At 42.1% G+C, this 144,179-nt stretch overlaps 1 protein-coding gene and 1 long non-coding RNA gene across 10 annotated transcripts in view; both read right to left on the minus strand.

The window, feature by feature from the left end:
• The window catches only part of PAX1 (paired box 1), a 9,159-nt gene extending 5,791 nt beyond the window's left edge, over positions 1-3,368 (minus strand). The window contains exons 1-3 of the mRNA XM_037521007.1: positions 3,101-3,368; positions 2,028-2,657; positions 193-335 (exon numbers count right to left, since the gene is read on the minus strand). Of these exons, the coding sequence (XP_037376904.1) occupies positions 193-335; positions 2,028-2,657; positions 3,101-3,368 (1,041 nt within the window). The remainder of the gene's footprint in view (positions 1-192; positions 336-2,027; positions 2,658-3,100) is intronic.
• A 36,096-nt stretch (positions 3,369-39,464) lies between these two features.
• Positions 39,465-100,603, minus strand: LOC119231994 (uncharacterized). Of its 9 annotated transcripts, none has more exons than XR_008552091.1 (9): positions 100,439-100,603; positions 90,401-90,566; positions 80,280-80,420; positions 80,054-80,194; positions 70,036-70,104; positions 67,904-68,033; positions 67,536-67,629; positions 65,502-65,580; positions 39,465-40,386 (listed from the first exon to the last, which is right to left on the minus strand). It is a non-coding gene; the product is annotated as an uncharacterized LOC119231994 (long non-coding RNA). The 9 variants fall into 9 exon arrangements; XR_008552092.1 differs by having other exon boundaries at positions 67,530-67,629; XR_008552093.1 differs by lacking the exons at positions 67,536-67,629; positions 80,054-80,194 and adding an exon at positions 76,490-76,690.
• Between the last annotated feature and the right edge of the window lie 43,576 nt (positions 100,604-144,179).

Below are 144,179 nucleotides of genomic sequence, written 5' to 3' on the forward strand. Positions count from 1 at the left end.
GAGAAATACATCCCACCACACAGGCACATACTGATGGGGCCACCAAACACAAGGACACTCCTGCCCAAATCGCTTTGGCTTAGGGGTGTTTCTTTCTTTTTTCTCTCTTCTTTACCCATTATTGCGCGGCCCCCCCAGCCCCCCACCAGCGCTAACCGAGGTAAGGACACCTCCTGCCCTGTGGCTCCTTACCTGAGTGTACTTAATGTCAGCCTCCAAGGCCGGCTTCTCCAGTCCATTCACTGCGGGGGTGGCTGGGAAGGCCGTGCGGTTCACGCTGGCCCAGTCTTCCATCTTCCCGGAGTAGGTGGCACCTTCGCTCCCCGCCAGGGCCCCTAAGATGGGTGCAGAGGGGAGGGTGAAAAGGGGGGGTACAGGAGAGATTATGAGGTTGATCCACATCTGCACTGGGCACCAGCCTAGCCCTCCAGCCCGGACATTTGCACGCATCCTACTAGCACTCCTCTCACGCCGGGGGCCAGGCTGAGGAAGCTCAGGACACCTGAGGTAGTCTAGGGCTAATACAAGGACTGGAGGCGCTAATAGAAGGACGGGAGGCGAGAGTGGCCGGGCACCGGGTTCTACTTCACTCTTTGTGAGGTTGAGAGAAAGGAGGCAGTAGGGCCTGCTCCAAGCCACCCTCGACCCGCTTCGGGCAAAACACAAGGTTTCAGACCGAGAGCCGCCAGGAGCTGGAGCTAAGCCCATTCAGTCAAGGCAAACTTCCACCGTCTAGGGGTGGAACCCTGAAAGGTCCAAGTTCAAATCTACAGGAGACTCGCAAGAAATATATGGTTTCTTAAAAATCTTAATAAGCTTCTGGAGAATTGGAGATGGTTCTTCCAGAACTGCCTTCCTAGACATCCCGGGTCTCCCAAAAGAGTCTTCAATCAAGTGACCAGAGTGCGAGTCTGGGTTCACATCTGTGCCTGTGAACTTATAAGTATCTGAGACGCAGAGAGCGTCTCCTCTGACCACACAAGTTTGATGAGGCCACCTCCTGGCCATGTGCCCCCTGGTCGTTCGGTTACCCCCTGAATCTCAGGTTGTGTTAGAGCCTCCGGGAGAAACAAATACCATTTGTGCGCTCTGAGATGCGCTCTGAGGCACACCCCACGCAGCCGCTGTCGCTGCTATCCCCAAGCATTCAGTTTCTTTCCCACCGTCCTTCCTCTCTTGGGTAAAGTGAATTTTGTTTCTTACTCTCCTCCTAACTCTGCTCACCTAATAGCACATCATAGCATGGTTGGCTGTTGAGGTTTGGGTGGGCAGGGACGTGCCAAAGAGACCTGCAGACTGCCCTGGCCCACAATCGTTCTTCCAGGGACCCTCACAAGACCGCTCCAAACTTCCATCACTCCCTCCCTTCCCTACAGAGAGAAATAACCAACAATTTGCAGAGTTTTTAATTACCAGGGAAGGCAATTCCTGTGAGGTTTCACCTCACTCTAAGGATGACTTAAGTAGTCTGGCCGAGTCCTCGGAATTTCAGCTGCTGCAGACCAATTCTGGGACATGAAAGGTCTCCTGGCCTGCTGGAAGCCTATGCCACTAGACAAAACAAGCAGGACCACGTCTTTGTGCCTTTTACTCAAAAGAAACTTAGGGTCTGGTAAGGAGTGAACACTTTGGGGAAAGGTGAGGGGTCCCAAAAGACCTGGATCTTAAGACACAGCCGCAGAACTGGCTGCGGTTTGTTTAGCTTAGATCCGGTGATAGGGGTTTGCCTACTGTTTAAGAATTGAAAAAGTGCAATTCCGGGCCTCCGAATTTGTGGTCAGAGATAGCTCATCCGTTTGGGAAATATTTTCCATATTTGTTATAAAAACTTCAAGATGTCCGAGGACTTCGAAAGAAGGCCCAGAACCTCAGCCTCCCTGGCCAGCCCCTGACCCTCCACTGAGTCCAAACCGGTCTGAAAAGACAGCGGACGGCCCATCACTTGCATGTCGCATGCGCTTCCCCCACCCCCAACATCAATCCTGCCACCTGCAGAAAGGCTACAGAAGGCCGCAGCAGCAACTGACCTGTTTGCTCCATAAATGTCCGGATGCCCAGGATGTTGCTGACGGAGTGCGCCGAGGGCCAAGAACGGGGGATGCTGACATGGCCTGCTGTGGCCGGTACCCCGTGGTGGCTGCCCATCTTGGCGCCTGTAGGTGACACGGGGCTGGGGTAGGGATACTGGTAGATGTGGTTGTAGGGCAGCGCGGGCTGCGGCGGCGGCTGCTTGCTGGCCTCATAGGGCCCGGGCTGCGCCAGGCTGCCAATCTTATTGCGGAGGATACGGCTGATGGAGCTGACGGAGGGCACGTTGTACTTGTCGCAGACGCCGTCGGCCAGCAGCCGGTCGCGAATCTCCCAGGCAAAGATGCCAGGGTCCCCCTGCTTGTAGTCCCGGATGTGCTTGACCACGTTGGGGGTAGTGACGCGGGGTTTGCTGCCCCCGATGGCCCCGGGCAGAATGGAGCCCGTTTCGTTGTAGCGCGCCAGGATCTTGCTCACGCAGCCGTGGGATACGCGAAGCTGTCGGCTGATGTCACAGGGTCGGATGCCCAGTTGCGCCAGCTCCACGATGCGCAGGCGGATAGCGTTCGGCAGTGGGCGGCCGTTGACAAACACGCCGCCCAGCTGGTTCACCTCGCCGTACGTCTGCTCTGCGGACGCGCCGGACGGGAGTGAGCAGGAGGAGGAAAAACACCGGCGGGTTAGCTAAGAGTGACCCGGAGGGATTAGGGGCCCGCGCAAGGAAGCGCCTCCGAAGATTACCCGCGGGTACCCAGAATCAGAGGGCGAACGGCCTGGGTCTGGCTCCAAGAATAAGCGCCTGCGTAGGTACTGCGCAGGGGTCGCCGTGCGCTCCAGTCCTCCTGGCTCTTTTACGGCTCTTGGTGCGTCTACTTGGGATCTCCCCTCCCTGGACTCGCCGAACTGTCTCCCTTCCTCCCCGCCTCTCGCGGCTGTGAACGCCCGGAGAACGAGACACGTCCGAGATCCAGAACTGGGTCTCCCAGGAAAAGCAGGCGAGAAGGAAGGGAGGCGCCGGGACACAACCCACCTCGTCAGCCCGCCCGCGCCCTGCTCGCCTCCCGCCCCTTACCCATGGCGCGCGGGCCAGCCGGCTGCCTGGCGCCGGGGCGGCCGGGGCTGGGCCCGGCGCAGTCCGGGAGAGCTCGGTCGCCGCCGCCGCGGGAGAGGCATAGAGGGAGGGCGCGCGAGAGCCGAGAGCCGCGGAGCGCGGGCCGCGGGCTGGAAAAGCGCTGTGCGCCGCGGCCGAGCGCGCTACCGCCCGCTCGGGGGCCAATCACTGCCGCCCGCTCCCAAGACGCTCTCCACGCCCGCGACCCCAGGCCCAGAGGGAACTTCATCCGATTAGGAGAAATTCGTCTGACCGGGAGGCTGCAGCGTGCGGGGATCAATTTGACGTGTCCACCACGTCAATCTCGGCAGTCACGCCGGAGACGCGCGAGTTGGCAGCTCATTGGTTCTCGTCACTGCACCCCGGCGCCCCCCTCCCCGCCCTGAAACTCTACCCCCTCCTACTATCCTCCGGCTAGGCTTTCCTCCGGAACCCATCCCCCTACACACACACACACACACACACACACACACACACACACCCTCACGCACGCGCGCACGCAGGCACATTCACCCTATTCCCACCTGGCCTGAGACCTTCCACTAGCGCTGCTTCCCTCAAAGACCCTTCCCCCTCCGGTTTCGAGAATGGTAGAGAGGGCGTTTAGTATTAGTATGTATTAGTTCCAATAGTAGTTTTGGTTTTAGTTTTATTACCACCTCCACCACCAGTACTAGCAGATATCAGAGAATAAAAGTAAGCCATGCCGTGGTGGCTAGTATGCCTCCACTGCCCCCCTACTACAAGGCTATTGGAGCCAGTGACACAACTCACTGCCTGTGTCCTGGTGAGCGCTGGGCATCATGCGGTGTGTCCAGCGGGGAGGACCCCGCGTAATTTGTGGTGCAGCCCATTGGAGGAGTTCAAGACACATCTCTCCTGCTTTCAAAAACTCTTACAAAGAGTAATAGCCTCCCAGTTCCTTGGGATAGTGGCACAGGGATTCTGTGTCCTGCAAACATGCTCACCCATCTGAGTTCATTCTGCTGGGAGAGGTGATGCAGAACACAAGTTGGAAAGGGATTACACACACTCTAGACCCCAGTAGAGGTCTGCAGGAGGTCATATGCAGTTGCTCAGGTGCTTGGACTGAAGGACAGACAGTTAATTCCTTTTCTCAAGTCAGGGAACCCAGAATCCTTCCTCGCCTTTCACCTAGCTCTGGCAATTTTCAGGGGGGCTTTGTTAAAACACTCAAAGATCCTTTCACTTTCATTTAAAAGGAGGTTTGCACAGCCCTGAATTCTTTGGCTTTAGCAATAACAACTCTTTTCTCTATTTCTGCCTTGCATCAACACCCAGTTCTTGGCTTTCCAACATGTGTCACTGCCAAACTGTGTCAGTCCCAGAGGACCCCGTGATGTGGGGTTCAGGGCAGATCAGGTAGAGAAAGAAAGCTTCTTGGTTTGCATTGCATTTGCAAGATAAAGCCAGGGCTGATGAGTTCCAAAAGGCAGGCCAGTGAATGCCAAACACCAAGGGTTGTAGTGCAGGAACAGGAAGCAAGGCCTAGAAAGGAGCCTAGAAAGAGCCACAGTTTGCTGGACTTTCTTCTGATCCCAGCTCTCCTCAGGAGGCGGGTAGAACCCCCTGGCTCTCCCCCAAGATTCCAGCACTTGGGAGCCTGAGTAGGACTTGCTCGGTGGGTGCAGTGACTTTGCAGGATGTGCAGATGGATGTATCAGTGCAGCCTGGGAAGCAGGGGCAAGCGAGTCCCTCACTGATTTCCCTCTTTCCCACCAGAGCATCTCTGAGTCCTAGCCAATCTGTGCAAATATGTTGAGCAGGAGGACCTGAGCCATAAATCCTGAGCTCTCTGGGGGCCCCAGGGTTGGGGCTCAGGCCACTGACAAGAATGGGGGGGGGTCAGATTGAAAAGAACTGAGGTCTCTCCTCTGCTGCATCGTGGAAAACACTGAGCAGCCTCGGCTCCCAGAGCTGCGCGGGGAGCCGTGTGGACCTGGAAAGAGGAAAGTCTGGCTGGCGACTGTGTGTGTTGGAGGGGAACTGTTTGGAAAATGAGGTCTGTCCACGACGGCTCAGGCTCCAGAGCAAGAAGGAGGAACCGGGTGGTTTGGATCAAGGTGGGCAAACTCAAGCCAGGAGCTGTGCGAAGGTGTGGAGCAAAGCCCTGAGCACGCACCGGATGTGGGCATTCCAAGGTCGCTCAGTTCTCCCTAGATTCTGATCTAGCCTTTCGTTGAACAAGTCGGACTCAGGACCAAGGGTGTGCCCTAGGTCCATGCAGCGTTCGTAACTCAGTGCATCCCTGTGATAAGGTAACGCAGCTAGGGGCATTTATTTCCTCTGTAGGAATCGACACACTCAGAGAAGAGTAAATAAAATCGGTGGTGCAGCGATGAGAGCGATGAGAGCTCGTTAGCCCAAACGGCCGCGTCGCGAGGCATCCTCCTTTGCCAGTTCAGAATTAGGTGTTCACTTCGGAAAAGGCCGTCCGGGTCTGGGTGACGAAGTTGGAAGGCTGCGCCAGGGGGCTCTCTGACACGTCAGAGCCAGCAGACCCTCACTTCACATCCCACATCTCTCCCAGCTGCTGGCTGCCAGGACCACACAGCTCTCCCGCTGCAGCCGGCTCACAGCCCAGCTGTTGAAAACGCTAACTGTTTGTCGCCCCCTGTCGGCTACAGCTGAACTCCGCCGGTTGCCGGGCGGCGGGTAGGGCTGGGGGCGAGGTGGGCCAAAGGTGGGGTTGCTGAAAGCAAACGTCTCTCCCACCTCCGGGAGATGCTGCTTGGTCTCCTCCTTGATCAGGGGGCGGCAACGTGACCGGCGTAGAGCGCACAGAGGTAAAAGGCTCCCGGGTCTCACATGCACGCTTGACTAGGTTTGGCCCAGTTGTTTTGAGCTCCCTGACTCGGCGTTGCACAAAGTAACCAGGGGCTCCCAGGAGCGCGGAAAACGCGCGGCTAAGCGCGCGCTGGGGCCAGGGACTTGACGCGTCTCGCTGGGGCTGGACGCCCGGAGCGGGTTTGTGCAGCCCCGCTGCTTGGCTGCTAGGGTCCTCCAGCAGCCTCGGGAACTGACCCAGGTTTTCCAAGACAGAGAAAGGAGAAGCAAGCTCCTCTGGGCCAAAAGTGTGAGACAATGAGGGGGCAGGAAGAGAGCGCCAGTCCTCCAGAGGACTAGGGATAGGAGGCGGTAGAAAGGGTTGCTGATGAGGACTCCCTGGAGGGGCGCCTCCTGAACCCGAGTCTTTGAGAAAGCCAGGGATCCGGTGACAGCGATCACCTGTCGCCCTCACATCAAATCTCCTGTATCACTTAATGGTAGGACTATTTCAGGGAGTAATTTGGGTACAAACGAAATGTACCAATCTCCTTAGCCCAGGGTGATCCCGGGGCCCATACACCTCAAGGTCTCCCGAGAAAAACTTAAAGGATCAACGAAAGCCCCCTTCAGGTCCCCAAGAGGTTAAGGAGCAACCGCCAGGAGAGCGCTCCAGGACGCGCGTTTCGCTTCTGCCGGGAAGGACTTTACGGCAGAAAAAAGCGGGGCAGCATCCTGGGAGGGCATTGGGCCCAGCCTGGACCGGACCAAGGAAGATCGCCGATGCCCAGCACCCCCCTCCCTTGCCGCGGCCGCGGGACCAGCGCGGGCTCGGAGTCAGCAGGGTCAGTATCCAGGTCCTCCTTGCGAAAGCCGCGCCTCAGGCCTGCCAAACTCGCAGCCCTTCCCACGAGTGTCCCCCGGTTCAGCTCCGTGCCCCGCTTTTGCTGTGATTTTAGGAGCACTGTGCCATGGGTATTGGAAATCAAAGAGAAAAAGGAAAGAAAAAAAAAAAAAACCCGAGTCACTTCGTTTTCTTTTTAAATTTCCTTTTTATAAAAGTAGCGCAGGCTGCAGGTTATAGTCTGTCTCCGTTCCTCCCCCGACGCCCCAGTTTTGCAGATGTGGGCCACACTTCAAAACAGCAGTGAGTATGAAATCACCTGGTCCAAGGAGACTTAGGGGAGCAAGAACTGACACAGATAAGGGTACTGCAAATCCCCGGGGAATGCTCCAATGACAAAACTAGCTCGCAGGAAGCGGGAATGTGAGATCAAGCAAGGAAACCCCAGGCTCGAGATTCTGGCCTTGGGATCCGGGGGCCAGGGAGGAGGGCGGGCTCTCGAGTGAACTGGTCGCTGAGCCGGCAGCCGGCCCAGCGCGGGGCGGAGGCGTCTTCTCAATCGCGTGTCCTCACGGGGAAGTTGGGGGTGAGTTTGGGGAGCAGCACCTGCAGCTCCAGATTGGGACCCGCGGACGCCCAGCCTGCGAATAGACGGTGTTGAAGATCAGCCAAATAGCATTAAAACAGACCCCCGGAGCCAGACGTGCTCGTCGCCTGCTTCGCGCTGACCCATTCCGGCAACTTGATTCCACTCCGCCTGCTTGTGCCCAAGAAGGGAACACAGTTCTTTGTCCCGCTCGCATTTTATCTGCGCGATTGAAAGTGTGTATTATAGCGAATTGGCTAAGCCGACAGTGGGGGAAATGGAGCGCCATTTCTCCTACACTGACTGTTGACGGCGGGATGACTTTTGAAATTCAAGGAAAATTATTTTCATTTTATTAAAATGAAAGGGCTAAACAAAGATTGATAACTGTCTTCTGCGTGAATAACAAAACAGTGGACGGCCAGGATCCTACAATTTTGATCAAAGATGTGGGGAAAAAAACAAATCAGAAAGCAGATATGCTGGAAAATCCCTACAAGAAATAAACGGGGGGAAATTGAGCATAGAAAACTAACATCTATTCTGCAGTCCAGGGATCCTACTACTACATAGTAACATTCCTTTCAGAATAGAAACTTTTTAACTGTGGCATTTGGGCAATAAGACTAAGCGATAGTAAGCGATAGGAATTAATGCCATTGGTTGTGTCTTTGAGGCTTCTGAAGCAGTGTCCTTGTCATTCTTGCCTTTGTATTGTCTTGGGTACAAAATTTGTTTGGGGGGTGTCTTTATTGCTATTATGTCCCTTATTGCTATTATGTCCCCCTCCTTTCTCTGCCAATGGATGTGTCTGATAAGCCTCAATTTCCCCTTATACAAAATTACCAAATTTGGTAATAACAAATTTTCCCTGAGGCGGATATTGTCTAATTAGATGTATTTTATTTCGTTCCATCATCATCAAAGCCTGCAAAGAGTTCTAGGCACTGGTCAGAATTCCACCTTTGCAGTGAGCTCTCCAAAATGTTTATGTTACAATACTAAGAGTCTAAACAGCAATATTTAAACAGCAACATGCAAATAGAAATGTTTGGGAAATTTAAAATGTCCAAGGGACCTATCTCCTGTGTAAAGTCTAGATGCTTGGGAAAGGAGAGCTCTAAGAATAATCTTGGGGTACAAAGGATAGAAGTGGCCTTTTTTAAAGGAACAGAGAGGGTGATTGCTTGCCTGCCTATAACATGACTCAAAAAGGAGGCGGTAGGCAAGGGGTCTCCTGCTGGCTAAAGGATGCCCTTGGGGATCAGGCTTGCTCTGCTGCAAATCTTGACACGTGTGAGACTTCCACACCAGCCAGTCTAATTGGAACCAGCTTGAAGTGTGCTGCCCTTGAATGCTTTAGAAATTTCTGATCCTCCATGGACATGGAACACAGAGAACAGAAGATGAGGAAATTGAAGGACACATAAAGTGCCCTTTATCTTGAATTAAAGACAATGCCTTCGTCCTGGTTTACTGGGATTTGTCTGATTTCTTATTAAAGATCATCTTCAGCGTGAAAAACAAATCTAAAGCAGTGGGAACTGAGAAGTTAGGTGGGCACAGTGATTGCTGTAATAATAGGTTGGGCACAGATGAATCCTGAAAACTGTTGGTGGACATTGTCCAGGTTCCCTTTCAAGAACCTAAGGGGGAAACAGGAGTACTACCCCCCTGTGTCTTTGGTGACATGTTTCTTGCATGTTTAAAATTATCATTCATAATTAGATGGCATGACCTTTTTGTATTCAGCATACTATTTAGAAACATGCTATCTCTGAATACTTTGCTCCAGTATGTGGGTGTTGTGTTTAACATAAGCTCAGAAGTCATAAAGGCCTCTGTAATTGCATGTTCTTGTCAGAGTAGGATCTGACAAGACCCTACTTTGTTTCATTTTTGATATGCATATACAGTTATGTCCCCTGCCATGGTGCTTAAATCATTCTCTTCATCAAAATTCAAGTATCTTTTATAGTGAACTTTCTTTCAGGAACAAACCCTTTTATCTTGTAATTTCTGAGGAACTTTTTACTGCTTGTCAAGTCGGTCACTTTGAACTAATTATTATTTAATCCTTTTTGTCTCAAGCTGCTGCACCATCCAATGCCTGCTACATATACGTATACACACAATATGTCTGCAGTCGGTGATGGTTTTAATTTTCTCTCCCCGTCCCCCTCCGCCCCTTCCCCTGCTGTATGGGCTATGGCGTTTTATTGAAGACCCGTAATGCCTCCGGTTTTGATTTAGTGTTTTAGAGTTTGTGATCTCATTGCCCGGTATGGAAAATATTAGACAGGGTCTGCAGATTGTATGCAGGAAAAGACCCGCATCACCGTGAGCTGAGTGTTTGTCCCTGGCGCTGCAGTAAGCTGAATGCACAGTCACCTAGAATCAATGTTTAGTTTTTATGCCTTTGGACAGAGAGCACTTCAGGCTGTCCTGCTTACTCAAAGAGCTTTGAAAGACACTAATTCTCCAGGTGCCTGCACATTGGAATGGGGCTGGGGGGAGACTTATAACGTCCAGCTGCCTGGTTCCCCTCCCCACCCCAGAAACTCTGGTTACATTTATTGGGGCACAGCCTGGAAACTGATGTATTTAAAAATTGCGCAGGTGAAGCTAATATGCATTAAAGTTCAAGAATCTCTTTTTTTAGTGAAGTGACAACATTAACACAATGTTTCTTGCTTTGCAATTTTTGGAGGGGGGAAGTGCAAGACTGGCTGTCAACCAACTGGTCTCACTCAGCTCTATGGACACCTTAGCATGGCACACCAAAACATGTTGGAAACCATGTTGAAAACACACTCTCACTACCATGCATTTTTGCATTGTTATTTTGACCCCTCTTGAGAACAGCTGGAAAGGGAGACGCCTGCCTTGTGGGACTCAGTCTGCTGCCCTAAGTTTGCTGTATTTTAAAACAAAACAAGAACCCTCTGTCTCGCTGCTCTCACACAGGTGATCACAGCCTCCTGGGTAAGTGTAACCATCTGCTCAGTGGGGTGGGGGATGCAGTGGCAATCACCGAGATGGTGATTGACTTAGCCACTGGGCAGACTTCAGGGGAAGTTGCAATGAGTCATAAAGTATACCCCAAAGGGGCCATCTGAGAAATTGCATTGTCCCAAGAGGTAGGAGGTGAGCTGCACTTTTAACTTGTTAAGTAACACTGCTCTCTTGCCATGGAAGGCAGCAGAGCAGGCATAACACTCAGGCTTCTGGTAGCATCTAAGAAATACCAAATCATTTTAAAGGTTAAATAGATTTTAGCATTTTTATGATTAATGCTGTTGTTGCCATTATTTAATTGCCATGCACCCTGATGGAGGAAACCTTTTCCACTAGCTGAAAGTGTTGATCTCAGAGTTGCTTTCCTCTCCAACAGGGTGATTTGCAATGAAGGAAAAGTCAGTATCACAAGGAGAAGGTAAAAAAGGGAGGGACAAAGGTAGGAGAAGCGAGAAAAGAAAGAAAAATTCTTCACTTACCCTCTTTAAACTTTCAAAATCAATTAAATTTTAATTTTTAATAGCCTCTCCTTGGTAATAAATGTGAAGATTTAGACTGCATTTTTAAATTTGACTTTTATTGCTTTATATGCTTATGAATACTACAAAACACGATCTGCATTTTGTATTTTAACAAGTTCTAAGAAAATTTGAGGGTGTCTTCGTTGTTGCTAGACCCTTATGTTTTTTGATTCATAAAGTACAGGTTTTTAAGATCTCTTTTAGTGACATGTTGTTTCTAAGTCACTGCTAGGACTGAGGAAACAAATACACTAATTCTCATGGAGTTTTTAAGGCTTTTTTTTTTGTTGTTTGTTTGTTTTTAATTCTACATTGACACTTCCTGAGGACATCTTTAAATGCATGCTTTGGAAACTGCATGAGTCCTATAAAAATTCCTTACATTTACTTAACAAGATTATACTGTCTATACTATAAAATAATGTTAAAATAATTTAAAGGTACCATGAAATTAAAAATAATAAAAATTAAAATGCCCCTAAAACAATTCAGCTTTTCTCTGCAACAACCAGAAGTTTAAGGACTATACATGGTGACAAGGCAATAACAGATGTTGAGTATGGCAATAGGGCTGTACAATTTACAAAAGGATGTGCTGAGAAAATGAGCTTTGACAGGGTTTCTAAGCATTTAGACATTGGCAAAATGGATAACTGAATTAATATCTGTCCAACTGGGAAGTACTGTGCATTGGGAATATTGCCTCCTGACAGATCGACAAGGGAGAGGTTTGCTCCCCTAAAACGGGAAAATCAGAGGTGCCATCCACTTCATTTTCTGTAATAACCCCTCTGAACCCAAACTCCACTTGATTTAATCTCTCTTCTGTAATTACGTTCCACAAAATATAACCCAGGTCATTTTGGGAAGGGCTGGTCTTTGCATGTGCGGGACATGTGTTGGTGTTTGCAATGTCAGCCAACTGATTTGAGCAGAACGAATCTGCCACTTTCATCTTGGTTTCTCTTTAAACTGGGGCGTAGGTAACTCTGGAAGAGGGGTGGTGCAATGGGCTGGGGCTTTGGCAGACAGCAGAGCTTTAATTGGGATGGACTGCCTTAGGTGAGGTTGGGGAAGGGGTTAAAGTCACTCTAGGTTTAAGGTCTCTGTATCCTTTTAGATAGAACTCACACTGCCCTTCATTACAGAGAAAATGGGGGTTTAACTGAATGGCATTCGTTCTCATGGTGCCTGTTGAGCTTTTCTTTGTGTGTGTGTAATATTTAAGCTGCTGGGAAGGTTAGAAAAATTTATGATGAGACATGACTACAGCTACTAGCCATGGCAAGAACATGTGTGTTTTTCATTGTGGAGTTAGCACACAGAAGAACGACGTCTTCTTTAAGAGTTGGTATCTACAGATCTAAAAATACAAATACACCTCAAACCCAGGAATTGATCTAATTACAGAAAAACTCCATCTGGATGAGTCTTAGTAGCTCTCAAGTCTTAGCTTGGAGTCCAGGCAGGCTCTATTCTTCCCTGACTGTCACCTCAAATCTTTAAGCCTCTCTGTGCTTTCCTACAAGATAGGGTCACAGTAAGTATTAAATAGCCTAACCAGGACAAATCCTTAACAACAGGAAATAGGTAATCAGTAGCCATTATTCTCATTACATTATTTTTCCATATTTAAAAAAAAGAATAAATTTTAATTTTTTCTCATATAGGGCATCTGTGAGGCAATGGATGATTCGTTAATGGAAATATTTATAAATCAAGCTATATTAAATTGTTTCTTGAGAAGGAAACATCTTTAAAGATTTTCCTGAGTTTCTGTTTGTCACATTCTTTTTCATGGTTCTAAAGCACTGCTTGGGGCTGTGTTCAAGACATCACTAGGGAGACACGGTCAACAGCCAGCTGCTGAGTGACAGGGGTATCGACTGGCAGCTGTACGCCCTTCAGTTTGAGAAAGCTGAGGAAGAAGGAAATGGATGGTTGACTTGGAGTTTCCTGAAAATGTGGTAGAACTGTGGTTCTTGGAGCCAATTCTTCTTGAAATGCTGGGCGCTGCACTACCTGGTTTCATTGTGGGCCTGTTCTGGCTTTATCCTCTGTAATGTCAAACTCTTCCTTTGTCACAGATGAGATCTTTTACTTCTATGTTTACTTTTGCTTTTTGTCCTGACTGGAGGCTTTCCCTTCTTTGTGTGCCTTCTGAATCTGTTCTTTCTCCTTGAGGACACACCTGCCAGGGCCCCCCTCAGGGAGTGGTCCAGTCCTTCTCAACCAAGTCTTGGCCTTGATATTCAGGGATTGTCTCCCCAGCATGTCCTTGGGGTAACCTGGCTGAGTAAAAAAGAGGTTGGATTCCCCTGCCTACACAAATGACCATTTTTGCCAAAATTCATATCTCTCTGGGTTTGCCCACATTTTTAGCTTCTCCTTTTTCCCTGAAGTACCTCAAATGCAAGATTTTGGTAAAGTGGCATCTATTATTGTTAAAAAGGTCACACCCTTGGGGTGTCCAGGCTCTTTGTTAATTGTACCTCCTTCATTTAGGCAAGGCCTCTTTCATGGCCTCTGTTTATTGTGGGGCAGGCACCCGGATCCCCTACCCAAATCCAAGACTTTCATCTCCCTGTGCTGATGAGCACTCTCACACCCAAGAAGATGCCCTTTGCTGGGGACAGCCCTCATGGAATGAATAACTGCTTGTGGGGGCTACAGAAGCCTCAATGGAGGATGAAATGAAGGATCAACCTGACCCTAATGTGGGGGTGTGGTCAGTATCACAGTGCAGTTCCATCCCCCCTGCTCAGTTCTGGCCCCTCATCCCCCCCAGGTGTTGATCCCAGTTAAACCACTTGCCATAAATCCCAGCTCAGTCTGCTTCTTGGGAAACCCAGCTCATAACATCCATTCCCTCATTTGCCAACCATGTGAATATGTTAGAGCAGTTTCCTTGCTCTACAGATGAAGGGTGGAGGCGTGGAGATAAAAATCATTGCCACCAAGTCACACAGGGATGCAAGCCAGGGTGGCTGGCTCCCAGTCTCTCCACCATTCTCCTGCCCAATTAAGGGAGCTGCTCTCAGCAGGTGGGAATTCTCACCAAAGGAAAAAGATTTAGCTTGTGCTGCCCCAGGGCAGGGAGGGGGCCGGGAGAACTTCAGCAGGGCCATCTCAGATTAACATCAGGGCTCTTTGAATCTGAGAAGCAAGAAAAAGGCAACAAATATGAAAGGGGGGCAACTATGCAATGATTTTTAAATGTGGTCTGGATTTGTTTCCAACATATGTAAATTTCTGAAAGGGAAATACAACGGACCCTCCTAGGAACTCCCTCCACAAATTAGAACTAGGAAACATGAACTGTGTTGGTGGGCTTAAACCAGCTTGAAAAAAATAGCTTCACTGAGCAAATTAATCAAGTAGCTTCAATTACAACGGAATCATATCTACTGAGAAATAAATGATTTTCAGACGCTTTAGGAGGGTTGGATCAACATGTAATTCATTTGAGTAAATATAAAGAAATTTCCTTCTACAATCAATGTGTGGGTGGTGATGTAGGGATTGGGAGTGAGGGCAGCTTTTATCCTTCGTGGACCTCATGTTCTTTATCTTCATGGACCTCAGTTTCTTACAATTTGGCAGTACTTGGCAGTGGGAGACAGGGCACTCCCAGTCATGGAAAAGTACTTCCTCCTGAAATCTCAATTTCCCCTAATGAGTCTGGATAACATTATTTTAATAACCAAGTAGATGTTTCATGGTATAGGATAGAAATCTTTTGCCCATTTACAGGACAAAATAGAAGATGTCAAAAAATGCACCTTGGCTCCTCAAATCCCATGGACAGGCAGGTGGTACCCTCTGGGAGTCAGGAGGGCTGCTGAGGTGAAAACGTTTGAATCCAAGTTGTAGAGTGAATCAGTAGTAAAAGCACATTGTTCCCAGGCAGAAGTCAGGAGGAATGACTGGGGGAAGTCAGGGAGCACTACGCTGGACATTTCAGGGAGGAGTTGGCATCTACTTAGGACCTTTGAAGAGTGAGTGGAATTTGACAGGTGGAGGCCCAGAGGGTGAAGAAGGGGCAGGTAGGCCTTTCCAGGAAAGAAAAGAAGTTGAGAAAGGTAAGGTCACATAAGCAAGGAGTGAAGAGTGACTAGTTTGGTTTGGGAGGGAAGGGCTCCCATGCAGAAATTAGTGGCAGAGAAAGCCAAAGCATTAAAGCCATGCAGTAGCCAATCTGAAAAGTCAAGTTAAAGGGCAGTGATGGAATTCAATGGATTCCAGAAAGAGGAGGTTGATGAGTTTGGGCCCCAAGTCCTAGGACATAGGGCACTTCAGAAGGCAGACTACAGACTGAAGGGGACGCCTGGCTCAGCCACGCTCATGCAATGGGCAAGACATGAAACCTCTGAGTAAAATTTGCCCATTTGGAAAATGAGGTCACAAGAGACCCCATTTCTTGAGGAAGTAAGGAGGATTCAATGAAATAGGGAAGATAAGGCACTAGCATAGTACTAGTTACATTATAAGTGCTCAACTAATGATTGCTATGGTAACTATTATTGTATGATTAGAATAATATATTATTAATATGTGATAATATAGAATTGTTATCATGATTCTCAAAACTATTTGGTGAAAGTCAAAAGGAAGCCTGTTGACCGTGACCTGGGAATGCCAAAGAGGAAAGAAGCTGAGGGAAGCATTTTGCTCTGCTGATTGTAAGATGATCTTAGTTATTCACTAAGACGCAATTTCTGCAAGCCACAGCCTGCTGGCCTTCCCTATATTTATCCCTAAAGAACAACAGAACCTCATTTTACAAACTGCTCTGAGTTGAGGTGTGTATTCACAATGTCCTCCACCCCTACCCTCTCTGACTTCCCTCCTCCACACATGCAGATCTGGAAACAGCCCTCAGAAAGCAAAGTTGTGCTTTGAGGATAATCTTGAGGGTTCAGAGACAAGAGAAGGGAGCAAGGGCAGGAGGACTCCTGTCCAAGACCTCCCGGGGATCAATGGATAAACCCCATGGGTAGAATCACTTCTATTTGCTTCCACCTTGACTTTCACAGACACCTCCTACTCCCCCAGAGCCTGTCACCAGTCACTGCCCATTTGTTAGTAACTGTGGTTCCCCAAAGCCAAGATCATGTCCAGCATTCTGGCTGTCTACATGACTATGGGGTCAACACTGCAGTGTGGGGAGACCTGTCTGCAATACCATTGAGCCACTGACCTTCACCTACCTTTTCCCTACTGCTCATTCTGCTCTCACTTCCTGTTTTCCTAAATGAGGACCCTCTTTTCCTCCTCACTCCCTCTCCTTCATCCTTTCTAGGGTCTCTAATTGCCACTGGCTGAACAGGAGTCTGTTGGAGGCTTCTCCTGACCTTGGTTCCTGATCAAGGACAGCCTGGCCTTTGGTCACTCCTTCCTTCCTTGCCCTCTAAGATATGTTATCCTTTAATTCTCCTGAATCTTGCAAATGTGTCCTTCCTTCACTCTTGCCTCTCTTTGACCCCTGTACCCTAAAATGCCATTGTCCTCAAAGCCTTATTTTTCATTTTTTTTCCTTTGATGCCCTCAGCCATAACCACAGCTTTCAAGCCATGCTCAAAATCCCAACTTCCTGACCCCAGCTGCCATTTCTTTGCAGAACCCAGTGTATGCACTACCAGCTGCCTGTTTCACCCTCCCTACCTTCTTGCCACATTCTCCACAGGCCCCAGGACGACAACCTGCTCTCTCATCAGGTTCTGCCCATCTCTTAGTTGTCACGCTAGGACTTCCCTCTCATCCTCACTTCCCTCAATGTATCCTGACCTCGCTGCCAGCATCCCCAATCCTGTGTGTTCTCTTTTCACTGAAATTTTCTTTCCTGCTGGAAGTATCATCATTCCAGCTTATAGCAGCCTTTTCTTTTCTTTCTTTCTTTTTTTTTTTTGCTAGTTAACACATTTTTATTATGATTAACAAAACCAAGAGACCTTACCTTTCCCATCTTTGGGAGGCCACACCTGAGCCCTTTATTATTATTATTATTATTATTATTATTATTATTATTATTTTAATTTTATACATTTTTACATCATTTTTCATTTTTGCACAATGTATGCATTTTCATCTTGGTTATATTTCCCATACAATTCCCACTGCCCCCTCCTTGTTTTGATCCTACTCCCTCCTCCCCACCTGTAGTGTGTCTCTGGTTTATAGTTGCTCGTTGATTTTGATTTTTACTTTATTATAATTAGTCTTTTTCCTAAACCTAGAATTTAAGTTTTCTAAATTCCTGCTATCAGTGAGACCATCCAGTATTTTTCTTTTTCTTTCTGGCTTATTTCGCTGAGCATGATCCCTTCCAACTCCATCCGTGTTGCTACAAATGGCATGAGTTTGTCCTTTTTGATTGCTGAGTAATATTCCATTGTGTACATGTACCACATCTTCTTGATCCAGTCATCTATTTTTGGGCATTTGGGTTGTTTCCATAGCTTAGCTATTGTAAATAGTGCTGCTATAAACATAGGAGTGCAGGTGTCCTTTTGAATTAATGTTTTTGTGTCCTTTGGGTAAATACCTAGGAGCAGAATTGCTGGAGCATATGGAAGCTCTATCTTTAGTAGGTCAAGAAATCTACACACAGTTTTCCATAGTGGTTGGACCAGTTTGCACTCCCACTGGGAGTGCAGGAGAGTTCCTTTTTCTCCACATCCTTGCCAACATTTGTTGTTGCTAGTTTTTTTAATATGTACCATCCTTACTGGTATAAGATGGTATCTCATTATAGTTTTGATTTGCATTTCCCCGATTACAAGTGATGCTGAACATTTTCTCATATGTCTGTTGGCCATTTGCATTTCCTCTTTGGAGAAGTTTCTTTTTAGCTCTTCTGCCCATTTTTTGATGGGGTTATTTACTTTGTTTTGTTGTCTCATCAGCTCTTTGTAGATTTTTGTGGTCAGTCTTTTATCATTAGCATTGTGTGAAAAAATTTTCTCCAAATTGGTGGGGTGTCTTTTTGTTTTGGTTACTGTCTCTTTTGCTCACATCAGTCTTTTCTATCTGCTATTGTTTACCTACTATCTGCACATCCCCTATCCAACATCCCCTCCCCTCCCATTCACCCCAAACATCTACAACATTCAGCTTTGCATTTCTAACTTTCATTTTCACACCTTGACTCCTCTGGAGGCTTTCCTACACCTTTGTGTCCTCCATAGTGAGTGAATTGTATCTGTTTTCTCTTACACCTGGTTCAGACTTCTAGCACTGCCCTCAGCCATCATCCCTAGTTATTTATCTAGAAGTGTCTTTCCCCAGGTTCCTGGGTGGTGGGTACTGAGGTGTAATGCTCATGACAGCTGTCTTGGTGTGCTTGTCTTAGGCACACAGAAAATGCTTCAACAGAGAAATAGAACTGCAGTTCTGATAAGTACAATTGTTAGGGGGAAAAGGATGTCCTAAAGCTAATTCCATACAGGCTTTGTGGACGCCACCCCCACCCCAGGCCAAAGCCAAAGACACTGGGAACTCCAAATCCCATCACCACCAAAGGGAAGGTGGCTGGGACCTGAGGGTGGGGTTAAGCAGCCAGATTGGTATAAAGCCAAACACATGGGCTTTGGAGGGGTCCCCCATTTTGGCTCTCCGCCAGCTCGCAGCGTCCGGCCAGCTCTGAGAGTGACTTTGGGTTTCCAGGTCATCGGATCGGGTAGGACACATTAAAGACTTTATTTCCCTATTTTCTCCCTGAGTTGTACATTTTCCTTATTTCCTTTTCCCTTGTAAATAAACCTTTTATTAACCTTGTGTGTGCCTGTAGTGGAGTATTCATAAGTCCCTTTTAAGCGCGTTGGTGAGGACCCACAGCCAGGCAACCCGTTCAATATTGGGGCTGCCCTATAACACAATGACCCATTCAAAAGTCTCAGATGTCATCGGACAAACTTCAGAATAAGTCTAGACTGTCATGGGGCAATTGAGGTCTTTCACATGCTAACGCCAAATAGCCATCTTTGTCCCCTAGGGCCCTTTTATAAAGATAGCCCCAAACTCGTTCTGGGACCTCATAGAGGGGGGTTTTTCCTCCTGGCTTCTGCTGCCTGTCACTTCCTCTATTACCTGCTGAAGCCGAGCACAGCTCAAATGTGTCCCCTCCCTTCCCACCATTCTAAATGTTCCCCTCAAAGCTCTCCCTTTGAGGGAAACCTAGGGTGTGGTACAACTTGGTAAGCCATTGTCACACTGGCTTCCTATTACACTTACTGGTACCCAAGTCTTCTCTTCCCTGAATAAGTTACACACCTTGAGACAATTGGCCCCTCATTTTTTAATTAGTTTTTGGTCTTTAGATAACACATTCATGTGACTCAAGTGTCCAAGAGATGTTAAAAGGTCCACTTTGAGAAGTCTTGTTCTCAGCCACATCTTGCCCTGTTCTCTTTTTGAAAATATACAGTCACCTTTATCAGTAGCTTTTGTATTCTTTTATGCAAATAAGAACACATAATCTTTTTTACTGCCTTTCTTACACAAAAAAGCAACATGCCAGTCACATTATTCTGCACTTTGCTGGCTTCAATTATTGTGGAGGTCTGTTCATGTCAGCACACAAAGAGCCTCATGTTCTTCAGGTCACCGCCTTCAGGGTTCCACTGCTTAGTGATGAGCAGCTTGATGATGTTTTCATTAGTGACAAAGTGTATGTGTGACAGTGGGCCATATAGATTATGTAGTAAGCTCTACACCACCAAGGTTTGTGCAAGTGCGCTCCATGAAGTTCACACAAGGATGCATCTATATCCCTGTCCTCAAGCGATGCATGGCTATACCAGTGTTCATTCAACTTTTGAGTTGTGTCCAATCTTTTGCTATTTTGTGAGCCCACGGGTATGCATCTACATGATAAATCCCAGAAGCAGGAATTTCTGTACCAAAATATATATCCATTTGTAATTTTTTAATATTTAATATATTTTATTTTATATAATTATTACATTATTTTTCATTTTTGCACAATGTGTGCATTTTCATTTTGGTTATATTCCCCATTCAATTCCACCCTCCTTGTTTTGACCCTAATCCCTCTTCTCCCCCACCCCCCATAGTGTGTCTCTGGTTTATAGTTGCTTGTTGCTTGTTGATTTTGATTTTTTCTTTATTATAATTAGTTTTTTTCCTGGTCCCTTATTTAGGTTTTCTAAATTCCTGCTATGAGTGAGACCATCCAGTATTTTTCTTTTTCTTTCTGGCTTATTTTGCTGAGCATGATCCCTTCCAGCTCCATCCATGTTGCTGCAAATTGCATGAGAATCCTCAACCTACTAAAGATAGAACTTCCATATGATCCAGCAATTCCATTTCTAGGTATTTACCCAAAGGACACAAAAACATTAATTCAAAAGGATACCTGCACCCCTATGTTTATAGCAGCACTATTTACAATAGCTAAGCTATGGAAACAACCCAAATGCCCAAAAATAGATGACTGGATCAAGAAAATGTGGTACATATACACAATGGACTATTACTCAGCAATCAAAAAAGATAAACTCATGCCATCTGCAGCAACATGGATTGAGTTGGAAGGGTTCATGCACAGCGAAATAAGCCAAAAAGAAAAAGAAAAATACCAGATGGTCTTACTCAAAGCAGGAATTTAGAAAACCTAAATAAGGGACCATGAAAAAGACTAATTGCAATAAAGTAAAAATCAAAATCAACAAGCAACTACAGACCAGAGACACACTACAGTGGGTGGCGGGGGGAGGAGAAGAGGGATTAGGGTCAGAAAAAGGGAGTGGGAATTGTATGGGGAATATAACCAAAATGAAAATGCATACATTGTGCAAAAATGAAAAAAAAAATAAAATAAATTAAGAACGAGTGCTTATACTCATAGAGAACAAGAAAAATAAATAAATAAAATGCCTCTTTGATCACACTGTTCTCCAATCTAAAATATTCAGTGCTCCTCCACTCAACTCTGAAGCACCTACAATAAACCCACTTGGACACTTCAACAAATGACTCAGTTCAGTGTCACCAGAGAGATGTTCCCATTTCACAATTCTAACCAGCCAAGTCATTCTGCCCAGAAAGAGCCTCCCTTTTCCTTAATTACTAGGCTGCTTTATGGAAGGAACAACATAAAGCAGCTCAAGCTAACAACAGCAATAATATTATTTATCATGTGTTGTTATTATGTCCTAGACAGTAATCTAAGCATTTTGCATGTATACAAGTAATAGATTTAGGTTACATGCATTCAAAAAATTATTATTTGCATATTGAGCTTCATCTTGCCTCACATTCCTGTATAAGGTCCCAATTTTTTTTAGACCAGTCTATTAGCTTTTAGTTACATTAGATTCAAGACTTCCCTTCAAGCTTCTCATGGCTCTAATTAAAAAATAAAATAAAATCCATTAGTAAAAGTGACAACCTCTGAACCCAATGATCAATTTTAACATCACAAAAGGAGGAGCAATCAGAATATATGTGCTCCCTGTGATGCAGAGGACCCAAAATGTGAAACTGAATCTAATCAAAACTCTATATATGTCATTAGCTTATTGAATATAAAATATAAAGGTGATTACTAAATGACCTCATGAGGATACAATTAGCCAAATCAAAAATTCAGAAAATTCTATAGAACAGTAACTCAATTTAATCAATATAGAGGCAATAGGAGGGAAAAAGAGGGGATAAAATAGATCAAGATAATACAAGAGACCCAAGAGATGTATCAACAAATGGAATAAATGAACTTGGCTGAATCCTGATTTACAGACATCAAACAAAATCCCATTTCTTGATCAGTCGCAGAAATGTGAAGCCTGATAAACTCTTAGAAGATATTAAGAAATTTGTTAGTTGTATAGGTCTATAAAAATGTTATGATTTTATGGTAACAGTGCACAGGTAAGGTGGTAATGGGAGATTTATGAGGATCACACCTGAGAGGAGAAATCAAGTATTGAACAAAAATGAACAATGACATAAAAAAAATTTTAAAAAAGAGTATTATGCTTTTGTGTTCTGAAAAATTCTCAACTCTAAAATAGTTACTGATAAAATGATGTCTGGGATTAGTTTTAACATAATCCAGCAAATATCCATGATATATTCCGATATATTTCTTTTTTTTTAAAGATTTATTTATTTATACAAAAACACTGGGTACAGTCAGAAGCACAGGAGGGTGAGAGAATTCACCAGAGTCAGAGCAGAGAGCAGAACAGGCAGAAGGATCGAAGTACACTGCTGAGGGGAACACTGGGTGGCAGGAGAGGTCTGCGTGCCATGTGGGACCCTCGCTGGAGGCCGGGGATCAAACTCGTGCTTCAGTGTCTGCTGTAGATAGCTTCATAGGCCACATCTTAACCCCTTGCACCACCAAGGAGTTCCCATCAAGTTATTCTTGATAACCATAAGCAAATTCTTCCTACTGCTCCATGGTTAAGGTGAAAACTACAGCATGCCATGGAGTTCAGCTGTAGCAATGCTATCTTGCACCATGACCTTAGGTGTCATCAGTTCGAAGACTCCTTCTTGATCAATAACTTCACCTTGCACATGTCCTCAAAGAGGCAGATGGAGCAGCTGGCTCTTGGCAGTGCCAGGAAGTCTGAGTCCTCCCACTATCACTGGGACAAGCTCGCACCTGAGTGTCTTGAGTAATTACCACTCCCAAGCTAGAACTGCCCTAGACAAGAGCATCCATTGAGAAATGGCCAAGCCAGAGTGTTAGCATGCCTGAGGAATAGAGTATGCTCCGGTATGCCCCTCTAAGCTTGCCTTTCTCCATCAGTTGCTGGAGCATTTGGGGGAGGGGAAGACAGTATTTAATATTTCCAGCTAGAAATAACCTGCATCATATTATACTGACAATTCAAGTCATGAAAGTAGAATTGGAACTCTGAATTTCATAAGAGTTGAAAGGCTTCCTGTGTTAAAAAAAAAAAAAACAATAAATAAAAAATGAAGATGCAGTGCTTCTAAGTTATTAAAACTGCTTAGAAATTCCTTCTATACATAGAAATAGAAGTTGCTTCAGGTGTTGAAGTTTCGAGGTAAATATAGTTTTATAACCAAGGGCCAAATCCCCAAAAGAGAAGGGTACATTGAAATACTGTAAGATTACAGTGTCAGAGACACAAAGCAAATAAACCACTAATGGGGCTAAGAGGGATACAATGCAGCTGCTTCCAAAGAAAACAAGGCTTTTATTGATAAAACATTATTTACCTGACTGGTTTTCTCCAACTAAAGTGGAAGAAAAGTCAACTTGAATGTTTAGCCCCCACAAAGACCACAAACAGAGCTGATGAGCCAACATCAAGGTCAGGACTCGCCTGGTTGCTGAAGTAATCATGGCAGCTGCCCACCAGGCCGAATGCCACGCTCTAGCACCACACTGCCTCAGGCTGGCAAGCTCCTTCTTGGTCTTCACAATAAGGACTGAGGCTTCCCATGTACTTCCTTAGCATCAGGCATTGTTTTAAGCATTTATATGTATAATCTTGCATGATATGTCTCACCACAGCCCTTGGAGGTTAAACTAACCAAATTATGCACATTTTACAGATGAGGAAAGTGACACGCAGAGGGGACAACTTCTCCCTGGCCACACAACCTGGCATCTGGCTTCAGAGCGCACATTTTTCCCTCTACACGCAGAAGATGGAAACATCGGGGCATAGCCACTGTGTTCTCAATTCAGGAGCCTTCAATTCTAAGATTTAATAAAGAGCCCAGTGACAAATTCCCACAAGGGATTTCTGCCCAATGGGTATCCAGGCCCTAAATTTTTCCTACACAACCTCTCCAGTCCCACGTGGGGATGGCTGACTGCCCCCCAGCACCCCCAGCAGGAGTTGGGTGCTGGGAAGAGAAGGGATAAAAGGCAATTGGCAAATTGACTAAACCTGGTTTCAAAATACTTGGTAGAGGAGACTCTTGAAGATGATTTATAAAGTGAAGACCTGAAATAATTTGAAAATTCCAATTATCTACCCATTATTTTTTAACTGGGAACTCCGGGTTCTATGGGCTATGTATGGGTCCACTAATCCGTAAAATTGATTGCAAAACTGTCTCTGTATATTTTCTTAGCAAAGTACCATTTATTTTCATTATATTTTCAAAATGTTTAACTGAAAAAGATCTAAAATCATTAAGTTTTTGTTATTCAAACTCGTGGATAAATAAGTTTATTGTGAAATAGACTACTTGGTGGCAAATAAAAATCATTTAGGGCAGCACAGCAAGTTTTTCTGCTTACTACCAGCAGCCAACTTAGCATTTTATTTATTTATTTAAACATTTATTTATTTATGTATACAAGACCTGGGGTACAGGCCAGAGGTGCGGGAGTGAGAAGATTCACCAGAGACAGAGTGGGGAACAGAACAGGCGGACTGACGGAAATACACTGCTGAGGGGAGCAGCAGGCGAGACAGGAGAGGTCTGCTGCGCCATGTAGGTGTCTCCCTGGCAGGCCCAGATTGAACTTGTGCTACAGAGGCTGTGGATAACTTCATAGTGCTGTGCTTAACCCCTTGTGCCACCAGGGGGGCCCCAACTTAGCATTTTAGAAAAGATATTGAACTTCACATCAGAAGACTGTTTCTCATGCCATCCTGGCCATTGAGGACTGTGAGTCTCAAGGAAAGTTCTGTATTTTTCTGTCTTAACTGGTTTATCTGTAAAAGAAACATAACAAAGTTTCCCCTTTCCTGCTAAATGAAATGGTTCAGTTGTAAGTAAAAATTATAAAATTTTCTGGTGAGGGGTATTATCCTTAGAAAGTGTCCATGGAGCTAATACACAATAAATTCCTAAGTTTTGGGAAGCAATCAAAAGGACCAGCAATCATCCTGACTGGCTGAATCCTCTAAGATCTCCCACTTCCATGAAAGATGGGCATTGGGAATGAAAGGAAAGACATGTACTTGTCCTCTATTGGGTTGGAGTTGAGTAATACTGCTCTTTTCTTGTGTCAAAAGGACCCATGAATGGCTATGAGTGTTGTGATTTATGGCTTCAGAGAGAGGAGAACTTCACGTTAATGGAGAGGTTGGCAGGGAATGTCAAAGGATTCAGAGACTCCTTCCTATGTAGTTTGTTTGCTTGGCCACAACTCCAGCTCATGTTAACTCACACCCGCTTGGAGGAGGAGGGTTGTGTTGCAGTACCTGGATTGGCTCTAACCTTCCTTGTCCAGAAAATTTTAACCAAATATAGCTACTGCTAACAAATTCAAGCTTCCCTGGTGACAGCCACAAGCCCAAGATTAACTGTCTGTGTGCATTAATTTTGATGGCCCCAAACTCCACTGATCACTTAAGTCCCTGTTGAATAGCCCCTCTTGGACCCCATAATGTTCTTCAAGGGTCCCTATTTGAAATAATTTATATTCTTTGGTCTGGCAGCTTTGTATCGTTGAGCCTAATGACTGTTTCCATTTAATTTTCAGATGCTTAATTATAGTGGAACACTTCAACACCATTAAATTAAAACAAGCTACCAGCTCATTCTTGATTGTGGCCTGGCGCACTTCCAAATGACGTTTACAGCAATATCAGATACTTAATTCATACCACACATTTTGCTAACTTCGGAACAAAATGGGAAAATGCCTTCCACAAATCTGCTTGTGAGCTAGGAACACTTCCACTGGGGAGAGAGCTTGGGCAGCATGTCTCATCTGCTAATGAGTTTTCAGTGTTTGGAGGAGACCAGCATCCCTGTTTCTGGGGTATAATGATTTTCCAATTTGGTTTTCATAAGGACTGCTTATATTACATTTTGTGAAAACTAATGAAATTACATATTTCTTATAATCATGGTCTTATTTACATGGCCATGTGATGGAGCCTATTATTTGGGCAGACATGCCATTAATCCCAGGCCTTTTTGGTGTAGAAAGCAAACATTTGAGATGCCACGAGACCCTGCAATACAGGTACTGTGTTAGAAGAGAGTTACAGGCAGCATAGTCCCCTGTAAGATAATATTCTTGGGGAATGGATGTTAAGAGTTAGTTTGTGTCTTTACAACATCAGTCATATGGGTATTGTTTGCATCTGACAGTTTTTCTTTTAAGATTAATGTGCTTATGAAAACCTTGTGCGTTACTCGAGGAGGCAAACTTGAAATCCATCAGCATTACCATCGGAATGACACAATGCTGGGAGAGCAAACCAAATGACAAACAGAATCTGGTTTTCAGAGGCCAGTGTGTGTTGAAGAGAAATGATCTGAAGCCAAATTTGGCCTCCTTCCAGAAATTCCTCCTGCTACACTGTTGGCATAGCCCTCAAAAGGGAGGGGAGTTTGGGGGGTGGGAGTTTGAGGGGAGTTTGGGTGGGGAGGGCAGATGAACAGGGAAGGGGAGACAGTACCGCAGGGAGAGGGGAGTCAGAAAGGAAGCATGATTGATTGGAAAACTTGGTCTTTATAGCAAACAATAGTCATATGTAAAACCAAGTCTTGGAGGAAAACTTGGTGAAAAATGGGACTTTTTCTGGATCATTAGGGAAAGTCGTTTCGAACATCACCATTTGACATGCAGTTGGTGATGTGCAGTTGAAATACATGATGGAAAGTTTAACATCTGTTTGGATTTGAGAAGTAAGAACAGAGGGGAGGCAGTGGCTTACCAGGAGGGGAAGAGTTGCAAAGGACCTCAATTGTGTAAAGAGCCTTATCATTCTGCAAAGGGACATGCGCTGGTGAGAAGAGGAGTGGAGACATGTGGCTTAGTCTCTAGACTGTGAGGAAATCAAATCAATGTCCATCCAGCTTGAGAAATCAGTGATGTCTGTGGAAGATGTGTCCGGCACTTAAAGGACTCAGGATTAACAATCATATCAAGATGGAAATGGATACCAGACGGGCAGGATGGCAGGAGGGGCTACAGGCCCCACCCAGGCATTCCACTTGACAGCCCACTAAGCTGAATATAAAGAAATTTCTCACCTACCCACCCCCATCATGTTGACTACCATCTTTCTTGACTTCAGACAGTTTCAACTTCGCCTCAACTTGGCCAGATCCCACTTTCTCAGCTCAGAAAGTGGGTGGCCAGAAAAAGAAGAGAACAACGCTTCAGAATTTCCTCAATCTGCAGCCTTTCTGAGTCCCAAATCACTTCCAAATGCTGCAGCCAGTGGAGAGCCAAGAGATTGCACTGCCTGCAGCAACTGTGCATCTGAGACATGATGAATCGAGGGGACCCCAAGGCAGTTTTGCCAGCAGAGCAGGCCAAGATGCTGTCACTGCCTGGGGGAGTGAGGGCACTGTGGGGAGAGGCTGGGTTTTCACACCATCTTTGCCCAAGCTGGCTTTCCCGACACTGACAGTTTCAGATGGGGGTTGTCTGACCTCTGACTTGGGAGAAGTTGTGGAAGACCAAGTGACTGAAGCAGACAGTAGATCCAAGGGTGAGGAAGATGAAAGTGGCACAAGGAGTAACCAGAGCGCAAACTCGTCAGCTGCCTGGCACTCATTCCTAGACATCCCCATCTGGAGAGCCCCTCCTCAGCCCCAGGCCCCAGAAAACTGTGAATGCTGTTCAGACGGGGGATTTCTCAACAGGCCACAGGCACATCTCTGCATTTTCAAGGAAAGGAGCGTCTTGACGGCCAAAACTGCACATGTGAGTGTGCAGGGCCATGTGCAGCGACTCTCTCTGCACCTCCCAGTGGGCTCATCTGCAGGTGAGAGGCCTCGCCTGTGCGTTCAGTGGGTGGGCTACTTAGAATGTCCAGGAAATTATTATAAAGCAAAAATGTCTTCACCTTGTCTTCTTGTGGACCCAGAGGGCAGATTCCTCTGACTCCCTCGATGATTTCCTTCTGTAGAGGTGGCTTTCCTCAAAGCTACCGCTGAGGGAGAAGCAATGGTCTGGAACTGGGTGAAACCTCTGTCAGGCTCATTTTATTTTAATCTATACATTCAGGGAAGAGGAGGTGGGGTGTTGTGGGGAGGGGGAAAGTATTCCCTTCTCACTCCTGTCACCTGCTTCCAAGTTTTCCTCAAGCAAATCATTAGGCAACTCCACCTCATCTGAAAAATAGAGTGATCATAAATACAGAGGAGGTGGCAATGTGGAATTTACAGTATTGACTGGGCTTTTAAGTCATCATAAAATATGATTCCTTGTGTTAACATCTCCTTCTTATTGTGCTCATGTCAATGTAAATTTAAAACATAGTGAATTGTGACAATAAGTTTATGAGTTGACAACTCTTCAAATCCCCTTCCCTACCAACTGTTTAACTGGACAATCCAGGATGAGTTTCAGGCAGAATATTGTGGTTATGTAACAGGGGGCTGAAGCCAAAGGCTACTGCAGGTGGCACCCCCTGGAGGAGGGTGCTAGTGAAGATTGATAGCCCCAGGCAAAATATGAACAAAGTACCAGAGCTGGTGGAGAATCTGAAAAGAAATATAAGGGACTGCAGCAGCAGCAGCCCCAAGGATTCAGCTTTTGGTACTTCAGTATTTTCGGCTCTTCAGTGATTCCACGGTCAGCCATTTCTGTCCTCACCATGAGGGCCTTTGAAGGACACGGAGAGGCAAACAGCAGGCAGAGAGTGGCATGTCCACCCTTCATCAGCTTAATTGTGGGTCTCTTATTTATATTCAGATTTGTTCATCCAACCTCAGAGAAGAAAAGGTCGGAGGCTTTGCAAGTAGCCAAGTGTCTGAAATTTCCCAACTTTGTTGCTGTTATGGCCTGGAAGGGAAGGCATAGACCCAGAGTAGGTGACTTGCTGAGCTGCATGACTGGTTGTTCTGCTGCAGTTGCTGTGGTTTTTTGGTTTTTTTTTTTTTTTTTTTTTTTTGGTGGGACCCTCACCGGCAGCCAGGGAATGAACCGGCACTGCAGAGGCTGTAGGCAGCCTCTCAGCCCAGCGCTCAACCACTGCGCCACCACGGGAGGCCCTGCAGTTGCTGCTGTTTTGAGTGTCAATTGTCTGGTGCTGTGCTGGCACATCTCGACAGCTCTGGTGAGCATCACCTGTTGTGTCTTTTGCTATCTTCATGAGTTGCCTTGTGGCCTATAGCCTGGCTGCCATGTGCTCCAGGCCCTCAGCAGTGGGAAGATGCCATCTTGGGAACTTTTGTGTTTAGAACTTTAAAACTGGACGTGACTTCAGGTGAGGTAAACTGCCATCTGTGGCCTCAGTAACTCTTTGTTTTCCCTGATTTGTTAAATAAATCCCATTATTGTTCTCTGAACTGAGTAGTCTTGTGTGTGGGTAAAGAACTCAGACAGTGACTGGTAAACTATTTGGGCACTGTCCTCGGCCAGTTTTAGTGCCCCTTGCTGCCTGGTAGCAGTTGTTGTAGCTTGTGCTTACATAGCTCCTGGGCAGAGTCCTGTACTAGGAGGTGCCTTGGAAGGACTGTCATCCTCTGTGGTATTTGGTTTTGGACTGATCCTTGGGAAATTCAGTGAGGTGGTGATGGAGCTGCTATCCACTGGCCTGAGGCCACCACTCACTCCCTGGAGCCTCTCGTGGCAGAAAGTGGCATGTCCACCCTTCATCAGCTTAATGGTGGGTCTCTTTTTTATATTCAGACTTGTTCAGTCTGGTTGAAATTAACTTTATGTAAAACATGAAAAAACAGCTTGCAAAGGCACTGACTGCATGAATGATAGAAGAGAAATTCTAGCTCATCAACAAGATTTGTGCTGCTATAAAGGACTCTACAGGAATCAAGACCCTCTTAGCCAGTGCCAGACTAGAGAAAGAGTCAGAACATAATAAGATTACAAGGACAACTCGATTTTGTGGGAGAAACTCAGTGCCCTCATCTAAGAACTAAAGGAAGATATTGTTACAGTCAAACCAAGATGGTAGAAATGCTAAAAGTGCTCAAGTCCTTAGATGAACTCACAAGAATCATTTCATCACAAGTAGCTGCTCCAAACCTGCCAGGATGTCAAGAGCAAGTCCTGAAGTTCCCATCCTTGGAAGTGAACCTGTGTCTTAAAGCACTGTTCTCCCCCTTCCACTCAGGCCTCCTGACAGACATACTGCACTCACCTCTACCTCCATCTCTACCTGAGGGACAGCTATGGGTCTCCAGGTGCCCCCTTCTTGGGCTCTAGTTCCTCTACTTCACATGCTGGACATGGTAGGCCGCTCTCCAAATCCTAAGTATATTGGAATTTCAAGAAATGTGGGTCTTCAATTATATTCACAGAATGTGTGGATTATCTCATTGGCAGAAAAAGAAATATGATACTTAAGAGATTATTCTTGGGCCTCCCCTGGTGGGCTGTGAAGCTGTCCGCAGCCTCTGCAGTGCCGGTTCTATCTCCGGCCGCCAGCGAGGGTCCCACATGGCGCACAGACCTTTCCTGCCTTGCCCGCTGCTCCCCTCAGCAGTGTATTTCATCAGTCCTGCCTGTTCTGCTCCCCGCTCTGGCTCTGGTGAATTCTCTCACCCTCCCGTGCTTCTGACTGTACCCAGTGCTTGTATAAATAAATAAATAAATAAATCTTTAAAAGAAAAAAGAGAGATTATTCTTTTCAAAGTAGACTTTGACAACAGAGCTGAGGTTACCATAGGGGAAGATGATGGGGATTGGAAGGAAACGTAGAGGGAGTTCTAATGAATAGCAGTGGGTTTTTAAAAGTTGTTTAATAAACAAAAATTTTTGAAGATGCCAAAAGAATAATTGACCAAAGTCACATCTAGGATATACTGCTTTGATTTTCTTTCTTAGTCTAGCTATCTGTATATATGCAACTTAAATCCTGATTTTAATAGCAAGTCATATTAAACATTAACTTCCTAGAAAAATCTTCAAAAATAAAAAAAATAACTATTATAGACATAGTCTATTGACACAATATGGGCTTTTTAAAGAGTGAAGCTCAAATTCTTGAAAATTAAATAAATGGAATGTTGTTAAATGTCATGACAGGCAGTGATTTTCTCATGATTATGATATGGGTGTATCATTTCCATTTGGGTGACATAAAGCTTGATGGTTCCAGTTTCTTTCATTCTCAATAGATACAGCTTGTTTCCTTTCTTGTACTCATATTAGAATCCAGTTCATTCTTCTATGGTGCCATAAGAAGGTCGAGAACATGTTATACTTCATGTGCCCTGGGACTGTACCTCATCACCTTCAATGGTATATTTTAGAGACATTTGTGATTCACAGTCATGGACCTTCTACCAATGCTTGAAACATCCTAAGTTCTGGAGAATTGTTTAATGGAAGAGCTTGCTACACAGCTAGGATTGAGCCAAGGCACAAAGGCTGTTTGTGATGGAAGTTCAGGGTGTGCTCACACCATGCTGGTATGAGGATAAATTAATAAAACCCTTGGGAAAGCAACAAGACAATGTGTCAGTGGTTTTTGAAAATGAAAACCTCTTTAACCCAGGAAATACTCTTAAAATGACTTTATCCTGACCTGCAAAATAAATATGCGTGACCTCTAGATTAGCCGCAAGGGTACTCACATGAATAGTGAGCAGGGAAACTAAGTCTCTAACTAAGGGAAATTACTTAAACCTTGGAACAACCATACAATATAATTAAATACAGCTAGTAAAAATGATGTCAGAAAACAAATAGGTAATGAAGAATCAAAAGAGTTAACTTCATAGGTTAACCAGGAAAATCCATGAGAGAGATTGAGGTAATGACAGGGATTTGTATCACAGACATAGGTATTTGTCAAAATTCTCTGAATGGCTCACTTAAAATTTGTGTATTTCACTGTATATAATTTTTCTTAAACAAGAGCCATAAACAAATATTGAACTTTCTTTAATTGTATGCATGCTGAAGTGTTTAGAAGTGAAGTGGACTTGTGTCTGCAATATACTTTGAATTTGTAAATCAGAAAAAAAGGATTGATGGGTGGATGAGTGATGGAAAGATGAACAGATATTTAAAATGCAAATGTAAAAGTTCAATTGTAGAATATTGAGATGTTAGATATAAAAGTGTACATGCTTTGCAAATTCAACTTGTCTATATATTTGAAAACTGTATTTAAAAAAAAAAGAAACAAAATGGCAAGTTATTTAATGATACTCATAGTAAGTTGTTAAAGACTTAATTCTACTTTTGTTGAAATGTTGAAGAGGTTATTTCTAATATTGAGAATAATGATTTGCTTATCTTAACACTTTTGACAATGGATATGTCCGTTTGTATTTTGAAGTTGCTTCTTGTAATCCCATGTTCTTACTACTCAGAGTGAAAATCAAGTCTAGTGTTGGCAGCAAGGTGTGTGGACAGATTCTGCACCACGTGGGCAGGGGGACCATCGAGGACCCTCTTTACGAAGATCACACTTGTGACAAACAATTTTTGTCACAAATAGCTCACATCAATGAATTTTGTTACAAATAAATGCATATCTTTCCATAAAGTTTTTAAACCCTCAGAGGCATCTTTCTCAATAGTATTGATATATGCAATTTTCTTAGAGACCAAAACACAGGTGGTTTGAAGGTAATCATCTAAGACTGTATGATAATACTCTTCATACTTGAATTCTAAACAGTGCCATAAAGTTATCACCAAATTACAATTCTATTTCTTCTTAATTTGTTTCCTTATGGGAAGGACAGGGCATATTCAATGTGGAGGCAAGACAGGAATGAGAACTGTTAGATTAAATGAGTTCAGTGAGCCTCAGACACTCAGTAGAAGAAGAATGGAAAATCCTCCGAAGACCTCACAGGATTCAAAAATAATTGCACACATAGTCATATTGTATGAACTACTGAAGAAGACATTCACATTATTTTCTAGTCTTTACACTTCTGAGAGGGACACTGAACATTCCTTTTCTCCTTCTGAATTAAGTTTCTGATTTACCAGTCTTAAACCAGGGTACAGTTGTAGGAGTTTTGACAAATGCATGGCCATGTACCCACGACCCTCATCAGGATGTGCCTTTTCATTCAAGAATCATACATTTAAGTCCCTGGTGTAGCAATTCTTTGGAATTCTTTCAGTTTATACCTGGAGAAAAAGAGGCTAATTGGAAGTTGTAGGACTTTGCTGAAAATCATCTGAATTGCTGTCTTCTGAAAGTTTATCTTAAAAGATTTCACACAAAAAGCAGCCACTTTTCACTGACAAAATAGTTTTATTTGGAAACAACAATAAGCAAGCAATTTGCAAAGTGCAGTCTCAAGGTGAGGCACATACACCCTTCTTAGATAAAAGCCCACACCAACAGTAGCAGATTTTAGAGTGGTTGCCATAACCGAAAAGGTCAATGAACGAAATGGGGAGTTTCTCAGTCACTGGCTCAAGGCATTTTCTCATGGACTGAGCCATTGCTGGGAACAAGGAACCTCGTCTTCCTTCCTCTCGGAGTGATGGAAAGCACCACCACTTCCCCAGAGATAGGCAAGTTGTGTTGAACTATAGGTCATTGAATGCACACACAGGGGACCTCATTTAAATTGTGTTTCTACATGTTCATTTTCACAAAGGAAAAGATGTAAATTGAAGTGTGGGTTGAGGGAAAGTCTGCATAGCACATGAAATGATCTTTTTGCAATATGAGTTCAAAATCAAAGTGTTTATCACAGAAGAAGGGTATAGAGGAACACTGATGACTGACAAGATCATGGATGGTAGAGTCAAATTCCCAAGGCTCAAATCATTTTTTTTTTTAAATTTTATTGAGGTATAATGGATTTACAAAAAATTAAAAACTATATGTGCTTATTGTGTGCAATTCAATGACTTTGGGCTCAAACCTTACTCTGCCACTTCTTAGCTGGGTGATCTTGGGCCAAATGCTTAATCTCTCTGTGCCTCATTTTTCTCATCTGTAAAATGGGTTATAATATAATCCACCTCAGAAGGGCTTTTATAAGGGATAAATAAGAATTTAAACACCTGGTAAGCAGTCAACATTAGCTACTATTGAAATTATCATCATTATTACTTTCAGGAAATATTAAATGATTCCATTTCAAATGCAAATGGCTGGATCTAGAAGCAGAAAGATCTGGAGAGGCAAGTTAGCATCTGACTTCTGATAGCTTTTTTTTAAATTTTATGTATTTTTTACATCATTTTTCATTTTTGCACAATGCATGCATTTTCATCTTGGTTATTGTCCGCATACAATTCCCAGCCTCTTGTTTTGATCCTAGCTTTGTAATGGAAAAGCCTAGCAAGTGAGAAGGATGACAGTAAAAATGCAAAAAGCTTTTGCTCCAGGACAGACAGTAAGCCAATAGGATAGAGATTTCCTTTAAAACAGTTGGCATACCACACATGCTCACTCGCCTGGCATGGAGACAGAGGTGCAAGGTAAGGGCCCAAGAATGTCACAGACACCCGTTCCTACCCAGGGCAGCTCCTTCTCCAGCATTTACATGGGAAGGCTGAGGGGGAGGTCTTTTAGGGAGAGGATCCCCTTGTTACCTAAAAATGCTAGCTTTGAACACTGGTTTTCCAGGAGAGGAGAAAGGCAGGTCTCCTGTGGACAGACACATGACACCTCTACTGAAGACCACTGGCTTGCTTACCAAAATGTCCCAGCTTAGGAGATGAAGAAGTGCTCGTTGCTTATCATATTTCTCTTGACGCCAGAATCTCAAATGTCACTGGTGTTTCAAAAACAGTTCCAAGAAAACTTTTTGGATATATATTCACCATCTGCCCATGGAGTGGTGATTGGGCTAGTTTGGGCCTGTCAAGGCCTCCAGTCTGAGCCCCCTCTGAAGCGCAGTGGCCCTGTTCCCATCTTACCCACCAGCCTTGCTCTCCACAGCTTCCTGTCAGGTCATCACCAAACTAGCATCCTGCTCAACCCACCTTGGCTCTCCTCAGCCAGTAGTGGTCCAAGGCTCCTCACCCTGTCTGGGGATTCACTTTCCCTAGGCAAATAGCTCTCCTCTCCTCCATCCCCAGTACATCTTACACTGTTTTCTTTCTGTGCATTTCTCCACTGACAAACCGGGTGTCCAGATGCCCTCTCCAAGTTGAGGAACTATGTGGGGGAAATGCTTGAACATTTAGATTTCAGTCATGGGCCTGGAACTCAAACCAGAGGACCCCGGTGGTGAGGGGTGTGGGGGAAGAGATGAAGAGTTGCTGGGGAGGGTCCTATCTGGACTCCCCTTTCTCTGAAACTAAAGAGCAAAAAGAGAAGTGGGCATTTCTTTGGGAGAAGAAAAATGCTTCCAAGTAACTTTTTCTTAGAAATGAGTTTGGTTCCATCCTCTGGGCATAGGAATCATTTTTTTCAATCTCATATTTTATTGATTTGGCAACCATTTACATAACTAAATAGTTCTGGGAGTCCATCTTCACAGCTCCATATGTGAGCCTGCCTCACTCACCCTCCACCAAAGCTCCAATGCCATAACCCATCTCATTCCCTCCTCTCCTCTTTCTGCCCCCAGCTCCTCTGATAACCAGTATATTATTCATAGAATTACTGAGTCATTCCTTATGAGTTATTATTTGTGTTGAGGGAGAATAAGATATAAGATGTCATGTAAAACACAGAATAAGACTAACTTTTTTCTCTCTCTTGACTGTACCTACCAAATTAAAAAATTTTCAAAACATAATACATATATAAAAACTCTAAAATCTTTAAGAAACAGACACACCTTAGAGGACAAAAAATACTAGCAGAAATACATCTGAGGGATTGTAGAAAATGTGCAATAAAACATTATAGCTCACAAAAAAAAAACATTGAAATAGCTTTCTTTTCTTATAATATCATAAAAAATTAAAAAATGGATATGATCCAGTGCTGAAGGTGGAAGGCAGGGGGTGGCTTTTGTATTATACAATGGGGTTATGCTGCCTTTCTGGAGAAGAGTTTGGTAATTGTGTCAAGACCGTGGACATGTAGATAAGAAAATTAGACTTGCGAATCTGTCTCAAGGAAAGACTCAACCATGACCTGAAAGATTTAAGTGTGTGTCCACAAGGACACTCACAGCAGCACAGTGTGTGGTGGTAAAAACTCAAAAGCGTGCAACATTAGATATTGGTGTAATAAATCATATACATATAGCATTATATATGTATATAAAATAAAATATAATACAATCACACAAAAAAGGATACAGTATATTTACAAGAATAAAATAACAGTGATCAAAAGTACATGCTCTTGGGCCTCCCTGGTGGCGCAGTGGGTTGAGAGCTGCACTGTGGAGCTGTCTGCAGCTTCTCCAGCACGGGTTCAATTCCTGGGCAGCCAGGGAGAAACCCACATGGCGGGACACATCTCCTGTCTCACCTGCTGTACCCCTCAGCAGTGTACTTTGGTCCATCTGCCTGTTCTGTTCCCTGCTCTGTTTCTGGTGAATCCTCTCACCCTCCCACACCTCTGGCCTCTACCCCAGTTCTTGTATAAAAATAAATAAATCATAAAAAAAGAGTTATTTAAAAAAAAAAAGTGCATTCTCTAGAATCAAATTTCTGGCTTCAAAATGTACCTTTTTCACTCACAAACTGTGTGTCCTTAAAGGCTTGCTTAATTTCTCTACCTCAGTTTCCACATCCATAAGATAAAGACAATCACGACGTCTTCATAGAGTTTTGCTAAATTGTCAATGAGACAATGCTAGAAAATGTTTGGCAGAGGACTTATTTGACATATAGTGTGTACTCAATAAATGTCATTTATCAATGTCACTTATCAATATGTCACTTATCAATATGAAAAGATGCTCACTATAGTTAAGTTACTTCACTTACTTGCTAGATCAATAGACTGGGAGCTTATAACAGAGATATGAAAGAGAAAAAAGAAATGAAAATATATTTGAGTCTCACACTGCTATGAACCTCTGTGGAAAATACTGGAGATTATGTGGAACTTCTTGGCACAAACAAGTCTTCTTTTGCCTGAGTATTCTAAATTAAGATTTTCTCAATTTTTCTGGAAAAAATTATGCACTTTCCTATTCCTGCTTCTGTTGGAGTTTCCTTGTGGTAAGGAGTGGCTGACAGATTCTTAGAGGAAACTGGTAGTGATTCACATGGGATTTTCTGGTAGAGGTAGTATCTTGAACAAACCTTTAGAAACAAACATCTTTGAAAAGCCCAGGACTCCTGGTCCTGACCTGTGAATGGGTGAGAATATGGGCCAGGCCATTAGGTCCAACCTCTGTATGTGTCACCAACAAGACAAAGGCAACAGACTGGTGAGGGAAGAAAGCTTTCATAAAAAGAATAAGAGAAGCTCAAGTTCCTCAAGATTACTGGCCTAGCTCACAGAGCAAACACCAGATCTGAATCAATGAAGGTAAGATGATTGGTAAACAAATCGCAGTGAAGGCTTGGCGTGAACATGTCATTTTAAAATGAATTCCACTCTGTGGAGTACATGTGACACGGTCTTGCATAAAAGACAGTGCTATAAAAATTATATGATTTTATAATATTTTAACTTTGAAAAGCATGTATCATGAGTTCCTTTATTTTTAAAATTTTTTTAGTTTTAAATTTATTTATAGATATTTTACACTATTGTTCATTTAATTGTACTAGTAAATCCTGTACTCTGAACTCTCCCAATTATTTTGTTCAAATCCTCTGTTACTTTTCTAGGAATAAATTTCAATGTTTGCTGTATGAAAGTTTTGTTTTGAACAGTTACAATTCATTAAATCTTAAGAAGCTAAAAAAAAAAAAAGGCAAAGCTAGACCCTAATCCTCTCTTCTCTGGGTCGCCTTTTTTCATCACCCCAAATATTCCAAAGCCTGTTCCTCTTGTAGGTTCACTCTCTCAGAACATGACACCATTGTTCACCCAGTGGCCCAGGCAAGAAGCCTGGGAGTGATTCCTGATTCCTTTCTTTTCCTTAAACACATGTCCAATATGTCAACAGAACAAGTGATTCTACCTTAGGGACATATCCTGAATCAGGCTGCTGCTCACTTCCTCCCTCCCACCCTGTTCTGAGCCAGCATCGTCTCACACTCAGGCCACAGTGACATTCCTAACTGGTGTTTCTATATAGCCTTTCATAATTAGCCTTTTAAACTACAAATCTAGTTCTCTCACTCCACTCTTAAAGCAATATTTCTACACTCCTTTTGGTGGATTTCCAGCTTAAATGGCTTAAAGGTAGCAAGACCTATTTGAGAATTTGATAAGCAATAGTTCTCCCCCCAAGGAAAATACACCTGAATCCTGAGGTAAAAAGTTCCAAGTTACACACTTTCCTAATTTCTTAAAAATCTCCGGTGAAGGACTATGGGTGTGTTGACGGTAGGTGTGCTGTGGAAACATACATCTGAAGACATGGGATCCTATGCCTGTGAATTATATACAATTTTGTTAACCAATGTTACCTCAATTTAAAAAAGAAAATAAAATCAATAAAATAAAATTATAAATAACCTTTAAAAAAAAAACCTACAAATCTAATCATGCCACCATACTCAAAACCTGCTAGTGGCTTCCCGTTACACTGAGAATCACAGTGAAACTCCGTAGTGTGACCCAAGGTCTCTGCGGGCTAGGCCACACCTTGCTCTGACACCCTGGTTCACCACAATCGCTATTACCTTGGCAAACTCACACCTTACATACCTGGGCCTCAATCACTTTGGTGTTCCTTCTTCCCCTCCTGGACAAAGCAACTCAGTTCTTGCTGTTCCATCTGCCAAGTATGCTTTCTCCCCATATTTCCACATGGCTCATTTCTTCACATTGTCCAAATGTCACCTGTTTACAGGACCCTCCTCAAACATTCTGTCCAAAATAATCTTTTGAGTGAAAATCAAAATCAACAAGCAACTATAAACCAGAGTCATTCTGCAGGGGGATGGGGGATGGGGGGAGGGAGTAGGATAAAAACAGGGTTGGGAAGAGCACAAGGGACTATGGTGATGGTGAACGGGTGATGGAACTTCACGGGGACTATAACCGAGATGAAAAAGCATACATTGTACAAAAATGAAGACTGATGTAAAATATAAAATTAAAAAAAAACATTTTGTATTAATTAGCTTATATTCACCTGTAAATAACAGTTTAAGCAATGCAGATAATTTAACAACTCAATTAACAAGACCTGTGATGGGCAGTTCCAAATCTAATTTAGTAGCTCAGCAATGCCCTCAGCAACCAGACTCCTTCCAGCTCTCTGCTCTTACATCCAATGGGTTGGCCTTTTATCCTCCTTACTATTGACATCTGATCACAAGATGATCAGCCTTCACATCCTTTCACGACCATGTAAACAAGGTTGAAAGGCAGGAAACAGGAATTAATCAAGGCAAAGACTCCTCTTCAGATCCTTTAAGTTAAACAATAAGCAGGGAGACTTCCATAGAAGTTAACACATTGGATTTTCCACTCACATTTTATTGACCAGATCTTAGTCAGATAGCTACCACAAATCAGTCACTAAAAAGGCACTAGAAAGGTTCATGCTGCTCTTAAAATAATCAGACTTCCTACTCTGGCAAGGACTTCCCTCCACTGAGCTATGCTGCCACCATAACAAACTGTAGTTTTATAAATTGAGAGAGAAGAGGGAGAATAAATGCTGGCTAGGAACCCATCAGTATCAATGTCTATAGTCCCATTTTTTTTCTCTATCCCCTTCTTCTGCCTTGTTCTTCCTTGTAATATTATCTTGTATATTTATCTGCTTGCTTCTTGCATGTCCCTGCACTAAAATGGGACTCTGACTAACTTGCTCACTGCTTTATTTCCACACTCCAGGCAGTACCTGGGAATCGTTAAGTAGTCACTAAATGAAAGGATGGGTGTTGAGTACATGGGCAAAAACAGATCTTTCTGTTATATCTCATTTTAAAATGTAAATTAATTACCTACCTCTCCAGTGAGAATAAAATGGAATGAAGCAGATAAAACCCCTACCACAGTGCCTTTAACATAGAAAAAGCACTATCCATTTAACCCCTTTGCTATTGTGTAGCAGCAATATCAGGCAGCTACAGGAAAAGCATTGCCATAAATATTAATTTCATATACTTTTACTGATTGGGAAATAATGCACTAAGGAGTCAACCACTTGAGAAATGTATGACTTAGAAAGTAAAAGAAATCCACCCTCAAGCACACATTTTTTTCTAGATAACTTTTTTCCAAGAAAACATTAACATAATTTTTACATAAAAGGGGTAATACTATCATGCTGTTTTACAACTTCATTTTTTTTAACTCAGTATCCATTAGATTGACATTTTCTTACAATTATTAATGCAAATATGTATCTTGTTCTTATTTAATTGTATTTGATATAAGCTCAAGCTTTTTTGTGGGTTTTTGCTTTTTGTTTTATTTTGTAACTGGAGACTTCTTAGGACAGGACCTTATCCTAAGGACCTCGTCCTATCTATCTTATAAGTTATTCATGTCCACATTTTTTGGCGATGTGACCTTCCCTGGTACAGTGGAAAAACTGTCTTTAATGTTGTATCAGCAAATTTTACCCTATGGTGCTGCTGTTGAGAATCTTCATTATTATGCCATCTTCCCTTCATGCAGACCTATAGGAAAAATATGAAGAAAATTTACATCTTCTTTGATCAAGCATTATAAATATTTTTAATAATTTTCTTCCAATTTTTTTTTCCTATGCAAGTACAATTTATTTTAAATCTATTTAGGACCATACTGGGAATACAATTTTATATCCTTGGCTTTCACATAACATTAAATTATAAATGTTCCCAAGTATTATGCAAAGGAGATGATGAACTCTTTGAGCTGTGAGAAACCTTAGAAATTATTTACTTCTGGCTCATCATGCAAATTTTACAAGATAAAGCACCTGAGGCCTGAGTTGTTTGAGTTTCTACAAAATGTTTTAAACCTTCTTGATTTGTAGTCTGACTAAACTGATGCAGAGAAGGAAAGGCTGGACCTGTTGGCTGCTTTGTGTGCACATCAACAAAATGCATGTGTCTCTATAAGCCACAGAAACTGGGCTGCCAGCTCAGTTCTCCTCACCCCTTGGTGACTTTGCTGACAAGTATGTTATCCCTCCACACCTTTCTGTCAACGTCCCTCCCTCATGAGAAGCATCGATTCTGGGCACTACAACAAACCTGTCACACCAGCATGCATGGGGAGAAAATCTCCTGCTCTGTGCCCCTCTAAAGATCTAGGTGTCTGTTGAGCTGGCATACTTGGAGGTGGGAGGGGCAAATCACATCAACACACACCCTGCAAGAGTGTGTATCTGGGATATAAGCCGCAACAAGATGAGTCATGGAATGAGAGATATGTTTCCACAATGGAATGCTATTACTAGTCTTTGTAAACAGCATGGCACGGTGTAATCGGAACATCAGCATGGCTTAAAGGCTAAGTCCACTGCTCTGTAGCTATGTCACTTGAAGCAGGTCAGGCCATTAGCTACTTCCTTTGCAAAGAGGGAATATAAATGCCCACATGGTGGAGTTGTAACCACCACCTCCATGCATGCAGGCACTTGATACACAAGGGGTATTAACAACACACTTCCCTTTTCCTCTCTGTGAACAGTTCAAAGTATATAGTAGGACCTTGGCAAATATTTCTCACATGAAAAGAGAATATAAACAAATATGGTCCCACATTTTGAAACTAAGCAACTGAGTCTATAGCTGTAACAGCAATAACTTTGCCAACACAAGATTCCAGAAAAGCCAGGCACCAGGTTTCTCGATATGGAAATTTTCAGATTCTCTGCTCTCTTGATTTCCATTGTTACCCCAAATGTTTCAGTTTAATCATAAAGAAGATTGCTTTGGCTTTATTCTCTACCAGGAGATGAAGGTAAATAGTGATCTTTCTGATACAACCAGTTGCTGTCCTAAGTCATTTTTTCCTGTTATACAGTACTATTAGTTAAGTACTTCTCTTCTTTACAAAAGTAGCAGCGTTCATTAGAGACAGTTTGGGAAGTAAAGTAGAAAAGAGAAAAAAATAACCAAAATGTCTCCCCTAATAGCTAAGAGCTATGAATATGTTGATGAATATCTATGAACAGTTAATTGTGTCCTGAAGGGGTAACTAATTTTATTTAGCTTTTTCTCTGAACATGATTAACCATAGTTTTCCAAAATACTTCCCCATTGTTCAACCTGAACCCTACTTTTCACATTTTTAAATAGCACTAAAATGAACATAATTGTTAATAAAATATTTTCTGTAATTAGGAGTGGTAAAATTACTCTTTTTAAAAGTATGAACATTTGGGAGAGCAGTCTTAGACTCAAAACTCCTTGGAAAGTTTCAGAAGGTGGTGGAGATTTTGAATTCAAGACCATAAGGCAGAGGTGAGTCCAAGATGGCATTAGAAGAGGCTGTTGCTTTGTTCCCCAGAGAACCATCTAGGTTAACTAGTGGAACACTGCACCCTGAGAGCACATGGTTTGGGGCAAAACTGGAACCTCTTAGACAGCAGAGATGGGACCAGGTAGGCTGCACCAGAAAGGATGCTGAGATTAAAGCTTTGGTGAACAAGAGGTGGGTGGAGAGAGATGCTTTGGGACTAGGGTGGGCGGCTGCCGTAAAAAACACTATGTTCTCACTTGCTGGTAGCCATGGAGAGGGGAGAGCTGAATGGTGTGGAGGCATACACTTTGATTGAGAAGAAATATGTACAGAGAAGTTGGGGTGTTCCCAACAGTCTAAGTCTGCAGTGAAGGGAACATGGACACAGTGCTGGGATGCATTCCCCATCCTTATACCTCAAGACTGATTCTCATCTTGTGAGGCTTGCTAAAAATGCACAGAGACATCAGAGTCTCATGTCTGGAATTCCAGCGAGGTGAGCTATCAGCAGCGCCAGTAAAAAAATCTGCTCTCTTCACCCAGAGCAGTGACACCAGCAGCTTGATCTCTTTAAACTTCTCCCAGACACCCTGACTCAGCACCTGAAAGATGAGGTTTAAACTAAAGAAGCCCACAGAGGCCAAGTATTCAAAAATCATAAAAATGACAGCACCACATCCTTGAAAGGTAGAAGTAGTTCAAACATCTAAGATTTAAGCAAAATGGACAGGATAAAACCACACACACACATGCAATGCATGGCAACTGGAGACCTCAAAAAAAATGACACCATAAGAAGAGACTAACTCTACACAATCCAACCACAAGAAAAAGAAGTATTTATCTTCCTATCAAATAGAGACTTCAAAACTGCCAGGATAAAGAAATTCAAAGAAATGGAAGAAAATACACAAAAGTAAGGCTGAGTGATACAAGAGAACTCTGGTGGTGCAAGGGTTAAGTCTCAGCACAATGAAAACATGGGCAGCCACTGCAGCACGAGTTCAGTCCCCACAAGTTCAATCAGGGAGCTGACCCACATGGCACAGCAGACCACTCCTGTTTCGCCCACTGCTCCCCTCAGCAGTGTATTTCAGTGCATCCTCCTGTCCTGCCCCGACTCTGTCTCTGGTGAATCCTTTCAACCCCCACACCTCTGGCCTACAACCCAGCTCTTGTATGAATAAATAAATAAATAAATAAAAATCTTTTAAAAGAGAGAGACAACAAAATCCACAAAAACAAATTACTGTCATAGAAAACACAAGGAATGAACAGAAAAAAAATTAATTTTGGTTATATTTCTCTAATGACAATGCTGAGTGTATTTTCTTCTGCTTGTTGGCCAATTATGTATCTTTGGGGAAATGTCTGCAAAATCTTTTGCCCATTTTTGAATTGTTTGTGTTTTTATGTTGTTGTTGCTGTTTTTGAAGGTCTATTTTCTAGATACCAACTCTATCAGATACATGATTTGCAAATATTTCCTTTCATATTATGAGTTGTAAAACTGTGTTGATAGTGTTCTTTGATGTACAAAAGTTTTTTAATTTGATGAAGTCCAATTTACCTATTTCTTCTTTTGCTGCACATGCCTTTGCTGTCATATCTGAGAAAAATCACTGTCAGATCCAATGTCTTGAAGTATTTTATTTTATTCTTCTAAGTTTTCTACTTTTAACACATGTTTTTAGAACATTGATAGATTTTTAGTTCATTTTTGTATTTGGTGTTAAGAGTCTACCTTCATTCTTTTACATGTGAAAATATAATTTTTCCAGCACCATTTGTTGAAAACAGCTCTTTTTTTTTCCATCAAGTAGTTTTGGCAACATTGTCAAAAATTTGTATATATGAGAGTTTAATTCTGGGCTTTCTGTCTTTTCTGATGATGTATATATCTATTCTTCTGCCAATATCACACTTTTGATTATCAATGCTTAGTGGTAAATTTTGAAATCAGGGACTGTGAGATCTTGAATTTTGTTCTTTCAGGATAAAATTTTGGCTATTCATGTCTCTTAAGATTCCATATGAATTTTAGGATGAATTTTTTATTTCTGCAAAAGAAAATCAGTTAATAGTGTATTAATTGATTAGTATATCGTGTTAGATTGATCTATTTCACGTGTTAAAACATCCTTGCATTCTAACAATAAATCCTACTTGGTCATGATGTATACTCCTTTGATTATGCTACTGAATTCAATTTGCTAATATTTTGTTGAGAATTTTTGCACTAATATTCATAGGAGATATTGGTCTTAGGGTTCTTTTCTTGTAGTATTTTTGTCTAACCTAGATATTGAGGCCATAGAATGAATTGAGAAGTATTCCCTCCTCTTCAATTTTTGGAAGAGTTTTGAGTATTGGTATTCATTCTCTAAATATTTGGTAGAATTCACCAGTGAAGTCAGAAAGATGAGAAATTTTCTTGGTCAGTATATATTTGACTACTGATTCAACACCCTTACTGCTCTAGTTTTATTCAGATATTCTATTTCTTCATGATTCAGCTTTAGTAGTTTGTGTAATTCTAGGAATTTGTTTTTCCTCTAGGTTATTCCATTTGTTGGAATTGTTCATATTACTCTTAATCCATTTTATTCCTGTAGGATCAGTAGTAGCATCCTACTTTCATTTCTAGTTTTAGTAATTTGAATCTCTTTTCCTTTTTTCTTGACCAATAGGTAAGGTTTGTCAATTTTGATATACTTTTCCAAGAACCAACTTCTGTTTTTGTTGATTTTTTGCTATTTTTCTCGGCACTATTTTATTTATCTCTGTTCTGTAATTTATTTTTTCTTTCTTCCTGCTAGATTTAGACTTAGGGTTTGTTTTGTTTTTTCCTTGTTCTTTAAACAACAATGTTAGGTTATTAATTTGAAATCTCTTTCCTTTTTCAGTATAAATTCTTGCAATTATAAATATCCCTTTAACACTACTTTCACCATATTCCCATAAATTTTGGTATATTGGATTTTCTTTTTCATTTATAGGCATTTTCTAAGCTCTATTTTTTTAAATATTTATTTATTTAAATGCTTTATTTACTTTCTTCTTGGTTTTTTTTTTTTTTAAAGATTTATACAAGAACCAGGGTACAGGCCAGATGCATGGGAGGGTGAGAGGATTCACCAGAGACAGAGCAGGGAACAGAAAAGGCAGACTGACGAAATACACTGCTGAGGGGAGCAGTGGGCGAGACAGGAGAGATCGGCTGCGCCATGTGGGACCCTCGCCGGCAGCCTAGATCCAAATGGCGCTGCAGAGGCTGCCGACAGCTTCACAGGACTGTGCTCAACCGCCTGCCCCACCGGGGAAGCCCCCCTCTAATATTTTTTTGACCTATTCAGTTGTGTAAAGTGTGTGTTACATAATTTACACAAATGTGTGAATTTTCAATTTTCCTTTTATTTCTAATTTCATACCAGTGTGATCAGAGATCATTAGTATGACATCTCATACTTTAAAATCTGTTGACACTTGATTTGTGAACTGATATATGGTCTATCCTTAAAAATACCCTATATATACTTGAGAATGTGTGTTCTGTTTTTCTTGCATGGAATGTTCCATTATGTCTGTCAACTTTAATTGAATAATTGGGTTGCTCATTCCTCTGTTTGCTTATTTATCTTCTCTATGACTTTATTCTAATCAATTTTATTTTGAGTGGATCTTTGAAGTCTCCAATTATTACTACAGAACTGTCTAAGCTGTGTATTTTTCCCTTCATTTCTGTCAAATTTGCTTCATATATTTTCATGATCTGTTATTAGATTCATAACATTTATAAATATATCTTCTTTCTGTAGCGAATGTTTTATAAATATATAATGTCCTTCTTTATCTTTTATAAACTTATCTACTTTAAATTCTATTTTGTCTTATATTAGTATTGTCACCCATAGTAGTTTTTAATCACAATTTACATAAAAATATCTTTTTCTATCCTTTTACATTCAATTTATTTGGGTTCTTAGATCTAAAGAAAGATATTGGGGTTTGCCATATTCAGTTAGACTTCTGTCTTTTGATTGAGGATTTTACTCCATTTACATTTAAAGTAATTACTGATAAGGAGAGACTTACTTCTGTAATTTTGCTATTTGTTTTCTATATGCCTTATCAATTTCCCCATTCATTTCATTTATTGTGTTCTTTTTCTGTTTTAATTGATTTTTACAACACAATATTTTACTTCCCTTCTCATTTCCTTTTGTGTATATCTTACAATAATTTTCTTAGTAGTTACCATGGAGATTGCATCTATTTTTTCCCCCTTGTGGACTCTTTTTTTATTTTATTTTATATAATTCTTACATCAGTTTTCATTTTGCACAATGTATGCATTTTTTATTATTTAAATTTTTTATAAAAATTATTTATTTATTTATTTTTTAAAGATTTATTTATTTATTCATACAAGCACTGGGTACAGTCAGAAGCGCAGGAGGGTGAGAGAATTCACCAGAGCCAGAGCGGAGAGCAGAACAGGCAGAGTGACGACATACACTGCTGAGGGGAGCAGCGGACGGCAGGAAAGGACTGTGCACCATGTGGGACCCTCACCCGGTGGCCGGGGATCAAACTGGTGCTGCTGAGGCTGCGCACAGCTTCGCAGCCCAGTGCTCAACCTCTGCGCCACCAGGGGAGGCCCTATTATTTAAATTTTATTTTTATATTCCCCTTACAATTACAACCCCCTTATTTTGACCCCAAGCCCTCCTTTCCCCGTCCCCACCACCCATAGAATGTCTCTGGTTCATAGTTGTTTGTTGATTTTGATATTTTCTTTCTTATAGTTATTCTTTTTCCTGGTCCCTTATTTAAGTTTTCTAGATTCCTGCTATGAGTGAGACCATCTGGTATTTTTCTTTTTCTTTCTGGCATATTTCACTGAGCATGATCCCTTCCAGCGCCATCCATGTTGCTGCAAATTGCATGTATTTATCTTTTTTGAATACTGAGTAATATTCCATGGTGTATATGTACCACATCTTCTTGATCCAGTCATCTATTTTTGGGCATTTGGGTTGTTTCCAAGGCTTAGCTATTATAAACAGTGCTGCTATAAACATAAGGGTGCAGGTGCTCTTTGGAATTGATGTTTCTGTGTCCTTTGGGTAAATACCTAGGAGTGGAATTGCTGGATCATATGGAACCTCTATGTTTAGTAGGTCAAGAACTCTCCACACAGCTCTCCATAGTGGTTGGACCAGTTTGTACTCCCACCAACAGTGCAGGAGAGCTCCTTTCTCTCCACATCCTTGCCAACATTTCTTGTTGCTAGTTTTTTTAATATGTGCCATTGTCACTGGTGTAAGATGGTATCTCATTGTAGTTTTGACTTACATTTCCCTGATTACAAGTGATGTTGAACATTTTTTCATATGCCTGTTGGCCATTTGCATTTCCTCTTTGGAGAAGCTTCTTTTTAGCTCTTATGCCCATTTTTTGACTGAATTATTTTCTTTGTTGTTGTTGAGTCTCATCAGCTCTTTGCAGATTTTTGTGATCAGTCCTTTGTCATTAGTGTTGTGTGCAAAAATGTTCTCCCAGTTGGTGGGGTTTCTCTTTGTTTTTGTTATTGTCTCTTTTGCTGTGCAGAAGCTCTTTAATTCAATGTAGTCCCAGCTGTTTATCTTTGCCTTCACTATCATTGCTTTGGGTGATGTGTCTGTAAAGATGTCTTTGATGTGCATATCATGTAGCGTTTCACCTATAGTTCCTTCTATGTATTTTATGGTTTCAGGTCTAATGTCTAGTTCTTTAATCCACTTTGAGTTGATTTTTGTTCAGGGTGTTAAGTAGTAGTCAAGCTTCATTCTTTTGCAAGTAGCGACCCAGTTTTCCCAGCACCATTTATTGAACAAACTTTCTTTGCTCCAATGTATATTCTTTGCTCCTTTGTCAAAGATTAGTTGACCATAAATCTGTGGGTTTATTTCTGGATTTTCTATTTGATTCCATTGGTCTGTGTGTCTGTTCTTGTTCTAATACCACGCAGTTTTTTTTTTTTTAAATGATTCCTTAGTGCTCATCTTTTTTTTTTTTATTTTAAGATTTATTTATTATTTATACAGGCACTGGGTACAGTCAGAAGCGTGGGAGGGTGAGAGAATTCACCAGAGCCAGAGCGGGGAGCAGAGCAGGCAGAAGGACCGAGGTACACTGCTGAGGGGAGCAGCGGGCAGCAGGAGAGGTCTGCGCGCCATGTGGGACCCTCCTCCGTGGCCGGGGAGCAGCCGGGGATCGAACTGGCGCTGCAGAGACTGCGGGCAGCTTTGCAACCCAGCGCTCAACCGCTGCGCCACCGGGGAGGCCCCTAATACCATGCAGTTTTGATGATTATGTCTTTATAGTACAGTTTGAAGTCTGGGAGTGTGATGCCTCCATTTCCTTCTTTTTTTTTTCAGGAGAGCTTTGGCTATTCGGGGTTTTTGGTGATTCCATGTGAATTTCATCAATAATTGTTCTATTTCTTTGAAGAATGACATTGAATTTTTTTATTGGAATAGCATTGAATCTGTATATTGTTTTTGGTAGGATGGTCATTTTAATAATGTTTATTCTTCCAATCCATGAGCAGGGGATGTCTTTCCATTTCTTTGTGTCTTCTTCTATTTCTTTTAACAGTGTTTTATAGTTTTCTTTGTAAAGGTCCTTTACCTCTTTTGTTAGATTTATTCCCAAGTATTTGATTTTTTTGTTTCAGTACTAAAGGGATGGTTTTTTTGATTTCTTCTTCTTCAGATTTATTGTTTGTGTATAGGAAGTCTACTGATTTTTGCGTGTTGATTTTGTATCCTGCCACTTCACTGAACTGATTGATGAGTGGAATTAGTTTTTCTGTGGAGTTTTTGGGGTTCTCCATGTATATTATCATATCATCTGCAAATAGTGATAGTTTGACTTCTTCTTTTCCTATTTTGATTCCTTGTATGTCTTTCTCTTGTCTTATTGCTCTGGCTAGGACTTCCAGTATTATACTGAAAAGCAGTGGTGAGAGTGGACATCCTTGTCTTGTTCCAGATCTTATTGGGAATGCTTTCCGCTTTTCGCCATTGAGAATGATACCGGCTGTTGGCTTGTCATATATGGCCTTTATGATGTTGAGGTTTGTTCCTTGCATCCCAAGAATTTCAAGGGCTTTTATCACGAATGTGTCTTGCACTTTGTCAAAAGCTTTCTCGGCATCTATTGATACTATCATATGGTTTTTATATTTCTTTTTGTTGATGTGTTGAATAACATTGATTGATTTTCGGATGTTGAACCATCCTTGTGTCCCTGGAATGAATCCTACTTGGTCGTGGTGAATTATCTTATGGATACATTGTTGGATTCTGTTAGCTAAAATTTTATGGAGGATTTTTGCATCAGTGTTCATTAGGGCGATTGGCCCGTAGTTTTCTTTTTTTATGTTGTCCTTGTTCAGTTTTGGTATTAGTGTAATATTGGCTTCATAGAACGTATTTGGTATTATCCCATCCTTCTCAATTTTTTGGAATAGTTTGTGAAGGATAGGCACTAATTTGTCTCTGAATGTTTGGTAGAATTCATTTGTAAATCCATCAGGTCCTGGGCTTTTGTTTTTGGGGAGGTTTTTGATTACTATTTCAATTTCACTGCTTGTAATTGGTCTGTTTAGGTGTTCTATTTCTTCTTTATCTAGCTTTGGGTGATTGTAGAGTTGTAGGAATTTGTCCATCTCCTCTAGATTGTTGAACTTGTTTCCATATAACTGTTCATAAAGTTACTGATTATTCTTTTGATTTCTGTTGTGTCCGTTGTGATTTCTCCTCTTTCATTTGTGATCCTGTTTATTTGTGCTTTCTCCCTTTTTTCCTTTGTGAGCCTGGCTATGGATTTGTCTATTTTATTTAAACCAAGAACCAGCTCTTGGTTTCAATGATCTTTTGGATTGTTTTTTTAGTTTCAATTTCATTTATTTTTGCTTTGGTTTTTACTATTTCTTTTCACCTACTGGTTTTGGGTTTTTTTTGTTGTTCTTTTTCTAGATCTTTGAGCTTCAAGATTAGGTTGTTTCTTTGCGTTCTTTCTTGTTTCTTGATGTGAGCTTCTGTTGCTATATATTTTCCTCTTATTACTGTTTTTGCTGCATCCCATACATTTAGGAAATTGATGTCCTCCTTGTCATTCAATTCAAAGAATTTTTTTAATTTCTTCTTTGATCTCCTTATTAGTCCAGTGGTTTTCCAGTAGTGTGGTTTTCAATCTCCATGAGGTAGGAGAGTTCCTTGCCTTCTTTTTATGGTTTCTTTCTAGTTTGATGCCTTCATGGTCAGAAAAGATGCTTGGTATGATTTCAATCTTGGTGTATTTGTTGATGTTTGTCTTGGGTCCCAGTATGTGATCAATCCTGGAGAATGATCCATGTGTGCTTGAGGAAAATGTGTACTCAGATTTTTTTGTGTTTAGTGTTCTATAGATGTCTGTTAAGCCAAAGTGCTCTAGATCCTTATTTAGAGCTTTAGTGTCTTTACTTATTTTTTGTCTTGTTGATCTATCCCTTGTTGATAGTGGTGTGTTGAAGTCTCCCACCACATATGTGTTTTCTCTGATGTCTGTTTTCAAAGATGATAATAGTTGTCTGATATAATTTGGTGCTCCTTCGTTTGGTGAATATATGTTAATGAGTGTTATTTCTACTTGAAGTATTGTCCCCTTGATCATGATGTAGTGACCGTTGGGGTCTTTTTTTACCTTTTTGAATTTGAAATCTGTTTTATCTGATATAAGTATAGCTGTTCCTGCTTTCTTTTTTGGTTCATTTGCTTGTAGGATTGTTTTCCATCCTTTAACTTGAGTCTATTTTTATCTTTTGTAGCTAGATGTGTTTCCTGGACACAGCAAAAGGTTGGGTTTTGTTTCTTTTTTTTAATAAACTTTATTTTTATACTCCCCATACAATTGCAACCCCCTTATTTTGACCCCAATCCCTCCCCTTCCCGCCCCCCAACCCCCACAGAGTGTCTTTGGTTCATATTTGTTTGTTGATTTTGATTTTTACTTTCTTATAGTTATTCTTTTTCCTGGTCCCTTATTTAAGTTTTCTAGATTCCTGCTATGAGTGAGACCATCCGGTATTTTTCTTTTTCTTTCTGGCTTATTTCACTGAGCATGATCCAGCCTGTGACTCTGTGTCTTTTTATTGAAGAGTTTAGTCCATTTACATTTAGAGTTAATATTGATATATTAGCATCCATATTTGCCATTGTGTTTGTCCTTCCTTTGATTTTATTTATTTATTCTTTTAATAACTTTTTTTGGCCTTCTTTTGTTTTTATTCATCCTTCTGAGGTTCTGGCTTTTGGACTCCTTGTAGTATTTTTTGGAGTGGGGGTTTAGTTGTAATGAAATTCCTGATTTCCTGTTTGTCTGGAAAGGTCCTTGTTCTTTCTTCATAGAGGAAGGAGAGCTTTGTGGGATAGAGTATTCTTGGTTGGCATGTGTTTTCTTGGAGTCTGTTGACTATGTCCCTCCACTCTCTCCTTGCCTGTCGTGTTTCTTCGGAGAAATCTGATGTCAGCCTGATTGGTTTCCCTTTGAATGTTATCTATTTCTTCCCTCTTGTCAGCTTCATTATTTTTTCCTTGTCTTGGATTCTTGGGAGCTTTACTATTATGTGTCTAGCTGTGTTTTTCCTTTCGTCATGGAAATTTGGTGTTCTTCTTGCTTCTTGTATATCTATTTTCAGCTCCTTCTTCACATTTGGGAAGTTCTCTTCAATTATTTCCTTGAATATTTTCTCTGTTCCTACATCTCTCTCCTCTCCTTCTGGGATTCCTATAACTCTTATATTTCCTTTCCTCATGGAGTCAGATAGTTCCCAAAGTCTTTCTTCGTTCTTTTTCCTTCGTACTTCTCTTTCCTTTTCTGTTTTGGTTCTTTTTATTTCTGTGTCTTCAAGAGTACTTATTCATTCTTCCATTTCATCTATTCTGCTTTCATTGCTTTTCCCAGAGTTCTTTAGTGCCTCCATTAATTCTTTGATCTCCTGCATTTCTTTTACTTCCCTCTTTAGGGACTCAATTTCATTCATCTGAGCGTTGTTTTCTTTAATGACTTCCATCAGTTTTTTCATCATGGCAATTTTAAATTCTTTTTCTGGAAGGCTCAGAAGTTCTTCCAAGTCACCGTAGTTGCAAGCTGGTGGGTGGTTTTATTTGTGTGTGTGGTGTGTCTTTTTTTCTGAGGCGTTGCTACTTTGCTTGTAGTTTTTCTTTTCCCTGCTGCCTGTCTTCTAATTTGCCTTATGTGTTGGGACACTGTGCCGTTGGTACTGGCTGGCATCTTTTTGGTGTGTTCTTTTGGGAGTTTCAGAAACTAGCAATCCAAACGAGTCAAAAACTATTATGCCAGAAGTCTAGTGAGGCAGTAGTACTTTGAGTATGTTAATGGTCACTGTCACAGAATCTCTCCTCCTTCTGTGTTTAGTTACAAAGGTGCATCTGGAAGTCCCACAGACTTCCCTGGAGGTGGGGCAGCTGGATTGCACTCTGGGTTCCAAATCTCTGGATCCTCCTCTGGGCTCCAACTTCCTGCCAGGTGGGACCGGGCTTGTGGGGGCCTTCATCTCACCTCTGACTGCGCAGGGAACCTTCTCCCTGGCTCCATGGGGAGCCTTGTGCTGGTTTCAAGCAGTCTTTACTGAAGAAAGGTCCCTATTCTAAAATGGCGATTTGGATACAGGCACACTCTTCTGCACTCCTGGTCTGCCCCGGCCCTGGGTGCCTGCTCCCCATCTGGATTTGGACTGCTGCCCAGAAGGGTCCTGGCGTGGGCGAACTTCCCAGCTCACCTCTGACTCCTCTGGGAGCCTTCTGCAGGTTTCAAGCAGTCTTTACTGAAAAAAGGTCCCTATTCTATTGGGTGTTGGTGATTTTTTTCTGGTCGCTAGGTGGCGCCAGAGATCACTCCTAGTGTCCTTGGGGAGCTGTTTTTTTTTACCCTGTGGGATAGGGGAACAGAGTGGGAGTGGTGGGAAAAGTCTCAATGGCTTTGGGGTGCTGTGTCTGCCTTGTGTCCCACCGTCATGGGGATCCCACGCCCTGAATTTCATGTTCCAGATCTCAGTTCCAAAGCCCTCAGGTCCAGGACGCAGGCTGTAGCCCAGTTCAGTGTCTGCAGAAATGGCTCCTTTTGTACCCTGCTCCCATGTCCGGGCGCCTGGTTTCTGATTACTCAGTGAGGGTCATTCACCTCAGTGAGGGCCCCCGGGAGTCTCTCTGCAAGCCTAGGTCGCAGGCACGGGGACCTGGGCAGCCGCGATCCGCGTATCCTTTTCAAGCGCTCTACTTTTCCGCGCAGGCTTACCAGCTGGCCTGGGGCTGTTTGTAGGTCTCTGGGAGTCTTTGTTTTTCTCTAATGGTGTCTGGAGCCGTTTGCTCACCTCCGAGGGGAATCCTGCATGGTACTCCACAGCTCTAGTTCACTGGGTGTGGTGGCTGAAATAGTTCCTTTCCATTCACAGTCCCGCTTGATGCGTAGTTTGTTCTTGTTGGTTGTTTTAGTTCTTTTGTTTTTTCATCCTTTCTGTTGGTCAGAGAGTGCCGACTTTGTGGGTGGGGGAGGGTAGCAGGGTTCTGAGATTTCCTCCCTATTGTAACAGGGTGGTCCTCAGGAAAGGGGGAGGTTCCAGGTTTCCTGCCCCACCCAAATGAAGGGTGGAGCTGAGCAGGGAGAGAAGAAGCTACAGAGGAGACTGAGGAATGAAGCAGGATGGAGAGCCAGAAGGAGACCTGGAGGAGGCGCATAGAGCCGAGAGACAGGTGAAGAAACTGCTCTTGTCTTTTGGTCGTGGACTGTGGGTGAGACCCGGGGGAGGTGACAATGGCAGCTTTTATCTTGATTTTGATTTTGCTCTTTTCCTTTTGGGCTTGTCTGGTTGTTTGTGACCCTTTTCTGTGGGTCCCCATTGGAAGATGCTTTAGACTTGTGGCAGGCTTTGGGGCCTTGCTTTGGGCTGATCCCATATGGATGGACTTTTACCCACAAGGGGACAGGTAACTTTGGGTGCTTCATTTAGAAACTAGATTCTTTGCCTTTCCTGTATTGTTTCCTAGTTTTATTAAAGTTCCTTCTCATTAAAGTCTCATATGTTTTTGTGTTGATGCAGTGGATGGCAGAACCCATTTAGAGTAGGCAGGTTTGCAGGGTTTGGGCTGCCCCTCTCCCTGTCCTGTAATACTTCTAGTCCTCTTTTATGGCAACTTTCTTCTTCGGGTAGTTTGCTGGAGTTGCCCGTTTATCTTCCGTGTCCCAGTTCTCACTGGGACCTGCAGCTTTTCCTCCCTATTAACTTTTTTTTTTTTAAAGATTTATTTATTTATTTATACAAGCACTGGGTATAGTCAGAAGCACGGGAGGGTGAGAGAATTCACCAGAGCGGGGAGCAGAGCAGGCAGAAGGACCGAAGCACACTGCTGAGGGGAGCAGTGGGCGGCAGGAGAGGTCTGCGCGCCATGTGGGACCCTCCTCTGGTGGCCAGGGAGCAGCCGGGGATCGAATCGGCGCTGCAGAGGCAGCGGGCAGCTTCGCAATTCAGCATCAACTGCTGCGCCACCAGGGAGGCCCCCTATTAACTTTTTTTTAATGGGAGATCTTACTGGCAGCGTTTCCTTGCAGCCATGTTGATCCACCCTCACAATGTATGCCGAGATTGCATCTAATATCCAAAAGTTTTAACACTATAATTTGAATTTATACCAGCTTGAGTTCAATAACAGCAACAACTCTGCTCTTGTATATCTCTGTCCTTCCTTTTGTTAACTGATTTCATAAAATTACATTTTGTGTGTCCAAAGCCATAGATTAATGATTGGGTTTTTATACATTCACTTCTTAAGTCATGTTGTAAATAAAAAGCAGTGTTATAAACTAAAGATACATTAATAACTGTTTTTATAATTGTCCATGTATTTGCAATTACTTGATATATTTATTTCTTTATACAGCTTCAAGTTTCTGTGAAATGTCCTTTCATTTCAACCTTTAGGGCTCCCTGTAACATTTTTTTCAGTGCATGTCCAATGATAACAAAATTCCTCAGTCAGATTTTCTTTTTCTGAGAATATCTTGGCCCCTCCCTTATTTTGTAAAGTGCAGCTTTGCTGGGTATATATTTTTTCATTAACAGGTTTTTTGTTTTTTGTTTTTTGTTTTGTTTTCCTTCAACAATGCCTCTTGGGTGTCAACCCACTGCCTTCTTGCTTCCAACATTTCTTATGAGATTTTTGATGATAATATTATGTGATTAAACATCTATCTTGCTCCCTTCAAGATTCTATCTTCATCTTTAATTTTTGACAGATTGATTACACTATGGCATAGGGTACTTAACTTTTTGATGCTATTTTATATAGGTTGGTTTTTGAATATTTATATTCATATCTTTCAACAGTTTGGGAAGTTTCTGGTATTTAATTATTCTAATAACCTCTGTCCATTTCTCTCTTTGTGTATCTTTCTGGGACTTCCACTATATGTATGTTTATCCATTTAACTGTGTCCCACAAGCCCCTTGTACTGTTTTTTTCCTTCATTTTTTTCCTCAAAATTTCAAACTCAGAAATTTCAATTTACCTATCTTCAAAAATACCAATTCCTTCTTTTGCTTTCTCAAAACTACTTTTGAATATCTCCAGTAATGCTTTCTTGTTTCAGTCATTGTAGTTTTTACTTCCAGAATTTCCTTTATGGTTTGTCTCTTCATTGACATTTCCTTTTTGTCCATGAATGATTTTTTTGACTTTATCAAAAAGCCTCCTTTTCTCTTTGAGGACCTTTAAGACATCTGATTTAAAGACATTATCTAGTAAGTCCGTTATCTGATCTTTCTCAGACAATGAGAAAGAGCCTTTTGTTGTTTTGCATGCCTTATAAATTATTATTTAAAAATGGATATTTTAATCTTATAATTTAGTAAGTATGAAAATAAGATTCTCTCTTTTACCCAGATTTTGCTGGCTTTTATCTATTTTATTTCTGTGTTTGGTTTGGTTTTATTTTGCTTCTGTGCTAAGTATAAACTGAAGCCTGAGCCTTTCCCTTCATATGTATACTAATTTTCTAAATCCCCCCAATATACATAATTGCTCTTGAATGTCCTTTTCCTTAAATGTCTAGCTCCCAAAAGAAGGAGAGGGTGTAAATGAAGGAAAAACAGAAAATGCAGGCACTGTATCTTTCACTCCCCAGGAAGACACTTCAGCCAGAGGCAGTTGCAACAATGGCATCCTTCCTCTTTGTCTTCATTTTCACAATTAGAAGCATCAATCAGTGATCAGAATACAGACTCATGATATCCAAAGAACAAGGTCCTCACTGCCCACAATGGTTCCCTCAAACCACAGGCAAAATGTTTCAGGAACAAGTGTGCAGTTGCCTTCCACAAGGCTGAGATGGGCAGCCACCATCTGAGACTTTAATTACCTGAGATTTACCATCAAAATCTTTCCCTGTAAACAGCAAGTCTTAAATAGACTCCAGAGTTCCAAAATAATTACCTCAAAGAGTTTCTGCCAGAGTAATGTCATCTATGTGGAGAGATAGTGTTTTGATGCTTCTCTCTTGCTATCTTCCTTAATGTAACTTGATACTGTTTTCTGATGGACCAATGTTTTTTGTTCTGATGAATTCAAATTTTTATTTTTTTTCTGTGTCTGTCTGTGATTTTATGTTATTTTAAGAAAGCATTGCCAAACCCATGGTCATATACATTTTTCCCCTATGTTTTCTTCTGAGAAATTGATAGTGTGGGTTCTTAAATTTAGGTCTCTGATTCTTTCTAAGTAAATTTTGTATATGTTGTTATATTAGGGTCCAAATTTACTCTTTTGCAGATTGCTATAAAGTTTTCCTAGTATCATTCATTAAAAAGATTTTCCTTCCTATTGAATGGCTTTATTGACATAAGAGTTTCTTCCTGAGCTCTTTGTTCTGTTCCATATATGTCTGTTTACATGTCTGACTTTTATGCTAACACCACTCTGTTTTGATTACTGTAACTTTGTAATATTTGAAATCAGAAATTATGAGTCCTCCAGCTTTTTTCTTCTTTTTCAAGATTGTTTTGGCTATCCTGGGTCCTTTTAAATACCATGCAATTTAAGGATGAGTTTTTCCTATTTCTGCAGAAAAATCATCGAGACTTTTTTTTAATGAGAATTGAATTGAATCTTCAAATCACTTTGATATCTAAGCAGTTTTAGGTTTTGCAGTTCATGAATTCTAGATGTCATTCCACTAAATTAGGTCTTTTTTAAATTGCTTTAAGCAATGTTCTGTTATTTTCATCACCCTCAAAGAGAATGGGAACAGAAAAAGACAAATGATTCAGGAGATTCATATCCTACAGATACAGCAGTTAATTCACTCACTCTTTCATTCACTCATTTGAGCAGTCAGTGAACACCTAGAGACTATCTACTCTGTGCCAGGATATAATAATGAACGAAACACATGACATTCTGTAATGAAGCATTTGCTGAGGACTTACATGCTGGGGCCAGACTGAGCATTGGGGAAATCAAAATATGTCAATGTCTTCCCTTAAGGAGTTCAGTTAGGTCAAACAATGAACACATAATAATATAATTGTGACATATAATTGCCTATATGAGGATATGAAGGCTCTAACTCTACAATGTTTATGTTGTGCTTGCAATGAGCAAGGATTGGAGTAATATTCATGAGTTGTAAGTAAGAGTTTGTTATAGCAGTCAATTTATGACAAAAGAGCCAAAAGTTTACATTGGAGACAGGAAAGCCTCTTTTCAATAAGTGGTGTTGGGAAAGCTGGACAACTACATGCAAAAGAATGAAAATAGATCACATGTTCCACATTATATACAAAAATTGACTCAAACTGGATAAAAGACTTGGATGCAAGAACCTGAAACCATAAAATACATAGTAAATATATGCCACGACATAAACCTTAGTGGTATCTTTGCAAATTTACCTCCAACAGCAAGAGAACAAAAAGAGAATATAAACAATTGGGTCTACATAAAATTTAAAAGCTTCAGCACAGTGCAATGAACTGTCACTAAAACAAAAATATACCCTACAGAATAGAAGAAAATATTTGTGTACCATATATCTGACAAGAGGCTGATATACAAGAGCTACAAAAACCTCATACAACTCAAAAAAGAGAAAACAACTAACAATCCAAAAATGGCTGAAGAGCTAAATAGTTCCTTCTCCAAAGAAGAGATATAGATGAGCAAGGGGCACATGAAAAAAAAATGCTTATTATCACTTATCATCAGGAAAAAGGCAAATCAAAACCACAATGAAATAACACTGCACACCTGTGAGAAAGGCCCATGTCAAAAACCCAGAAACAACAAGTGTTAGTGTTAAGGGGAAAGGATGTCCTGAGCTAATTCCATACAGGCTTTGTGGACTCCACCCCCACTCCAGACCAAAGCCATCAGGACATTGGGAAAGACAAATCCCGTCACCACCAAAGGGAAGGTTTCTGGAACTTGAGGGTGGAGTTAAGCAGCCAAGCTTGGTATAAAACCAGACACATGGGCCTTGGCCGGGGAGGGGGGTGGTGTCCCTTTTTGGCTCTCCACCAGCTCTCAGAGTGCCATTGGGTTTCCAGGTTGGTGAATCGGGTAGGATACATTTAAGATTTTATTTCCCTATTTTCTCCCTGAGTTGTACATTTCCTCAATTCCTTTTCCCTTGTAAAAAAACCTTTTATTAACCTTTTGTGTGTGCCTGCAGTGGAGTATTAATAAGTCCCTTTTAAGCACGCAGGTGAGGACCCACAGCCAGGCAACCCGTTTTATATCAGGGCTGCTCTGTAACATAAGTGAGGATGTAGAGAAAAAGGATCCCTCATCCACTGATGGTCACAAGTAGACTGGTCCAACCTCTATGGAAAACAGAGTGCAGAGTTCTCAAAATATTAAAAATGGACCTACCATATGATCCATCAATTCTAATCCTAGGCATCAAAGAATGCAGAAACAGTAATTTAAAGGGAAATATACACTCCTATGTTCATTGCAGCTCTATTATAACAGTGAAGTTATGGAAACATACTCAATGACCAAAGACAGATGAATGGATTTGGAAGATATGGCATATATACTCAATGGAATACTACTCAACTATTAAAAAGATAAACTCTTGCCATTTGTGGCAACATGGATAAAACTAGAGGGGATTATGCTTAGCAAAATAAATCAGAAGGAAAAAGATGAATACCAGGTGGTGTCACTTACATGTGGACTATAGAGAGATAAACCAATAACAAGCCCTAGAAACAACACTATAGAATTGAAGCTACCAGAATGGAAGGGTGAAGAGAGAGGGCAAAGTGAGGAGAGACCACAAGGAACGATGGGTGTCTTGATGGTGGATGTGGTATGGTATCAACACCTATAGGGAGTGTCCTATACATCTAAATCATATGCAATATTGTAAACCAATGATACCTCAAAAAGCAAACAAATGAGTTTGTCAGAGAACAACATGAAGAAGAGATGGGATCAGGAGCAGGGTACATTCTTGGGAGGGAAAGTAACATACACTAAAGCACTGAAGCATAGATAGACTAGTGGAGAACGGGTGTGACGGCTGTAGCAAGAAAAATGCAGCTGGGATAACTGAGCAACACTGGTCAGATAGCAGGGCCTCACATGTCATGCTGAACAGTCGGAACATTATTGGGAAAGCAATAGATACCCCCTGAGAGATGAATGAGCTTCTGCAGTGTTGTGTTCAGAGTTGCTTTTTAGAAAGGTGATCATGATTCCAGGAAGAAGCCCAAGTTGAAGAGGCATTGTAGGTAACAAAGGTCTCAGAGAGAAGATCACTGCTTTAATCCAGACATGAAACAGTGCAGGCCAGGACATGCCATGAGAATAAGGAAGAGGAATAGGCCTGTGAGTAATACTGGCTGACCATCTTCAGCAGGTGTAAGAAAGATGACACCTTGAAGTACCCTAGCCCAGATCTTACCATCCTAGAACTCTTAATAGGACCACAGTGAACCCCAGAAAAGCAATCCAAGGGGATCCCAGAAGATGCCAATGATTCCTGAACAGCCAGGTAACCCTGGTGGAGGTGCTACACCAAGTTTCTCTGAGACATGCATCACTCAAGGGTCCGGGAAAGTGTTAAGACTTTCCTTCTTACATTATCCCCCCACCCCTTGTCCCACCTCTCAGTCTGGCTTTAGATGAAAGCTGTTTTCTTCTCCCACCTTCTTCCCCCATCCCAGCCTGTGACAGACTGACTGACAGGGAGCCTTCAACAGCCACACAAACGAAGCCGAAATTTAAGTCCCTGCACAGTGCTTGCCCAAGCTCCTCCAGAAGGCCTGTCCTTTCATGCTCAGAGTAGACAGAGGCTGTTTGTTTTGGCTAACACACACGAAAAAGTGCTGACAGAATAAAACACAACACCATATGACAAGTTTAACGCCAGAAGTTTTAAAGCTTTAAGGATAGTCTAAATCTGGCCCTGAGAGGATAAGGAGAAAGAGGATAAGGAAAAAATTATCTTCTTAGAATTTGGGGGGAGGGAGCAGTATTGGGGTGCTTTTCTACATCTCATGTTCACATGGTCACAACAAGGCAGCATTTAGGAAAGAAAAACTTCTATCGGAAGAACGAGACCACACCAGTACGGTGAACAGTGCTGCTTGACGCGACATGTCGAGGTAACTCTCTGTGATGTTGTCTGGATAAAAGCTCCATTAATTTTTTATATGTAAGTTTTTTTTCTCATCTAGTGCATTCCAATGGAGTTCGAGGAAATGATGTCTGTTAGACAGTAATTTGGAATTTTACACTATAGCTTGGCCAATTTTTTTAAAGGATTCCATTGTGACATATTAACTAAAATTTATTGTGGTTCTCCATCCATGTAAGTGTCTCTAGATTGACTTTCACACATTGAATTAATAACAAGCAGATTTTTAAAAAATCTAACATGTGTTATGAGAGCCAAAAAGCAAATTATTTGGTAGAAAAGCCTGTCAGCTTTTATAAAATGCTTAGATCTATAGGTTCTTTTAAAAAAGAAAATGTATAGGTTCTTTAAAAAAATAAATGTGTTTTGTAGGCTGATGAAAGATATTATCAAGCAGGATCCTTGGTCAACATTTTCAGACACCAACAGGTGACACTTACCTGCCCTGACACTGCTGTAGGGGTTACATAATCTCTGCCCATCTTCTCAACCTGTGGAGCTGATGTTATTAGTAGTGTAGTGCACAAGGTGACACAGGTGTATTTAACTTCTACAATATCACACAGTTAAGAAATGGGGATCTAGGGTTCAACCTCAGTGTTGGGAAGCCGGTCATGGCTTTCAAGCCATTTTGCTGGACAATTCCCAGAGGGCTCATAGCATCAAGCTTCATGCCCCTCGGAAATGTTTGTGGCATCTGTACCCCAGCTTGTTTCACACTGCACTGTCTGCTCCTTAAACTTCAGGCTTCTAAAATGTAGTTATGGAGTAAGGGGAGAGGGCAAAGAAAAACCTTCCCAAAACAAGCAAATAATTCCCTCAACAATGTGTGACTACGTCAGATCAATATTTCAGGTTCTCTGTCTATGGTTTGTCTTCAGTCATATAATTTGTTCTTTCAATCTGCTTGAAGGTTACGGAGATAAACTTTTGCCTAGCCCTTATTCGAGTCATCACAAAAAGCAAGTTAATAAAGGTCTCTGAAGCTGCAGATCTGATTTTGGCAGGAGTCTCCCAGACATCTTTGCTGGAAGGACGCACACTGTAAGAAGGAAAACTTAGGGCCTCCCCTGGTGGAGCAGTGGTTGAGCGCTGGGCTGTGAGGCTGCCCGCAGCCTCTGCAGTGCCGGTTTGTTCCCTGGCCGCCCGCGAGGGTCCCATAAAAAAAGAAAAAAAAAAAAAAAAAGGAAAACTCAGCTTTAGTCTCCTTGTGTTTGTCAAGTTGCTGAGATCATCAGGTGAACTCAATGTGCCACACCAGCATTAAAAAAAAAAAAAAAAGTAGTTACTGATTGATTTTTTTCTGTAACTACATTTTTTTTAATGGCCAACAGGCATATGAAAAAATGTTCAACATCACTTGTAATCAGGGAAATGCAAATCAAAACTACCATGAGATACCATCTTACACCAGTGAGAATGGCACATATTAAAAAAACTAGCAACAACAAATGTTGGCGAGGGTGTGGAGAAAAAGGAACTCTCCTGCACTGTTGGTGGGAGTGCAAACTGGTCCAACCACTGTGGAGAGCTGTGTGGAGATTTCTGGACCTACTAAACATAGAGCTTCCATATGATCCAGCAATTCCACTCCTAGGTATTTACCCAAAGGACACAGAAACATCAATTCCAAAGAGCACCTGCACCCCTATGTTTATAGCAGCACTGTTTACAATAGCTAAGCTTTGGAAACAACCCAAATGCCCAAAAACAGATGACTGGATCAAGAAGATGTGGTACATATATACCATGGAATATTACTCAGCATTCAAAAAAGATAAACACATGCAATTTGCAGCAACATGGATGGCGCTGGAAGGGATCATGCTCAGCGAAATAAGCCAGAAAGAAAAAGAAAAATACCGGATGGTCTCACTCATAGCAGGAATCTAGAAAACTTAAATAAGGGACCAGGAAAATGAATAACTATAAGAAAGTGAAAATCAAAATCAACAAAAAACTATGAACCAGAGACACTTTTTGGGGGATGGGGGTGGGAGGGGAGGGATTGGGGTCAGAATGGGGGGTTGCAATTGTATGGGGAATATAAAAATAAAATTTATTTAAAAAAAAAAAAAGTAGGGGGCATCCCCTGGTGGCGAAGCAGTTGAGTGCCAGACTGTGAAGCTGCCCGCAGCCTTTGCAGCACCTATTCGATAGCTGGCCACCTGTGAAGGTCCCACATGGCGCAACAGACCTCTCCTGCCTTGCCCACTGCTCCCCTCAGCAGTGTATTTTCGTCAGTCTGCCTGTTCTGTTCCCCGCTCTGGCTCTGGTGAATTCTCTCACCCTCCTGCTCTTCTGACTGTACCCAGTGCTTGTATAAACAAACAAACAAATAAATAAATCTTTAAAAAAATTTTAAAAAGTAGGATATAATACAAGGAAGTTTGTTTCTTAAAGTATTTATTTCAATCATAAGTACAATGAGCATGCTGGTTCACATTGTAAAATGTATTTCTTGCAGGAGTTGTAGTCAAAAATACTGAAAAAGATTGCTTAAAAAAAAAAATTCCCCCAAACGAGGACATCTCTGGTCCTTTAGTCCTGGTGGGATTCTTCACAGTGTGAGTCTGCATAAATCACCCCAAATAAAACACAGAACACCTACAGTGATGGCGGCAAGTGGAGGAGCCCTGCCAAAGGTGATGATACAATTTTTGTCTGCCACCTTTACTTTAGAAGGTTCTAGAGCTGGGAGGGATTTATTCTGGAAAAGGAAAGTGGGGTAGAACATGTCTCTCAAGTTAGACCTGTGAGCACCTCAAAATCTAGTTTCCTGATAATATTTAGATTTTCAGCACAGAAATGACTTCTGTGATAGCGCACTCCCTTGTGCGGAGGAAACACGTGGTCGTTTCTCACCAATGACTGCCCATCACCAGTCCCCACCACTAGCCCCTTTGGTCTGAAATTGATCATCTGCCCATCATGCTGGCCCTATTCCTCCTGCCCCAGGGCCTCCTCCCACCAAATCAGGTTCTTTCGTCCAAACTCCCCCCAGACTCCAAACTTGCCTTAACAGCACAGCCTCACACTAATTCCTACTTTATCCAGTTTTCCTCCAAATATCTTTTAAGTCACTACTTGTGGGGTTGCTTGTGTATGTGTCTATATCATTTGCATAACTGTGCCACCTCCTATCTCTCTCTAAACTTGAATCAAAAGCCCAGGGGACAGTCAGCACCCGCCAGGCAAGGACTACTCCTCGTCATATGTCTTTGCAACATGTGAGTGTTATACATCAGTGAGGGCTCAGATGTAGCCTGACTTCTACAAATGTGGCACCCAGTTGGGACACAGACAGACAGATGACAGATAGATTGATAGATAGATTAGATAGATGATTGATTACAGATAGATGATAGATAGGTTAGATATATGATTGAGAAATAGATGATTGAGAGTAGATCGACAGATAGATATTGCAGGTAAGGGGAATGAAACAATCTTGGAAAATAGAATTTGTACTAAGCAAGCTGCTTTGAGAAGATAGCGGCGGCATCAAATGAATTTTGACTTAAAGTGCTTCTCTAAATGCTGTCCTTGGCTTAAATCATGTAGCTGCTGTTACTGCTTTGACAACCAGACAGAATTACCTGCCTCAGCAGGTGCTTCTTTACCTGCCCATTACCACCACCTATTGGCTCCTGGGGGAACTGAGCATAAGCCTGCCTGAGGGTATGTTCTTTCTCACCAAGTTCCCAAGAGGCTTTTGGAAGCTGGAAGTAATCATAGGAGAAGTGAACACAGAGACTCTGACGCCTAAGAAATGTTTGCCAACTCTTTCTGGCTGGGTCCTCCCATACTTATAAAATTTGTTAGTAAACTCAAACATGGCACTGACATTTATGCAAAAAAAAAAAAAAAACATAGAGGTAAAACCCAAAAGAGAAAATGAACATAGAAAAGTGAGCTACCCACATCTGGAGAAACTCAGAGTTGTAGGCCTATGTTTCCAAGCACCTTGCACTGGCAAAATTGTTATCCCAAGTCATCTATTACATTACCTGCTCTTGCCAGGACCCAAAATACAGCCCCGCAGTGAAGCAAAAACCCGCCTCTCACTGCATGTTGCATCAGCATAAGGAGAGTCGCTAAAGCAGAATCTCATATGATAAGCCAAGTTATTCTCAGAATACATAAATGCTTTCAAAGTAAAATGTGGAAGAATTTTACTTTGGAAGTAAAATTTAAAAATGGAAGAATTTGCATTGAAAATTCCTGACCATGAGCTCAGGCTGCTACCTCTAACTCCAACAAAGTTTGGCTAGCACAGGCTGCAGGGAATTAAGCTCGTGATGGTTTTCTCAGAAAGCAAGGGTCTAAAATTGGGCCTTTCCTGTTTCCAATTTTGAAATCTGTCATTGCTCCAGGAAGAACATAACCCAGTTGTTCCTAATTTTGAGAAACTTCAGGGCTAACCATTTGCCACAGAAGTTAATTTTCAATGAAAAAAAGACAGGCAAACCCTTTTGACTTATTTATTATTGTGTAACAAACCACTCCAAAGTATTGTGACTTATGGCAACAATTTATTACAAAATTAAAGCAAATTATTAAATTTAAATAATAATGTGTTACTTCTCACCATTCTGAGACTTGACTGGGTGATTCTTCTGTTCCACGCCATGTCAGCTGTGGCCTCTCATCTGTCCAGCCGGGGTGAACTGGAAGATGCAAGACAACCCCAGTCACAGATCAAGTCCCTATGCCCCATGAGGCCTTTCTCCTCCCGTGGTCACTCATCCCCCTGCCTGCTCCACATGGCTTGTCTGCAGGACAGCGTGGGTCTCTCCCAACATGGCAGCCCCGTTCCACACAGGCCAAGGCAGAAACTCCCAGTCCTCTTAACATTTAGGCTTGGCACTGACCCAGGTCACTTCAATTTTGTTCCACTGCTCAGAGTAAGTGAAAAGCCTTCCCAGATTCAAGGGGCATGGGGGGGGGGAGATGGTTGCTAAATAGACATCACCTATTACGGAAGGTGCAATAAGATCTGCACCTTCTAGTAATAGTCAGCACTAGCTTTAAATACAACCTACGACACAGACCATAACAGTTAGAAAAAATATCAGATAGACCTTATTCTCACACCTTTTACCAAGACTTGGAGCAAGTTACAACTTCTCTGAGAGGATTGTCCTTTACTGCAGAAGAAGCCAACAATCACTACTTGAAGGGCCATTAAGATTAAAGGAGATCAGCACAGTTAATGCCCATGGCACATGCTCATGGTTCAGCAAATGCAGCCTATTCCATGAGATGCTAGACCCACACAGTGACCTAAAGACCATACACAATGGAATACTACTCAGCAATCAAAAAAGATAAACTGATGCCATCTGAGGCAACATGGAAGGAGATAAGTGAGCCTGAAAGAGAAAGATAAATACCAGATGGTTTCACTTATATCTAGACTCTAGATAAACTAAATGAAGGATCAGACAAAGACAAAACTATAAGACTAACCCTTGAAAGCAGACCATAAATTTGAGACACTCGGGAGGGGAGGCCGCTGGGGAGAGACGGAGGAAGACCAGAGAACAGGAGAGAGGAGAAAGCGGTGGAAAGTGGTAGACTATGGGCATTTTGGTGGTGGGAAAACTATGGTGACCACAACTTAGGGAAGAAATCTGATATTGTGAAAAAACTAACAAGGTTGTTTAAAAACAAAAATTTTAAAAAATATATGAAAGGACAGATAGGAGAGGAGGTGCCATTTTGGAAGCCACAGTGTTCAAGGCTGGCTCTGCAGCACACCTTGCTGTGGTTTGCTAGAAACTTAGATTCTTCAGTCGCCTTTTCTCACCTTCACTTTCTCCTATGCACCATATAAAGTGTTACAAATATTTTTTTTTCTTGAAATCAAAGTTTCTGTAAATATACTTTCTTATTTCCAGTAAGGATACAGAGTACAAGTGGGTGCCTCTGAAGTCAGCAAAGGGCAGGCATGAAGCCAAGGCAGCAGAGCACAGAGCTGCTGACCCCTCCCTCTATCACCTCCCCTTTCCCAGTTTGTTAGGGTGGCTCCACATAAGATTTGATGTGAAGCTGGAATCCCCGGTTTATCACACAGTGTCACCTTGACAAACAGAACACCATAATGGAACACCGAGGGGCACATTCTGAAGGAGGGTGAGCGAGGTTTCAGAGTAATGAACTAAGAGAAGACACGTGGTTCATGGGAAGAGGGAATGGGCAGAGAGGCATCTTGGAGGCTAGCCTTCAAGAGATGGAGCAGAGCTGCAGAAGGCTTTTGACAGCTGAGCGGTCTGCCAGCGACCATCATGATGCCCACTCTGCAGCTCTCTCCTGATACACACACATCCGTGCTCTCCTTCACCCCTGGCATTCTCTTCCTGGATATTCTGGGCACGCAACCCCAGTGAGAGGCTCAGTCGAAGAAGGGCAGGGATGGTGACAAATACTGCAGCTTTCCCAATCCTGAGTGGGATGACTCTGCTGCCTATGGGTTTCTTATGTGGCCCCAAGGGGCTTGAGCCTCAGTAGCCCACAGTGGCCACCCAGTCATTGTTGTCCTCCCTTCCCTACTTCCTTGCACAGTTCCTCCCCAAGCTACCTTGGGGAGATTAGGTTAGGTTCCCAATCAAAATACCTGCACCTACAACTTTGTAGCAGGGTCTGTTTTGAGGATAAGACAACTTTAACTTTTTCTCTGGCTGACTCAGGATGGGCTCTGAGGACAGAATCTGGAGCTGCAAGGGCAAAAGATATATGAACAACATATGACCCTTTCCTTCCTTTCTTGAAGTCTGACCATTTTCCATCAGAGTCATCCTTCCTGTCTTGTCGAACTCTTCCCTTTTCTCTCAATCTTTATAATTCAACACCGGAGTAGGATGCTTCTACCAGTTTTTGATTAAAATCCTCAGCTTTAGTGTTCTCTATTTTCTCCTTTGGGTTTATCCTTGGTCATATCACCCACTCTGCTATGATTTGGGATTTGTTTGGCCACCCCATTTTTCCTACCTTATCTTTCCTGTCTGATGATTTCTAAGTCCCAATTCTCATTTCTAGAGAAGCAGAATTCAGGCAGTTTCGATTCCCAGGACTACTTGGGGATCTTGACTTTCTGCTGATGACAGATATTTTGGTCATCCTTTTCCATGGAGAGAAGGTCAAAAAAGAATCGAATTACTTAGTGCTCCTGTAGCTGTAAGGAGCAGAAACCAAACTCAAATTAGCTCAAAGAAATAAAGGATTTTTCAGTTCACACAGCTGAAAATTCTGGCAATAGTTTGGCTTTAAGCAGAGTGGGATCCAGGAGTGGAAATGACAGTATTCCTTTTCAGATCTGCTTTCCTGGGGTAAGTTATGTCCTTGGAAAACCAAATTCAATGCTTCAGGACTGGTGATTCCAGTGGAGAGAGTTTTCTTCCTTGACAATCTCAACAGAAGTTCACATGGGTTCTCATTAGCCTAGTCTGGTAATGGGCCAGTCCCAGATCCAAACATGAAGTCCAGCGACCATCATGATGCCCCACCATCATGATGCCTCTCACTGGGGTTGAGTGCCCAGAATATCCAGGAGGAGAATGCCAAGGGTGAGGAAATCAGGGATGTGTGTGTATCAGGAGAGAGCTGCAGGGTGGGGCATGATGATGATCGCTGGAACTTCCACTTACTGGTTTGAGATGGAGAGGTGACCAACCCAAAACAGTGAAAGATGGTGGCTCACTCAAGAAAATACCAGATATTATTACTAGGACTTGAGATTTGGAGGTTGGTTGAGCAAAGATAAGCCACCAATGTTACTAAGCATCTATTACAGGCCATCAGCCTGTCAGGCTCCATTCATGTGTGATCATTAAATCCTTAGGTAGAGGCAAGATCACCACATTTTATAGACATGAAAACCAAATGTCAGGAAGGTGAAGCCTTTCAGTTTAGTGATCATGGGCTTCTCTCTCAAGGAGTCAAAGCTGATCTCCAGGAGCGTGGCCTCAGTGTCTGTAGCCCATTTCTCAGAATTCAAGACTCAGATCCCTGGGTCCCTCTACTTCAACATCCATGACTGTGAGGCTTCTACATGGCTCCCAGCTCCTGACTCTTCAGATTTCCAACTCACAATCTCGTGGCAGAAGAGAAGGAACTAGCTTTCTCAACTCTTACACAGGGGGCACTCCTGTCCTGGTCAAACTGTGAGCTCTGTGCACTTCCACAAGCCTCTGTGGTGACACATCTGTTCAACGTTCCTAGTGAACAATGAGATTCAGCTCCAAATCAATGGGCTTCATTTTAATAGTGTAGAATCCTGAAAATATACGCATTCCAAGCATGGTATTATATTGTATTCTAAACAGTAGAAGGGGAGACACTAGCAATAAGACAACAAAGCAAGTTCCAGTGATGGATATTCTACCCTCATCCAGAAATGCTCCCTCAACTTGACCTTCAACTTGAAGGCATTTTTCTGGTATCATTTTGGTTGATGAACCTGTGTCCCCTCCTTGCCCCCACAAGCAGGAGTCAAAGTGAATCCTGCAGCACTTCCTCCCCTTTCCCAGAGACAGGGAGTCTTGCATGCATGCAAACCCTTTAGCCAGGAGACAAACATGTGCAAAATCCCACTGGCAAAGCCTGCTATGAAACTGTGTCCCGTGGTGAGGGAATCTGAAGCCCCTGGGAGTCAACGACTCTGGCTCAGGTTAATCTCACATAGGCTGCATCCAAGGCTCAGCAGTAGCCCTGGAGGCACGATGAGGCGGTACTGCCTCTCTCCTGGGGAGGACATCAGGGCTGGGGGGGTGGGGGTGCTGGGCCTTTGGGAATGCCTCTCTTCACCTTTGAATGAGCAGAGGTGCAAAACTGTTGTCTCCTGGCCCAGTCCCAAGTCAGGAAATTGCTTTTTACCTACTGGGGCTCCACATGCCTTTTCACTTTGCGGGCCTCTAGCCCAGCAGCCAATGAGATGTGCCATCTGCCAGGCACTGGGCCCACTCTCTGGCACCTGGCTCACCCCAGCAATTCCTTTGGGACTAGCAGACTCTCAGTTGGGAGGCATATGGCAGACATGAACTGGAAGTAAGGTTGTACCAGGACTACCTGGACCCCCGAGACCCCATCGAAGTGTTAAGCAGACAACTCAGCTACTGCCTTACCCCACTTAGCAAAAGCTCTTCCTTCACTTGGATCTGCCATACAGCCCTATTCCCTGTGCAATAAAGCCCCTGGTGGAGAAACAAATTGAGAGCAGATTTCATTCAGTTTGAAGTTTTTAAAGGCTCTACACAAGTTATATCTGATCTTTCTTTATGGATGTGCTTCATTACCAGGAGGAGACAGGACCTCACCATGATATAAAAAGAAATATATGTGGTATTCGTGCCCTGTTCTTGGCACCAAGGTCCTAAATTCCTTAGTACTCCCTGATTGAGAGGAGGGGCTTTGTTATTTATATGGAGGATTTTTCCTCACTCCTGAACTTATGTTAATGAGGTAACCTAGGTTGAGACCCTTAGGTAGCCTCTGGGAGGAGCTGATAATCAGAACACCAAGTAATTAAAGGATTAGAGCTCTAGGGCTAGAAATTGAAACCTATAGAAACTCTTGAGCACTGAGAGTCAGAGAACTTGCAGGTTAGTAACCTCATCACAAGCCCCTCCCCCATATCGTGTGCGGCTCTTCCATTTGGCGGTCCCTGAGTTGTAGCCTTAATAGTAAACCAGGAGATGTTTAAAAGAAAAAAAAAGTGCTTTCTGAGTTCTGGGAGCCATTTTAGCAAATTATCAAACCTAAGGAGTGGGAGTCATAGCAAACCCCAATTTATAGCAAGGTGGCCGGGTCTTGCATTTGGAGTCTGAAGTGGAGGAGTCGTGTGACACTGAGCCCTTGACCTCTGGAATCCAACACCAACTCCAGGCAGATAGTGTCAGAATGGAGCTGGATTATAGGATACTCCGCTGGAAGAGAACTGGAGAACTGATGATTCGTCAGAACATACCCACCTGCCCTGCTCTCAGCCAGGAAGGACTCCCGGCTGACAGCTCTCCTGTGAAGTGAGCAATGTGAGGCTCACCACGTCTAGAAGCAAAAGGAGGACCGATCCCAGCCTAGTAAGGACTGAGGCCAGACCCTGTCAAGACTAGTACAAACTGTGACTGAGATAATAAATTACCACCGAGGTATATATACACAATGGAAGACTATTCAGCAATCAAAAAAGATAAACTCATGCCATTCACAGCAATGTGGATGGAGCTAGAAGGAATTATGCTCAGTGAAATAAGACAGAAGGAAAAAGAAAAATACTGGATGGTTTCACTTATAGGAGGAATATAGGGGAACCAAATAAGACATCAGGGAAAAAATAATAACAATAAAAAATACAACCCAACAAAAACAGACAATTATAAACCAGAGACATCCTGCAGGGGGGGAGGAAGGAGAGGGATGAGAGGGAGGGAGGGAGGAGCACAGGGGACTGAGGTGATGGTGCACAGGTGCATTGGTGAAGGAAACTCTATGGGGACTACACCTGGGGAGGGGGAGGAGAAAGCAAACATTGTTTAAAAATGGACGATGATGGGGCCACCCCGGTGGCGGTGGCGCAGCGGTGGCGCAGCGGTTGAGCGTGGGGTTGCGAAGCTGCCTGCAGCCTCTGCAGTGCCGGTTCGATCCCCGGCTGCTCCCTGGCCACCGGAGGAGGGTCCCACATGGCGCGCAGACCTCTCCTGCCGCCCGCTGCTCCCCTCAGCAGTGTACTTCGGTCCTTCTGCCTGCTCTGCTCCCCGCTCTGGCTCTGGTGAATTATCTCACCCTCCCGCGCTTCTGACTGTACCCAGTGCTTGCATAAATAAATAAATGAATCTTAAAAAAAAAAAGAACGATGATGTAAAAAATATATTAAAAAAATAAACAAATAAAATAAATAAATAAAAAATAAATTACCATCTATCAGTTTGCTGAAAACAGCAAAAAATCATTCACTCACAGAATGGCACGTATTTAAAAAAAACTAGCTACAACAAATGTTGGCGAGGATGTGGAGAAAAAGGAGCTCTCCTACACTCCTGGTGGGAGTGCAAACTGGTCCAACCACTATGGACAGCTGTGTGGAGATTCCTCAAACTGCTAAAGATGGAGCTTCCATATGATCCAGCAATTCCACTCCTAGGTATTTACCCAAAGGGCACAGAAACATTAATTCAAAAGGGCACCTGCACCACTATGTTTATAGCAGCACTATTTACAATAGCTAAGCTATGGAAGCAACCCAAATGCCTGAAAATAGATGACTGGATCAAGAAGATGTGGTATATTACACAATGGAATATTACTCAGCCTTCAAAAAAGATAAACACATGCCATTTGCAGCAACATGGATGGAGCTGGAAGGAATCATGCTCAGCGAAACAAGCCAGAAAGAAAAAGAAAAATATCAGATGGTCTCACTCATAGCAGGAATCTAGAAAACCTAAATAAGGGACCAGGAAAAAGACTAATTATAATAAAGTAAAAAGCAAAACAACAAGCAACTATAAACCAGAGACACACTATGGGGCAGGGGGAGGAAGGAGTAGGGTCAAAATAAGGGGTTGGAAATTGTATGGGGAATATAACCAAGATGAAAATGCATACATTGTGCAAAAGTGGAAAACGATGTAAAAAATATATAAAATGAAATAAAATTTAAAAAAATCATTCTCTCATGTCTCTGGAAGGCAGATATCCAAAATCAAAGATCCAGAAGGTGTGGTGTCCTCTGTAGGACCTGAGGGAGAATCTGTTCTGTGTATCTCCCCCAGCTTCTGGTGGCCTCACAGTGCCCTGGGCTTGCAGACACATCATCCAGCCTTTGCTTCCATCTGCAAGTGGTTCTTCCTGGAGATCTATAACAGCCTGTGCTTATGAAGGCACCTGTCATTGAATTCAGGTACCACCCTAGCTCAGTGTGATGCCATCTGCATGATAACACCTGCAAATATCCTTTCTCCAAAAAAGGAACCATTTTGAGGTGCCTACAGACCTGAGTTTGGGGGCGGGGGAGACAGCATTTTGCACATGCAAAATTCTATTTAATCACTAAATAAGGAAGGTGATGCTTAGAGAAGCCAAGAAGATGCCATAGCCACTTCACAGAGCAGGGTTCACAGGGATCTGATTCTCACCCAGAGTCTCCCAGAATGTGGGCATGCTGTGCCAAGTGCGTGGATAGCTATGTAAGCTGAAGAGGTAGCTTCCAAAGGAACTTCTACACAAACTTTGAATATTTGAAACTTTTGTACGTAGGAGACTTTATATTTCACCAAATCTAGAACTTCAGTCTTAGCAACAGAAACAAGGTATCCACATGCAGGGAATTATATGGTGTTTACATGGCAGTAATATAGGACTCAGGATAATATTGACAATGTATGCGATACTAGCTTTTACTTTGCACAAAGTACTTCTGGCCCCTGCACCCCGCCTTCCGTACCCCTCAGCAATGCTCTTTAACCTGGTGTGGGGCTTCCTTTCCATAGCAGCAACTGAATCCAGTTTGCCATTCTTCCATTACTGGCAGAACCAACATCTTTGTACCTCAGATATCCGAGTTCTGTGGGGCTCCTTCTCTGAGCTTCAAAGTTTTAATGATTTCTGAAGTTTCCTTTTATTCTCTCATCTGGAGGGGAAGTAGCCCTTTCCTTCCGTTGCCCTCACTGTGATACCTTAGATGTCTCTTTCAGTTACCCAGATCACAGTTCTTTGTTTATTGTCCTTTTTTTTTGTATGAATAAAATATTTCTTTTTATTGAGGTAAATTTGGTTTGCACCGTGGTTTGTCGCTTGTCTTTTGGAAGTGTAAGATCCCACCATCCAGATGTTGTGATCACATACACCCACCACCAATGCACCCCCAATCCATTGTGCTCCTCCCCCACTTTGTTCTTACAGCCCCCCTCTGGTAGCCCCTGTTTGTATAGTGACATTTCTAGGGTTAGTTCTTTGTTTGATGCTATCTGACCCTTTGGCTTCTCTATAGTCCACATCCAGTATTACAGCTTCTTGTCTAAAATTCTGTCTGTTAAAATAACTGCGAAGTTTTGTCTCCTGAGTGGCTCAAGCACTCTGTGCAACAGGATGAAATCCCAGTTAGGTACAAAACTAGGAAAAGCCCATTACCAAAGGTTGACCTATTTCTTTTTATATTTATATATCTTTTTTTATTATTTATTTATTTATTTATTTATTTATTTATTTATTTATTTATTTATACGAGCACTGGGTACAGTCAGAAGCATGGGAGGGAGAGAGAATTCACCAGAGCCAGAGCAGGGAGCAGAGCAGACAGACTGGCGAAACACACTGCTGAGGGGAGCAGCAGGCGCCATGTGGGACCCTCCTCCGGTGGCCGGGAAGCAGCCGGGGATCGAACTGGCGCTGCGGAGGCTGCAGGCAGCTTTGCAACCCAGCGCTCAACCGCTGCGCCACTGGGGAGGTCCGGTTGACCTACTTTGCAAGATGAACCAGGCCTTGTGTTTATATTAAAATGGACAAACGTTTGGATCAAGGCAGTTTGTGGTTCCCAAGGTAGAAGTCTTTCAACACCAAGAAAAGGACTTGAGTTATCCAGTTTCCCGCCAGGGGGCAGCAGGAGACTTGGCCAATGGCGCTGTCCGAATCCACAGGTCAGCCAGGATGGGAACTGCGCTCAGCAGACACTCCTCTCCTCTAATGCTGTCACAGCAGGCTTCATTCCTCCGGGCACGGTGGGGATCTGTTTCGGTGCCCGGCAGGTGATTTTACAGCTATGGAGCCAACAGGACATTTCAGATCTTGGCTGAGTTCCTTGGCAGCTGTAAGATGCCTTTTTTAATTGCTCCAGTCTCTGCATGAGACTGAAACAGTGGTTGTCTGGATAGGAAAGCTGGTGCTGAGGAGGAAGGGCCAGTTCCTGGCAGCCACCAGCTCAGAGCCTCTGACAGCTGCCTCCTTGCCATCCCGCGGAGACCAGTGGGCCAACCGGTGAAGACGTGACCTCATCAACTCCACAGCTTACCTTGCCTGCATCTCCTTCCCACTCTGTCTCCTCCAGACTGAGGAGCCTTGAGAACAAGTTTGGGTCTTCTTTGTATCAGTGTCACCAGCAAGCAGCACAGTCCCTGACCCATGGCAGTGATGTTGGTTCTTCCACTGAGCTGAAACAAATTGAACTGAGGGTGATCTTTCCTCTTGGGAGCTTTCAGGACTATGTGCAAATGCGGCACCATACTCTGAAGTGTCATGGGCTGTAACTGATTTTGCCCTTTCATTCACGGCTGCTCCCCCTTCCTTTAATCAGGAGAGAGAGACTGGAATGGCCATTCTTTGCCCCTCCTCCCCCATGGCCTCCATTAACAAAGCACAGGTCTGAGAAAGGGGCCACATGGTTCCCCACACAGGATGAGGCAGCCACAGAAGCAGAGACCGTCAGGCAAGAACACACTGTCTTCTCTCTCAGTTTAAAAATTCAACCCTCTTGACTTCCCTTGCCACATTGCAAATATCATAAAATATCTTTTTTATCTAGGAGATTGGTAGTAATTCTCAGTATTATTGATGGTAATACTAATTAAAAGTATTTTTAACAGCCAAGATATATTAAAATTAAGTTTTTAAATTCACCTATGGCACTGACAAAGAACAAAAAGATGAGCAACACTATACATGTATCAGAATGGCTAAAAAAACCATAAAATTTGGCAACAGCAAGAGTTGGCCAGGATACAGAGCCATGGGAATGCTCATCCATTTTTTTAAAGATTAATTTATTTATTCATACAAGAGCTGGGGTATAGGCCAGAGGGGTGTGGAGGGTGTGAGGATTCACCAGAGACAGAGTGGGGAACAGAACAGGCAGACGGACTGAAATATACTGCTGTGTGAAGTAGTGGGCAGGACAGGAGAGGTCTGCTGTGCCATGTGGGTAGCTCCCTGGCTGGGGACCCAACTAATGCTGCAGTGGCTGTCGATATCTTCATAGTGCTGACACTTAATCCCTTGCCCTACCAGGGAGGCCCCCTCATCCATTGTTGACAGAAGTGGAAATGGCACTGAGAAAGATTTGGCAGGTCTTTAGGTTTTTTTTTTAACTGAACATAAACTTACCATAGGTATCCCCTCCTTTCCATGGTTTCATTTCTCTGCTGTCAACCCAGGTCCAAAAATATTACATACAGTATATTGTTATGACATATAATTTTATTGGTCTTAATTATTATAGTGCATTGCTATAATAATTTTATTAGTAGTAAGAGATGAATATTAATCTCATACTGTGCCTCATTTATAAATTAAACATTATCATAGGTATGTATATATATATATTAGGGTATAGTACTACCCATGGTTTCAGGCATCCACTGGGGATCTTGAATCATCTTTCCTGTGGATAAGGGGGACTTCTATATAAGACTCAGTCATCCCATGCCTAGATACCCAAGAGAGATGAAAACTTATGTACACACACACACACACACCTGTGTAAGAAGGTTTATGTCAGCACTATTCATAATCAATAAAAACAGGCAATAACCCAACCCAATCAGTGGGTGAGGGGTAGATAAACTGTGGCACATCTACACATGAGAGTACCTGAAAGTCAGCAGGAACGAAGAATCAGCCATTGGTTGGCATGAGCAGCAAGGGCACGAATCTCAAAGGCATTACACTGAGTGAAGAGACCCAGATAGAATTCTGTAGGACTCCATTTATGTAACATTTCTGTTACAGGATAGGGAGAGAGGCTCCCCAGAACTCCCAAGCCTGCCTGTTCTTAATAGGCTCTGCCATCTGCTGCATCAAGACAAAACATATAGACATTTAATGGAAAGAAACTTTAATACAATTAGTGTGCAACAAAGAATATAGTTTCCAAATAAACCATTGAAGTTACCCACTCCCTCATGGGTAAAAGTCCAGCCAAACAGTATTAGCCCAAAGCAAGGCCTGAAAGCCTGCCCCAAGCCTAAAGCACCTTCTGGCAGGGACCCATAAAAAAGGATCAGAAACAGCCAGACAAGTCTGGGAGGAAAAGAGCAAAATCAAAATTAAGATAAAAGATGCTATTGTTATCCTCCCCATGGGTCTCTCACCCACATCTGCTTCACCTAGTCCATGACCAAAAGGCAAGCATGGTTTCTTCACATGTCTCTATGCTCCACGTGCCTCCTCCAGGCCTCCTTCTGGTTCTCCATCCTGCTTCCTTCCTTCTGTCTCCTCCCCAGCTTCTTCTCCTCCCTGCTCAGCTCTACCTTCCCTTGGGTGGGACAGGGAATCTGGAACCTCCCCCTTTCTCCTGGGGGCCACCCTGTTACAGATTCTAAAATTATTGGATAAGCAATTATAGTGAAACAGGATGTTCAGTCTCAAAGCATCACTTAATCAATAACTTAATCACAAAGGATCAAGGTACTCTGCTAAGGGTGACATAAACTAGGACACTTCCTTACCTAAGCACTCAAAAAGTGAACATCACCAATAATGGAAGAAATTGAAATCCACTTCCTCCTGATACACCCATTGAAAAGAAAGTAATATCGTCTATGTAATACGCCTGACAGTAAAACTTAAGCAAAATCTAATCTCAAAGAAATTGGATAAATCCAGATAAAGGTATATTTTATAAAACTCTTCAAAATGTGAATGCCATGAAAGAACACAGAAAAGACCAGGATACTGTTCTGGATAAAAGGAAATCAAAAACACAACAATAAAACTCAATATATGTGACCCTTGATTCTATTCTGGATCGAAGCAAAAAGCTATTACATATCCAATAATTGATGTGGATTTTACATTAGAAATTTGTAACTTATTGATATAAATCTTGTCAGGTATGATGGTTATAGGATGCTATGTTTATCTTCTTAAAAGATACATGCTAGAGTATTTAGTGTGTATGTCTAAACTAATTCCAAGAGCTTATAAAAATAAATACAGAGAGAGAAAGCAGAGGTGGATCTAGAACAGATGAAGCACTTACAAGGGCTCATTATACTTATTTTTCCCCCAAAGACTAGTTTTCAAGATATAAAACAGAAAGAAAAGAAAAAAATTGAATGATGAGGAAGGCCAAATATTGGCATGAACACACAGTGCTAGAGGTTCCCATGCAAAGTTGGTGTGAGTTGTTCTGTTTTGTCTGACGGGAAATCAGACACATATGAAGTATAAACTGAGCAAATTTTTTGACACAGACACCCCACTCTTGGGTTGACTTGATGAGAGAACTCACTGATGTCTGTGACCTATAGTTTCATTGTAGCCTTATTTTTCATACCAGAAAAATGCAAAAAAAAAAAAACCCTTAATGTCCATCATTAAAAACTGAAAAATAAAATATGACCCATGTCTAGCTCAGAGTCTTAAGCATGGACTCTGAAACCACACACCCCTATGATGCTGTTTCATTTCCTTGGGCCCCAGTCTCTTCATCTGTGAAATGGGCATAATAACAAATCCTTCCTTGTAGAGCTGCGTGGCCATGTCAGCTCACTTGAACAAAGCATTTATTATAGGCAAATAGCAGGCATCAGGTTGATTTCCATATTGTTAACTATTATGCAATCACTAAGAACAATGATGCAGGCCTTTACTTACTGAAGCCTATGACATAGTGGGAATTGAAAAGTCAGGACTCTGAATAGAATATAATACTGAATTCCACTTGTGTAAAGGGACATTTAAAATTTCCATTTGGATACATTTATAGCAAGATGTCCTCAAGGATCTCTAACACCTAAGTGCTACCAGTGGGCAATGAAGATGGGAGACTTCCAGCATTTTTTGTTTCTATGTTGCTAAATTTTCTTCCTCCCTCCCTCTCTTCTTCTCTTCCTCCTTCCTTCTTTCTATCCTTTTTTCCTCCTCTCCTCTTTCTTTTTTTACAACCACATATAACACTTTAAAAAATTTATTTATATATATTTTACATCATTGTTCATTTTAAAACAGTATTTGCTTCCCCTCCCCCCTCAGGTGGAGTCACCATAGAATTTCCTTCACCAATGCACCCGTGCACCATCACCTCAGTCCCTCCCTCCCTCTGATCCTTCTCCCTCCTCCTCCCCTGCAGGATATTTCTGTTTTATAATTGTCTGTTTTTGTTTTGTTTTGTTATTATTTTTCTACCAAAATGTCTTATTTGGTTCCCCTATATTCCTGCTATAAGTGAAACCATCCAATATTTTTCTTTTTCCTTCTGGTTTATTTCCCTGTGCATAATAGCTCCACCCATGTTGCCGCGAATGGCCTAAGTTTATCTTTTTTGATTGCTGAATAATATTCCATTGTGTATATATACCACACCTTCTTGATCCAGTCATCTATTTTTGGGCATTTGGGTTGTTTCCAGGTTTTACCTATTGTAAATAGTGCTACAATAAACATAGGGGTACAGGTGTTCTTTTGAATCAATGTTTTTGCGTCCTTTGGGTAGATCCCTAGGAGTGGAATTGCCGGGTCATATGGTAGCTCCATTCTTAGTAGACTGAGGAACCTCCACACAGCTCTCCATAGTGGTTGGACCAGTTTGCACTCCCACCAGCAATGTAGGAGAGTTCCTTTTTCACCACATCCTCGCCAACATTTGTTGTTGCTAGTTTTCTTGATATGTGTCATTCTTACACCTATAACATTTTTACATGAGATTCTGTTCTAATTTTGAGAAGATAAACTAATCACATATCTATGGACCTCCTTGCCTGCTCAGGCTGACTGAGTGTTTGGCCAGGTACTTTGCCAGATGAGGCGCAATGGGCCATTTCTTGCGACCCCTGTCCCTATATAATGATATCCAGTGACCTTTGGCACAACTCACTGCCCTGTCCTCCGCCTAGGAGTTCTTCCCCAGCTCTCTGCTGGACACAGAGAAGTCTGTTAGTAGTCTATTAGTGTGTTTGTTTCTTTTCATCAAGTGATTATGCTTTCCCAATATTTTTACCTCATTTTCATACATCAGGTATTATATGCCACCAGTGTGCTCAAGACCTGTGCCTGGCTCAGGCAGAAGAGTCACTGACATCTCTACTTTGGAGGGCACTCAGCTATTTTCTCAGTATTTTTTAAAAGGCATCCCAATGACCTGCAAAAATTCAGCTTCCCCCTCATGTCCCAAGGCCTGACTAGGCAGCTGGATGGATTCGGAGGTGTAAGTACCACGCTGGCCACGAGATGGCAGTCTTTCCCCGCGGCAGGCTCCCCCAAAACAGGCATTCCAAGCGGGTGTATTTCTGAATCCAGCTTCTGTGCAGCCTGAAGCAATTTCAGGAAAAAGATTCTTTACCAAAGAGATCTTCACTAAAGAAGAGAACAGTAGGATTAAATACTCGGAAACAGAGGAACTTGAAGAAGAAAATACAATTTCCCAACACCACGTGCTCACCCAGACTTCTCTTCAACAAAAGTTCCAACAGTTTTGTGTCCACTGCAGTCTGGAGTTGAATTAGAATTGCCAAGCATCCCAGGGAGCTCTGAATCCACATTCCTTTATCCCTTTGTGCCACTCAAAGCCAGATATTGATGTCTGAAAACAAGATACATAAGCTTCATTATTTAAGTGCCTTTTCCTTAAACAAGAACGCTTTAATACTTAACAAGGTAGGGAAGCTACATAATTTAAAATCTATGCGAATAGAAATAAGAAATTATTTGTAGCGGTCTCCACTTTTACACCCACCAACAAAGAAAGACATTCACAATTTTTTGCCTTCCCAGGGCCCCAAAATACAACACAGGCCTGTTCTCCTGCCCCGGGCAGAAGCTGCAGCTGAAGCTGTTCTTTATCAGCTTTTCTTTCTCAATATTTACCAACCAATAAATCTTTTTTCCCCTAAGACAACTGACATTCGAATCCCGTTCATGTGGAGGCTTGTTATCCAAATAATATTAAATAAACTGCTTCATTAGCCTCTGAAAAAGTATTAAGATGGATTTTTTTTCCTTGCGGGTCAATATTGAGGGGGAGGGTGTCCCTCTGAGGGACTGGCAGCTGCCTGCCCTTAATGAGCGTGGCTCAATCCAGGGGGTAGGCACTCTGGGGGGCAGCGAGCACCCTCCTGCCACAGGGGCTTGTGTGCTGACCCGTGGAACCTGTCTATTTGGGCTCGGGGCCTACGGGAGTGGCTGCTCCCCAGTGGGCACCAGCAGGGCCAGCCTGTCTGGCCCCTCACCGAGGGCCCAGAGGACAGGAAATGTTGCTCTTTTCCAAAGCTGAAGAAGTCAGTGTTTTCATGAGAATTCCAGTTCTCAGTTTTCGTAAACCAGTGCTGTTTTCTCTTTTTTCTGTGGGAGGTGGTTGTGGGAGGAAAGCGCTCTGGCCTCTGGAGGTCTGGGGCTCACCAACTGCCTGGTGGAACCAGTGGGACAAGACTCTCCTCCCTAAGCTGCAGTTTCCCAACTTTTCACTGCTCCTTCAGACCCACCCATAGCTGAACATAGTAAGGATCTAAGATGAAGGAAAGTGCAGAGGGACACTGAAAGCTTCCAGCCATCAGAGTGCCAGCACTGGTCCAATTTTAATGGAGGCTAAGCAACTGGAGACTGAACCTGGAGAATCTTCTAGGAAAAATTAAAAAAAAACTATTACCAAAAACAGAGTGGGGGCCAGAACAGGTGGATTGACTGAAATACACTGCTGAGGGGAGCAGCAGGTGAGACAGGAGAGGTCTGCTGTGCCATGTGGGTAGCTCCCTGGCCAAGGACGAACTCCTGCTAAGGTGGCTGCGGATTGCTTCATAGTGCTGAGACTTAACCCCTTAAGCCTACACCTGAGTTCTTACATGCATAAATAAATAAATCTTTAAAAAAAACTTTTAAATAGCAATAGTAATGAATGATGTTTACATGGAGATTTTGCTTTCCAAGGTCCATTCAAAATGTTTAATTGTATCAATTTAATCCTCACACACTCTGATGATCTATAATGTGATATATAATAATGCCTATTTTACACTGGAGGCAGCTGCAGCACTGAGAGGCTAAATCATTCCTTTGGGGTCCTGTAGTTGGTGACTAAAGGATCTGAAGCCTGGAGACTTGGCTCTGTGACTGATCCTCACCAGCCCTGCTGCCTTGGGGTGGCAAGTGTGGGTGACCTCTGAGTGGTGTGGAGAAGGTCTACTGGGCAGCCTGTTCCAGCCCTTGACACCACCCTCGAAGGGGTCTTGTTGTGAGAGTGCAATCCCCGTAGAAGGGGAGGTATTGGGTTCCCTGTCCCACCAAGGAAGGGTGGACCTGGGCAGGGAGGGGTAGGTAGAAAAGACTGGGAGAGAAATGGAGAAGATGAGGGAAAGAAAAGACCTGGAGGAGGTACATGAAGCAGAGACATGTGAAGAAGCCTCACTTGCTTCTCAGCTTTGCACTTGCACCTGGGCCTTGGGGAATATGGAGGGAGACACCTAACAGACATGGGTGAGACACCTGAGGGGAGGCTGACAATGGCAGTCTTTATCTTGATTTTGGTTTTGCTCTTTTCCTTCCAGACTTGCCTGGCCCTTTCTTCCCCTTTTCCATGGGTCCCCACCAAAAGATGTCTTGACTTCATATGAAAAAATGTTCAACATCACTTGTAATCAGGGAAATGCAAATCAAAACTACCATGAGATACCATCTCACACCAGTGAGAATGGCACATATTAAAAAAACTAGCAACAACAAATGTTGGCGAGGGTGTGGAGAAAAAGGAACTCTCCTGCACTGCTGGTGGGAGTGCAAACTGGTCCAACCACTATGGAGAGTTGTGTGGAGATTTCTGGACCTACTAAACATAGAGCTTCCATATGATCCAGCAATTCCACTCCTAGGTATTTACCCAAAGGACACAGAAACATCAATTCCAAAGAACACCTGCACCCCTATGTTTATAGCAGCACTATTTACAATAGCTAAGCTTTGGAAACAGCCCAAATGCCCAAAAATAGATGACTGGATCAAGAAGATGTGGTACATATACACCATGGAATATTACTCAGCATTCAAAAAAGATAAACACATGCAGTTTGCAGCAACATGGATGGCGCTGGAAGGGATCATGCTCAGCGAAATAAGCCAAAAAGAAAAAGAAAAATACCGGATGGTCTCACTCATAGCAGGAATCTGGAAAACTTAAATAAGGGAACAGGAAAATGAATAACTATAAGAAAGTGAAAATCAAAATCAACAAAAAACTATGAACCAGAGACAATTTTTTGGGGGGTGGGGGGGGCGGGAGGGGAGGGATTGGGGTCAGAATGGGGGGTTTGCAATTGTATGGGGGAATATAAAAATAAAATTTATTATTAAAAAAAAAAGATGTCTTGTCTTGTGGCAAGCTTTTGGGCCTCAGTAGCCCCGTTTTGGGCCAACCCTGTTTGGCTGGTCATTTGCCCACAAGGGAATGGGTAACTTTGGGTGTTTCATTTGGAAACTATTCCTTCTTTTTCTCTACTGCACACTAATTCTAACAAAGTTATTTTCTATCAAAGGTCTTATGCATGAAGAGTATGTTTTTCTTGATGTGGCAAGTGGCAAAACCTATTTAGAGTATGCAGGTTTGGGGTCCTGGGGTGCACCTCCGTCTGCCCCTCAACATGGTGTGCTCCTTTCATCTTTATTCTGCCAGGCATGGCTACGGATGCTATCCACTCTCACCGGCATGCCCAATTTTCTGACATTACTTTGTAATAAGACATGAGTAATAGTCCCATGCTTTAAAATAAAACTCTGCAAGTATTATAAAAAGCTAAAAATTCCTTTTGACCATCCACGAGTTCCATTTCCCTATTTTTCTCTCTGAAGCGAGTGCTGTCATCATTTGGGAGGTGACCTTACAAAATATTTCCTATGCAGCGTATACACTCAGAAAACATGTAGTCGTATTTTGTACTGTGCAGGGATTTTGTTTCTTTCAGAAACAGTGCCATGCTACATATGTTATCTGGAAATTGCTTTCCTCAGTCAACAATGCATTCTGGAGTTCTTTCTACGTTCCTACCCCAGCTCAACCCATTCTTTGTGGCCACTGTAGAATACTCCACTATTTTGGATGAATCTCAGTTTATTTGTCCACTCCCCTTTCATCAGACAAGTAGGTTGTTTCTCAATTGTATTATTCTAGACATTGCTGTAATCTGCTTCCTTTCACATGCTTCCTTATGCACATATACAAATATTTCTTTGGTGTTAATAATAAAAGTGAAGTTACTGAACATGTGCATATTTTATTAAATAGACACAAATATCACAGAAGATTTTTACAATGCTTTGCACCCAAAATACTTGGGAATTTTAACTCCATGATAACCTCCAATGGTTTTATGTTGTAAGGAAACACCAGTAAGAGCTGAAGAGCTGTAGGCCTCAGATGCAATAATAAGAAAAAAAGGGGGTAATGCACCTGGATTGCAAGTCCATGCTTTCTGCTTCCACCCAAGAATGCTTATCAGAATATAAGAAGGGGTGAAATGATGATAATAATGGAAATCCTTAAATACATTATAATCCAAATTTTATACTTTCTTTGCAAACCTGTTGAAGTCTTTTGTGATTTACATGCAATTCACTCTTCCTGTACTGCCCAGGCTGGCAAATGGGAGCTATTGTGCCTGCTACTAACTCCCTAAGGCAGCACCAGCTCTGCACAGGGAGATTCAGTGGATCCTGGGCATGTATTAGAATGGAGATACTACCTAGGGAAGACAGGATATTCTCTCTGCCATGCTACAGGTGGTATCGTGCCTCCCTGGAAGTTGGTTAGTAGATACTGAGGTGATGGATGCTACACAAACACATTCTTCTACCATTCATACATCACACACGTGCACATGTGTGCACGCACACACACATACATACACATAAGCCTCCACAGCATTCCTGCAACTACAAGTTTCTGACATGGGTCTCTGATTCCCAAAAAGAGCACCATGAACGGTGGACCATCTCCTTGACTACATATCTGGGGTGCATCCCAGGCTCTTTGGAACCTATTTTGAGTCTATGAAGGACTGGAAATAAGACTTACTTTTGGTGAATGGGACTCCAATATGAGTCTCCACCAAGATACCAGGTGCTCTGTCCATCTATCCATTCCCTTACATGGAGACTTTTCTCTGATCTTAACATCAATCTTGGGCTTAAAATCAAACAGTGAGCAAAGCTGGTTTGATGAAACATCAACCTTAACTCTTTTGGGGTGTCTAGCATGGAGGGCAACCCGTTTCTCTTGCCTCTCACATGTAGTTCCTACATCCTTTATGTCTTTTCCCCAGTACCCCTTTGCAGTCCCAAACCTGACTTCGCAAAAATAGCCCCCACTTGCTCTGAAGGTCTGTGTCTGCAGAGGGCAGGTCTGAAGCCTGGCTGAGGGGGTTCTTTGTGCTGGTCTGCGGTCAAGTAGATGAGATGTGGGGGGTAAACATTCAGAAACTCCCGTAGCAATTTGACAGGATAACTTTAGGTCTGTTAAATCTAACAATATATTTGGACTTGAATTATGAGCCATATTTAACTTCATGTTCCTAACAATTCATTTGTATTGTATTTTACAAAATAACTGTGATGGATTGGAAATGTTTTTAAATATGTAAATTTAAATCAGGATGTTTTCTCAATGTCGCTCAACTCTCCCTGCAGACTAGTCATTTCATGCACTGTGGAGTGGGTGTGACAGGAGGCTCCTGATTCTTTTTTCTTTTTTTTAAATTTATATATATTTTACATCATTGTTCTTTTTTAAAGAATTATTTATTTATGCATACAAGAACTAGGATATAGGCTAGGGCTGTGGGGGGTGAGAGGATTCACCAGAGACAGTGGGGAGCAGAACAGGCAGATTGACTGAAGTACACTGCTGAGGAGAGCAGCGGGCAAGTCAGGAGAGGTCTGCTGCGCCATGTGGGTTTCTCCCTGGCTGGCCGGGGATCGAACTCATGTTGCAGTGACTGTGGACAGCTTCACAGGTTGCGTCTTAACCCCTTGCGCCACCAGGGAGGACCATCATCATTGTGCATTTTTAAACAATGTTTGCTTTCTCCCCACCTCAGGTGTAGTCCTCACAGAATTTCCTTCACCAATGCCCCATGCACTATCACCATAGTCCCCTGTTCTCTTCCCTCCCTCCCTCTGACCCCTCTCAATAGGCTCTGATTCTTGCTGTCCCTCACTGCAAGCAGCCATACCCTACATGGTGCAGCTGGTAAGATGCACGTGAAAAGGGAGTGTGGGTACTTCAAGGTTTTCCTCTAGTGTTTTCAGCTTTTCAATTTTGAAAAAGTCCACACATGAAGATTTCTGTCTGTTTGGTTAAGACCTCCAAGGGCAGCCAAGGTTTTCAAGGTTGTTCTCGGTCCTTAAGAACAAACATAACAACTTTCTCTGACATTGATGCTCCAGGACTGCTGAGAAGCAAACTCCCCACACCTAGTGGCTGCCTGAACACACACCTCACCCAGGAGGATATAGAGATGGAGGTGAGCATGAAAATATGTTCTGCGTCATTAGGTCACCAAGAAATTGAGGATCTAGACAAAGAGATAGCACCACACAACTGTTAGACCTGGATACTGACACCACCAAATGTTGGGGAGGAACAGGAACTCTCATTCATTGCTGGTGGGAATACAAAGTGGCACAGCCACTTTGGAAGGCAGTTTGGTGGCTTCTTACAAAACTAAACATACTCTTACCATCCAGTCCAGGTACGTAACTACGCTCCTTGCTGTTTACCCAAATGAGCTGAAAATTTACAGGCACCGGCACATATCTGTTAACAGATCTTTATTCATAATTGTCAAAACAGTTCCGGAAGCAACCAAAATGTACTTCAATAGATGACAGGATAAATAAAAGGAGCTACATCCAGACAATGAAATTTTATTCAATGTTAAAAACAAATCAACAACCAAGCCATTTTAAAAAAACGGGAGAAAGTTAATGCATATTACTAAAAAAGAAGCTAATCTGGAAAGGTTACATGCTGTATGATTCCAACTCTATGACATTCTGGAAAAGGCAAAACTATGGGGATGGTAAAAAGATCAGCGGTTGCAAGGAGTAGAGGAACTCAGGAAGGATGAGTAGGAGAAACAGAGAAAAATTTTAGGGCAGTAAAATTACTCTGTGTGTTATTATAATGGTAGAGACACAACATTATAGATTTCTCCAGACCTATAGAATGTACAAGACCAAGAGTGAACCGTCATGTAAACTCTGGACTTCGGGGGATAATGATATGTCACAGTAAGTTCATTGATTCTAACAAATGTCCTACTCTGGTGGGAGATTTGCTTGTGAGCAGGCTATGTATGTGTGGGGCAGAGGGGATCCGGGAACTCCGTACCTGATGCTTAATTTTGTTGTGAACTTAAAAACCACTTTTTTTTAATTTTTTTACATCAGTGTTCATTTTTAAACAATATTTGCTTCCCCCCACCCACCCCCTCAGGTGTAGTCCCAATAGAATTTCCTTCACCTGGGCCTCTCTGGTGGCTTGGGGGGTTAAGCACAGCACTATGAAGCAATCCACAGCCTCTGCAGCACAAGTTCCATCCCTGGATGGCCAGGGAGCAATCCACATGGCGAAGCAGACCTCTCCTGTCTCACCCACTACTCTCCTCAGCAGTCTATTTCAGTCAGTCTGCCTGTTCTGTTCCCCACTCTGTCTCTGGTGAGTCCTCTCACCCCCCCACATCTCTGGCCTGTACCTGAGCTCTTGTATGCATAAATAAATAAATCTTTTAAAAAAAAAAAGAATTTCCTTCACCAATGCACCCGTGCACCATCACCTCAGTCCCCTGTGCTCCTCCCACTCTCCCTGTGATCCCTCTCCCGCCTCCTCCCCTGCAGTCTGTCTCTGATTTATAATTGTCTGTGAAAACGACTTTTAAAAAGAAGATTTTTAACAAGATAAATAACTGATGATAGTTGTTTGTTTTTTTTTAAAGTAGTGACTAAGTCAAAGCATCATGTGTCTAGCTCATGTGTGTTGGATGGGGCTCAATGGGAAGAGTACATCTCTCAACCACTCAGCATCTGCTGGGCAGCCTGAAACCTGGACAGGCCGCATCAAAACCTTCTGCCTACAGCTGGCACCTGGGCTGGGGAAATGCAAAAAGCTGGCTGGAGAACCAGGCGCTCTGCTCCATATGTCTGTGTGGTCTCCCCAGCAGCCTCAGGGTAGTAAGATCCTGGTGAGCACCAGGTCACCAAAGCACTTGCCCCCAAAGAGAGAGCCATGTGGAAACTGTGTCACCTTCTGTGACTTCCACACAGCATCCCATCACTGCTGTGTTCATGGAGGAATTCACAAAGGCCAGCTAGGTTCAGGAGAGGGAGAGAGATTCCACCCCTTCATGGGGCATGGCAAGATTCCAGAAGAGCATGTAGGACTCAGAAATATTGTTGCAACCATTTTTGGAAAATACGGTCTACCATTACGGAGAAACAACTATAAGAGAGAAAATGCGTCAGGAGTTAAATGAGTGTGTCAAGGCAGTGGCCATGTCTGGCTCACCTGCTTGATATTATATTCGGATATAGTTGAAAGTCCACTGACCCAGTGGCCACAGGAAATATTTGGGGTCATGTCACCAGAAAGGAATGATTAAGAGGACCCATTAGTCTGCCATGCAACCCATGAGCATGTCAGGAGTTAAAGCTGCTGTCGGTGGCCCTGAAACCACATCCACTAAATGACTGGTACTCTGCTCTGCTCAACCAAATCAAGACCCCCCTCTTCCATGCTGCCTTCCTGGTTCCTCCTCTCCTGGCAGAATGCACCATTCCATCTCACATGCCGCGAAAGAACTGCACAGTAAGCTCTGCACCAGAGTGTGTTAACTATTACCATGCAGTCACTGGCTTGTTTGTTTCCCCTGAACATATGGAAATTTCTTGTGCTGTGTGACCATGTTTCCTGCATTGACACACCCATGACTGCTAGGCCAGTGCTCATACGTGAGGACTGTTGATTGAGAGTGAGAGAACAAAATGGGAAATCCCCAGGACCTGGCTATAAGGTTATATGTGTTCTTTTTGTGAAAAGAAGTTGAAATTTTGTTTATATTTCATCAGGAATCACATTCATACATGCACATTATATGTGTCCTAACTGGGCTGAACATGCCCGTGTATAAGTGTGTGTCTGTATATATGTGTGTGTGACAGTGAGTGTGTGTGTGCACTTATGTGTGACTGTGTTTGTCTGCATATGGAGGTGCCTATGTCTTTGTATGAATGTTTGTGTGAGTGCATACTTACATGTCAAAGGTTGTGTGTGAGCACATGCGTGCATGCATATTTCCATCTTCATATATGCCTATGCATGTGAATATGTGTATATGTGTGTGTGAGCATGCGCATGTATTTGTGTGTATGGACACAGCCGCCCATCCCAGCCAGCCGCGGGACTGCCTATGGGCCAGCAGGCGCCCTGCCCTCATTGGCTATTCCCCCAGCATCCTTGACGAGGCCATCCTTACTTCCTCTCAGGGATGAGGAGCTAAGCAGAGGTCAAGTGACATGCTCCAGACCCCACAGCAAGTCAGGGCAGCCCCGCGAGGGTCTGATTGCCAGGCCCACACTCCCCCTGTGAGGCCGAGCTGCCTCTCTGTGGCAAGCTGGCTCGGCGCCCAGGCCTCGCTGCCCGGCTCTGAGAGCCCCCATTGTGGACGACAAGTGGCTGTGTGCCATCGCCGCGATCCCGCAGGTGACGGGTCTGTTCTGAGATGCTGAAGGAGGAGTGACTCCCGAGGCGACAGGAAAGGGGCACCCCTCATTTGTGTGGTTAAAGGGTTGGAAATAACGGACATGCAAAGGGGAAAAGAGGAGAGAGGAAACCAAAGCTAATGAGGAATAATGAAGATGTCGAGAAGGACACACAGAGAGCCTGGTGGGAGGGGCGGCCCGAAGCGGAAAGCACACGCACACAAATAGCAGCAGGAAGCCCAGAGCGCTGGCGACCACATTGGCGCAGGAAACTTTTTGTTTCTGGCTTTAATTGGTGACCCCACTCAGAGTTGTTGGAAATGGGCACACATCAAGAGACTCGAGTGTGGGGTGAAAACAATGCCAGGCTGAATGGCGCGGAAAGGCGGCCAACAGCGGCTTTCAGTCCCGGGTACCCTGGATCCCAGCGCTGTGCTGCTGGACAAAGGAGGAGGCTCGGAAACCCTCCCGAGCTGTGCTCCCAGCTGGAGTCTCCTTGGAAAGTCCACCTGGACAGAGGTGCCCACGGGGGTGAGCTCAGTAACCCCAGGAGCACCAGCCGGATGCGCGCCGCGAGGCTTGACAATGTCACTGGAAATGGAGTCATGGAGAAAATTGCATTCGTCATAGCTCGTCTCATCAAGTGTGACCAAAAGGCATTCTTTTCAAAAAGCTACTTGGGGGTCCAGAGGAAGACCTCCCACGGGCCGGGCTTAAGTAACTACAGGCAGTCATTGAGCCCCAGCTAGAGTGGATGTTGCCTGTGACCGGCAGGCTCCATTTTCCTTGTTGGGATGGGTGGGTTAGGAACCAAAGCATAATTACCTGGGATGACAGAATGGGCCAGGCTGACCTCGACAGGTGCCGGGACCGACTTCCCCCATGCCACTTCTCCAGCCTCTTCCCAGATAAACAACGATTAAAAGTAGCATTTAAAGAGCAAGGAATGACTTTCATGCCTGAGGTATCCATATTTGGCTGAGACCACCATCTGCTCCAAAATCAGGAAAAATAAACCCAAAAGAGAAATTTCAAAAGTGAGCAAACCATAGCTAGAGGTGGATTTTTAGCCTTTTCTTTCTTCTTCCCACCTTAAGACTTCTTTTAAGGTAATTGGAAAAGAATAAAGGTATAACAATCTATGAAAAGCAAAAGTTAATGAGAAGGAAGCCAGTCATCAAAGGATGACAGATTTCAAAAAAATGTTCAGGACCCAGTGGGTGGGAACGTGGTGACACACAAGCCTGCAGAGGGCAAACCAGGACTCGATGTGCCCAGGATGGGGGCAATGGAAGGAGTCGACCGATCACACCCTCTGAGGAGGTTCAGGCTCAGTGTCTGCAGACTCAGTGTGGCCACCTGAAAAAAGAGGGGCTGTCGTGGGGATAGGGATTAAAACTATTCCCCAAACGACCAAACCATTCATTCCTACACACCCATCCCATCCGCCTTCCTCCAACTCAAAGCATAAAGAGGGAAGGCCACACAAAATGTTTCTCTCATTTTTCAAGAGGGAAAAGACAAACAACAGCAAAGCTATCTCTGGAGTTAGAGGCTGGTGTCTAGCTGTTAGAAGGCAGGACTCCTGGTGTGGGCACTGGCGCCAGGAGCCAAATATGTTCCATGCCATTTCCTTTGGCCTAAAGGCTCCTTTGCTGCTAAAGTAAGACCCGCTGTCAGTCAGTCCTGCCCCTCTTGAAAGTGCCCCACCCAATTTAGACAATTAATGCACACTTGCTATCCAGAAAATTTAATTAATTTCCTCCTCAAAAATCAACCAAAAAGATGGACTATGGTAGAGGTCTATGGGTGCCTTGATGGTGGGTGTGATGTGTGATGAATGTGTAACATACATCTTAAGCAGTGTGATCCTTTATCTCTGAATTATATGTAGTATTTTATTTTTTTCAGCATAAATTTTTTTAATTTTTTATTATTATTTTTTAAATTTTATATTTTTTTCACGCCATTTTTCATTTTTGCACGATATGCATTTTCATCTTGGTTATAGTCCCCATACAATTCCCCCCCCACCCCCGTTTTGATCCTATGGTATTTTAAACCAATGTTACCTCAGTAAAACCAATTTTTTCCAATTAACAAAAACAAAGGATAACCAGGTAGGTGGAAAATACTAACTAAAGAAATAAAAATATCAAAACAAACAGACAGAAATGACCCCAGAGAAAACAGATATATTTCAGGGAGTCAAGACAGCTTTTAAAAAGAACTCTAAATAGTACCCTCAGTGGAATTTGAGACTGCATCATATCCACAAAGCAAGAATAAGATATTCTAAAAATAAAGCAAAAAACAAGAAAGAATTCTTAGACATTAAAAGTATGTTTTAGGACTTTAAAATGAAATGGAATAATTGGAAGATATTGCCAAAGTAATTCCCAAGAACACAGAATAATATATAACAACCAAAAACATGATAGAGAAGCTAACATGCACAGAGAACTCAAGGAAATTACCTCAGAAACAGGAGTTTCAGGGCCTCCCCGGTGGCGCATCAGGTTGAGTGCTGCGCTGTGAAGCTGTCTGCAGCCTCTGCAGCACCGGTTCGATTCCCGGCCAGCCAGGGAGAGTCCCACATGGCACGGCAGACCTCTCCTGTCTCGCCCGCTGCTCCCCTCAGCAGTGTACTGTCCTTCTGCCTGTTCTGGTGAATTCTCTCTGTCTGCCTCTGTCTCTGGTGAATTCTCTCACCCTCCCGTGCCTCTGGCCTGTACCCCAGTGCTTGTGTAAATAAATAAATCTTTAAAAAAAAAAAGAAGAAGAAGAAAAAGAAAAAGAAGCAGGAGTTTCAGAAAAAAAAAATGCAGGGTTTTGGGAAGGGGATTTATAAAAGGCATGCAATAAAAGAAGAAAAACTATCAGAGGATTTAATCCAAGTCTTCACATTTAAATGGCCTACTGAGTCCCAGCAAAATGAATGAAAAAAGGAATACAAACATATATAAAATAAATAAAGAAGCGTTTCTGAAATTCTCTTGCCACCATCTGAAATTCTCATAACCACTATTTGATATATGTTTCTTCATCTTCTCTGCTGAACACAAACCAAAATAGCACCACATTAAACCATAGTGTGAAAGCTCACTCTTTTTCTAACAATATCTCTCTGCTGTTTCTCTCTGTCGATACATGGGACAGCCTCAAAAACAGAATGATGAAGACAATATTAATGCTTACCAAGCAGAGCTATTTTGAGATTAAATGCTTATGAGACACTGAATGTGGAATCACATGAGAATTGTAATGCAAGATAACTAATGTTGGTTGGAGCTCTAATTATAGTTAAAAATATAGAAAATTTGATCTGAAGCCAAAGTGCTCGATTAAGTGGCGTACTCCATGATCAACAGATATTCTCATTCATCATACCCAGAGATCACAGAAATCATGGCAGAAGCTGCTGGGTTTTCAGGAGCACACCTGAATCAGAGCACGCCGTGCATTATTTACTACAAGGAGAAAAAGCCTAACAGATGTTCTAGATAATGACTGTTTGTCATAGATATTATCTCCTTTGTCTGGGAACATGTACTCATGTTTATAGAAGTCCCTCTTGGGTTCCACATACTGCATAATAATGGAAATGATTCTTTAAAAGGCAGCTGCTAGAGCACATATTTTTCAACTGAGAATCTAGTATGACCAAACAATAGTTTTAGGTTAACAAGTCTGCTTGATCAACCTGATGTGCTACAAGTGGCAGCGTGTGACCTGACTCCCCTCTTTATTTGCTGTTACTAAATCTCTATGAATTCTAGTTTTCTAAAATGGTACTTAAAAGACTTTCCTTCCAAATGTGTTATGCAGGTAAGCTATAATATGCGTGATGTGCCCAGCATATTGGAAACATTTACTAACTAGAATCTATTATAGTGGTGTGTATATAAGGGATACAGACTAGTGTTACAGGATGTGTCACTGCAAAAGCGAGGCACATTGCTAGGGTTCTGGGAATGAGTGCCATTTTCCCTGCCCCAACTTCTATGCTGTCAAAATCGCAGACACCTTGGATTGCAACTCCCAGCACACCAGACTTCCAGAACGGAGAACTTCTGGGAAGGAGGAAATTGAGAAGCAGCTATATATTGGTATAGAGTGGGGAGGAAGGATAGACTGGGGAGGCTTCTCCTGATCCTTGGTCTTGGCAGCTTTGGTAGCTGGACTCTTCAAGGACAATGGCAGCCATCATCTTGACCTTGTGGGGAATTATCCATCTTGTATCCTCATGAATTTCAGGTCTCTCCTGATCACTCAGCTTCCTGAGCCCTGCCCAAGCTATTGCTTGTTTTTTCCCTGTCAGAAGGTGCCTTGAACTTGTTCTTCTGATTATTTTGCAGCTCAGGGTCCAGGCTGTTTGCCTGGACATTTGCCCACAAGGGGATGGGTGATTTCAGAATTTGATTGGGAGTCTCTTCCCCACTCCTTACTTTTTTTCTCTCTCCCCTTTGAACCTCGCACTGATTAAAGATCTTCAAAAACACTAAGAGTCTGCCTTCATGTACACAAGTAGATGGACCATTTTTTAAATTAAATTTATTGATTGATATATATTTTATATCATTTTGCATTTTGGTACAACATTTGCTTTCTCCTCTCAGGTGTAGTCCTTGTAAAATTCCTACCACCGATTCACCAGTACACCATCACCGTAGTCCCTTGTGTCCTTTCTCCCTTGTTTTGATCCCTCTCCCTCTCTACAGAAGGTCTCTGATTTATAAAAATGGGTTTTCCCTTTAGTAGTTTGGGCTTCACTAGAGACAATTTCATTTGCTTTATTTTTTCATGAATTCTATTAATTTAAGCTAAAGCCATGAAGAGAGTTAATTCCTAACCCTTCCAAAATAAATTTGAATTCATCCAACATTAATTTCATATTTGTACACCCAATGTTAATCAAAATACATAGCAAACAGACTTATTCCTTGGGCAAGTAATTCAATGTCTTCAATTATAGTTGACCCTTCTGTAAAATAGGAATAATAGTATATGCCTCAGAGAATTGTTGTAAAAGCATATTATGAGTATACTTGAAAAGTACAATGCCTATCTTATTTTTAATGATCCATAAATCTGAACTGTTTTTATTATAGGACCCACATCCTTTTAATCTCTTTAACAAGAAGACACTACAACACAGATTTCCCAAATGGAAATATTCTCACACATTAGTAGATATCATTTTTAAATAGCTGGCATGCCTTTATAATCATGGAATAATAGAGGTTTCATCTCAGTATCAGGATGCTGATGTATTATATTCCAAATATAATACAAAGGGCTGTATGTAAATTTCTTCTAAGTTTTTACTAAGATACAGTCAAAAGAGTTCTAAGAACAAATTGTTGTAATGTTAACTAAATTAACACAAACAAAAGAAGAAAGAAATAATAAGGTAAAGAGAAGTTTATATGTCTTAAAAGCTAACCCTACCTCTGCTCCAATTCATTGAATGACCTTGGACAATCCCAAGGCCTTATTTCATTGCTTGTAAAATGAATGTGTTCTTCTATCCTGCTACTATTCAGCATTCTCCTGGAGGTCCTACTCAATGAAGAAAAGAAGTTAAAGGTGTAAGCATGCTAAATGATGGGTCAACATTATGTTTATGCTTATCTTCATAGAAAAATTGCTGTTTGATTATCTACACAGAAAATTCCAAAAGATGTGTAGATAGGCTATTATATTTAATAAAAGAGTTCAACAGGATTTCCAGAGGCATGATAAACACAGACTCAAAAATAAAACAGATAATGTCCCTTTACACTGACAATGGCCAAACAGATTAGAATTTGAAAAGACCCTTTTTTCATTTTAGCAAAAACACTACTGTCCTAACAGTACTGTCCTAACAAAAGATGTATACAACCTTCATGGGGGAAATCATTAATCATTACTAAAGGATGTGAAATGAGATTGAGAAAATGTAAAGAGATGAAACATGTCCATGTTTGAAAAGAATCAATAATAAAATGATAGTCTTCCCAAAAGTGACCTATAATTTCAACAGAATTTCAATCAATGCCCCCCCAAAAAAAGGTTTTGGAATTTGATACCATGATTCTATAATTTCTATAAAACTATGGTTTTGTGGGTTTTTTTTTGTTTACTTTTTTATCAGGGATGATTTTTGCCCGTGAGTGGACAGATGACAATATCTAAAGTGGACAGTAGGTACACAGCATTGATGCTGCTAGTCACTCTACAATGCACAGAACAGCCCCCCAAAACAAAGAATATGACCCAAAATGTTAGTAATGCCAAAGTTGAGATACCTTGTTATATAAAAGGAAATAATCTGAAATATGCAAGACTAATTGAAGAAGGAGGGTTGCCTTATCAGATATCAGGTAATAAAAAATTTTAGTAATTAAAACCATATGGAAGTGTCACAGAAATAAACATAGTTATAAATGCATCAGAACAAAAAAGGCAAGCCCTAATGTAGATGGGATATGACAGAGAAGATATTACAAGCCCATGGGATGAAACGTTTACACTCCTCAATAAGAAATGTTGGGGGAAACAAAACAAAAATAAATTTTGGATGGACAAAAGGTCTTTTCCAAGCCTTAAACTCAGATTTAAAAAAAAGACCACAACCTGGAAGAAAATAACTTTCTTAAAAGATAGCATAAACAGGGGCCTCCCTGTTGGCACAAGAGGTTAAGTCTCAGGACTATGAAGCTATCAACAGCAACTGTGGCACTAGTTCAATCGCCAGCCAGGGAGCTACCCACATGGTGCAGCAGACCTCTCCTGTCTCACCTGCTGCTCCCCTCATCAGTGCTCCCTTCAGCATCTATTTCAGTAGATCCTCCTGTTCTGCTCCCCATTCTGTCTCTGGTGAATCCTCTCACCCTCACCCTGCCCGCAACTCTGGCCAAGCCCCAGCTCTTGTATGAATAAATAAATAAAATAAATATTTTTTTTAAAAAGATAGCATAAACAAATACAAAAGACAACCACCATATAGAGAGAAAAATCTACATACACATGAACCCACTTAGGATATATAAAGGACACTTAAATAGATATGAGTAAATTGAAAAAGGAAAAGGAAAGATCAAATTAGGTGATCTTTAAAGCTCCACTTCTTTTCTTTTTTGCACTGAGAAAACATTGGTTTACAAGGTTATTCGTGACTTAGAGACACAGCATGTCCCAATTCAGGTGTCAATACCACACCACACCCACCATCAAAGCACCCACAGTGTCCATAGTCCATTGTGTTCCCTCCACACTTTGTCCTTCCTCCTCCCTTCTTCAGTAGCTTAAGTTCTAGGGTTTATAGTGGTTTGGTTTTATCTGACCATTTGTTTTGTTTCTTTATATACCACATATAAGAGACACCATCCAGAATTTGTCTTTCTCCTTCTGACTTACTTCACTTAAAAGCACTACATGTTGTAATAGCCAAAAATTAGTACCTACTAATTAAGGTTTAGCATTTGTGTAAATGCATATATGCATTTTCTTGTATATTTTCCCATTCTGATTAGAAATCATGGAGTATTGGATGGTTCCTAAAAGTCTTAGCTATAGCTTTGCAGGGAAGGAATCCACAAAACTGTCATTGTCATAGACATATTCAGGTGTCAGGTGTTCATAGCTATTGTGTATAACCTGACAGTACTATTATTCCACACGTCCTTTTAATTTATCTTCAATTTATTTATATTGTAATTTCCCTCTAGTCATCTGGAACAGTATATAGTACAGAAAATTATACAGAAGGAGGGAGAGATATTTAATATTATGTTCCTAAACTGAGTTCTAACACACTTTGTATGTAATCCAAGAGCTGTGACATCTAGGTGCCCTTCCCCTGGTATCAAAACAAAAAGTAACAAAGTTTGTGAAAGTTCATTTTCCTCTCTGCCATTTACATTATCACAAATAAATGAAATACGATACATAGCAAGCAAGAAAAAATAAAGTAACCCATATCTTCTGAGCTTCCTGATCCTGAGATGGAAGTTTAAATTGGGTTCCTTTAAAAAGTCTGTCTCCTGGTCAAAAACATGAATGAAACCAAAAGCTGGTTTTTTGAAAAAGTAAACAAGGCAGACAAACCTCTAACTAGGATCACAAAGGAAAAAAAGTGAGAAAACTCAAATAAGTTGAATCGGAAATGAAAGAAGAATTACAAAGGACATCTCAGAATTCAGAGGATCATCGGCGATTACTATGAGTATTTGTATGCCAGAAAATTGAATAACATAGAAGAAATAGAAAAATTCTTAGAAATATACAACCAGTCCTCCCTGGTGGCTCAAGGGGTTAAGTATAGCACAATGAAGCAATCCACAACCTCTGTAGCTTGAGTTCTATCCCTGCTAGCCAGGAAGAAACCCACATGGCGAGGCAGACCTCTCCTAACTCGCCAGCTGCTCCCCTCAGCAGTGTATTTCAGTCACTCTGCCTGTTCTGTTCCCCACTCTGTCTCTGGTGGCTCCTCTCACCCCCCCACATCTCTGGCCTGTACCCCAGCTCTTGTATGCATAAATAAATAAATCTTTAAAAAAATCTTTAAAAGAAATATACAACCATTTGAGACTGTATTAGGAAGTGATAGAAAACCTAAACATATCAATTAAAAGCAAAGAAATTGAAAGAGTAAACAAGTCTCCTAAAAAACATAAGTGCATGACCAGTCTGTGTCACTAGTGAGTTATACCAAAACATCAAAGATGAACAAATACCCACCCTTCTCAAACACTCAAACACTTCTAAAATACTGAGATAAGAAAGAATACTTTTCAAACACATTTTATGAAGCCAATATTACCCTGATACTAAAACCAGACAAAGATAACACAAAAAAGAAAACTACGAGGCAATATTCCAGATGAATATAGATACAAAACTCCTCAACAAAATCTTTGCAAGTTTATTCAACAATGCATTAAAAGTATCATATACCATTGCCTAGTGGATTTATTCTAGAGACACACAAAAGGCTCAACATCCAAAAATTAATCAATATACTTTATCACATAACAAAAGGAAAGGTGAAAATCATATGATCATATCAATAAGATGCAAAGAAAACATGATAAGATTCAATATCCAGTTATGATAAAAACTCTCAAGAAATGCAGTAAGGTGGAAAATACCTCAACATAACAAAGGCCATGTATGACAACATGACTAACATCATTCTCAATGGTGAAGAACTGAAAGTTTTTCCACTAAGATCTGGTAGAAGACAAAGATGTCCACTTTCACCACTACTATTCAATATGACTTTGGAAGTCCTAGTTAGAGCAATCAGTTATGTAAAAGATAAAAAGGGAATTCAAACTGGGAAAGAATTTGATCAGTATTTTCAGATGACATGCTATCACACATAGAAAACCCTAAACAACCAAAAAAAGAAAACCTAGTTGAAACAATAAATCAGTATAGTAAACTGGCAGTTATAAAAATCAATTTACAGGGCCTCCCCGATGGCGCAGCGGCTGAGCGCTGGGTTGCAAAGCTGCCTGCAGCCTCTGCGGCGCCAGTTCGATCCTCGGCTGCTCCCCAGCCACCGGAGGAGGGTCCCACATGGCGCACAGACCTCTCCTGCCACCCGCTGCTCCCCTCAGCAGTGTACTTCGGTCCTTCTGCCTGCTCTGCTTCCTGCTCTGGCTCTGGTGAATTCTCTCACCCTCCCGCGCTTCTGACTGTACCCAGTGCTTGTATAAATAAATAAATAAATCTTAAAAAAAATAAATAAATAAAAGAGTTGTCATTTAAAAAAAAATCAATTTACAAAAAAATCAGTTGTGTCCCTATATGCAAACAGTGAAGTAGAAGTACAAGAAATCAAAAACACTCCCATTTACAATCACATCAAAAAGAATTAAATACCTAAGGGTAAACTCAGCATAGGAGGTGAAGGATCTGTATAATGAAAACTATAAGTCATTGTTATAAGAAATAGAAAACAAAAAAGAAATAAAGATATTTTCTACTCATGGATTGGAAAAATTGACATCATGAAAATGGTCCTCCTACCCAAATTAATATACAGATTCAAGGCAATCCTTATCAAGTTTAATTGGAATTCTTCAAAGAAATAGAACAAAAGGCCACTGAAAGTTATTTGGAACCATAAAGGACCTTTAATAGCTAAAGAAATTCTGACAAAAAAAGAGCAATGGTATCAAACTCCCAGACATCAAAATATATTACAATGTTATAACAACCAAAACAGTATGGTACTGGAACAAACACTGATACACAGACCAATGGAATAGAACTGAAATCCCACAAACACATAATTATGTGGACAGTTAACCTATGACAAGGAAACCAGGAGTATACATGGGAGAAAGAAAATCCTCTTAAGTAAATGGTATTGGGAAAAACTGGACAGCATCATGAAAAAGAATGAAACAAAACCACTATCTCATACCTTACACACACACACAAACCTCAAAATGAGTAAGAGACTTGGCTGTAAGACCTGAAACCATAAAATACATAGAAGCAAACAATAACAAAACATTGTGTTTTGTGGATGTCTTTGTGGACTGCTCTGCAATAGCAAGAGAATAGCAAGCAAACAATTGGTACTATATGTCACTCAAAAGCTTTTGCAGAGTAAAATAAACCTTACTGAATGGAGAAACATTTGCATACTATAAATCTGACAAAAGGGGATAATATCCAAGATCTACAAGGAATTCCTACAACTCAACAAAAAGAAAATAAATACACCAATCATAAAATGGTCAGAAGATCTAAATAAATAGACACTTCTCCAAAGAAGACAACACAGGCACATGAAAAAATGTTCATCATCACTTAACAGAGAAATGCAAATCAAAGCCCCAATGACATACTGCTTCACACCTGTAAGAATCGACTGTATGGTCCAATGCTTCCAGAACCCAGCCTCTCAGCAGTGGCAGCCGGCAGGAGCTTTGGTGTTTTCAGCCTGCTGCTCCACCACAAGTCAGTTGAGGCTGTTGCTACTCGGAGCTCAGTAACTGCCTTTTTGTCAGTTGTGGCAGTTGCTCCTCAGAGACTTTTTAATGTAACAGTGTGCTTCCTGGATCATGGCGTGGACCAATCAGGTGCTACCTGTGAGCTGATTGGTGCTAAATAGTCCAATCAGACTTTTGTTACCAGGACCCAGTCTCTCACCACAAGTCCGTTGTGGCAGTTGCTCCTCAGAACTCAGTAACTGCCATTTTGTAATGGACCAATCAGGTGCTATGGGCTGACAGGTAAATGACCCAGTCAGCCACAGGACTGAAAAATGGTCCCATCAGACTTGTGGACTGCGCACCCTGAACAGGATATAAGCCAGGGTCCGAGGGAGCTGAGGGAGACATGACCCCATTCCTGAGAGCCCATCTCTTTTGGATGCCAGCCCCTGAAAGAGAGAGCTGAGGACGCCAGCCCCTGAAGAAAAGAGGGTTCCAGTCTCTGAAGAAAGAAGAAAACAAGCATCCAGCAGCTGACCTCTGCGGGTGGAAGAGAGGCCGAAGGACTGTCACAGACTGGGCCTCGGTTCTGTCTACGACATTGCCTGAGAGGAGCACCAAAGGCCCTGGGCCTGGTGTCGCAAGAGCTGTTTGTGGTTGGGATAACCCGACAACTCACAAAGAGCTGTTAACACTGGGTGTCTCTGACCCTGACTCTGCGGGACCAGCAGTGGCCATCACTACTGACCAGTGTGGTCCAGCACTCCTGGTGACCGGTAGTGACCATCACTGACACTATCTGTGTGAGGTAGCAGCCTCTTGTGGATACAGTGCGAGCTCTTTGCTTCCTCTGTTTGTAAAATAAACCCCGTGGTTTTTGTTCCTGGAATCTGAGTTCTCTTGCAATTGTGCGCACGGGTGAGAACCCACAGACAGTGACCTGTCCTCTTATTGGGCACTGTCTCTTGTTAGGCTATAGCCCTTGGTTTTAGGGCTTTGGTCTTTTGGCCTTTTGGGGCTTTTTGGTGACTCTCTGGTCTCAGAGCCTGGGCAGTTGGGTGGCCATTCCATTCTTCCATCCGGCCTCCTGCCCTACTGCCCTTTTGTCTTCTCCGGCCCCATTTCATATATAAAAAAGACCAGAAATGACAAGTTTTGGTGAGGATGTGGAACCAAATACTGTTGGTGGGAATGCAGACTGGTCCAGCCCCTTTGGAAAACAGTATGGATGTTCCTTGAAATATTAAAAATAGATCTACCATATGATCCAGCAATTCTATTCCTAGATATATACCCAAAGAATGCAAAAGCACTAATTCAAAAGGTTGTATGCACTCCTATGATCATTGCAGGACGATTTACAATAGCAAAGTTAATGGAAACGACCTGACCGCCCAAAAACAGATGAGTGAATTAGGAAGATGTGCTATATACACAAGGTAATTGTTCCCAGCTATTAAAAAAAAAAAATACAAATGCGTGCCATTTGCAACAACATGGGTGGAACTGAAGGGGTTTATGCTAAATGAAATAAGCCAGAAGGAAAAAGACAAATACTGGATGATATCACATATATGTGGACTAGAGAGAAACAGATAAAACCAAACCATTAACACATCCCAGAAATTTGACTGTAGACTTGAGGCTACTAGAGAGGGAGAGAAAGGGGGAGAGAAAAGTGGGGAAGGGGCACAACAGACTAAAGCGGAGGACTGGGGGTGCCTTAACGGCAGGTGCAGTGTGGCGAAATCACAGACAGTATTGTGTACCAATGTTACTTCAGGAAAGTAATATAATCTTTAAAAAATAAATAACATTAAAAGTGGATTTGTGGGCCTCCCTGGTGGCACAGGTGGTTGAGTGTAGCACTGTGAAACTGTCTGCATTGCGGGTTCCATCCCGGCCGGCCACGGAGATACCCACATGGCGCAGCAGACCCCTCCTTCTCGCCCGCGGCTCCCCTCAGCAGTGTATTTCAGTCAGTCTGCTTGTTCTGTTCCCCCTCTGTCTCTGGTGATTCCTCTCACCCTCCCGCACATCTGGCCTGTACCCTGGTTCTTGTATGTATAAAAAAGAATAAATCTTTAAAAAAAAAAGTGGATGTTGTAAGGAACATAAAGTTTCATTAAACTACCTTAATTTTAGAATCACAGAAATTTAGAAACAGCATATCAGAATTTATCCACTCTCTCCTAAATATCTCACTAAGAATCCTCTTATTACATCCCCCCACAACTCTATTTTTGTGACCTTGACATGGTATGAATGATAGCAGAGTCAAATACAGAATTCAGTTTGATATATTAGTAAAAGTGAGGACTCTGGAGCCAGGCAACCACTAACTATGTAACATTGGACAAGTCGCTTAACCTCTGTACTTTCTCCATGTTCTCAAGTACAAAATGGGACAGAAGTAACCTCCTTCATAATCATTGGAAGGATAAGATGTGCTAACCCAGGTAATGTGTTGAACAGAGGCTAGAACACAGCCATAATTCTGTGGATGCTGAGTACTGCTAATATTCTCTTCTCAATGAATGTTGCATGTCCTCATTTAAGGAGTTACCCAAGTTGGAAAAAACATAGTTCTCAATTATCCATTATTTTATTATTATTATTATTATTATTTTAATTTATATATTTTACATCATTTTTCATTTTTGCACAATGTATGCACTTTCATCTTGGTTATAGTCCCCGTACAATTTCCCACCCCCTGCAGTTCCTCTCTGGTTTATAGTTGCTTGTTGTTTTTGATTTTTACTATATTATAATTAGTCTTTTTCCTGGTCCCTTATTTAAGTTTTCTAAATTCCTGCTATGAGTGAGACTATCTGGTATTTTTCTTTTTCTTTAGGACATGGAAACATTAATTCCAAAGAGCACCTGCACCCCTATGTTTATAGCAGCACTATTTACAATAGCTAAGCTATGGAAACAACCCAAATGCCCAAAAATAGATGACTGGATAGAGAAGATGTGGTACATATACACTATGGAATATTTCTCAGCAATCAAAAAAGATAAACTCATGCAATTTGCAGCAACATGGATGGAGCTGGAAGGGATGATGCTCAATTATCCATTCTAATGGAAACAAGTGGTAATGCAGACACAAATACCATGAATGATGGACAACCTAAAACTGCACTGCCCTTAGTCACTCATTACATGAGGTTAAGTTTAAATTTAAATTAATTAGGGTTAAAAACTATTTAAGATTTCCTTTCTCAGTTGCACTAACCACATTCCACATGATAATGCTACACATGTGACCAAGGTTACCATATTGGGCAGGACAGATGACAAAACATATCCCTCATGTCCAATTAATATTGGACAATATTGATCCAAAAGACATATGTGAAAAATATTGTCTTCCTAATTCTATATCACCAGAAAGAAAAATCTACATTGTCTAAGAACAGGTAGACAGGAGGATGGGAAAGGTGACCCAGAGCTTGCTGGATAGCAGGGGGTATTGTGTAGAGTGGTCTTCCTTGGGTTACATTTCATGCAGTGAATCTGTGTTGCCAAATATTCCACCTTGCCTTTTTCTTCATCTAAAAAATATTTCAGCTTACATTTGAAAAACTCACATCTGGCAAAAAAAAAAAGCCAGCTTAAGACATTTTGAAAACTCAGCATTACCAATTAAGATGCCATCATGGGTGGCAACAGGGACTCATTAGAGCGGCTGGGGTACAGGGCTACGTGCACATGAATGTCCCAGTCTGAACTCATTACAAATCCAGTATGTTTGTGGCTCAGTAAGATGTCCTTACTTCATTTTTCTATTACTGTTATCATGGTGGATCAAAACAGACAGATGCATTTACTGGTTTCCCTCTAACGATAATAAAAAGAAACAGTTTATAAAATCAGATTATATAAAAAATTGCCTAATGATAATAATTTATAAGCTCATTGTGGAATAATGATGTATTCAAGAATTGTCGTTCTATGATGAAAGAAAGGTAATATGAAAGATTTTCTCTGTGAAGAATGACTACAGATGAATTGCGCTGAGATACAATTCCCCGATAAGGGACAATAAGAACCTCTAGAACACTTAATAATAGACTACTCAGGGTGAATTGAGGATTGCAATAAAAGCCCATAAATTAAAAAGTTTCCATATGATTTCTGATAAAAGACATGCCAAGGTGATATAACGAATCATCGGAATCAACTGACAAGCTGCCTATAGCCAGTAGGTCACAAAGGAGAAATTTCTAGGAAACTATATAAAATATAATTTCTCAAATCTAGGAACTTTTAAAGCCTAGATTTCATCTCCATAGAATTCTTTTTCTGTGAAAAAAATTTCTAGAAAAGAAGTAAGGTTTAGAATTGGACTTCATGTGGTGAACTTCATGTAGCTTATACAGACACTGATTTTTTTAACAATGTACACGTGGAACTTATATAATGTTATTATGCAATATTACTTTGATAAAACATAATTTTTTTTTACTTGCAAGAAGACCATAGATCTGAGGCATACAACAGGGGAGGGTGAGGGACAGGGGTCAAAACAGGCAGGGGGAAGAGCACAAAGGATTGTGGTGATGGATCACAGTGCTGTGGTGATGGAGAAACTACGGGGACTACACCTGGGGGTGGGGGGAATCAAATACTGTCCAAAAATGAACAAAATGTAATAAAATAACAGTAAAAATTTAAAATAAAAGAAAAAGAGAGAGGGGGAGGGAAAAGAAGCTGTAGAATTATTTGCACAAAAAATAATCCTAAAGGCAAGACTATGTGCTTTTCTATGTGCATATTTGTGTGCAAATGCATAGAAACCACATATATACCAAACTTCTAAATAAACACCAAACTTGCAGTAATACCTCTAGGAAGGGTGGTAGGACTAGGAATGGAGGGTTCAAGGATTTTGCTTTGTTCCATAGGTACTTCTTTACTGTCTGATCTCTTCTACAATGATAATATATTCTTTAACTAACTAAAACCACTAGCATATGTGTATGCATAAGCACGCACACCTCTACACACCCACAGATAAAGTTATTTATGTGTCTGAGCAAAAGCTGCCTTAAAGTCACAGAATCTTTCAATTTAATTTGGATCAAAGATAAATGCCTCTCTATCATAGCCACAACTTTCAAGTCATTCAGTCAAGTTATTAGCCTTTTTCCAAGAGGAGGTCCTTTCTCCAGAGGAAAGGGTAACTGATACAGGGATGCATTTGCAAGAACAGGCCTGACTTCCCATCACAGGCTGCACTTGCCTCCACACACTCCTCTGAATAATGGGGACAGTAGTCACCCCCACTGTCCAGGAGAGTGTCTGCACCCAGTCCTTCAAGTCGTGGCAAGACAGCAACTAGGAGTTTCTCGGAGCAGGCTTTGGGCTGTGTTTGGGCATTGCACCTGGCAGTGTGGGGTGGTAGGTCAGCAAAATTCTCTAATTTCTTGCAGATTCTGTGCACTAGTATAATTTAAGAAATACACAAATGTTGACATTTGAGGTTGATAACTCTTTGCTGTAGAAGCCTGTCCCGTGTCCTACAGAGTATTGAGCACTACAGACCTCTGGCTTTTAGCCACTAGATGCCAATATGTTGTGTCCCTTCCAATAATGATGACCAGACATGTCTCAGACAGTCACAGGGGCTGGGGCTTGTGGGGAATTAGCCCCAGTTAAGACTCACAGACTATGTTACTTTTTAAATTTATTTATTTTTAACTGAGGTAATGTTAATTTTTGACTGAGGTAATTTAATTTTTTAAAAGATTCATTTATTTATGCATATAAAAGCTGGGGATACAGTCCAGAGGTGTGAGGGGGTGAGAGGATACAGTCCAGAGACAGAGTGGTGTAACAAAACAGACAGATGTACTGAAATACACTGCTGAGGGGAGCAGCGGGTGAGTCAGCAGAGGTCTGCTGTGCCAGGTGGGTTGCTCCCTGGCTGATAGGGAATCAAAACAGTTCTGCAGTGGCTGCAGACTGCTTCATAGGTTGTGTCTTAACCCTTGCACCACTGGGGAAGCCCCTAAAGTAATTTAATTTTAACTAAGGTAAAACCCATCAGATTTTACCACCAAAGTGTACCCACCACCAACTCACCCATAGTCCACCACCATAGACCATTGTTCTTCCTTCCCTTTCTGTTCTTTCCCTTGTCCCACCCACCCCCACCACCCCCCTCCACCCCGGTATTTCAGTTCTGTGGTCAACTATGAAGGGTTAGGTTTTCAGCTTGTATTTATCTGACCATTAATTTAATTATTTTATATTCCATTTTAGTGACACCATCAGGTATTTATCTTTCTCCTGATTTATTTCACTTAGCATTATCCTTTCAAGTGCCATCCATGTTGCCCCAAATGGTATGAGTTTATTTTTCTTATCCTGAGTAATATGTATGTATACATACACACACACACACACACACACACACACACATACACACACGCCACATCTCCTGATCCACTCATCTGTTCTGGGATACTTAGTTTGTTAAATAGCACTGGACTAAACATAGGAGTGCAAGATTCTTTTCAAATTAGTAGTTTTTTTTTTTTTTACTTTTCTGGATAGATGCCTAAGTTCTTAAGGTAGTATCTAACAAAAGTTGCTAGAAGCCTATTTCTGGAACCTTCTGAACAGAAAATCCCTATTCTATATAATTACATTAACAAATATAAAACTTCTTCAAAGGTGAGATGTGGTACTATGAGATTTCATGTATCAGTTGAAGCTAAATTGCAAGGGACATAAACCATCACAGGCATTTTAAACAGGCAAGCATTAAATCATCAGAATTGAGTGCTCACACAAACTTTGGAAGGGCTGAAGGAACAGGATCCAAGTCAGACCTCTAGAAATAACTTTCAGAGAAATAGCATGGACCTGTCTCCACCAGGACAACCATCTGCCATGGGACAATCAGGACAATGGGAAATCAGATGACCAATATAGGGCTCTTTGGCTCCAAGAACACCCCACCTTATTTGTGATCAAGGAAGAGGGATGTGGTTTTCCCTGGTGGCCAAGGGGTTAAGTCTCAGTGCTATCACTGCTGCACCCTGACTTCGGTTGCAGGCCAGGGAGCTAACCCACACCTTGTGCAGCAGTCCTCTCCTGTCTCACTTGCTGCTCCCCTTAGCAATGTATTTCAGTAAACCTGCATGTTCTGCTCCCCACTGTGTCTCTGTTGAAGACTCTCAAATCCTTCTTCACAGCTCTGGCCTACACCCCAGTTCTTCTACGCAAAAGTTTAAAAAAAAGAAAGGATGAGGGATGTTATCACTCTGAATAATTGATTTAGACCATACCATGCTAGGTCGATAAACCCTGACAAAATAATGAATGCCTTTCACTCAGCTTCTTGACACTACAAAATTAGAGGCTGAACATTTGGAAAAGTGCCACAGAACAACCTAACATCTCCATGTCTGCTTGTCAGAAAACCCAAAGTAGAAAAGAGAGCATGACCCTCCAACACTAGTCTAGGTGAGAACCAGAATCCCACTCGAGGGGAGTCTAGGAAATGCAGTTTTCTGCAGAGAAGCTCACTCGGAGTGCTGAGATGATAGGTTTACCATATGGCAGGAGAGGACTTAACTCAGCAGGATGTCAGGGCAGGCCTTTCTGAGAAAAGCATGCTGAAATTAAGACCAAACTCAGATTCTGGAAATCTTCTAGAAAGAGCAGTAGGATGAGATTCTGACAACAGACAGCACATACTACTGAGGGCCATAAAGAGTATGTCAGACAGGGGGAGGCAGGCAGAATTTAAGTGATGCATGAAGAAGCGAATTTGGTGTCTACAGTGGTCACTATGGCTGCCTCACCCATATCACCTCAGTGCTACCCTTGCACACCAAAAGCTACTTCCTACAAATCCCAGAATTCTGCCCAGAGGGGAAGCCACAAGTTCTGGAGAGCCAAAGCTCCCAGAAGCAAACTCCAATCACCAATGGACAGGGACTTCGAGAATAAAAACTCAGCCTTGAAGATCATCCTTATGTGTTCCCCGCCATCTCCCAGTCCCCTAGAGGGACTGAACTCCAGATGCCTGTAGTTGTCACCAAATGAATAGCATACCCTTGAGTGGCTGCCTTCCCAAGTGTTTACCAGAATCATCATTTGCAACCTTGTCTCAGGCTGGACTTCTAGGGAAATTCAAACTCAAGAATTCTGAAACAGAAATTGTTCCCTTGATGGTACCCACTCAAGGGTTTTAAGTCACTGTGAACCCACTGCCTCCAGCAAATATAAGGAGGCATCTGAAAGAGTTCAATCATGATAGTCTAGTGCTGTCCCCAAGGGTCCTAGAAGTATATACCACACAGATCACTTGAGAGTGACTTGTTTGGGAAGGCCTGGTGTCCTGGAACTTCGCCCCCTACGCCACCTCTGCATCATCCATCCACTTACTTCCTTCTCCACTACCACTCACCTCCTAGTCAAGCCACCATTGCCTCTCTCAGGGGCCATGATGAGAGCCTGATAACAGAGGTCCTTCACCTGCTCCAACCCCACCCAGCCCATCCTGAACCAGCAGCCATCAGAGTGATGCTTCAAACCACACATCTGATTATGACGCCTCACTGCTCAAATTATCCAAAGGTATTCCATTCTTATTAGGATAAAAAAAATCATTAAAAGCCTAGAGGACCCCATATCTTCTAACTCTTACTCTGTTTTCCTCCATGTCTACCACCTACCACATCTACTCTCTGACCTCCAGCCACACTGGCCCTTTGTCGTGCTGTTAATCTCCCTGGAGCGTTCAACCACAGGAGCTTTGTACAAGACATTCCTTGTGTCAAGAGTGTGCTTCTTTGTGCCCACAAGCCTCACTCCTTCCAGGAACGAGTCATATGTCACCCTGCCCCCCAAGAAACTGATCCCAAGACAGGAATAGACATGAGAGCTTTATTGCTGGGACTGCCGGTGACAGATAGAAACAGAGATTGCAGGAGTGGGCAGGGAGAGCCTTGGATCACGATATGGTTCTGACATCAGGGAAAGGGGAGCAGGAATGAAGAATGGGTTTGGAAGAGCTTCCTACTGCAGCATGGTTCTGAGAAACTCTTAGCCAGGGACAGAGAGTCCCCAAGCAAAGATTGCCCATTGGAGGAGTCCCCACAGTGGGGCCGGAAAGGACTAGTTTTGCTTCCCCACTGTGCATTGGTGGGAAGTAGCCTGAGGGAAGCAGGGTATTGGCTTCAATGTGACCATGGAGAGGGCATATGCTGACATGTGGATTGCATAGTGCTACGTGCCCTTTTGTTCACGCATTTGTGTGATCATCAGCTCTACAAGAGCAAGAACTAGATATGATTTTGTTAATCAGACCTGCACTTGGCTTTAATAAAAATTTAACAAATGACTGAATAAATGGATAAAATCAGCCTAGACAAGGTAAGGTAGGTTTTCTGGAGATTTCCCAAGTCAATTAGGTTGAATTGGGTGGACACCCTCACAATCACCTCAGAGACTTCAAATTCTCACAGATAACTAATCATCCCTCTCCCTGGAGGTAAAAGGCAAAGCAGAGTGCCAATTCTGTGAAGTTGTCCTGTCAACTGTCACTGCATAAACACCTGGTAAGGGTCCCTGATAAATGGTGTGGGCCACAGGGGTACCCAGAACCAGCAACAGCTTATCTCTCCCCACAGTGGGATTCTCTGGCCTGTCTTGGTATTAATGGAGATAATATTGAGGGATATTAATGACCAGAGTCACTTTAGGGATTAAGTGACATTATGTAGAACCTTCTAGGCTTCATCTTCCCCTCTTTACCATCACAAAGCTATGAGTGCCAAGTGAATACCAGGCTTTCTATGCCAGGGAAATGGGGAGTCAAGGGCATCTCATTCCCCATTCTTCAAGCAGAAAAAGGAAACAGAAACTTCCCTTTTCCCCCAACTTCCCAGTTTACGCTCTGGGCTTCGATCTTAGCTGTATAAATAGTAAACAAGATTGGAGTTTATTTCTCTCACCCAGTAATATCCATAGGTAGACCTATTAAGCTCCTACTAAGTCACCTCCACTTCTTGAAGCCCTCAGAAACTCATGTCTTTTAATAGCTTCATTGGGTTAATTTCCACATTCAATTACTTCATGTCCAAGGTGGCTGCTGCTGCGCCAGCCAATATGTCCCTAGTCTCAGCCAGAAGGAAACACAAAGAGTAAAGAAAAAACCTATCAAGAGTGCACAGCAGTTGCCATTTAAGGGCGTTCTCAGAAGAAGCTACCATAGACACTTCTATTTTCACTTCCTATAAAAGGAAAACTGAGTCCCAGGGCCTCTTTTAGTTACAAGGAGAAAATGAGGAGTGTCCTCTTTATTCTGCGCGATCATGTATCCAGCTATAAATTCAGGTTCTTTTCCTACTGAAGGAAAACAGATGGGACAAATGAACACCTAGCCATCTCCATTAGCTCATTTCCTTGAATACATGCTTGCCTTTGGAAAGAACACCGCAGGAAGCAAGGTCTAGATCCCCCCTTTTTTTAATATTTTATTTTATATAATTCTTACATCATTTTTCATCTTTGTACAATGTATGCATTTTCATTTTGGTTATATTCCCCATACAATTGCACCTCCCCCTTATTTTGATTCTAGTTCTTCCTCCCCCCACCGCTCCCTAATCCCCCCCCCCCATAGTGTGTCTCTGGTTTACAGTTGCTTGTTGATTTTTGATTATTACTTTGCATTGATTAGTCTTTTTCCTGGTCTCTTATTTAGGTTTTCTAAATTCCTGCTATGAGTGAGACCATCTGGTATTTTTTCTTTTTCTTTCTGACTTATTTCGCTGAGCATGATCCCTTCTAGCTCCATCCATGTTGCTGCAAACTGCATGTGTTTATCTTTTTTGATTGCTGAGTAATATTCCATTGTGTATATGTACCACATTTTCTTGATCCAGTCATCTATTTTTGGGCATTTGGGTTGTTTCTATATCTTAGCTATTGTAAATAGTGCTGCTATAAACATAGGCGTGCAGGTGCCCTTTGGAATTACTGTTTCTGTGTCATTTGGGTAAATACCGAGGAGTGGAATTGCTGGATCATATGGAAGCTCTATGTTTAGTAGGTGAAGAAATCTCCACACAGCTCTCCACAGTGGTTGGACCAGTTTGCACTCTCACCAGCACATCAAAGACATCTTTACAGACACAACACCCAAAGCAGTGATAGTGAAGGCAAAGATAAACAGCTGGGACTACATCAAATTAAAGAGCTTCTGCACAGCAAAAGAGACAATAACAAAAGCAAAGAGAAACCCCACAGACTGGGAGAACATTTTTGCACACAACACTAATGATGAAGGACTGATCACAAAAATCTGCAAAGAGCTGATGAGACTCAACAGCAACAAAGAAAATAATCCTATCAAAAAATGGGCAGAAGAGCTAAAAAGAAACTTCTCTGAAGAGGAAATGCAAATGGCCAACAGGCATATGAAAAAATGTTCAACATCACTTGTAATCAGGGAAATGCAAATCAAAACAACCATGAGATACCATCTTACATCAGTGAGAATGGCACATATTAAAAAAAACTAGCAACAACAAATGTTGGAGAGGTTGTGGAGAAATAGTCCCCATTTTAAAACAACCTGTCTGGGCACTGAGAATGGGAGTGCAGCTTCTGCAGCCCCTGCCCACGCAGCTTTCAGTCAAGGTCACCAGCGAAGCTCCGGCAGGAAACCCCATATTTCCTGCCCCCGCTGTGGGGGATGGCGCTGTCCAAGAGAGGAAGTTTTCCCACTACTGAGAAAAGCACACGAGCCTCTTTTTCTCCCCACTGGACTTTGTGTGCAGGTCCAGTGCGTGCCCCACGGAGATCATGGCGCTCAGGGAGCATGCGAGGACTTTCTACAAACTAGGCAGCCAAGCTCTGAGGGTCTCTGGGCTCTCAGTTCACTCACCTGGCTTGAATCAACACCCACAAGAGGAGAGAGGCCTAGGACACCTGAACATGCTGCTGCTGGCTGACAAAGCTAGAAGATTATCCCATGATTATGGTGTGCTGAAGGAAGGCAAAGGCTCACCCACCAGGGCCTCTTTATCATGGAGCCAGGGATGTCCTTGGACAGATCATTGTCAATGATTTGTTGTGGGATGTTCTGTGGATGAGGCCCTAAGACTGTTCAGCCCTTCTGGTACACTGATGAGCATGGGGAAGTCTGTTCCGCTGAATGGAATCCAGCAGCCACACTATCAAGCCCAATGCGGAGAACAGCAAGAAATACTTCTCCAAGCACAAGAAGGTTAGCAGATGGGTGGCTTTCCTGGGTACCCTGTGCTTACCAAGAAAAGGCCAGACCTGCCCTTTCAGACCCCAAGGTCTATTATCCTGGGGAAGTAGGCCAAGGTCTGCTCATGTTCCCACCCAGGACCTGGTGATTACTGACCTCTTCTCTGTAGCTTACCTAGCAGGCCACAGGCCTAGAGGTAGCTAAAAAATATTTGGAATGGCAGAAGGAAAAAAAAAAAACCCTGTCCTTCTCTTCATGACCCATATCATACACACAGAGCTCCATTGACCTCTGGCCATTGAAAAGCTTTGATTCCACATCAGTAACTTTAGTCAGGGCAGTCAGGAAGGCTTTCCCCCACATCACAGACTGGGAGCGTGTTAACAGGGCAGGATCAGGATGGTGGTGCCATTTGCAACTCAGAAGCTGCCATTTTGGACAGTCTTCCCCTTTGTCCTAGTTTGTTTTCTCTTCAACAAGATGCAACAAAGCCCTTCTGTGCTCCAGCTCAGAGGCAACCATCAATATGGTCTGCCTTTCTCAAGCTAAGTCATTTGAAAATGCAGTGAGTACTAGTGTTGTGTCTATTTGTGAAAGCAGGAAGTGAGGCAAGGAGAGGGAAAGATCCTTTCAATGTGAAATAACAACATGTTACTTTTTCTAAATCACAATGGCTTAAAATCAGAACAGTAATTGGGGTGATGCCAGCTCCTGGCCATTTTGCTGGACTCCCTAGGGAAGATGGGCGAACAGAGGGTAGTAGCACAAGAGACAAAGTATTAAATACCAGGATTTCACATCCTTTCAGTGCTAGCAATAGCCATGTTTGCTCACGGCTAACCCGCCAGAGAAGGAAGATGATTTATTATAAGCTGTTGCAGAATATATTATGCATGGTAGAGGCATGGAAAGGTCTTTGATATGTATCTGAAAGAGCTTCAAACCCATAAAAGAGATAAATTTTGTATGAAGAGTGTCACTGAGAGGCCGGGAAGAATCTCCGACACATCTTCATATCACAGGGAATAATGAAGGGCGGCTCTACTCACACAATCCAGGCATTAATTTCACTTAAAGAGGCCGTCATTAGCATATCGATGCACCAACTTCACATTGTAAATCCTCTGTGCTATTGGAAAACATAACTAAAGATTCTATGGTCAAGGCCTCGAACCATGGTCAAGCCCCACAATATGTGTTTCTTTTTGAAATGCTGATCTGATCTCAGGTTCCTTCCTCTGAAACCAAAAGCTGAATGCAGTGAACTGCCCTCTTTTGCTTTTAACTTCCAGCTTCTGTGTAATTCCTAGATCATGACCAAAGCTTTGTAGAAGACAGAATCCCTAACCCTGTCAGCAAAGGCACCTTTTTTAGATTCGGCCTCATCTCCCATCTTGCTCAAGTCCTATTCTCCTGAGGTGTCTGCTCTCCACAGTCTGTCTCCACTCTGTCTTCCCTCCTGACCACGTTTTAGGGAAGGCAGGTAATGCTCTCTGGAGTGGCTCACAGCTCTCTGGCACACAACCAGTTACCAGGCAGGCAACATAATATTTATGGAGAACACCTCTTGTTCTTGAATTAAGGTTTCCTGCTCCAGGCCCTGCCACTGTTTGAATTGGGCTGCATCTAATTATGGTTTTATTTGCTTTAATAAAGAGACATCCAGTGTACAGTTACACACAAAACAACAACAACAATAATAGTAAAGTTTCTCTCTAAACATCTATAAGTAAGACCTTCATTGTTAATTGCATTAATGAACCTCCCCCATGAAACTGCTGGTTGAGTTTCTACAATGAGGAGAAGAGAAAGACTATTCCCAGAAGCACTTGGGTTAGCAGCTTGCAAGAGAGCTCAGCTCTGGGTTTCCATCATCTGTGTGCTAAAATGAGGCACATTTCCTCTGAGTGGCCTGCCATCCCCTGGATGGTGGGGGACTAAATCTTACCCAGAGATGCCAATCATAATAACAATATTATAGTGAAGCTGGGATTCAAGCTCAGTTCTCAAGTTTCCACTCACCAGCAGCCCTTCCCACGATGGTCCATGGGAAGGTGTCTTGCCCTTCACAAGACAAAAAAATTTGGTGGAATCCTGATCCTAAGCATTATTTCCCCTTAGCCAGTAGGTGGACATGATTTTATTGTTTTGCAGAGATGCAGAGATATGCTCTCATTCCCAATAAGTCCTAGAGATTCTGGGGGCATGCAATTACCCTCTTCTACCAAAAAGAAAAGAGAACATGAAGGAGACTCAAGTCATTCCAAAACCAGTTGCTCAGAGCTGGTTCCAGGCTCCAAGTCTCATGCCTGTGCTCTGTAAACCCCTGAATGTATGCCCTCCATATCCAGATTTTTAAAGATGATAAATGAAGCAACATGATTGAACCTGCCCAAGGAACTACATTGCCCCAGGGAAGAGTACAAGGGACCATGGAGATGGTTCACAGGTGAATGGGTGGGGGGAATTTCACAGGGACTATAACCGAGATGAAAATGCATATATTGTACAAAAATAAAAAATTATGGGTCCTCCCTGCTGGCGCAGGCGGTTGAACACAGCACTGTGAAGCTGTCCACAGCCTCTGCAGTGCCGGTTCGATCCCTGCCAGCCTTGGAGCAACCCACACGGCGAGCAGACCTCTCCTGTCTCTCCCACTGCTCCCCTCAGCAGTGTATTTCATCAGTCTGCCTGTTCTGTTCCCTGCTCTGTCTCTGGTGAATCCTCTCAGCTTCCTGTACATCTGGCCTGTACTCCGGTTCTTGTATAAATAAAATAAATCTTTTAAAAAGTGAAAAATTATGTAAAAAATATATAAAATAAAATAATACTTTAAAAATATTTTCTTTAATCTCAATTGACTGCTGTTGTGCTGATTCTCCAATTTTAATATACTGGCTATCAATAAGTGCATTCCAACTTTTTTAATGCTAAATAACATAAAGAATGAAATTTCATATATTCTGAAACACAAATTTGTTGTGCATCTGACATGTGTCAGACATTGCACTAGATAGTGGTGCAAAAGAAAAATAAAAGATATGCTCATGAACCTTATATGAGGATGAGAAGTTTAATCAAAAAATAAAAGCTCCTATGGGGACTTCACCTGAGGGGGTGGGGGGAAGCAAATATTGTTTTAAAATGAACAATGATGTAAAAAGTAAAAAAAATAAATTAATAAAATAAAAAAATAAAAGCTCACAGTGAAAAGTCAGTGTAACCGCTAAATATCTGAAAGGAGAAACACATTGTATTACAAGACACATGGCAAAGGCAAAGGCACAGATGTGTAGGAATAACAGTGTTGTACCTGCAAAGGAAGGCGTGAAGGATGGCAGGAGAGAGAAGGGCGTGATAGAGGTCAGTGTTGAGAGGATCAGGGTGTAACTGGGGAACTAAAGAAGGTCAGTGAAGTAGGAGGGTGGAAAGTACTAGGGAAAGAAGTGAGAGGTGGACAGGGGTCCAACCCAGTATGTCCCCACAGTCCCATTAATGAGGGCAAGCATTGGAGAGTACAGGCAGGGGGCCAGGGCAGGTGCCGGCTGCTGCGTAGAGAATGGGTTGGGAGAGCTGATCTTGCATGAAAAGTTCAATTGCATGAAGAGTGGTCATGGAGAGAAAAGAAAGGGCATCAATAGAATTTTTTGGGAATGGATTAGATCTGGCAGCCAGGAAGTTAGTGATGGTTCCTATTCATTGCTGCCAGGCAATGCCTCTCCATATGTTGAGGGACCTACAGAAAGACCAGTATGAAGAAGTCTGTGAACTTGGCTTTGGACATGAAGAGTGTGGGTGCTTTTGAGCCATTCTAGAAGAAATACTGAGCTGGACACAAGTCTAGAGCTTTAGGAGTGATGCCAACCAGAACCTGAACTTGAGAGTCACATGGGTACAGGTGGAAATTGGAACCACAGAAGTGAATGAGATGATCTCAGGAGAAAACATGGAGTGAGATAAAAGGGAGGTTCAAGACTAGGCCCCAAGCAAGTCCAGTATTTAATTCTGGAGGAGAAGAGAGTGACCACTACTTCAAATGAGAAAAGAGCAGGAAGTGAGAGGGCTAGGAGGGTAAACTAAGGAAGAACAGCTTCCTGGTGTCAAGAACAGCGACGTGAAAGAGAGAAGGCGAGGTCCATGTGGAGACTTTCAGGAAAGAGACCACAGTGCAAGTCCCCTGTGGCTTTGGTGACTGGATGTCATGCCCGCCTCAGCTAAGGTTAAGGTGGGGCAGGTGCAGGGAGGGCAGGGAGGCAAGAACTTCCAGACAGTGCCCTGGAGATGTCAGGTTGAAAATGAGAGGAGATGTGCAGACACTGAAGGAGATTTTGTGGAGTTGCACATAAGCAGTTTGGTTTGATTTTTCAGAAGAAAAGATTTGAGTAAAGACTGAGTAAAAGTTAATGTACATGAGAATGTACATGAGAACTGTGCTGAATGTACATGAGAATTGTGCATTTCACCATAAGTAAGTTTTTTTTTTCAGTTTTTTTAATAAATTTTATTTTTATATTCCCCATACAATTGCAATCCCCTTATTTTGACCCCAATCCCTCCCCTCCCCACCCACAATTCCCCATACAGTGTCCATGGTTCATAGTTTTTTGTTGATTTTGATTTTCACTTTCTTATAGTTATTCATTTTCCTGGTCCCTTATTTAAGTTTTCTAGATTCCTGCTATGAGTGAGACCATCCGGTATTTTTCTTTTTCTTTCTGGCTTATTTCGCTGAGCATGATCCCTTCCAGTGCCATCCATGTTGCTGCAAATTGCATGTGTTTATCTTTTTTGAATGCTGAGTAATATTCCATGGTGTATATGTACCACATCTTCTTGATCCAGTCATCTATTTTTGGGCATTTGGGTTGTTTCCAAAGCTTAGCTATTGTAAACAGTGCTGCTATAAACATAGGGGTGCAGGTGCTCTTTGGAATTGATGTTTCTGTGTCCTTTGGGTAAATACCTAGGAGTGGAATTGCTGGATCATATGGAAGCTCTATGTTTAGTAGGTCCAGAAATCTCCACACAGCTCTCCATAGTGGTTGGACCAGTTTGCACTCCCACCAACAGTGCGGGAGAGTTGCTTTTTCTCCACATCCTTGCCAACATTTGTTGTTGCTAGTTTTTTTAATATGTGCCACTCTCACTGGTGTAAGATGGTATCTCATGGTAGTTTTGATTTGTATTTCTCTGATTACAAGTGATGTTGAACATTTTCTCATGTGCCTATTGGCCATTTGCATTTCCTCTTCAGAGAAGTTTCTTTTTAGCTCTTCTGCCCATTTTTTGATAGGATTATTTTCTTTGTTGCTGTTGAGTCTCATCAGCTCTTTGTCGATTTTTGTGATTAGTCCTTGATCATTAGTGTTGTGTGCAAAAATGTTCTCCCAGTCGGTGGGGTTTCTCTTTGCTTTTGTTATTGTCTCTTTTGCTGTGCAGAAGCTCTTTAATTTGATGTAGTCCCAGCTGTTTATCTTTGCCTTCACTATCACTGCTTTGGGTGATGTGTCTGTAAAGATGTCTTTGATGTGCATATCACGTAGTGTTTCGCCTATATTTCCTTCTATGTATTTTATGGTTTCAGGTCTTATCACCATAAGTAAGTTTTGACTTAAAATTGAAATCAAAAGTAACTATTGAAATCTAGTCAATGACCTGCATGCTGGGGGGTGTAGGGAGAATGTGTATGTCTGCAGCTCACTCTGAACTGCATCTTGAGAAAAGGGAAGGACTGATGGATGGCGAGATGGCTCCATGGAAGGCCAGGTTTATGGTCAACTCCAGCAGGGACTCGTGGTTACATCCAGCTGCTGAGTATGTGTGTTCTCTCCGCAATTCTTTCAGCCTTGAAGCTTTGGTAGGTAAATAATGGAAAGAACCCCTTTGCCAGTAAAAGACAATTCAAAAGCAAAAGGACACAGAAGCAATGGATTTCCCAGGGAGGTGTGAAAAGATGGGATTTGTAAAGGTCTCTGACTGAGGTAAGAGTTGGAGCTTTATGGTAACAAAAGAAAAAGGAAAATGAAAGTAAGTCTTCCTACTCAGGCTTACAATCAAGTAATAGATACAAAACTGGCTCATTACCTGGTACCACTAATAAGTTGGACTTTTTTTTCTCACCCTGGTAATGAACTAGCAATGACCTGCACGATTTAAGGCAAATCTCACAGGGTGATTAGAAACATGTTACTAAACAGACCTTCTGAATGGTCATCAGCTCCTCCATCACCCTGACTCCTCCTCCTGCCCATATTTTAAGGACACATATGAGAAATGAACTCACGCTACACCCAAGCCACTCATTCTGTCCTGTTGGCCCTGAGCCTCCAGGAGCACAAACCTGGGCGCCTATAGGCTCAAGCTCAAGTCCTAGCTGGGCTGTTGGCTAGTGTGGTGACCTCAGTCTCCTCCCCTGCAAAATGGGGGCAAGAATTACTCCTACTGTTCTGGGTGGCTGAAAAGGTGCAGTGTGTGTGGTCTTGCATATATAAAACACATAGGCCCACAGCTGGCCCAAAGTGTGAAACAGAATGTTATTTTCCAAAAATGCAACAGTTCAGTACAATCCATGCACAAGTATGCACTGTTGTAATTCAAAGACACTTTCTAATGTATGAAAGTGCAGTGGTGCTCATGTTTTGAAATCTCTTTTGCTCTCTGCTCACATCTCAAGCTGCATAAAACGTATCCTCTCTGGTGTCACTGAGGCCTTAGGTCATATTGTTTGTCCTCATAAAAGCCCATTTGAGAATCATTATAACCTCAGCAACTTTGAGATGGCCCGCTCATCACTTCTGGAGGACCCTGAGGTGGTTAGAGAAAAGTGACCCCAAGCGTTATTTCCTTCCTTGGGTCAAAGAGCCACCTGTGGTAATTAGCCAGACTGGTCTTGGACCCGACTGAATCTGCTTGGCCCCAAGACCAAAAGAAAGCTGTCAGCATTTCACACGCAAAAAGTGTCTCTCTGATTTTCTGCTCCCAGATCTGAAAGGCACCTTCTAAGGGCTCCGTGGAAAACTCCAATTCATTAACCGATTTCAACAGAAAAAGAAAATCTCAAAAGGCTTGTTGACAGCCACAGTGGCCATGGTGTGACCTAATCCTTATCTTTCATTACTCTGCTTTGATTAGGAAAAGAAACAAGGCATTTGCTTTCATCGGCATAACCTCACAGAATGCTTTCAAACACAAGAAACACAAGATTTAAAAAATGCACTTATCAGACAGCCCTTCGACATATTTGAAAATGTAAGAGAAACCTTCCCTCTCCATGCTGAATTCCTATTTTCCCCATGATTGGTACAAGCCAGTCTCCTGTTAGTGTGGGATAGGTTACATGGTGTCAGGTGTAAAGATGTTGTGGCTTCAATGTATGTAAACCTTTACAATATTCCACCCAAGGAAGGGCTTTTAAGTCAGCCCTCAGTTGCCTTCAGGCTCCTAGGCCCCAATGTCAATCCTTTGGAAAACAGAAATATTTGCATAATGTTAATGGCTAGAAGCAACAACTGCAAACTGAATGGGCAGGTGATGGGCAAGCAGATAACCTGAAACTGCCATCAGCTCTCATCCATAACCAGGTAAAGTCAGCCCCCAGGAACATAGCAGATTCATCTGCAGATGAGTCCTCTTTTATTTGGCTTAAATGATATTTTAGAGTTCATTTGTTGTTTTTTTTTTCTTAATTAAGTGCCTATATTTTTTTCAGTGAAAAAATTAGATTTCCAGCTTTCTGAGGAAAAATCAGGGACACCTTATAAAATGAGGTCTCTAGGATTAGCAACAAGGGATGACATAAGGAGCCCTAGGTGCTAATTATCTCTGTCCGCATCCTGAATCCAATAGCTTCCTTTTTTTTCTGTTTTGCAGGATTTGTCAGTGTCTTTTTTTTTTTTTTCTTTATTCAGGTAACACTGGTTTATAAGACTGTACATGAGTGGGGAGAATAGGTTCACACCTCCTCAGATGTACGTCACCACTGCACCCCCACCATCAAAGTGCCCACAGTCCTTTACACTAGGCCCCCTTTATTCCTACCCTCTCCTTCTCTTCCTCTCTAGCTGCCTCAGTTCTGCAGTCGTATTTCTAGGGTTAGCTTTGGTTTAATTTAGTCAGGTCCTTCTCCCCCCGCACCCCCCCTCCAGCCCTCATATTCCAACTATGAATGAATTCATTCAGTATTGGTCTTTCTCATTTTGATTTATTTCCCTTTACATAATCCCCTCTAGTTTCATGCATGCTGTTGAAATGGCCAGAGTTCATCTTTTTTCTGTAGCTGAGTAGTATCACATTGTGCATCACTTCTTAATCCACTGCTCAGTCAATGGGCATTTATGTTGTTTCCATAACTTGGCCACTGTAAGTAGTGCTGCAATGAACACAAGAGTGCATATAACCCTTCAAACCAGTGATTTCGTATTCTTTGGGTTGATACTTCAGGGTGGGAGAGTTGAGTAATATGGTAGATCTACTTCTAATATTTTGAGAAGCCTCCATACCATTTTCATAGGGGCTGCATTCTGCAGTCCCACTAACAGTATATGAGTGTCCCTGCATCTCCACATCCTCTCCAGCACTTCCTGTTTCTGGTCCTTTTGATATGGGTAATTCTGATTAGTGTGAGGTGGTGTCTCATTGTGGTTTTGATTTGCATTTATTTCCTTGATGATAAGTGATCATGAGCATTTTTTCATGTGCCTCTTGGCCATCTGCATGTCTTCTTTGAAGAAGTAACTATTTAGCTCATCTTCTCATTTTTTGATTGGGTTCTTTGTTTTCTTTTTGTTGATTCATGTGATTTCTCTGTAGATCTTGGATATGAGCCCCTTGTCAGATTATGATGTGTAAGATTTTCTCCCATTCAATGGGGTATCGGTTTTTTTTTTAAACATTTGTTTATTTATGCATACAAGAACTGGGGTACAGGCCAGAGCTGTGGGGGGTGAGAGAATTCACCAGAGGCAGAGTGGGGAACAGAACAGGCAGATTAACTGAAATACACTGCTGAGGGGAGCAGCGGGCAAGTCAGTAGAGGTCTGCTACACCATGTGGGTATCTCCCTGGCCGGGGATCGAACTTGTACTGCAGTGGCTGTGGATAGCTTCATAGGTTGCATCTTAACCCCTTGCACCACCAGGGAGGCCATGTTTTAACTATAGTTTCTTTTGCTGCACAGAGCTTATTAGCTTGACATAGTCCTACTTACTTGCTTTTGCTTGTGTTTTCCTTGCCATTGGATTGAGTCCCCAAAGATAACTCTGTAGTTAATGTCTTAGCATGCTTCACCCATGTATTTTCCTATGTTTTTCATGGTTTCCTTTAAAAAAATCAACCCATTCTGGGCCGGGGAAGATGGCTGCCTGGGCTGTACCCCACACACCTCCAGGAGGCACTAACCACACTGCAGCCTGTGAGCAAGGCAGCAGCCCTGACGGGGAGAGCAGGTCATGCACTAAAAACTTCCTGTCACCTAATTCTCCTTTGGGAACTGGGAGCTAAGGACACTCCTTCCCCACCGCGGCTAATGAAAAGCAGTTTCACTGACCACTAGATCTCACAGATGATGAGATTAAATTGTTTTCATTTTCTTCTGGAAGGACTTACGTATCACCAAGTCACCACCTTTCTCCAGTGCTTGGGAGACACATTATCATTTACCAGTTTCCATGAAGCACTTTGTGGCCTTGAGAGGCAGCAGCTGGAAGCAAACTTAGACTTTCAATCCTCCTCTTAACCCCCAAAACCCACAAGCACCCCAAAGTGCAGCCTTGTCCAAAACTAGAGGTGGTTTCCCAGTAACAATCTAGCCCAAATGATCTCTGAATGCCTCACAAAAGAAACAGACAGAATGAGGGGGGATGGGACAGTTTAAAAGAAAATTTGGCAAAATAAAGTATTTTATCAGATAGAGAGTCCTTGAAATCCCTCATAATTCAAACCTCAAATAATTCCAGGTATGAATCAGACAGTACTTCTGACTTCAGCCAAAGTGTAGCTACCATAAGCTTGGGCAGGCAGGAGTGTCAACTCTAGAACTTCCAGAACATTCACAATTTGCCACCCACTCTTGGTTCCTCATGATTTTAGGTCTGATCCAATTATCTACTGCAGAAGAATAAATGACCCCAAACTTAGAGATGCAAGCAAGCATTCCACGTCATCGTGTCTTAACAGATTCTGAGGGTTCAGAACTTCACACATGGTGGGAAAGAATGGCTTGCTTTGTCCATGATGGCTGGAATCCCAAAACTGCTAGACACAGAAGCCCTCAGGAAGCTCCACCACTTTATGTGTAGCTTGTGGGGTGCAGAGTTTCAAAGGTGGAGTTCAGGGCATTCTCTCCAAGATCAAGCCCCTAAATGCCAGAGCATCAACAATACAGATGATAAAATTTAAGTGAACATACATGTTAATTTTCTTCTTGGTTATTTATTTATTTATTTATTTATTTATTTATCTTCTTGGTTAGTTATGATCTGCTGAGAATTGATGGTACAATGTTCAAGAGAGATGAGAGGCTGTTCAGATGAGCTGTCCCTTGATGTGATTGCCAGCTGCAAGACATGATTTTATTGTACATCAGGCACTGTGCCAGGTCCTCAGGCTACAAATATAACTCAGACAGGGACTCTACTCCCTCCACAATTGTGAAGGGAAGGGAGGAAGGACCATAGTAGAAGGTGGCAGGTGCCACTGAGAGGGTCAGAGCATGTGAAAGGGGGCTCCCAGGGCTGGACATACCCAGACTGGACTTGGGGGAGGGCAGTGCAGGTGGAAGAGGCACCATGGCATGGACGCAAAGCCAGGGGAGTGCAGGCACACAGGAACATGTGGCTCACTGTCTTAGAACCATTCATGCAGATTGAGGAAGATGTGATGCTGCCCATAGGAAAACAGGAAGACCAGCACATAAGTTTTGTCTAAAAAGAGGGAGGTGGGCCTCCCTGGTGGCACAGAGGTTAAAGACAGCACTATCAAGCGACTGCCAACCACTACAGCACAGCACAAGTTAGATCCCCTGCTGTCCAGGGAGCAACACACATGGCACAGCAGACCTCTCCTGTCTTACCTGCTGCTCCCCTCAGCAGTGTATTTCAGTACATCTGTCTGTTCTGCTCCCCTCTCTATCTCTGGTGAATTCTCTCACCCCCCACACCTCTGGTTTACACCCCAGTTCTTGTATGTATAAATAAATAAATCTTTTTTTAAAAAAATTTAAAAAATAAAAAGAGAGAGGAAAATTCCAGGATCCCCCATTGGTATTTGAAAAGAGATTTGGCTGTTTTCATACTAAGAAAGATCTTCCCATAATCCACATCAAGGTGCCTTTTTCACTTACCCATTGGAAATAACATAACACCACTGTGATAGTGAAAGAGATGCCATCACAAAATGAGGACAGGTATACCTTGAGGAAGACTACAGAGGGTCTCAATGCACAAGCCCTTATGCCAGTCATGATAAGAGTGAATCTCTATGTCTTCACATGTGCACTCAGCAACCGTTCTTACAAAGATGCTCATCCCAGCATTGAATGTGAGACAAAGACTGGACCCAGCTGAGGTATCCATCAAGAGAGACAGATTCTGACATCATTATGATGGTTACCAGAGGGGATGAGCTGGTGGTGGTAGATGTTGACTAAACACTTGGTGGTGGGTGTGGTACAGCATATACAGTTGCTAATGTGAAAAAATCATAACCTTTGGAGTAATGCTGAAACCTATGTGCTATTGTGAAGGTATGTTTCCACATTAAAAAGAGTGTAAATTTAAAAGTTTAATCAAAAAAGAGAGGACAAATGGATCTACCATATGACCCAGCAATTCCATTCCTAGGAATCTACCCAAAGGACACAAAAATACTACTTAAAAGGAAACCTGCACCCCTATGTTTATTGCAGCACTATTTACATTAGCCAAGATATGGGAACCACCTAAGCATCCCAAACAGATGATTGGATCAAGATGTAGAATACATGCACAATGGAACCCTACGCAGTGATCAAAAAAGAAACTCATGCCATGTGGCACATGGATGGAGTTGGAAGGGATTATAGTTAGTGAAATAAGTCAAAAGGAAAAAGATCAATGTCAGGTGATTTCATTTATTTGCAGAATATGGAGAAACTGAACAAAAGGTTAGGCAAAAGACAAAACTTGCAAACTGACCTTAGACCTGAGGCATCCAGCAGGGGAGGGAGAGGGATTAAACAGGGGAGGAAAGAGCACAAGGGACTATGATGATGGATAAAGGATGCTCTGGTGGTGGGAGACCTACGGGGACTACACCTGAGGGGAGAAATCAAAATGTCCAAAAATTAGCAATGATGTAAAAAAATAAACAAATTGATTAACAAAAATTAAAAAGTCACATTTGAAAAAAAGAAGATGAAAGAGGGGACAGGTTAAATGGATTATGCTGCATCCCCATAACAGAATGCCAGGCACAGAATGCCATCTTCATAACAGAATGCCAGGAATGAAGAAGCCCATGTTTCTTCCTGAGGGCATCTATCCAGTTATTTAATGAAAAGGAGCTGCAGAACGATGTGTACAAGGTTCAGTTATTGATAGATTTTGAAGGATATATATACATATTTGTATTTGAAATATATATATGTACATATACATACATATACTTTTTTGGCATATGCATAAGTGGAAGGATACAAAGTGACCCATGACCTTTGTTGACTGTGCAGAGGTGTGTGGCTGGAAGACAAAGGGAAGCAGGATGCACCCCAGTACACCCTGGTGTTGTTGGGTTTTCTTTTTCTTTTTTTTTTAATATTTATTTATTTATTTATCCATACAAGCACTGGGTATGGTCAGAAGCGCAGGAGGGTGAGAGAATTCACCAGAGCCAGAGCAGGGAGCAGAACAGGCAGACAGACAAAGTACACTGCTGAGGGGAGCAGCGGGCGGCAGGAGAGGTCTGCACTCCTGTGGGACCCTCGCCCAGCGCCGGGGATCAAACCGGTGCTCGCAACCCAGCGCTCAACCGCTGCGCCCCCAGGGAGGCCCTGGTGTTGTTTTTAATTTGGAACCAGCTAAAAGTTTTAAAATATCAAGTATTTAATCTAAATTAAATAAAAATAAGAACTCCAAGGCCCAAGATGCAGATATAGGTCAAGAAATCCCCCCACTTCTCAACCCCATCCCTGTCCAGCCTCTTCTTTCCATTCAGCATCCCCCCTCCAGGGAGGTGACTTCCATTGCATCTCGTGTTTACACACTTGCAGTTTCTGGCTTGAATGAGGAGTTGGAAGCATCTGGGTAATTATCCTACAGAAAAGCTCCTATTTGTACAAAGTTACACATACAGGACATTCTTGTAAAGGGGCATGAATAAAAACAGTCTAAATGTCCTTCAGAGAGGAGGAAGCCAAATAAATCAGATTATTACCATACTGTAAAATACTATGTGGCAGTGTGATCCTTTTCATACATTAAAACTTTTGCTAAAGTTTTTGTCTAAAGCATATAGACTTATATAGATATTTTTACATAAGGAGTTTTAAAATATATTTTAATATATAAATATAAAATGTTCATATAAACACAGAAAATATCTACTATGTGGAAACAGATAAAATGTATATTTATGTATGCACATATATTATCTATACACATTTCTTTGTCTACATTTCTATGTGCACATAGAGAAACAGATATATAATATATACCTATATCATTTGCAACTGCATAGAAAAAAAGTGGAGAAATGGCAGAATGAAGAAAATGCAGAGCAGCATAAACTTTCTACTCTATAAACCTCTGTACACTAAAATTTTACTTTTGTAAAATTGTGTGTCGTGTGTGTGTTAAAGTACACATAGCAACACATTCACCATTTAGCCGTTTTTAAGTGCTCAATTCAGTGGCATTAAGTACATTCACAGTGGTGCATCCGCCATGCCCATACTTCTCCATAAGGTTTTCTTCTTTCAGAATTGATACAATATATCCTATAAACAGTAACTGCCCCTTCTCTCCTTCCGCCCAATCCTTGGCGACCACCGTTCTACTTTCGGCTTTAAACAACTAAGTCCCTCAAAGAATCAGACATATTAGTCCTTTGGTGACAGTCTTCTTTTCATTTTGCATAATGTCTACCTGTGTAGATTCTAAAACAATAAAAATTAATCTATTGTACCAGGCATAACAAGTATGTGCCGCTAGAGGGCACTAGAGATTGCTGTATGTTCCCCAGCTTCCTCTGGAGGAAGGGGCGCCTGAGTGGAGGGATAGAAAAGAAGCTCCTTTAGTTCTTTCTTTAAGGGACCGCATGCCATTCTGGCAGTGAAAACTAAACTTGGATTTTCAGGGAGGGTTGGGCTTGACCGACAGCCCGCAGCCCTTCTCTCCCCACCACCCTGAATGGGCCTCTGCATATATTTGGGGGTTGGGAGCCTGATCCCATTGCGCCCACAGATTGGCCCACTAGTTGAGCTCTGCCTGGTGCTGCTCAGCCCCAGAAAGGGGCCTGGCATCAAAGGATATTTCAGTGGGTGCCTCTTCATTCCTTCTTTCTGAATGGGAGCCGCTTACTTCAAGGGGACGCCCTGAGAAATTGGGAAGGGGGCATTTGTCGTTGCTTGTTAATAGCAGAGAGTATTGGCATTTGGGGAAAAGGCAGAGAGGCTCTATTTCTGAAATGCCTGAAACTCATCCTGAGATGTGGTGAATAACCTATTTATAATTCCATTCCCTCGATCCTAACTCTGACCTGGGGTCGTAAAGTGTTACTGCCTGGTTAAGAACCTTAGCACAAGGTAACTCCCTGTGTTTTGTTTAGGGAATGCTGAGGGCAGAGCTGGTGTTATCTGATGATGGATGCCACCCTCCAAGTCTGGTCTGGATTTGGGGCTATAACTGGTAGGAATGCATCTGTATCGTGATATGTAAGTCCCTGTTGATGCTAATATAGTCAAATTTGAGTTATTCACTATACACGCTTTCAACAACTGAACATTAGCATTCCCTCATTCAGTTCTAGCTGAAGTAAGGCACACAGACCAGTCACATCAGGATGGCCTTGTTAGAATCCAGGGCTCTGGGGTGGAGGGTCCAGAATCTATATTTTTAGGTGCCCTCCAGGTAACACTTTTACATGCTAAAGTTTGAGAACCAGGGCCACCCCTGGTGGCAAAGGCAGTTGAGCGCCACCCCTGTGAAGCTGCCAGCAGCCTCTGCAGCACTGGTTCCATCCCGGCTGGCTGAGGAGGGTCCCACATGATATGACAGACCTCTCCTGTCGCACCTGCTGCTCCCCTCAGCAGTGTATTTCATTAGTCTTCCTGTTCTTTTCCCCTGCTCTGTCTCTGGGTGAATCCGCTCACCCTCCCGCCCATCTGGCCTGTGCCCCGTTCTTGTATAAATAAATAAATAAATATTTAAAATAATTAAATAAAGGTTGAGAATCACTGTCCTAATTCTTTTTTTTTTTTTAAGATTTATTTATTTATACAAGCACTGGGGTATAGGCCAGAGGCGCAGAAGGGTGAGAGAATTCACCAGAGCCAGAGCAGGGAGCAGAACAGGCAGAAGGACCAAAGTACACTGCTGAGGGGAGCAGCGGGAGAGACAGGAGAGGTCTGCAGTGCCATGTGGGTTTCTCCGTGGCTGGCCAGGAATCGAACCCGCACTGCAGCTGTGGACAGCTTCACAGTGCTGCGCTCAACCCTCTGCAACAGCAGGGAGGCCCCACTGTCCAAATTCTTACCTGAACACAAATCATTTGAATCACACACCGATTTTTTTTAACTTTTCGAGAGAATTCTTGCCAGCTGAATATTGTTCTCCAGCCATTGCTTTTTCTTCCCATGCCAAAAATAAGCATATCCCACAAAGCCATTTGTGACATGAGTACCAGAGATCAAAGTCAGGGAAGGTAGAAAATGAGATATTGGTGCAATAATTTCTGGGAATACTGGAGAAATCCAAGCTGCTGATTGCACGCACACAAATTCAAGTAGGAGAAATTAACTGTGTGGGGGAGGATGAGACCTCAGGCTGCCGGGATTCAGTTTCCAGATTGCCAGCATCTTCAGTGAATCCTTCACTGCTCTGCACCATTTCCTCGTAACCCCCCCTCCCTACCATAGCAAGACAAGGAGATTCAGTGAAAGATGGGGTAATAGAAAGAGAATTTTGCGTGTGGCCAGTTGGCCTTTGTAAAGAAATGCAACCAGAGACCTTAGGTTAGAAAAAGCAAGAGGTTTTCATTTGTTTTCTTTTTTTTTAAGATTTATTTATTTATGCATACAAGAACTGGGGTACAGGCCAGAGGTGTGGGGTTAAGAGGATTCACCAGAGACAGAGTGGGGAACAGAACAGACAGATTGACCAAAACACACTGCTGAGGGGAGCAGCGGGCGAGACAGGAGAGGTCTGCTGCGCCATGTGGGTAGCTCCCTGGCCAGCTGGGGATCAAATTCGTGCTGTGATGGCTGTGGAGAGCTTCATAGGTTGTGTCTTAATCCCTTGAGCCACTGGGGAGGCCCTGTTTTCATTTGTTTTCTAAAGAAAATTGGTCTTTCATAACACTACCCCAAGTTGGTTCTCAAAAAGCCTAATATTGGGCTCCAATTCCCCCTTACCAGAAATGACTGTTTCCATTTACTCTTGACCATCTGGCACCAAAGAGCAGGTCAGAGGTGGTTCCATGAAACATTAATGTGGTTTCATTTCAATGAGAGCAGGTCATTCATTTGTGGAAACAACTCTGAATCCTTGCTCCAGATGCATCCAAAGCCACATCGATGCTGCCTCATGTTATTTCCCCAGTGCCCAGCACTATGTTTGGGCCATAATAAGTGCTCAATAAATGCTGGAGTTTGTAACTGAATTATTAACATATGATCAAAAGTATTAACTCTTATTGAACACCTGTTGTATACTCAGCTTAGAGCTAACCACTCCATATGTTTCTTGTATTCAATCTTCCAGACACCTTCAAGAGGTAGAATGGCCATAAGAGCAAACCTACATGACAGATAAGGATTCTTAAAGTCTGAGAAGTCAAGAAAGTTATACAGAATAGCACAGTCTGTCAGCAGAGCCCTGCCTCATATTGGGGGTTCCAAAGTCTATTTGGGTGAAGATTTTACAATGTAACTTTGTAATCAATAACATAATTTGTGTAATATTCTAATTTACATAATTTTACCTAGTTTTAATTTTGTAATTGCAAATATTTATAATTATATAATTATCATTTCACGTAACTACAATTTTATAAGATTAAAAGCATTGTAACCTGCAAATTGTATACATTTTAATATAATTTGGGGGATGGCCTATTTTATGTAAAGAAATTATACCTGTATAAAGTCTACAAAGCATTTAGGTGAGAAAAAAATTTAATTTTTCAGACTCTTCCAGAAAATGTAAGAGGGTATGTTACTTCCACTCACTTTATGAGGCTATAATAGACTTGATGCCAAAATTCATAGTATGAAGAAGGAAAATTACAGCTGGATATTATGTATGACTGTAGATGAAAAATAGTGAAAAAAATAGCAGTCTGAATCCAGTGATATGAAATATCACTAATTACTAAATTTAAGTTATCTCAATAAGGCAAAGTTATTTTAATGTTATAAATTCAATATAATTCATTAAAAGAATAAAGAAAAATCACATGATTATTTTACAGATGCAAGAAAAGCAGTCGATGAAGGGCCACATCCATGTATTATTTAAAATAACACTATCAACAAAGTAAAAACATCATAGGATTTATTAATGTGATGAAGAGTACCTACAATAAACCTTCAGCAAGTATTAAACTCAATAGTGAAATGTTAAATACTTTTCTTTGAAACTCAGAATGGGGGCTAAGTAGCCCACAAAACTATTCCCCTTCAACATTTGTAATATGTTGAACATTTGTAATAGAAGTTTTAGCCAATATACAAAGATAAGAAGAACATATAAGAGGGATAAAGATTAAAAGGAAGGAGCAAAGCTATTGTTATTTCACAGATAATATGATTGTATAAATAGAAAACTGGAAGAATATATGAGATTAGAAGTAATTAGAGTGTCACAGGTTGCTCACTGAAAAATCAATATACAAAAATCAATTGTATTTCTCATACCAGACAGTCTATGAAATCAAAGGGAAAAGATACCATATATATCTGCGTCAAAAAAAAAAAAAAAAAAAACTAAACAATCAAGTACCTAGGAATAAACTTAACAAAAAACTTCAAGACCTCTATGCAGAATACTACAATTTTATTGAGAGAAGTTAAGGAAGACCTTAAAAAATGGAGCACAAAGGCATACTCATGAATTGAAAACCTCACTATCATAAAAATTCCAAATCTACCCTAAATGAGTTTACAGCTTCGCTGCAATTCCAACTAAAATCCCAACAAAATTTACATGAGAGTATAGGGGCCAACAACAGTCAAGACATTCCTGAAGAAGATAACGTGGGTTTACTCTACCCAGTATCCAGGCTAAAAAATAACATATTGGGCCTCCCCAGTGGCGCAGCGGTTGAGCGCTGGGTTGCCAAGCTGCCCGCGGTCTCTGCGGTGCCGGTTCGATCCCGGCTGCTCCCCGGCCACCGGAGGAGGGTCCCACATGGCGCGCAGACCTCTCCTGCCGCCCGCTGCTCCCCTCAGCAGTGTACTTCAGTCCTCTGCCTGCTCTGCTCCCCGCTCTGGCTCTGGTGAATTCTCTCACCCTCCCGCGCTTCTAACTGTACCCAGTGCATGTATAAACAAACAAATAAATGAATAAATAAATAAACATGCCTCTATAAAATAAATAAATAAATAACATATTAATTAAGGCAACATAGTATTAGATCAAGGATGGGTAAGCAGATTAATGGAATAGGACAGGGTACTCTTAAAGAGATCCAGATGTATATGGACATTTGATTTTGATAAAAAATAAAATTGAAAGGTAATGAGACAAAGGAAAGACTTTAAAATAGATGTGGCTGGCAATAGGCATATGAAAAAATGTTCAACATCACTTGCAATCAGGGAAATGCAAATCAACTACAATGAGATACCATCTTACACCAGTGAGAATGGGAGTGCAAACTGGTCCAACCACTATGGAAAGCTGTGTGGAGATTCCTCAACCTACTAAAGATAGAGCTTCCATATGATCCAGCAATTCCACTCCTAGTTATTTACCCAAAGGACACAGAAACATCAATTCCAAAGAGCACCTGCACTCCATGTTTATTTTTTTAATTATTATTTTTTTATTTTTATATTCCCCATACAATTGCAACCCCGATTTTGACCCCAATCCCTCCTCCCCCCTTCAAAGAGTGTCTCTGGTTCAGTTGTTTGTTGATTTTGATTTTTTTATTTCTTGTAGTTATTCTTTTTCTGTCCATATTTAGGTTTTCTAGATTCCTTCTATGAGTGAGACCATCTGGTATTTTTCTTTTTCTTTCTGGCTTATTTCGCTGAGCATGATCCCTTCCAGCTCCATGCATGTTGCTGCAAACTGCATGTGTTTATCTTTTTTGAATGCTGAGTAATATTCCATTGTGTGTATGTACCACATCTTCTTGTTCCAGTCATCCATTTTTGGGCATTTGGGTTGTTTCCAAAGCTTAGCTGTTGTAAATTGTGCTGCTATAAACATAGTGCACCCCTATTATAAATAGTGCTGCTATAAACATAGGGGTGCAGGTGCCCTTTGGAATTAATGTTTCTGTGTCATTTGGGTAAATACCGAGGAGTGGAATTGCTGGATCATATGGAAAGATGCCCGAGCCTATTAATTATCAAGAAAATGTAATTTAATATAATATTCATATTAGCCCAAAACTGAAATAATCCAAATGCCTGTTAACTATTAGAGTAAAAAAATAAATTCAGGTAAAATCATCTTCTAGAATATTATACAAACAATAAAAATAAGCAAATCATAGCCACAACAATATGGATGAATTTTAGAAACAGCAGTAAGTAAAAAAATATGCAAAATAATCCATACTCCAGTTTAATTTAGAGTTTTAAAATAAGCAAAAGAAAACTATATGATCAGTGATTAAAATTTAATTAATAAACTATGAATAAAAGCAAATAAATGACCTCCAAAGGAATTAGGAAAGTGGTTACCTGAGGAGGGTGGGAGACAGTGTTCAATTATGTTATCTAGTGATGACTACCTAGGAGATTCACTTTTCTGTGTTATACTTCACAATAAAAGGTGTTTTAAAATAGAACAATGCAGCTATGAATAGTTGCTTGCCTGTCTCCTGATGTAATAAAGTATCCTTAGGGTGTACACTGGAAGTGGATTTGCTGAGTCAAAGGAAATGCAGAGTTTAGATTTCGAAGGTGGCACCCACTTATTTGTCAAAGTGCCACCAGTTTAAACCCCCACCCACCATGCTCAATTGTTCTCAGCAAACAACATCTTTACCAACACTTCTTGTCATATTCTTTCTTTTTTTGCTTCTCTGGGGAGCTCCTATCACATCATCTAAATTTGCATTTTGCTGACTGCAAATGACCCAGAGAATCTTCCCTTGTACTTCTTCACCTTTTCTTTATTCACTTCTCATGTGGCTAGCACTGTTTTTGTGTTGTCTAAGTAAACTTTCCCTACCCTGACACTAAATGACCTATAATTTCTGGAAAAGTATTTAAAGTTTACTGTTCTCATTTTTATCTAACCCATCTAGAGTTAACTGCAACTAAGTTATAAGATAGGAACCTATCTCATAGCAGGAATCTAGAAAACAAATAAGGGACCAGGAAAAAGAATAACTATAAGAAAGAAAATATCAAAATCAACAAACAACTATGAACCAGAGACATTCTATGGGGGGTGGGAGGCAAGGAAAGGAGGGATTGGGGTCAAAATAAGGGGGTTGTAATTGTATGGGGAATATAAAAATAAAATTTAAATTAAAAAAAAGAACAAGGCAAAACTTAAAAAAAAAAAGATAGGAACCTAATTTCACTTTTTCCTGTATGGATAAACAGTTGGTTGAACACCATTTATTGATTAATTCATACTTTTCCCAGTTATCTCCATGTACAGAGATCCCATATATTGTAGGGCTGTTTCTAGACTCTCTTCTGTTCCCCTAGTTCATTGACTTATCTTTGTACCAGTGTCACATTGATTAATTATTGCCAGTGTAATTCTTGTAGTCAAATTCCTCCAGTATACAATGTTTTTAGTAGCATCATGACTATTTCTCTCTTAATGTAAGAATTTTTGTGGCTCATGATCAGTTCTTGTTAAAATGGATTCTTTTAAAAGTAGGGGCTGTGTCTTCTAGAAAACCAAATAATAGCTAACTGAAAACCCTCTTTAGGCATCTGGGTTACAGTTGATCTGATTCTCACAATAATCCTGTGAGTCAGTGTTACACCAAGGGTAGGGCAATGGGGAACTTAAAAACAATACCAACTGATAAAAAAAAAAAAATAATGCCAACCTCTGCTTTTATTATCTCCCTGGCCAACAATTCCAAACATCTGGAAAAAATTACTTCTCTCTGAAAACAAAAAGTCATTTTTTGCTCAAAGTCCTCAATAATGACCGATTACTGATGTCTTTCAAGTGTGTGTGTGTGTGTGTGTGTGTGTGTGTATGAGTGTGTGTGTGTGTGTGTGTGCATGTGTGCTTCAAATTGAGATGTTTTTTATTCCTAACCCTTACATAAACATTGCTTTCTATACAAAAGTTGATTGGGAGAATTCTCAGTTACACCATCAGCCCCTGACCAGTGTGTACCCAGCCACAGGTTGTTTCATACATGTGAGTTCCCACAGCTCAGAGTTGTTTGAGCTCGCTTTACTTCAGGTGCATTCCTGTCTTCACCATCTGGGATCACCAATATTCAATATCTAGTTAACAATAGATTCCAATATCTAGTTAACATTAGATTCCAAATAAACCTTGATAGTACAGTGCTTATAATGGTGAAGAAGTGAAACATGGGTTATTCCAGTTCTGTTTTTCGATGTGACTACTGGAATTTTTATTTATGTTTAAAATTAAAAATGATGCAACTGAAGACAAACTGTGAAGTAACTTATTTTAGCTTGTGCAAAATTGAGTTCCAATCTGACAAATTGTACTCATTTAAATATTATCTTTTAAGATGAGATTTATTCTTATCATTTAAATGTTTATTTTAGAACTGGAAGAAAAAAATAAAGAACATAATGACCACCTCTGATAGTTAGCTGATGATTACTAACCATGACTTTGTCTGACAGAAGACCAGAGGTCACAAAATGCTAGAACAGATACATGCTAAGGTGCGCTGGTGCTCTAAGGTAAATATTCCTCCCATTTCCACAGGTGCACTCTGCTGGAGAGAAGTTAAAATTGGGGGCTTTGAGTCCAAATCAGACCCACGCCATTTATCAGGACACTCCACTGTGCCCTGGAGTGCTTCCCTGGAGGGGCATAGCGGTCTTAGATGTCCCTGCACCCACACTGCAGCTGCAGTTGATCCCAGCTCATGGGCATTGCCGGTGCTGGCCTCTCAGAACAGTGTTTTGCTCCAGTGAACTCAAGGGGAAGTAATTTCCATAAATCCTGACCATGGCTAAAATGCCTCGGGGTTGAGAACAGGAGGTCAGAGTCCAACAGGACACAGGATGACGCGCAGTCGGCCAGAAACCTGTAGCACTGCTGGAGGTCTCTGGTATTTCTGGTTCTCAGTCCCTAGAGAGGCTCCATTAGATCAGAGCTCCTCTAGTACAAAAAGCCCATCTTTTCAACACCACGTTAGCCCCTATTTGTGGCTGGAGGTCTCTGGTATTTCTGGTTCTCAGTCCCTAGAGAGGCTCCATTAGATCAGAGCTCCTCTAGTACAAAAAGCCCATCTTTTCAACACCACGTTAGCCCCTATTTGTGGCGGTCCTGCTTGTGCCCTTCCTATGTCCCTGGGGCACTTGAGTCTCCCAGCAGGGCTACTCTCTGTAAATGCCTGCTGCTCTGCAACCAGGACCACCTGCTGTGGCCATTGGAGCCCTTTCTCCCTGCTCCAGCTCCCATGCCCCTCAAGAGGAATAATGCTGAAGTGTTTGTTCTACATGGTCCCCCAGAGCTTCCCAGCAAAGCTGTTCAAACAGGAAGCCTGCACCACTGCCTCACTGTCCCACACCTCCATCGTTGCCTAGCATCACCTCCAAAGCAAGCCACTGAACTGGACTCCCTGTCTCAGAATCTGCTTCTGTGTATTCCCACACTGAGACATTTGACAATCATTGTTCACTCAGTGATAAGTGCCCAATACATAGTAGTTGCTCAATAAACTTCCCACCAAACCAAGAAACATGTTTGAATCTGTTATCACCTAGCCTTCAAGGTTCCATTTTGCTAAAACACTGAGTAGAGGTACCAACATGAGCTGAATTATTCATGAAATTTCTAACTTACAGAAGCACTGACATAATTTGGAGGGTTGTAGAGATGGCCAATTACTTCATTGACTTCTGACACTTTGCTTTGGGAAACATAACTTTCAGGGTATAAATGTCTCTATTAACCTGAGCTATAGAATGGAAAAATAATTTCTAATCTCTAGTTGAGAACATTAGCCCTTCACGACATTCATGGGTATTTGAATGGACATTACAATCAGTGACTTTCGCTACAGACCTTCTCAGTCTATAATGTGGCCCTGTGCATGGAGAAGCATCATGGTAGGCATCACTTTCATTAAATGAGCACTGAACTCTCCACCAGACCTCCATTTTTTTAAATTTCAAATACCCCATAACTATTGCACAGATCCATGTTTCATGGAAGGCAGGTTTGGAAAGGTTGCATGTGACATTGCCCCATCAGTGAGTCTCTCTAGTACATGAGATTGAGCCTGTCATCTCTGCACCTGGATCACCACATTTCACACTCTGATTTACTACCAAAGTCTCCATTCACCCAGCTCCCAAGTTCAAAATTCTGGTCTGTGACCATCTCCAAGTTAAAAAGTTTGCCTTCTCCCAATGATCTCTGAAGTCTTTCTTCCTTCTTTTCCCAGGGGAATATCTGGGAACACCTTTGGGAACCTCCATTCTGGGATCCCCAAGTCCTCTGCTTTGTTTCCTAACCTCCAGTCTCTGCTCTGAACCTGCACATAATAATGTCTGCTTTGGGGGCTGACTTCTGCCTGTAAGCCAAATTGAAAACTCCTTTTTTTCTGGACTGGATCAACTCAATCCTACTCTTTCTTTCCTGTAACTCAGTCCAAGCAGCTCTCTAGCATTGTTTCCTGTTTTCCACATGAAATCTCTCTTCCAAATATAATTTTGCAATTCTCCACTAAGCATGGCAGACATGGGGCCATCCTATGCTTACCCATTGTATTACCTGTTTGCTTGGATTTTTCTATTGACTGTTTCCAATCCATTCACAAATCCCATCTCTCTGGTTTGAAATTAAAAGTGCTAGATCTGAAATCTTTCCCATTGTACACATAAGGAAACTAAGACTTTAAAAGACTGGTGACTTCTCCAAGGATCATAGTACTGGGTTTTCAATCCCAAATTTTCAGAATCCAAATCCAATGTTCTTGCTGCTATGCCAAGGATACTCAGTGTCACATAAGGAGATTTCAGCTGGTACCCAGAAGAGCTGGTTTATGGTACTTCTATCCTTATTATAATGTATATTAGAACAGCCAAAAAATTGCTATATCCACCCCCCAATGTCTGAGATTCTATATATAGCTTAAAACAGGGCTTGTCAAAGTCTGACATCCACACCAGCAGTGTCAGCATCATCAGGGAAATTGATAGAAATACAAATCATCGGCAGCCCCTCCCTAAATGTACTGAATTCTGGAAGGTGGGGCACAGTAATCCATGTTGTAATAAGACCACCAGGCAATTCTGATGCATACTTAAGTTGAGGACCACTGGCTATACTGAATTAAATTTTAAAAATGATTTAGCCTATGAATGACTATTTAGTCTATGAATGACAAAGTAAAAGTAGGTGATTTATGAATATAGCAAAAAATTTAGTATATTTTACAGGAGTGAATCTGAGGAAGTGCTATCCCATGGCATAAAAACCTTCAAGAATTCAAAGGTAGAAAGACATAATGCACCCCACGGGGATTAATCCAGTCCCAAATATTGCAAGAGTCCCCAGTGCTAGCAAGGGAGCCTTTTTCATCTGTGTTAGTTTGTTTGACTTAGAGACAGAGTCTAAATGTTTAACTCTGACCACTTAACCTTCACTAGTTGGACAACTATAAAATAAAAGGGACCCTCTCTTTTAAGATGATCCAACCAGACCACTGGGGGACTTTATTATAGATAAAGAAATAGGCTTTGCCCCAAATATGTGAACATTTCCCAGTGAAGAACAGCAGCTGCCAGTCATACACACCCAGTTCACCTTGAGCATGCAAGACCCAGTGGCATCTCCTGAGATGACGTGGGAAGGGTGGGCCTGAAAGAGCATTCACAAACACAGAGCATCCACACGACCTTGAACACCATTCTTAAGGACAACCAGGGACACACGTGGTTTCCTTGATAATGAGAGAGAGTGGATTTCAGAGGGGCCCTCAGAATGCATAAGCCCAGCCCTGCAATGGACCTCGGGTCCTGGTGGAATCTGATGCATCTGCTCACGATAGCCTTGACCCACATCCGTGGAAATTATTGTTGCCACTATTGGACCTACCTTGCCACTGAATGGGTGAGTGGAGTGCTTTGTTTCAACCCCCTTCCATAAGAATCCATATATTATTTTTAACCATTTGTGGAATTCTCTGACATTCACAAGATAAGAGACTTGCGTTTAAAGAACCATCACAGCTTGTCACATCTCTGTATACACCATTGCTTCCAAATGCAAAATGTTATTTGTGAGCATAAAAGTTCAAATGAAACTTTGATCACTGGTGAGGATGGTGTAAAGCCCAAAGGTACATCTGCCTTTAGCATCAAAAAACAGTTGTGATTTTTCTTGCATTGGAAGACAGACCAGATATTGCATAATTGGTATGAAAATGATGAAATGCATGGTTTGTTGTTCACTTTTTCATCTTTTTTTTGTTTTTTTAATAGTTATTACATTATGGTAAAATACACATAATAGAAAACATAACTTATTAACCATTTTTCAGTGTACAATTCAGAATATGAAGTACATTCTTATTGCTGTGCAACCATCACCACTGTCCAGTTCTTTTCATTTTGTGAAACTGAAGCTCTGTACACATTCAACACTTACTCCCCACCCACCCTGGGCCCACCCTCGTGCTATTTGTTTCTATAAATTTAACTCTATTTCTGAGCATTATATTACATGACTCACTGTTGGGTAAATCTTGATGAAAGTAAAAATGTCTCACTCACTCAGCAAATGAATTTGCGATTCTGGGGTCTCTGAGATCCTGCGTGTGATGGTAAAGTCAAATTCACAAAAGGGGGCCACAGCTGGGGTCTTCTGTCCCATATAGTGCTCTTGGTTGGTTGGTTGGTGTTTTCCTGCTACAGTGGCAGGCTTTCGATTAAAAAAGATTTGGAATCGAAAACCCAGTAATGTGCTACCTCAGAGAAGCCACATAATCTCTCAAAGTCTCTTCAACTGTCTTATTTTAAAAATCAAAAGATTTTACATAAATCTCAACTTCCAGATTCTCTTGAAAAATTCCAAAGATCTGGCATCAAGATAAGCACCCCCATCCCCCACCCAGTTTTTTTCCTAAGGAAAATATTTCAACAGACACTTACCAAACAAGATATGCACATAGCCAGCAAGCACCCCCAAAATGTGCACAACATCATAATCATCCAGAAAATAAAGCCATGTAAAAACAATGCAAAAGAAAATCATGATGTGATACCATTACACATTTATTAGAATGACTAAAGTCATTAAAACTGACAATGCCAAGTGCGAGTGAGGACACAGAACAACTGGAACCTTCATAAAAAACAGTTCGCAGGATGAGCTAAACATGTACTTAATCCTATGACCCAGGACTGGTTCGCTGCCCAAGAGATGAAAAAGTTATGCTCACACAAAAACCTACACACCAATGTTTATAGTAGTTGTACTCATAACCATCTAGAAGCAATTCGAATGTTCTTCTGCAGGTGAATGGAGAAACAAACTGTGGTCCATTCATGCTGTGGAAAACTCAATAGTAAAAAGAACAAGCTAGCAGTACACCCAGCAATGTGGGTGAATCTCAAATGCCTCAGACTCAAGACAGCATAATTGTACAGTTGTATTTATGTGACATTCTAGGAGAGGCTTAACTGAAGGTTTATGCCCTCTGCGACTGGGATAGAAGTTGGTTTACTTGAAATGGTCTTGAGGGAACTGCTTTGGGTCTTGATATTGGTGGTGGTTACAATACCATGTTATACATTGGTCAAAAAATTGTTGATGTGCACTCTAAAGAATGACTTGTGCTCCCCATGTTTTTTGCTGCAATTTTTACACTAGGTGAGCTATGGAAACAACCCAAATGCCCAAAAATGGATGACTGGATCAAGACGATGTATCTATACACAATGGAATATTACTCAGCAATCAAAAATGATAAACCCATGCCACAGCAACATGGATGGGACTGGAAGGAATCATGCTCAGTGAAATAAGCCACAAAGGCAAAGAAAATATCAGATGGTTTCACCTATAAGAGGAATGTAGAGGAAACAATATGGAATCAGGGTGGGGGGGGAAGTAATTATAATAAATTAAAAATCAAAATCAGAGACATTCTGCAGGGGAGGAGCAGGGAGAAGGATCACAACAGGGGAGGGAAGAGCACAAGGGACTATGATGATAGGACACAGGTGAATTGGTGGTGGGAATTTCATGGGGACTATACCTGAAAGGCAAAAGCATACATTGTACAAAAATGAAGAATAATGTAATATATATACATATATATAATAAAATTTAGAAAAGAAAGAATGACTTGTGCTGTAGATAAACTAGACCTCAACAAACCTGACTATATATATGGCTACACCTTCTGCTTGACCACATTAAGCCAAGTGGCATAGAGCCAGGCCTTTGGGCACTGGAGCACACCTTTCTTAGTTTGGGTTTGCCCAAGCAGCTCCAGAGATCAGGATGTGGGTGCAGCCAGTTTGTCTGGTAGGAGAACCCAGAAAGCAGGAGTGTGGGGAATGAGGAAAGGAAATTCACTCAAGGAAGGGTCAACAACCTGGTCCATCCAGACTCAGGGCTGCCCACTGGGCATGGCCCTTTGTAGAACCACTTCCAGATTGTCCATGTGAAGGACTGGGGGCTGCCACCTCTACCTAAATTGCTCTCCACAGCATGGGCCCCACAGCAGTGCTGGCTTGGGAGAAAGCTTTGCTTGAAAAAGTGAGATATCGTGGCAGCACAAATAGGGCCAAACTCAGCAAGACAGGTCAGTGAGTTTGTCCCTCCTCTCCTCTAATTCTGTCTGGGACACTGAGGCCTGCCTAGCCCAGGAGGGGCTGCTCTGGATGAAATGAGACCTTTATTGTTCATAAGATGATTTATAAACAACACTTAGGGGAAGTAGGGGCCCATGCAAGGAGAACATTAGACTAAAAATTTGTAAACTTGGTATTTGTTTCTGGCTTTTCCAGCAAGAAGTTCTGAGACCTTGTGTAAATCATTTACCAAAATGGAACTCCATTATCTGATGGTTAAATGAAGCTTAGGTAAATTCTCCAGTCCCTTCATCCCTAAGAAACTTTCATTCCAGTCCATCTTCAAAAGGATCTCAAATACTCAGTTTAAGAAGGTCTATGTTTTGTCCACTCTTGAAATTATTCAGAACACTAGAACTCTTGAAGACTTGGAACATGTGTGTTTGAATCTCTTCAGTAGTGAAGAGTCTCCAGATATAGGGGACAGATTAGATCTTGACATTTTGATATTATGACTCAAATGGAATAGCCTGGTCCAAAACCAGGCATGAAGCACTGATTCCAAAGTGCCCCGTGTCCAATGGACCTGGGGTACTTGCAGATGTGCCAATAGACCCAAAGTCAAGAAGAGTCTTCAAAATAACTGAATACTCTTGAAAAATCATAAAAGCTCATGGACAAGGTCATGAAAGACAAGGAAAGACTGAGGAACCAATACAGATCACAGATTGGAGGACACAACAGGGACATGACCATTAATGCAACATGTCAGTCCTGGATTGGAGCAGAGCAAAAGGACTTAGTGGGAAAACCAGGGAAGCTGAAGACAAAGCCTGTTGCTCAGTTAATAGCATTGAATGCATGTACTTGTCCTATACTGGGATTGTATAAAATGTTGACATTGGGGTAAGCTGGGTAAGGAGTAAACAGAACTTCTGTGCTATTTTTACAACTCCTCTGTAAGTCTAAAACTATTTCAAAATAATAAGCTTTTTAAAAGTGAGAAATACTAAAAAAAAAAAAAGAAGAAGAAGAAGAAACACTGTTCAACCACTATCACAATTACTACTGAAAATTAATGTTCATGAACTGCTTACAATCTATCAGGAAAAACAGTAGATATGAAGGGAACCCACCCTGGTCCCCTTGAATGAAATTCTCTGAATTTTGAGCTTGGGGATCATCCTTTTCACAATTTCTCCAAGTGATTCTAATGTATCTAAAATTTGAGAACTTGAGCAGTAAAACAAGAAGGTTGTGTGAGAAAGACAAAGAGATAGCCGTTGCTCTTCGTCAATGTTAACATTATTTAACCTTTTCCAAGCAAAGTGTTTTAAACAAGCTAAATTGGGTCTTCTGTGTCTTTTGTATATTTTTATTTCAAAACAGAAAAAGTAATATAATGGAGGCTCTTCCTTCTTGTCTCCCATTCCTTCCCCCTGGTTTAAACTTTCTTCTTCCTGAAATATATCTTTTTGTAATTCTTTAAGTGTCCATTATGCTAAATCACTCAGTCTTGTTTATCTAAAATGTCTTTGCTTTCTCCTCAATTTTCATTGATAGTTCAGCTGGAAATAGAATTCTAGGTTTACATTTATTCTCCCTCTAGACTAATAATGTTAACATTGACAGAGAGCAACTGGTATCAATTGTTCTCATGAAGCACCAAAAATAACATAAAATTATTGATTTACCCATAAATATTAATGAATATGACCGAGCATCTTTTAGGTATAAAGAACACACTTTGTACCCAAACTTTCCTGAATAAGTGAAAGATATATATAGAGAGAACAAATATATAAAATTTCATTTTTTGTACACTAAAAAAAAAGAAAGACAAAGAGACAGATACAGAAACACTCCTAAGAGTGTAACTGCTCTGGAGACAGTTCCAAAATGCAATGTCTAAAATGTTTTGAGCCTTGGTGGTGTCCTTGGGGTGTGTGCACAGATTCCTGATAGCTAAGTGGAAGTGTTACAGAGCAATCCCAATATGAAACACATTGCATGACTGTAGGTCCTTACCTGCACTTTTAAATGGGACTTATTAATGCTAAACTGCAGGCACACACAAAAGGTTAATAAAGGGTTTATTTACCAAAGAAGGGGGAATGAAATGAATTAACTCAGGAAGAAATAGAGGGAGATAAATTTGTGAATGCATCCTACCCGTTCGCTGACCTGGAATCCCAATGACCTGCTGAGAGATGGTGAAAAGCCAAGTACCGTGAGGCCAAGAGAGCAATCCCTGGCCACATGGCCGGTCTTATACCAAGCATTCCAACATGGTTGCTTAACTCTGTACTCAGGTACCAGCAGTCCTCCCTTTGGTGATCATGGGATTTGTAGTTCCCAGTGTCTTGATGGCTTTGGTCTGGAGTGGGGGTAGAGTCCACAAAACCTGTATGGAGTTTGTTCAGGACATCCTTTCCCCCAACAGAAGGAGTCAAGGTCAAGCCAAAGTATACTTGTGTGGCAGCTCTGTTTTGCATGGTTAACGGATCCCTCTCTCTCTTTCTCTCATGCATGCTCACATACACAAGCTTGCATGCATGTTTCCTACTGCCTCCCACACCTCTGTCTTCCAGTGATCTAACCCAATCTGTGAGCATTGCCTCAGTTTAGGGTGGCAAAGATTGAAGGGATATTGTCCTGGCTTTTGAGTTTCAAAAGTTTGGGTCTCCAGGGAACAGTGTTCAGAGCCCCTACTTAGGAGACACTTGGGGTTCTAAGTGCTTAAAAAGGAACTAGCAAGAACAAGAGATTTTAGACCTTCCTCCACAAGCAGGAGAACTAGGTTGAGAATAAAGACCATCCAGTCTCCCCTCACAGGGTATTGTTCAGCTCCTGGACTACCTGCCCTGGAGTCCTGGGAGGTCAGGCTTAGGAGTTAGTAGACATGTGTGTTTGCACATGCACTGAACCAACACCTGTGCTTCTGAACAAATTCTTTGAAGTCAAAGACACTTGACAATACCATTGATCAAGCACACTGCTGAGATGCCTGCATCCACTGTCCGTGGAAATTAGGATGTTTGCATCAATGTT

Source organism: Talpa occidentalis, unplaced genomic scaffold (assembly GCF_014898055.3).
Source record: "Talpa occidentalis isolate TD23 unplaced genomic scaffold, MPIMG_talOcc4v2.1 talOcc4.10, whole genome shotgun sequence".
NCBI lineage: Eukaryota > Metazoa > Chordata > Mammalia > Eulipotyphla > Talpidae > Talpa > Talpa occidentalis.